Genomic DNA, 144,179 nt, shown 5'->3' with positions numbered 1-144,179 from the left:
CCACCCGAGAGGAGATGATGTGTGGATCAGATTGGTGTCAAAGATGTAGACAGATCTGCTGACTGTGACTCTACAGGTTACTTTAGTAGCGTGATTCTGTTCCCACTGCTGTTTATGGGTTGGCTGATCCTCTGCGTGATAGAAATGGGGGTACTTTCTGAGTTGAATCTCCTTGGGGAGCCCTCAGGAACCACTTGGCTTCTAGTGAATTAACCCCAAATATTCCCAGCTAAGCAGTGCAGGTGGATGTCCCTGGGAAAATGGCTTCAGCTGATGAAAACTGGAGTACGAGCACGTTGAAAAAAGCCTACCCATTATCAAGTGTTGCTAACTAGAAAATAATAATGGTAACCAGCTGCACTGGGGATACTGAGAAGAGATAGTGTTTCCTTAAGCATGGTACCCCAAACTGTCTTTTTAAAGCAAAGGTAACTCTTTAAAAATATTTGGTAATAGTAGTAGCCAGCATTTACAGATGGCCTCCTATGTATGGGCTTTCCAGGTGGCTCAGGGTTAAAGAATCCACCTGCCAATTCAGGAGATGCAAGAAACTTGAGTTAAGTCCCTAGGTCTGGAAGACCCCCTGGAGTAGGAAATGGCAACTCACTCCAGCATTCTTGCCTGGGAAATCCCATGGACAGTGGAGCCTGGAAGGCTCCCTGTTGAGGGGGTTGCAAGAAGTCGAACGTGATGGAGTGTGTGTCCGTGCGCACACACACACGTGCACACACACACCCCGATGTCCTGGGCACAGTGCTTTTGTGTTTAAGGTGGGAAAAAGTGGTTATTGGATAATGTAGCATCCATTACTTAACTCCCTCTCCTGATCGTCTTCGTGTTGCAGTGGCCAAATCCTAGTCAACGTGGTAGAAGTAGAACTCTTCCGTAAGGTTTTGTAAAAAGCATTTGTTTTGCTAATCATCAACCGGTCCCTTCTGTCTTTCTTTTTCCTCTTGCTATGGACACAGCTATGATGGCTAGAGCTGCAGAAGCCACGTTGTGACTTTGAGTCAAAGGACCAAAAAAGTCAAAACTTGTGTCCAGACATCATTAAGCCCCTGAAGTAAAGTGAAGTGAAGTGAAAGTTGCTATGGGGTTGCAAAGAGTTGGACACGACTGAGTGACTAAGCACAGCACATTATTTAAGTTACTGTGGTCAGGTTTTATTAACTGTAGCTAAAAGAATTTCTCACGGACAAGCAAATGCTGTATCATTTAATCTTTAAATAGCTCCCCTTGTTTAAGAGGAGAAAAATTAATGCTAATTATGGTGGTTCAGCTAGTAAGTAGAAGAGCCACATTCTGTGCCCAGATATGGCTAACCATTTTATTTTGTCTTGTGGCTTCTCTGAAAAATGTTAGTCTTAGAGAATAAGTCCTTAATATACCATGTTATGGATTATTTAGAAAACCACTCTGAAATAAAATAGAATTATCCTCCTAGAGACAACAGCTATAATTTTTCAGAAGGGGTATCATTTTCTTGTATATTTTTCCTTTTATTTAAAATCACCTCAATGTATTCAACCCTCTTGCCCTGCCTTACTAGGTATTTTTATAACACTGCTTTCCAGTATTCTTTATAATTTGCTTACTTATTATTTATCACCTCCCCCTTACCAGAATATAAATGCCACAAGAGAGATCTTTTTTTTTAACTAGCAAATCCACATGAATGAATATGATGAACACAGCTCTGTTTGTTCCCACAGCTACACATGTGTTTCATAAAAACGGTTCCATTTGTTTCTTGAAATAATTGGCTCCCTGAATAAATGAAATGTAATTAACACATGTATACATGCATAGATCATAAAACAGTGCTGAGCCCAGCATATGGTTAGGGCTTAATAACTGTTAACTATTGCTTTGATATTATGAAATTGGTCTTCTATCTTCTAAATGGAGCAGCGGTCCCCAACCTTTTTGGCACCAGGGATCAATTTTGTGGAAGATAATTTTCCCATAGACAGAGGTTGATGGGAAGTGGTTTGGGGATGATTCAAGAGTATTATATTTATTGTGCTTTTTATTTCTATTATTTTTTATTATTTATTTTTTTTAAATTTTATTTTATTTTTAAACTTTACAATATTGTATTAGTTTTGCCAAACATCGAAATGAATCCGCCACAGGTATACCTGTGCTCCCCATCCTGAACCCTCCTCCCTCCTCCCTCCCCATACCCTCCCTCTGGGTCATCCCAGTGCACCAGCCCCAAGCATCCAGTATCGTGCATCGAACCTGGACTGGCGACTCATTTCATACATTTCATTCATTCATGTTTCAATGCCATTCTCCCAAATCTCCCCACCCTCTCCCTCTCCCACAGAGTCCATAAGACTGATCTATACATCAGTGTCTCTTTTGCTGTCTCGTAACTGAAGGATGATTGCTTTACAATATTGGTTTGATTTCTGCCATACATCAACATGAATTAGCCATAGGTGTACATATGTCCCCTCCCTCTTGAACCTCCCTCCCACCTCCCTATTTCTATTATTGTTACATCAGCTCCATCTCAGATCATCAGGGATTACTTCCCAGAGGTTGGGGACCCCTGAAATAGAGAAACAGAAATCCAGTCCAGAGGTTAGGTGGGAAACACATGCCATGCCACTCTCTCTCCATCATTGCTTGCTTTCGCTGCATCCAATCAACCATCCATCTCCAATTAGAAAACCAAACCCAGGCTTGCCTGGTGGCGCAGTGCTAAAGAACCTGCCTGCCAATGCAGGAGACAGGGGATAGAGCCCTGGCCTGGGAAGGTCCCACATGCTGGGGAACAGCTCAGCTGGTGTGCCACAACTGTGGGACCCGTGCTCTGGAGTCCATGCCCCACCACTACGAAAGCCCTCATGCCCTAGAGCCTGTGCTCCGTAACAAAAGAAGCCCACTGCACATTGCAACTAGAGAGTAGCCCCTGCTCACTGCAACTAGAGGAAAACCCATGATGTGACAAAGACCCAGCACAGCCAAAAATAAATAAATATTTTTTAAAAAGAAAAACAAACCCACCAAAGACACATGTTACCAGGCTGCTGCTTCCCTGTCGCTGCTACTCGTGTGCGATTGCAGCGCGAGTTGCCTACACCTTTGCCAGCAGAAGTGAGCTTTCAAGAGAATATTATTCCAGCGTTACTCTTTATAGTATTATATAAAAACCATTTACTGCCGCTATTAAAACAATCTGTGTAAACATAATCTTTATGGCTGAATGATACGCCAGCATATGGCTAAACTATCGTTTACTTAACTCTTTCTCTATTGTTGGATATTTAGGACGTTTTTGTTTTCCCTGATGATGAGCAGGGTGATGATATTCCTCTTGGAACATAAAAGGCAAAGTCCTCCTTGAGGGGAATCTTGATGATGGTATTAAAAAGACAGAACACAGCTATAACCATCTGCACAGGAGTGATTGGCTGTAGCTGAGATTCAAGGCACCTTAGTTGGGGAGGGGCTTCACCAAGACTCTGGGAAGGGAGCCCTGACTTCCCAAAGCCTGGTATGACCTGTACTCAGGTCCAGAGAAAAGATGGCCTGTGCTGAGGACATGTTGTCAGGTATGCCCAGAGATTTATCAGTAAGCAAGAGACACGATAGAGTGTTCATTCATTTATTCGTTTAATGAATATTTATTGAGCACCTACTATGTGCCAAGAATTTTTGGAGCCATGGTTCTCAAAGTGTGGTTCCTGGACCATCAGCATCAGCGTCACCTGGGAACTTGGCAGAAATTCAGATTTTTGGGTACCACCCCAGACCTACTGCATCAGAAATTCTAGGAGTGGGAACCCCAAATCTCCATTATGACAAAGCTTCTGGGAGACTCTGATCCATTCTAACATTTAAGGATTATGATTTAAAGTGGCTCAGATTACAGCAGTGAATAAAACCCCGGCTTTTTTTGTACATTCTAATGAGAGGAGATGGGAGAAGGCAATGGCACCCCACTCCAGTACTGTTGCCCAGAAAATCCCATGGATGGAGGAGCCTGGTAGGCTGCAGTTCATGGGGTCGCTAAGACTCAGACACGACTGAGCGACTTCACTTTCACTTTCCACTTTCATGCATTGGAGAAGGAAATGGCAACCCACTCCAGTGTTCTTGCCTGGAGAATCCCATGGACGGAGAAGCCTGGTAGGCTGCAGTCCATGGGGTCGCACAGAATTGGACATGACTGAAGCGACTTAGCAGCAACAGCAGCAATGAGAGGAGACAGACAGCAAACTTGTGTTTAAATACAAAACAGTATGTCAAGTGATGAGTTTGGAGGAGGAGAATGAAGCAGGGGTCTTTGGGCAGATGCGAAGCCCAGTGGCTCAAAGGGAAAGAATCCTTTTGCCAAGCAGGAGACATGGGTTCGATCCCTGGGATGGGAAGATCACCTGGAAAGGGAAATGACAGCCTACTCCAGTATTCTTACCTGGGAAATCCCATGGACAGAGGAGCCTGGGATTCCAAAGAGTCAGATAGGACTGAGTGACTAAACAATTTGAAGGAGATAAAGATATAAGGAAGCATCTGGATACTTGGATAATTTCCAACAGAGGGCACAACAAGCACAAAGACATACTAAGATGCTCTGGGTAGACTTGTAAGATTTTCTGTCTCCGCACCAGCCAGTGGACTAGATGGCTGGTCTACTGTCTCTGTGCTGCTGGGTTTTGCTGTTCCTGATGATTAATTTGATGTGTCAACTTGACTGGGCTAAGGGAGATCCAAAGAGCTGGTAGAGCACTATTTCCGGGTGTGTCTAGTTGGGTGTTTCTGGAAGACATTAGCATTTGAATCGGTGAACTCAGTAAAGAAAATTGCCCTCACCAGTGTGTGTGTGTGTGTGTGTGTGTGTGCATGCAAACTCACTGTTATTCTGACTTACACAGGAAGAAACAGATGAGCTTCCAGATCTGAAATGGCCCAAGGTAATTTAAAAAGCATTATGGGAAATTCCCTGGTGGTCCAGTGTTAGGACTTCCTGCTTCTGCTGCAAGGGGCATGGGTTCAATCCCAGGTTAGGGAACTAAGATCCTTGCATAACTCACAGTGCGGCCAAACCAAAAAACTATAAATTAGAAAAAAAAAAAGCACAATGAGTTGATGAGTTTCTCGTCTTTTCCTCCCGTATTCAGCCACCTCAAATAGGATGGTGAAGAACATTCTGAAAAGCTTTGTAGAACAGAATTAGAATCATTGACACGTTTGGAAAAGCTCTCCAATTTACATCATCTTCAAAGAGCCTGAGATGACTACAGTCCTTTGCCTGAAGTCGTCAGGTAATGCAAGGACATGAAACTGTTCTAAAGTCGACTCCTTCAGAACTACTTTTTTTAACTCCAAGAGAGAGACTCATTAACATGAAAATCTGCCATCTGCATTTGGTCAGCCTGTCGACACTTCCTGAACACGTTATCTGGAACATTTTCTGTTACTGAGCTGTCATCTTGCGAATGAAAGAGATGAGGCACTGAATGGGTTTTGATGTGCATGGGAGTCTGAAGTTCCAAAAGATCTCAACTCATTTCTTTGATGGTGTGATGACTTGGGCTTCCTGGTAAAGTCTTGGTTTGATTAATAGGAAAGTGTATATATCCTTGGGGCTTCCCAGGCAGTGCTAGTGGTAAAGAACCCACCTGCCAATGTAGGAGACATAAGAGATGCAGATTTTATCCTTGGTTTGGGAAGATCCCCTGGAGGAGGGCATGGCAACCCACTCCGGTACTCTTGCCTGGAGAATCACCTGGACAGAAGAGCCAGTGGGCTACAGTCCATAGGGTCACAAAGAGTTGGACACGACTGAAGAGACTTAGCATGCACTCATGTGTGTACATGTCCTTAAGTGACATTTCAGTAGAGGAGCAAGATATCCACATATTTGAATGGCATCCCCCTGTAACTTTGGTCATGTAAGTGATGAAGTCTAACCTATGATTAGCCCTTGAATTGTGTGCCCCACCCTTAGGGAGGGGGTGTGGAAGCTCTCACTGCTATGTTCATAACTAAGACCAGAACACAGTAGCCAGCAAGAGTCTTGTCTTGCAAGTTTATAGCTGAAATTAGATCGCAAGAGTTAGTATTTCTGTTTTCCATGCAGAGGGACCTGATCATAGCTTTATATTTGGAAAAGGGAAAAGACAACCCCCTTCGTTTAGATATTGAATTTGGTTACTCACATGGGCCTGAGGCAACCTTTGAAAAATACTAGATGTCTCCTATGAGACGGCATCTGGAAACACTTGGCAACAGCTGTTAATATAAATTATTCACTGTTAATTGATTACAGAGGTGCTTCTGAAACTGACATGCCATATTGAGTAATAGGATGACTGTGTAATGGAAGGTGATAATGTGAACATTATTTATTCTTACCACACATCTGTAGGTTATAACAGAGAAGACCCTGTCCCCTTTTCATTCATCTATTGATCAATCACAGACAGATGTTTAGAGAAACTGCATGCTCTGTGGTCTTTACACTTCGATGGTACTGTTAGGTTTTTTTAATTTTATTTTTAAAAATTTTATTTAATTGGCTGTGCCTGGTCTTAGTTAAGGCATGGGAGAACCTAGTTCCCTGACCAGGGATTGAACATGGGCCCTCTGCACTGGGAGCATGGAGGCTTAGTCACTGGACCAGCAGGGAGCCTGGTCCATTTAAATTTAATGATGATTTATTCTCTTTTAGATTCTAGTTCTAATCAGCACTTTTGAAATAACATCTATTTGGTGAAAATAACTCAACTGGAGTCATGGTTTGGCTACTCAAGTGTGCAGAGCTTGAGAGAAGCTAGAAGGTAGAGAGGATGTTTATCCAGGTCTGAAACTCAAATTTGTTGTTGTCATTCAATCACTAGGTGATGTCCAAATCTCTGTGACCCCATGGACTACAGCACACCAGGCTTCCCTGTTCTTTACCATCTCCCAGAGTTTGCCCAAGTTCATGTCCATTGAATTAGTGATGCCATCCAACCATCTCGTCCTCTGTCATCCCCTTTTTCCTCCTGCCTTCAATCTTTCCCAGCATCAGGATCTTTTCCAGTCAGCTCATTGCATCAAGTGGTCAAAGTATTGGAGCTTCAGTTTCAGCATCAGTCCTTCCAATGAATATTCAGGGTTGATTTCCTTTAGGATGGACTGATTTGATCTCCTTGCTGTCCAACATAGGACCTCATATATAAGTATATCACTTTATGTTGAAAGACCATTGTTCTACTTGGGAGCATATGTTTGAAAAACAATAAATTTGTAAGTATTTAAAATTTGATGTGATTTTTGCTATTGCTTCTAGAAATTTTAATAGACAGAGACTTGTAAGTTCCTGGTCTGGGTGTGACTCAGCCTCTGAGAGATGAAGGCAAACCCATTTTTCTAGGACTTTCACCTTCTCTGGATTTCCCACTCCCTCCTTGCACTGGAGCTCATTAACCAAAAAGACATTTTAACTGAACTTTTTCTTCCCAAAACTGAACTATTGAATCGAATGGTAATAAGCTCCTTATATAAATAACTACAGTAAGTCCCCTACGTATGAACCTCCAAGTTGCAAACTTTCAAAGATGCCAGTGTGTGTTCTATCGATTTCAGGTGAGAGTGACGTTGCAGCTTGCCCCCCGTCTCCTGTTGCTGTCAGTCCTCTCGCTCTACCATTTCCCACCTCTTCTACCTCCTCCAGTCAGTAACTCTTCTTGCCTCTTCACTTGATGCCAGCCCCTGTATGCCAGCTGGTGTACTGTACTACTGTACTTTTCAAGGTCCTGTACTGTAAAATTAAAACTGTTTTATTTTTTGCATTTTTTAAATGTATTCCATTCAGTTCCGTTCAGTCACTCAGTCGTGTCCGACTCTTTGTGACCCCATGGACTGCAGCACACCAGGCCTCCCTGTCCATCACCAACTCCCAGAGTTTACTCAAACTCATGTCCGTTGAGTCAGCGATGCCATCCAACTATCAGAGTATTATTTGTGTGAAAAGCATTATAAACCTATTACAGCACAGTATTATATAACTGATTGTGTTAGTTGAGTACTTAAGCTAACTTTGTTGGACTTATGAACAAATTGGACTTACAAATGTGCTCTCAGAATGGAACTCGCTCATATGCAGGGGACTTACTGTCATGGCTTAATGCCTTCTCTGCCCCTAGATTATGAGTTCATGTCTGCATTTTATGAGTATTTCTTCTTATTGTTTCAGCATCTTTTTGTAAGGATCTGATACACAGTAATATTTGAAAGCGGATTCATAAGATTAAAGCACAATCATCTTGGAAGATTTGGAGTGTTCCTGGAATCAATGAAAATGTAAATGCAAATAGAAAAAAAAAAAGACTGCAGGCAACACGGGCCTTTTTAAGTCAACTCATAATTTTCATTTGTGACTGGCAGGCAGCTTGACCAGAAATGAGTCTGAACAATATCACTTCTAGTTCCTCACAAAGATTTCTGAGTCAAAAGCTCAGCTTTGTAACTAGATTAACAAAAATAAGATCTCCACTGTCTAAAGGACATTTTAAAGAAATCCTTGATTCGTCCAGCATCACGATCCATTCCTTTTCTCCTCTTTCAGGAAGTCTTCTCTGACTGCTAAAGACCATCCCTTTATCTTGGCTCCACTGACAGACTATTCAGATGGAGAATGCTCTGGATCATCTCAGGGTGTGCTCTCCAAGCCACCAGAAGATGATATAAAATATAAGTTGGGTTAGCCTTTTGTTGTTGTTTAGTTGCTAAGTCATGTCTGGCTCTCTGTGACCCCATAGATCACAGCATGCCAGGCTTCCTTGTCTTTCACCATCTCTTGGTGTTTGCTCAAACTCATGTCCATCCAACCATCTCATTCTCTGTCACTCCTTTTTCCTCCTGCTCTGTTTGCTCAAACTCATGTCCATCCAACCATCTCACCCCCTTTTCTTCCTGCCCTCAATCTTTCCCAGCAGCAGGGTCTTTTCCAATGAGTTGGCTCTTCGCATCAGGTGGCCAAAGTATTGGTGCTTCAGCTTCAGCTTCAGCATCAGTCCTTCCAATGAATATTCAGGGTTTATTTCCTTTAGGACTGACTGGGTTGATCTCCTTGCTAGTTAGCCTTAGTGTGAATTATTTTTTAGTGCAACCGAGCAGGACCCTACACGGCCTTCCCAGAATAGACCCCCACCCATGTCTTCCACTTGCCTTTTGTCTGTAGAAAAACTTTAGTCAAAGAATAAACTTAATCAGAGAAGTGAGAAAATGCAGGAAGAACAGAAAACAATAAAGCAAGACAAAGGAATAATACTGTGGACATTAAAGTCAAGGATCTTTAGTTCTTCCTTGGGAACTATAGCTAATATTCTGAACCATGTTCTTTGAGCTGTTTTGCAGGCACTGAAACTCCCACCCAGTGGGAGAAATTAAGTGTCTGCTGCCCACAAGCACGGAGACCCCAGACCAGTTGGAACCAGAAGGCTGATGATGCTGACTCCCAATTACCTCATCACCAACCAATCAGAAGAATGTCCATGAGCTGACCACACCTTGATCCTTGAAAACTATAAAACTCTTCACTACCCCTACAGTGTAGGATAGAGTCTAAAGGACATTAACCCCCTGTGGCCCCCTTTGCCTGGCAAAACAGTGAAACTATTTCTTTCTGCTTTATCCAAAACTCTTGTCTCTGAGATTTAATCTGGCTCCAGCATATAGAGGCTGAATTTTGGCAACATTAGTGCTAAGTATTTTCTCTTGTGTTACTCTATAATCTTATTCATAGTACTTATCTCTACCTGGTATAGCTGTGTCTATTTCTTTGCTAATTGTTTATTATCTTCTTCTTCCCATTAAGAGATAAACTCCAAGAGAGAAGGAACCATATATGTCCTGTTGAGTGAAGTAATGCTGATGACAGACACCGTTCTTGGCTTCTGATATGTCCTTAATAAATATATTTGTTGATGGAATGAAATGAGGCCATGGTTCCTACACAAATAAATATTCATCATTTCTGCTGAATAGCTGATGTTTCTTTATGCAAACACCTGCTCCAATGACATTTTCCCTCAAATGATGCATCAATAAATATTCTTGTGCCTGTACTTTTGGTGGCTGGTGAAACATATAAATTAGATATATTTCTGAAAGTAGATTGCTGTGCACTTGAAAGTTTCTATGGATATTGTCAAGAGGCCTCCAAAAGGTTAAGCAAATTTGCATCCCCACTAGAAGAGTGTAAGAAGGACTTATTCCCCCAGACCCTAAGCAAATTTGGATAGTATCAATGTCTAGAACTGTAGATGGGAGTTTTAAAGTGTGAAAAGATACTCTTCTGGAGAGTTTCATTGGGAACAAGTCTCAAGTGTATAGTGGCAGGAAGAGAGGAGGGTTCAAGTTGTCAAAATGTGTGTGTGTGTGTGTGTCTGTGTGTGTAAGTAGATGTAGGTATGTAAGTGAGTGTCTGTGTATGTAAGTGTGTGTGTGTGTCTTTATGTGTAAGTATGTGTAGGTTTGTAAGTACATAAGTGTGTGTGTGTCTGTGTGAGTAGGTATAGATGTGTAAGTGGGTATCTGTGTATGTGAGTGTGTGTATGTGTATCTCTATGTGTATGTGCAGGTTTGTAAGTACATAAGTGTGTGTATGTGCGTGTGTGTGAGAGTGGGTATAGATATGTAAGTGGGTATCTGTGTATGTAACTCTGTTATGTGTGTCTCTGTGTGTAAGTGTGTGTATGTGTGTAAGTGGGTGTCTGTACATAAGTGTGTGTGTATGTATGTGTCTGAAAAGATTGAGTTGCTGCTCAGAACAGTTGGAAACTCCTGGAAGTGTCACACTGATTCTAAATGAAGTTCCTTAGGCGAGGTGTGGAAGTTCACATGGGCGAAAAGTTCCTGACTTCGTTAGACTCAAGGTGCCACTAGAGCTGGCGAATGAGTGTGAGAATCCAAGGGCCTTCTTTTCCTGGACATGATTTCATGACAGAAGAGGGATGAAGGAAATATCTTCCAAGTGTAGGGGCAACTAGGAAAACATTTTTAAAGCATGCTGCTGCTGTTAAGTCGCTTCAGTCATGTCCGAGTCTGTTCGACCCCACAGACAGCAGCCCACCAGGCTCCCTCATCCCTGGGATTCTCCAGGCAAGAACACTGGAGTGGGTTGCCATTTCCTTCTCCAATGTATGAAAGTGAAAAGTGAAAGTGAAGTTGTGGGAGTCTCAGCCACTGGACCACCAAAGAAGTCCCCATAGGTGAAGACTCTTTGTACTGGGAAAACTGTATCAAATAAAATTCCTCTCCCCCTGGGTGGGGGGAAGGAAACCTTCCTGGGCAAAGAGCATTAGACATCTCTAACAGGAGTGTGTGGGACGTCTCTGGTGGCTCTAGTGGTAAGTCTACCAATACAGGAGACATAGGAGATGTAGGTGACTTGGGTTTGATCCCTGGGTCGAGAAGATCCCCTGGAGGAGGGCATGGCAACCCACTCCAGTATCCTTGCCTGGAGAATCACATGGACAGAGGAGCCTAGTGGGCTACAGTCCATGGGGGGTCTCAAAGAGTCCGAGATGACTGAAGAGACTGAGCACGCATGCATGCAATAGGAGTGTATTAGTCAGCTCATGCTGCTACAACAGAAGACCTCCCCCAAACCCCTCACCTGCTAACAGCATTGCATGTCAGGTCTGGAATGGATGGTTTCCTGGGGTTTGGGTATAGGTCAGACCTAGTGGCACTAGATGGATACAGAGTAGGGAAGGGCTGCTTTCTCTCCAAAAACCACAAGCTACCAAGCAAAGGAGAGATGGTGGAAGCAGTAAGAAGAATCAACTGTTCATCACAAGCAGTTGTTAGAAGACGAAACTGGAAAGCAATCTGGGGCCACCTTGTGATCTAAATTGAAAGTTGGGGGAATGTAGCTGGAGAGGGAAGAAACGGGACATCCAAGGGCCAGATAAATAGCTCTCTTTCTATTGTTTTGCTCTGTTATGAAAATAAATAAAATGCTGAAGCAATTTGAGAAACAATTTCCTCTCTCTGGAGCAAAACTCTAGCTTGGCTCAGAAATATTGCTTTTATTGTCTTCCCACTGTTTGCAAGGCTATGTGAACCATTTACAAGAGTGCTATTAAGATGAGATGGAAAGTTTTTATTTGTCCCCAAGTTTATAGATAAGAGTCAAGACTGTAGATGTGGATGTGTGTGTCTGGTGGGGAGGGGTGGTGGACTTAAAGGTACAGTTTATAGGATACAGCAAGCCCTCTTTTTCCTCCATCTATGCAGGCCTACAGTCCTTGAAGGAATGATGTAGGCATGGATGCACTGAGAGGATGGCATGTGAGTCTTCTGTGGTGGTGGTGGTTTAGTCACTCAGTCATGTCCAACTCTTTGTGACCCTATGAACTGTAGCCCGCCTGGCTCCTCTGTCCATGGGATTTTCCAGGCAAGGATACTGGAGTGGGTTGCCATTTCCTTCTCCAGGGGAACTTCTAGACCCAGGGATCAAACCCAGGTCTACACTGCGGGCAGTCTCCCACATTGCAGGTGGATTACTGATAAAACAATCCCCAGTCCAGGGTGGGATGTGGTCATTCTTTCGATATCTCAGTTCTGGTCTTGGTACTAACATTTAAACACCAGGTTCTAGGAACTGTGTATTTAACTAAGGAAGAGACAGGAAAACAAGCTTCTGGGTCACTGGTTTGAAATATATCCATGGGTCCTTCTCCTCCTTCCTGTTCTAAGTGGGCAGAGACTGCCCCCTGTCTCTAGTTTAGCTGAAGCTCAGGTGTGAGAAAGGATAGAGGATGTTGGATGTCCTCTGTGTGCTGATGGATGCTGTATTCACGCAAGGCTGGAATACTGCTTTCCTCTGTATGAAAAGGGGATGTTAAAAAATGTCAATTTCATATTAGTCAACATCGTAGTTGCTTAATTCTGATAAATACCAATGCAAATGGGAAATTTTTGCACCTGTGATTTACCAAAACTCCAACTGCTTCATCCCACTGAATGTTGATATATTTTGCCAAGTTTCCTTCTTAGGCCAAATGTTTAGAGAATTTCCGCAACCCAATTACCTCCCTAGAATTAAGAATTTCACCTATTATGACTGGAGTCTTTTCAATAGGAGCAACTTTTCTTCCATCATAACTTTTCATTTATTCTGTGTCCTCCATTCCCTAATAGCTTCATTTTCATGAGGATAAAATGATTCTGTACTTAGAGGGTCCATGACTAGCATTTTGGATTAAATCCAAAGTCTACCCACATCAAATAGCAATGACTTCATTAAAATGGTACACTTTCATTCAAGTTGATAGTGTAATATAATGTATTTGCTAGTATATTAATGTTAGTCGCCCAATCGTGTCTAAGTCTTTTTGACCCAAAGGACTGTAACCCATCAGCCTTCTCTGTCCATGAAATTCTCCAGGCAAGAATACTGGAGTGGGGAGCTATTCCTTTCTCCAAGGAATATTTCCAACCCAGGGATTGAACCTGGACCTCTGGCATTGCAAGGAAATTCTTTACCATCTGAGCCATAAAGAAACCCTGTTTGTAGTTGGTAACAACTGGCTTAAAGATGAGCTATTGAATTAAAGATCCTCAAACAGCATGGGGATAAGGCTCTAATGCACCACTCAGGATTTTTATATTGAGGAGGGGTTATATTAGGAGGGTGTGTCAATTGTCCTTTCTTTGCAGCCCTGGAGACAGAGGAGTTTACACACCAGGGATATCGGTTATCAGGTGGCTCTAAAGTGGGGAGGGCAACTTTGATGCTAAGCTTCAGGGAACTCCTGAGAACTTTCCCAGCTCCGAAGTGGGTCTGAAGGAAATTAATTACCTTTATAGACCTACCCCCACTGAAAATGGTAACTGGGGTCTGTGACATCATAGTCCCGCAGGAGACTGGTTCCAGAAGTTGTATAAGCCATGTTTAGCATGCAGTCAGGGACGTGTCCATGGATGTCTTTTCATTCCAGTGCATTCTCTGAAGTTTTCATAGAGTGGATATGGTTGCAATTGACATGGCCGGTGACAGCTCCATCAAATAGGATGGTGAAAGCCCTTAGTAAGAATAGGGTTGATGTGTAGGAAGTGGCACAGTGGTCCTCAGAGGATGGATGTCCAGCCACAAGAAGTGAGTGCCTCCTGGGAAGGTGGATCTTACAGTTGCTGTGTCTGTCTTGCTCTGTTGGCCTCAAGCCTTGTCCTTTGCACGGACAGCTGGGTGGCTGAGCTGGCTTCAGAGAATTCTTCCATGTCTTTCCCTGAGCTCACAACAGCCATGCCCTGTTGGTCCATGTGTAGCAGGCAGCTTTGATGCCTGTCTGAGCTGCTCATTCTCTGTCTTGTGGGTCAGGCAGGGTCACCGTCAGCGGAAGAAGGAGACAGCAAGAGTGTCAGTCAGTTATGAGCAAGTCTTATATACAATAAGATCTGCATGTCCTGTTCCTTTTTCAGTCTCTCTGCAGTGTTGACAGCAGACCATGCCCCATCTGTTCATTCGAGACCCAGCCCCTTCAAAAAGAGACAATATGCTTAAAAAAATAAAATAAAAATAGACAACATGTGTGCATTGGAGTTCCTTTTCAGCATTCTCTTATGACGTAAAATATTCTGGTGATCCAGTGGTTAGGACTCCATGCTTTCACTGCTAAGGGTGAGGGGTCAATCCCTCATCTGGGAAATCAGATCCTACAAACCACACTGCTCAGCCAATACATAAGTAAATAAGAAAATGCATTCGGACTTTTCCCCCCTAAAATTGAACTTCTCTTATTCCTCTAGGCCTTACTGAAGTATAATTGACAAATTAAAATTGCATATATTTTTTAAAATTGCATATATTTAAAGGTATAAAATGTGATAACTTGATATATTCATTGTAAAAAATTGCACAATTAAGCTAATTGACTTAATCCATCACCTCACATGGTTACCTTTTTTTTGGGGTGGGGGGATAACATTTAATATCTACTCTCTTAGCAAATTTCAAGTCTACAATATAGTATTACAGTATTATTGGCTCTAGTCATCCTGCTGTACATTAGAAACCCAGAATTGATATTGAAATAGTAAGTTTGCATTCTTCTGAAAGAAGAAGAAAGTTTTCTTCTGAAAAGAAAGAAATACTCAGAATACTTTTTGTATTCTGAAAGTTTATACTTTTTGACTAGCGTCTTCCCATCTTTGCTCTACCCTCAGTCCCTGGCAGCAACCCTTCTATTCTCTAAGTTGAACTTCTTAGATTTCAATATAAATGAGATCACGCAGTACTTGTCTTTCTATGTCTCTTATTTCACTTAACATATGTCTTCTGGGTTCATCCATGTTGTCACAAATGGCACGATTCCTGTCTTTTCATGACTGAATAACATTTTATTATATACGGTTGACTTGAGTAACGCAGATGTTAAGGGCATCAACCATGTCTCAATCGAAAATCTACGAAGAGCTTTATAAATTATTCTCACTTTCGATTGACAGAGTTTGCATAAGCAGATGAGGGGCAAAGATAAATGGAGGGGTAGGGTAAAGACAGAGGAGGAGAACTCTTTAATATTTATATCTTTAGTATTCTTTCAGGCAACAGCCATAGGAGACCAGCAGCTAATGTACAGACCAGTTCATATTTTTGTCTTCAGGAGATGTCCACGATATTTATATTTTCTGAGAAGCCCCATGAACTGTATCTATAATTTAACTCCAGCCTGGGGCTGCTATTAAATTAAGAGCCACTAAGTCCCAGACAGAAGAGAATGTCCTATAGTCTCTGAAGAGTTGACATCTTTGGAAACTTCCTTGGTGGTCCAGTGATTTGGCGCTTTCACTGCTGGGGCCCAGGTTCAATCCCTGGTCTGGGAACTAAGATCCCACAAGCTTTGTGATGCAACCAAAAAAAAAGAGTTGCCATCTTTTACTCCAGAGCCAGCCGCACTATCATGTTCACAGCTCTGCTGCAGCGGCAAAGCTAAGCCAACACATCTCTGTACCCTTTCTGCTAAGCTCCGAGTATTGACATATTTTAGCAGACTTTAGTCTGTATAAAACCAGAATGTCATTTTTCTCTTTAGAGCATTAGAAACTGATTTGAGCTTCTTTTGTGGAGGGAAGGGGGGATATTTTGACTTTCTTTTAACATTAACATTTATTTCACCCCAAGGAGCATCTCCATGCTTCTCTGAAAGTGTTTGGATTGATCTCTGAGAGGGAAGACTCAGCATGTTCTTAATTTGCCTGTTTTAGAACCAATTAAGTTTCCCTGCTCTCAGCCAGCGGTGCAGTTGGTGAGCCTGCAAAAGACATTTGGTTCCATCCCGCGTGATGTATTAATGGTGCAGGTGAGTGCCTGAGGCATCTTCTCTGACAACGCAAATCCCCAGGGAGTGCTGAACACACCGGAAACATGAACTCTGGCCACTTGGCAGAGGATTAGCAGATTTCTGATAGAGATCTATTACAAAATAGGGAGGTTATAAAGATTGAAATCCACATGCGATGTTTCTGTAGATTTCTCTTTCATTTCCTTTTTGTTTTGCTTCCACCCAGGGATTTTTATTTCTGTAGCAAAGCAGAGGGCACTGAGAACGAATGTTTGGGCAATGAAGAAATAGGATAGAGACTCAAAATAAAGCGATGAGGAAAGAGTCGATCGATTGTGCGGAAAGGATGGCCAGGATTTCCAGCAAAAGGAAGCAGTGAGGAATGGATGGGCAGGTTTTCTTCTTCTGATCCACACAGGATGGATGGTACCCAGGCTACTCTGCAGCCCACAAAGAGTCATAGCTGTGATATACAATATTTTACCAAGAGCAATGACTATTGCGGTTTAAAGTCAGGGGGGAAAAACTCAGAACTTAACACTCTTGGTGATCTAAAGCCAGTATTGTGGAGAGATACAGCCTCTGTGAAAGCCAAAGCTCATTTGGTGGGATCTGGGAAAGCTTACCTGCACTTACCTTAGAGCACAGCACTTTTTGTTCCCAGGTGTATACACAAGAGAAACATAGGCTTACGTCCAACAAAAAACATATACATGAATGTCCACTACATTTTTTTAAAACATAGACCATTTTTAAAGTCTTAATTGAACTTGTAACAATATTGCTTCTATTTTATGTTTTGGGTTTTTGTCAACAAGGCATGTTGGATCTTAGCTCCTTGACCAAGGATCGAACCTGCAGTGGAAGCTCAGTCTTAACCACCGAACCACCAGGGAAGTTCCCCCTAATCATTTTTTTAAATTGAAATATAGTTGTTATACAATGTTGTGATAGTTTCTGGTGTACAGCAAAGTGACTCAGTTATACATATGTACCCATATTCTTTTTCATATTACAGGTTTCTTACAGGAAATCCCCTTTTCCCTTTGGTAACCATAAGTTTGTTTTTTATGCTGTGACAGACTTTCTTACTTTTGATGACTTTGATGGTTTTGTCAGTATTTTGCAGGATGACCCAAGAGTGGAATTTGTCGGATATTTTTTTCTCATGTTTACGCAGGGGTTATAATTTTGGGGGACTTAGACAACAGAGGTAAAGCATCATCTACATAATGTCACACCAAGGGTATACACCACCAACGTGGTATATGTACCAAAGTGACTTAGCACTGTTGACACGGACCTTGATCACCTGGCTGGGGTCTCTACTGTAAATTTATTTGTTTCCTTCCTTTTCCAGGCTGTCCTCCTTGAAAGGAAATCACTATGTACAGCCCACACCTGAGGAGTTGGGGAAGGGGTAACACTCATCCTCCTTGAGGGCAGAATATCTACGTAAGTTTTCCATGCAAAATTCTTGTTGCATGGAATATTTGTCTCTTCTCTCCATTTACTAATTTATTCAATCATTTACTTATATCAACTCGGGCTCCTGGACAGTTATTTTATACTTCCGGTTACAATCCAATACTACCTCATCTGTTTATCTTTGCTCCAAGTGTTCCAACTTTAACCACTGGAAGCTCTTTCGGTTGGCTCCTGTGTTCCAGGACATACCACCATCAATGTGGACTTCTAACAATGCATTTCCTTAGTTTCTGGCACTCTAAGATGCTCCAGACTCATCTTGTATATTTCATGCTCCAGTCCTAGAATCAGCCTTTCTCAAAAGAACCCTGGTTCCTTCTACTGAACAAATGATATTAAAAACCAAGATCTAGATGCAAGAGGTGCTCATTGCTATGGGGTGTCATTTCTTTTAAGTCCTTTCAGCTGACAGAACAAGGAAATATATGTGTGTGTACTAACCCTTGTATTATCCAACACATATCTATAAATATTTCTATACATAGCCATCTGTATCTATATGAAAGTACACATGAATTTGTATTGATGTCTCTGACTCTAGTCCATTACCACAGGAATTATTTCAGTGACCTCCTCTTTTTTATCTGTAAATTCTCACTCCCACAGTCAGAAATATGGTTCCTACCTCCTGCCATCTGTTTACTGAATTGTTCAATTCTATGTGAGTGCTATTTTTAAAAACTGTCAAAATAATTTTAGACTCACATAAAAGTTGCAAAAATAGTGCTGAGAGTTTCTATGTACATTTCACTCAGCTTTCCTAATAACATTTTACATAACCACAGTGGAATTATTAAGACCAAGAAATCAATATTGCTGCATTACTCTTAACTGACTTTTATAATTCGTTTGGATTTTACCAGTTTTACACGTATTCTGTGTGTGGGTTTGTGTGTGTGTGCATGTGAATGCCTGCATGTTAAGTCACCCCAGTTGTGTCCAACTCTGCAACCCCATGGACTATTGCCCTCCAGGCTCCTCTGTCCTTGGGATTCTCCCGCAAGAATACTGGAGGGGGTTGCCATTTCCCTCTCCAGGGGATCTTCCTGACCCAGGGATGGAATCTGCATCTCCTGCAGCTCCTGTATTGCAGGCAGATTCTTTACCGCTGAGCCACCAGGGAAGTCATGTGAATAGTTCTACAAAATTTAATCATATCTACAGATTCATAGACCCACCACCACAGTTAAGAAACAGAAGCAGCCCATCACCCAGGAAACTCCCTAGTGTTACTTTTTATGGTCTACCTTCTCTCCAACTCTGACTGCTGTTCTCCATCACTATAATTGTGTTAGGGAACCACTGACTGAAACCACCCACCCTGGCCAGGCACAACAGTAACCACTTGCATGAGTTATCCCAAACAGCAGGTCCTGGTAAGGATGCGGAACTAACAAGCTACCACCAACCAGAAGAATTCAGGGAAGGACAAAAAGAGAGAAAAAACTCTAATCCATACATGCTACCAACCTCCCAGAATTCATCTTGGCTGAGTGAGTGTGTGCCAGAAGGAAGGACCCAGAGTCAGAATGATTGGCCAGAGACTACCTAGAAACTAAACTTACCACCATAAAACCTGAGACTGAAAGCCATGTATGGATCTAACAGAAACAGAAGATATTAAGAAGAGGTGGAAAGAATATACAGAAGAACTATACGAAAAAGATATTCAAGACCCAGATAATGACGATGGTGTGATCACTCACCTAGAGCCAGACATCCTGGAATGCAAAGTCAAGTGGCCCTTAAGAAGCATTGCTACAAACAAAGCTAGTGAAGATGATGGAATTCCAGTTAAGCTATTCCAAATCCTGAAAGATGATGCTGTGAAAGTGCGGCACTCAATATGCCAACAAATTTGGACAACTCAGCAGTGGCCACAGGACTGGAAAAGGTCAATTTTCATTCCAATCCCAAAGAAAGGCAATGCCAAAGAATGTTCAAACTACTGCACAATTGTACTCATCTCACATGCTAGCAAAGTAATGTTCAAAATTCTCCAAGCCAGGCTTCAGCAGTACGTGAACTGAGAACTTCCAGATGTTCAAGCTGGATTTAGAAAAGGTAGAGGAACCAGGTATTAAATTTCCAACATCTCTTGGACCGTCGAAAAAGCAAGGGAGTTCCAGAAAAACATCTACTTCTGTATTATTGACTATGCCAAAACCTTTGACTGTGTGGATCACAACAAACTGTGGAAAATTCTGAAAAAGATTGGAATACCAGACCACCTGACCTGCCTCCTGAGAAATCTGTATGCAGATCAAGAAGCAACAGTTAGAACCAGACATAGAACAACAGATTGGTTCCAAATAGGAAAAGGAGTATGTCAAGATTGTATATTGTCACCCTGCTTATTTAACTTATATGCAGATTACATCATGTGAAATGCCAGGCTGGATGAAGCACAAGTTGGAATCAAGATTGCTGGGAGAAATATCAATAACCTCAGATATGCAGGTGACACCACCCTTATAGCAGAAAGTGAAGAAGAAACTAGAGTCTCTTGATGAAAGTGAAAGAGTTGGCTTAAAACTCAACATTAAGAAAACTAAGACCATGGCATCTGGTCCTATCACTTCATGGCAAATAGATGGGGAAACCATGGAAACAGTGACAGACTTTATTTTGGGGGGCTCAAAACTCACTGCAGATGGTGACTGCAGCCATGAAATTAAAACGCTTGCTCCTTGGAAGAAAAGCTATGACCAACCTAGACAACATATTAAAAAGCAGAGACATTACTTTGCCAACAAAGGTCCATCTAGTCAAAGCTATGGTCTTTCCAGTAGTCATATATGGATGTGAGAGTTGGACTATAAAGAAAGCTAAGGGCTGAAGAATGGATGCTTTTGAAGTGTGGTATTGGAGAAGACTCTTGAGAATCCCTTGGACTGCAAGGAGATCCAACCAGTCCATCTTAAAGGAAATCAGTCCTGAATTTTGACTGGGAGGACTGATGCTGAAGCTGAAACTCCAAAACTTTGGCCACCTAATGCGAAGAACTGACTCATTGGAAAAGACCCTGATGCTGGGAAAGATTGAAGGCAGGAGGAGAAGGGGATGACAGAGAATGAGATGGTTGGATGGCATCACTGACTCAATGGACATGAGTCTGAGCAAGCTTTGGGAGTTCGTGATGGACAGGGAAGCCTGGAGTGCTGCAGTCCATGCGGTCGCAAAAAGTCAGACACGACTGAGTCACTGAACTTGAAAGCCACGTGGCAGAGCAGTCCTCCTGGGTTCCCTTACCCTCCTGTTCTTTACCTATGTTCCTCTTTCCAATAAAGTCTCTTGCTTTGTCAGCATATGTGTCTCCTCAGACAATTTATTTCCAAGGGTTAGACAAGAGCCCACTCTTAGGCCCTGGAAGGGATCTCCCTTCCTGCAACAATTTGTTCATTTGAATCATATGGTATGTAACCTTTTCAGATTCGCTTAAAAAAAATCAGTATAATACTCTTAGGATCCATCCAAAGTTGTTTTGTGTTCAGTAACCATTGTTCTATTGCTTAGTCTGTCCCTTAGTTCATTCATCCTTCCTTTTGATGGACAGTAAATTGTTTCTTGTCTGTGGCTATTACAATGAAAACTGCTATGAACATCTGTGCACAGGTGGGAACCCATGTTTTCTTCTCTCCAGGATAAATACCCAGAAGTGGTAATGTTGGTTTACAGATGTCGTACCTGGAAGAGGCAGCCATTATGGAACACATCCAAGTTCATTCATTTTGTAAGGTGAAGACCTCAGATTTGGCTATGAGAAGTCTAATTCCAGATCCTGTGTTTTTAACCAGCACACTATGCTTCTTTTTAACAGCCATATTCATTATCATAATAATATCCATGTTAACTGGGCATTTATCACAAAAGGACCATATGTGAATCTCTGTAATTTAACTCTAATATTCACAGCACCCCTGTGTGAATAAAATAGATAACCTACTATATAGCACAGGGAACTCTACTCAGTGCTCTGTGGTGACCCAAAGGGGAAGCAAATCCAAAAATGAGGGATGTATGTATACGTGTAGCTGATTCATTTTGCTGGACAGTAGAAACTAACACAATATTGTAAAGCAACTGCATTCCAATAAAATTAAATATAATAATCAAAAAGAAACCTCCTGATTTTCCCAAAACTTTGGCCACCTGATCCGAAGAGCTGCCTCATTAGAAAAGACCCTGGTGTTGGGAAAGATTGCGGGCAGGAGGAGAAGGGGACAACAGAGGATGAGATGGTTGGATGGCATCATCGAGTCAATGGACAGGAGTCTGAGCAAACTCTGGGAGATAGTGAAGGATAGGGAAGCCTGGCATGCTGCAGTCTATGGGGTCGCAAAGAGTTGGCACGAGTGAGCGACTGAACAACAACCTGGTTTACCCAGATTGAAGAATTTTAAAAATATATATTCTGAATCATATGCAGGTGGGAATTAGTTCTCTAGGCAGGGAGCGCTCCTTTCACATTTAATGTGTTGCTACTTGGGCCCCCTCCCCGGGTGTTGGCATTTAATTACAGTATTGGCTGCCCACAGAGGATGTTCATTCTGGGGGAGAAGGCGGAGGCAGACGGCACGGTTCTAGCAGAAACACCATCAACACAGGCTCTCAGGGCGCTAACGTTGGCCAAGTCCTGTGTATGGTGTCAAGGTGATCACTCGGCCGCATTTCCTGGTTCAGAGCCACTTTCCTCCTCAAAGAAGGCAGTGTGGTCGCAGCCACGATTCCAACAGAGAAAAGTTGGGTCACTGTCCTGGATTCTGAGACCTGGGGTGAAGCGAGGTGCCAAATGAGATTGAGGAAAAACATCCCATCTCAGGCCACACCTTCAAAGCCCAAGCACCAGTATTTTGATTTATCTTTCAGCCCTTCCCTCCATGTAGCGAAAGCTCATCTCTATTTCCATAGCCTCAAGGCTTCCTCCCCATAAAAATCTGCCCAATATCCCTCTACTCCCTGCTTTTCACTGTGTTCAAGTCATAGGTCTTGATCTTTTCACCCAGAAAAAATTGAAGAAACATTTAATACATGGGTTCGTATTTAAAAAGAAAAATACCTTTCCACCGTGTGTATCATATTCTTTTTAAAATATTTATTTTTATTTATTTATTTGGCTGTGTTGGGTCTTAGTTCCAGCACGTGAGATCTTTAGTTGCACTCTTCCAGTGCAACCAAGCTCCAGTTCCCTCACCAGGGATCGAACCCATGCCCCCTGCATGGGAGTGTGGAGTCTTGACCACTGGACCAGGAGGAAGTCCCTGTGCCATATTCTTAAAGCTGTATTTTGTTCACAAGGTACATGCAGGAGAAGTGGGTATGTCAGTCTGAAATCCTCTTATCTGATCCTTTTGCGTTCTTATTATTTTTCCATCTTTCAGCCACTCAGTGGTCCGTAGACAGCATGACTGTTTGCCTAAATGAGACACCATTTCCAAGCCCATCCCCTGTGCCTGTATTGTCACCTGACACTCACATCCTTGTCATGAACGCCTCATGCTCACCTGCCATCAGCCACGTCTGATCAATCCTGGTGCTGGGAACACCTTTTGCTCTTGAATTTCTCCTGACTTCTCTTAAAAATTCCTCTTCATTCTCCCTACCCTTAATGCTGGACTCTCAAGGCTCAGTGTTGAACTCCCTACTCTCCTTCCCCGGGAGATGTGGTTTGACTCTTGTGGGTTTAAGCACCATCTATTCACTAGTGCCTTTCAAGAGTCTTCCCTCTGACTCTAGGGCCATATATCTAAGTTTGTACTTAACATCTCCTATTACGTGGATAAAATATTTTTCAAACTGAATGTCTCCCAAATGAATCCTCATCCTCCCAGCGCATCTTCTACAGTTTTCATTATCTCATTCAATGGTGCCATCATTCATGGAGCTGCATAGTCAGACTCCTTGGAATTGTCCTTGACACCTCTCTTTTTCTTATAATTGCAAATAAGTCCCCATATAGACAGAGGATGAGATGGCTGGATGGCATCACTGACTCGATGGACGTGAATCTCAGTGAACTCCGGGAGTTGGTGATGGACAGGGAGGCCTGGTGTGCTGCGATTCATGGGGTCGCAAAGAGTCGGACACGACTGAGCGACTGATCTGATCTGATCTGCTATTACTTTCTCGACAAGAATGTAAGCACCATGAAGGAGAAATCTGGGGTTTGTTCCTTTCTGAATCCCGAGTCTAGAAAAGTGCTGTCATGTGTCAGGAGCTCCAAACATTTAATGGATGAACAAATCTTTTACCTAGCTGATCCCATTAGAGTTTTTTATTCTAAACATTTAGAGGAATAACATTACTTTTTCTTAAAGATTTTTTTTTAAACGTGAACCATTTTTTAAGACACTATTGAATTTGTTACATTTGTTTCTATTTTAGGTTTCAGTTTTTTTGGCCACAAGGCATGTGAGATCTTAGCTCCCCAACCAGGGAAGGAACCAGCACCCCCTGCCCTGGAAGGCGAAGTCGTAACCACTGGACTGTGAGGAATAAGATTACTTAATAAAAATAATCCCTAAAAAAAAATAAATAAAAATAAAAATAATCCCTGCCTAGAAAATTCAAGAGTTGTGTTTCAGGACCAACAGTGTCTGACATTTTGAGCTTCCATTTTCCTGGTCCTCAGTGCCCAAAAGATTTGCAGAGCTGATGCAGAGTAAGTTCTGGGGAACAGAGCATCTCAGCGAATAATTTATACTGCACATAATTTATACCATGTCCTTGTCTGCAATCACATACAGAAGAGACTGAACTCAGGGTGTGCTTTAGAAAAAGCTTTTCCAGTCTAGATTCCCACCCCACCCACCCCATCATGTTTTCTGTTGGGACAGCCCAGTCTGCTCAACCAAAAATACACTGTTTCCCTCAAGTCACTGCTGTCATAAAACAGTATTTAACAACACAGGTGCCACCTCGTATTTTTAGCTCTTGGCTTTGGATGAGGGAAGCAACAAGAGATTTATGTGCCTGTCAAAGAAGGGCAAGATGAAGCGTATTCTACCCATGCCTCATATATTTTTAGTTATACATTTTGTTCACGGTGTTGGCGATTATTCATTCTTTCAGTTTCTGTCTTCTCACTCTGCTTTGGTTCCTATTAATTACTGGGAGACAAAGATATCATTTCCATGGGTGAGACTTAAAAGAAATTTACCAATGAAGGAGAACATTATTTTCTATGGTGGGCACTTTTCCTTCTCATCCAATCAATTCTCAGAATGTAGTGTGATGAGGACAGACATAGAGGCGTGCAGGTGAAGTTGTTGTGTACACACACTCAGGTCTTTTAACTCCTGGGTGGTTCCAAAGAAATGGCCTGTGCTATTCATTATTGACTACTGACAACAATTCAATACCAGTCAGAGTTGATGGATGTCTGGCCTCCAACTCTTTCAGCAGCTAAATGTTTGATTTGCATTGTGCCTGAGTTTTCAAGAGCTGTAAAAGATTTCAGCCCATAGGATAAATCAGACTCTGGATTGATGGTTTGGTTGCTATGGTAATTGATATTGTCATCATTTTAATGACCTCATCAAATTTGAGTCTTCAGTAACAATGAAGCACCGCTACGTAATTTAAAAACAAACCATAACAACTTGTGACTTCATTTGAAAGAATCCAGAAAAAAAATTGAAAGCAACTGGAAATGAATCACCTCAAGCCTGAGATGTGTAAATAGTGAGCTGTGAGACTGGACATTCCCTGGAAAAGATTTTGTGATTGGAAGCACTATTTTTGATGAATGGTGAAAAACCATGATTGGTTGTAAAGGAAATACCTTTGTAGCCAGACCAGTTTTTCCCCATCACTTTCAAGCAGGCAAAGAGAAGTACATGCTTTATCACAAGTTTCAGTGATGGGTTTATATCACTGATTCTGGGGTTATAGAACATGAATTTTGGGCATGGATTCTGGTATTTCAAGATATAATTACTACAAACTGAATCTGGGTTGAAAATATTGCCAGGAGGCTAAATTGTTAATGGCCTTGGTCTTGATGACATGATTATTTGTATTTCTATATATTCTCTTTTTAAAAAAACTCAAATGTATTTTGTGAAGAAATTACATCTTTATTTTTCTGATTTTCTGAAGTGTGTCATGTGGTCAAGGTGGTTGAAATAAATTACAGTTAGGAGAGCCCTGCACTCTCTATAGACAGGTTTCCCCAAATTCCACATCACCATCACGATCATGTAACAGACTATTGGTATGCGTGTGTCTATGTCCAGTCACTCAGTTGTGTCTGACTCTTCGTGACCCCATGGACTATACTCTGCTAGGCTTCTCTGTCCATGGGATTTCCCAGGCAAGAATACTGGACTAGTTTGCTCTTTCCTCCTCCAGGGAATCTTCCTGACCCAGGGTTCCAACTTTTGTCTCCTGTGTCTCCTGCATTTCAGGAAGATTCTTTTACCTCTGAGCCACCAGGGAAGCCTGATGTTGGTGTGTAGGACATACCAATCTCATATTTGTTTTCACAGTCAAATACAGAAGGAGTTGTTAAAACGGCTGAATAGATAAAGAATTTATAGATTAGGTCAGATCGTTTTCTCTCTCTCATTTTTTCCATGTTAATCTCTCAACTCTACCACCACTAAGCTCTGCCTTGTATCAAGAGTTAGTTATGCGATATCTAAATCCTGAATTCTTGAAAGAATAACTTATTTCTTGACCCCTGTCTTCCTAGCTGCTGCTGCTGCTGCTGCTGCTCAGTCGCTTCAGTCGTGTCCAACTCTGTGCGACCCCAGAGACGGCAGCCCACCATGCTCCCCCGTCCCTGGGATTCTCCAGGCAAGAACACTGGAGTGGGTTGCCATTTCCTTCTCCAATGCATGAAAGTGAAAAGTGAAAGTGAAGTCGCTCAGTTGTGTCTGACTCTTAGCAACCCCATGGACTGCAGCCTACCAGGCTCCTCCGTCCATGGGATTTTCAAGGCAAGAGTACTGGAGTGGGGTGCCATTGTCTCCCTAGCAACTTAGCCCAATTCTTCATTGCATTTAGTATGTTCTCAGTCAACCTTTTTGAAATCACTCATTGGGATTCCAAGATTCTGGGGGCTTCAAGCAGTGAGGAAGTGAGGTCATTGTTTCTTTTTAAAATTTGCTTAATTATGTTATTGGATCTGCACTGAATATCTTTTCTGCAAAAGGTGTTTTAAATAGATAAAAAGGAGAACAATAAACACTTGTCGGTCCTGTGGGTCTCAGGATGTGAGCCCTGTTTGCTTTCAAAGTTAGAGCTTTTGGGGGCTCATCTCTCAGGTGCAGGTACTGAAAGATTTCTGCAGAACCTCTGAAATGCCAAGAATTTGCCTGCTGTTCCTAAGTTAGGAGAAATACTGCCTGGTCCAGCAGGTCGGAGGACCTTACCTTTGCATGGGGCCCACCGTATAAAAATAAATAAATAAATAAATAAACACTGGTCTCATCTTAATATCTTGAGCAAGTGGTTACCTCCCTACTCATCAAATTATTTAAATTTCTGGGGTATAAGCACAGCATAGTATCAGTCCAATAAATCTTTTATTGTCCCCTCTTAGTCAAGATTAAGCAGAAAGGACTTCCCTAGTGGTCCAATGGTTAAGAATCCGTCTGCCAATGCAAGGGACACAGGTTCGATCCCTTGTTGAGAAAATAAGATCCCACATGCTGAGGGGCAACTAAGCCTCTGTACCACAACTACTGAGCCCAAGTGCCACAACTAGAGAGTCCATGCACCGCAATGAAAGATCTGCATGATGCAGTGCCATAACTAAGACCAGAGGTGGCCAAATAAATTTTTTTTTAAAAAAGAAGAAGCATAAAAAAAACACATGTTTCTAGAAGTCACTTAGCAGCCTCTCTCCTTGTGTACATGATATCTTCACATCACCAGCCGGAAGCCACCTGCAGTTAATAGAATTTCTGGTTGGGTCTTCGAGTAACTGGACTGGTTTTAAGCTAAACTAGTCCTGAATAGGATTTTGTGTTTGTCAAGGGCATCATGTCAGACCCACACAGTTAGAGATACTGGAGCTCTGGATCTGTGTATGTGTTGCTGCTGCTGCTGCTAATTCACATCAGTCGTGTCTGACTCTGTGCGACCCCATAGACGGCAGCCCACCAGGCTCCCCTGTTCCTGGGATTCTCCAGGCAAGAACACTGGAGTGGGTTGCCATTTCCTTCTCCAATGCAGGAAAGTGAAAAGTGAAAGTGAAGTCGCTCAGTCGTGTCCGACTCTTAGCGACCCGATGCACTGTAGCCTACCAGGCTCCTCCATCCATGGGATTTGCCAGGCAAGAGTACTGGAGTGGGGTGCTATTGCCTTCTCCATGTATGTGTACTTCACCATTTTTAATTATTCCACTTGCCTGTCCAGCCTGGCTGTCTTCAGAGTCCACTGCCTCATGCTTTGCTGAGTGGGTGGTGAGTCTAGTGATCTTGACCTGGTGTCAAGATGATTAGATCAGAGTGAGCACTGAAACCAGAGCCAGACCATTCAGAACCTCTTTCCTGGGACTCTGGACTTTAGTCACAGATTTTCTTTTCAGTCTCTGTGAGACAGCTGAGGGGCCATGGCTGAGTCATCTGTGAACAGTCAAAGAAAGTTCATCTATAGGAGGGAAGAGATAGTTGAAGGTGGTCAGAGAGAAGCAGAGGAAGAGAGATCAGAAGGCTCTAGAGACAGGAGAGGGAGAGGAACTGTCTTGTTTATTGGCAATGGTCACTCTATGAATCCTTGTGTCTTTCCAATAAACCCCCTCTTTGTCTCAGCAAGTCAAGTGGATTCTGTTCCTTGTAAATAAAGCAAGAACTGGGTGAGTCAAATTAATTTCTAAGATAAACCTCTAGGGGCTTCCCTAGTGGTCCAGTAACGAAGACTCTGTGCTTCCAGTGCCCGGGAACCCATGTTCAACATCCCTGGTCAGGGAACTAGATACCACATGCTGTAACTAAGGGTTCACTTGCCAAAACTAAAGATTCCTGTGATCTGCAACTAAGACCTGGGATGGCCAAATAAATATTTAAAATAAAATAAACCTCTGAAGCATGTCTCTTCCCTCCTGAGTGGACCTGAAATGGACTTGCATTACAGCTTCTCTTTGGTTGCACTAGTTTCTATTTCTTTTCAAAATACAGCCAATGGATAATATATAAATCCTTAGATGTTTAAGGAAGTGAAATTACTTGGTATTCAGATCAATGTTTATTTTTCAGTTTTTTTTTTTCCCCCTTCACTTTCTTGGTTAAAATACAACATACTATTGGGATAAAATGATCTACATAATGATTTGAGTAAGAAAGAAAAACCCAAAATATTTGGCTTTGGTCAGCATTTGGCATTCAGTTCAGTTCAGTCACTCAGTCGTGTCTGACTCTTTGCTACCCCATGAACCACAGCACTCCAGGCCTCCCTGTCCATCACCAATTCCCGGAGTTCACTCAGACTCATGTCCATCGAGTCAGTGATGCCATCCAGCCATCTCATTCTCTGTCGTCCCCTTCTCCTCTTGCCCCCAATCCCTCCCAGCATCAGAGTCTTTTCCAGTGAGTCAACTCTTCACATGAGGTGGCCAAAGTACTGGAGTTTCAGCGTTAGCATCATTCCTTCCAAAGAAATCCCAGGGCTGATCTCCTTCAGAAAGGACTGGTTGGATGTCCTTGCAGTCCAAGGGACTCTCAAGAGTCTTCTCCAACATCACAGTTCAAAAGCATCAATTCTTCGGTGCTCAGCCTTCTTCACAGTCCAACTCTCACATCCATACATGACCACTGGAAAAACCATAGCCTTGACTAGACGAACCTTTGTTGGCAAAGTAATGTCTCTGCTTTTGAATATGCTACCTAGGTTGGTCATAACTTTCCTTCCAAGGAGTAAGCGTCTTTTAATTTCATGGCTGCAGTCACCATCTGTAGTGATTTTGGAGCCCAGAAAAATAAAGTCTGACACTGTTTCCACTGTTTCCCCATCTATTTCCCATGATGCTGACAATTGCCAGATATGGGGGTTGAGAAACATCAGAAACAAATGTGATAATAAAAATGTGACAGAAGCAATATCAATAGAACAGCTTTTTGTCCCAGGAGGAGACTCATCTAGGGGTTCTATGTCGATGTGTTTGAAGACTTTTCTTTTACACAAAACGCATTCAACACACAAAGACCTGGATCCAAGCAGTGTGTCAAAAGTGTTTAGATAACGTTGATGGAGTGACCGGAAAAGGGTGTGAGGAGGGGGAACAGCTGAAGATGAGGGGAGGGAAGCGAAATTTGCTGGAGTTATTTCCTTGAACAGGTGAGGGCAGATGCAACCTCATCCGGGGCGGACGGGGCTAGAAATAGGAGCTTGGCCGGTTCCCAGGATGCTCTAGAGTGGGAGGCACCGGATACGGCACCAGGCAGGTGGGGGCCTGGGGGAAACCTCGGCTGCTTCAGTCCTCAACGCTAACTGAACGTGTTACGACAGCGTTTGGCCAGCGACCCCAACTCGGAAAGCTCCAGTTTTGTTCCTTAGACCCCAGACCCCTGGACTTTATGTTCCGCTCATACAAGGTGCGCTGGGAGGGCTCTGCTCCTTAAAGGAAAGAGGGTGCACGAAGCCGGTTCCCTACGTGACCTCTGTGGGTCGACCTCTTCCCATTTCAAGTCTGAGACCTCCCCAGGAAGGCGGGCCTTCAACCGTGGGGAGACAGAGCGGGTCTACACCGCCTGAGCAGGCGTGGGTCTACACTGTCTACAGGACGCGGGCCGAATTATTCTGCCGCGGGGCGGATTATTCTGCCGCGGGGGCGGATTATTCTGCCGCGGGGCCGCATTATTCCTCCGCGTGGCCGCCAGGTGGCCCACGCGTCGTCTGTGTCATTTCCTACTCAATCCAAACCCCCTCCTGAGGATGCCAAGGACTTTGGGGGTGTCGATGTCATCTGCGCGTACTCGCGACAAGCCGAGCTATATGCCCAGAAGTCCTGGGAGGAGGTGGTGCCTCCTCTCGGCCCCGCCCCCGTGGTTTCCAGCGCAAGGGGTTGGCCCCGCCTCCACCGCAGAGAGCGCGCAGGCGCAGAGGGGAGGCTGAGAGGCTTGTGGGGTTAACTGGGGCAGATCCCCCACGCAGGCGCTGAAGCAGTGGTGGAATTTGGGTGAGTGTAGGCTAGCAGGGTCTGGGGTCTTGGGGAGAGAGTGGGACAGATCAGGATAATTTTTTTTAAAGTTTCTTTGAAAAACAGGGTCCTACTGTATAGCATGGGGAACTATAGTCAATATCTTTTATGATAAATTATAATGGAAAAGAATATGAAAAAGAATGTGTATTTGTATAACCCAGTCACTTTGATGTATAGCAGAGATTAACATAGCATCATAAATCAACTGTACTTCAATAAAAAAAATTTTTAAGTTTCTTTGCACGTTTAATTTATAGATGTTAGCATTTTTAAGAATCACATTTCTGGAAGAAAGAATTCCCCTCTCAAAGTGAAATATCACTCTTTTCCACTATGGCAAGGATATGGATGGGGAAAGGGGGAGCTTTGCAGATAAAAGGGCAAATTGGAGCTTTCCATTCTTTTTTCTGGATGCTGCTGCTGCTCAGTCGCTTCAGTTGTGTCCGATTCTGTGTGACCCCAGAGACGGCAGCCCACCAGGCTCCCCCATCCCTGGGATTCTCCAGGCAAGAACACTGGAGTGGCTTGCCATTTCCTTCTCCAATGCATGAAAGTGAAGTCGCTCAGTTGTGTCCGACTCCTAACGACCCCTTGGACTGCAGCCTACCAGGCTCTTCCGTCCATGGGATTTTCCAGGCAAGATATTGTCAAGTAATTGTTGAATAAGTCTGTGTCAGTCCTGTTTTCCTCTTTTTGGTAACATTAAACTGCTCATTCCTAATATAGAACATCCCTAGATTTTGGAGAGTGTTGAATACAATTGAAAGCAAAATCCTCTCCCAACCTAGAAAACCCTCTCCATAAAGATGGTAGAGAAAGAAAACAGATTTGTTGTTGAATAACCATTAAACCAGAATGTGATATGCATCAGAGGGTAATGCCTAAGAGCTGAGACTGGGAAAACAGAAATCTCACCCTCTTCTGCAGCCTACCCATTATGATTTTTTAAAAATATCAAACTATTTATTTGGCTGCACCAGGTCTTGGTTTCAGCATGAAGGATCTTTTCTTTGCGGCGGGTGGGACCTAGTTTACCAGTCAGGGATTGAACCCTGGTCCCTGTGGCCCCCGTCATTGGGAGTGTAGTGTCTTAGCCACTGGACCACCAGGGAAGTCTCAAGCCAACCAATTATATGCATGTCTTCAAGTGAGAGAACGTGGCAACACTATTTTTCACAGGGCGTTGGCCCTAACCTTATTTGATCACTGGATTGACCCTCTGCTTTAGCTAACTGGCTTTCTCCAGAGGAAAGACAAAACTCATACCTTTATGGCAGGAGGTGGTCTTGGTGGCTCAGAGGTTAAAGCGTCTGCCTGCAATGCAGGAGACCTGGGTTCAATCCCTGGGTCAGGAAGATCCCCTGGAGAAGGAAATGGCAACCCACTCCAGTATTCTTGCCGGGAGAATCCCATGGACAGAGGAGCCTGGTGGGCTACAGTTCACGGGGTCGCAAAGAGTCGGACAGGACCGAGAGACTTCACTTTCACGTTTACTTTCACCTTCAGTAATAGTTCCAGGAACTCCTGTGGCTGGGTTTCCTGTTGTTGAGAAAAGGAGAATCCAGCATCCTTACAAGGATGCTCTTAATTGCCCTAGTGATTCAAGTCTGTGCATTACTGTGGTCCTATTCCACAGGTGATAGAACTGAGTCCCAGGGTGGTTACTGGCTTAAGTGTCCAGAGGCCTTGAGAGACTTTGGCTCTCAGGAGGGAGAGGAGAGTAAATGAGTTAGGTCAGTGGTCCCCAATATTTTTGGCATCAGGAACTGGTTTTATGGAAGACAGATTTTTCATGGACCAGATGGATTCGAGTGAGGCAGAGTGGCTGTAAATATAGAAGCTTTGCTCCCTACCCCACCACTCATCTCCTGCTGTGAGGCCTGGTTCCTAATAGGCCATAGATGGGTACCAGTCCATGTCCTAGGGGTTGGGGATCCCCGAGTTAGATCATTTCCATTTTCTGTTAACACATTTGGGTGAGTCTCAAGGCTCTGCCACCTCCAAGCTTTGTGATCTCGGACAGTGGCTTAATTTCTTGGAATTTCATTTTCCAATCTTCAAAAAAAGGGTGAAAACTCCTGCCACAGAGGGCTGTTGTAGAAATTAAATGAGATGAATAGAAATGTTGGCCAAGGGGACAGCAGAGCCCATGGGTTAATCACTGTGCTACATCCATCATTGCTCTTAACTTCAAGAGGTGAGGTGGACTGTTTCTGAAATGATTGCACATATTCCATTACATCTGCTTCCAAATACCACCACATTAGGGCTTAGGGCCTAAGCATATGAATTGGTTAGGGATGGGTGGGACATACAAACACTGTCATTAGCACTGTGCTTTATTCCCAGGAGGAAGCGAGAAAATCCCTGAAGGCTAACACATTTGTACAAAACAAGTCTGCCAAGGATAGTGCTATTGCCTCCAGTGAAGACCCTCCATATCCAACTCTTCCTCTTTCTTGGAAGATGAGCTTGATACTAACTGATAGCTCATGATGCAGGAGCAGCAATTGTTACTGAACACAAGCTGCTGTACCCAATGCACAGCGAGGCCAAACAAACTGAAATATTGGTGTTTGGAGCAGAGAAAAATTTATTGCAGGGCTAGGTACTAAAAAGCCTCTTGATGAAAGTGAAAGTGGAGAGTGAAAAAGTTGCCTTAAAGCTCAACATTCAGAAAACGAAGATCATGGCATCTGGTCCCATCACTTCATGGGAAATAGATGGGGAAACAGTGGAAACAGTGGCAGACTTTATTTTGGGGGGGGGCTCCAAAATCACTGCAGATGGTGACTGCAGCCATGAAATTAAAAGACGCTTACTCCTTGGAAGAAAAGTTATGACCAACCTAGATAGCATATTGAAGAGCAGAGATATTACTTTGCCAACAAAGGTCCGTCTAGTCAAGGCTATGGTTTTTCCAGTGGTCATGTATGGATGTGAGAGTTGGACTGTGAAGAAAGCTGAGCACCGAAGAATTGATGCTTTTGAACTGTGGTGTTGGAGAAGACTCTTGAGAATCCCTTGGACTGCAAGGAGATCCAACCAGTCCATTCTGAAGGAGACCAGCCCTGGGATTTCTTTGGAAGGAATGATGCTAAAGCTGAAACTCCAGTACTTTGGCCACCTCATGCGAAGAGTTGACTCATTGGAAAAGAGTCTGATGCTGGGAGGGATTGGGGGCAGGAGGAGAAGGGGACGACAGAGGATGAGATGGCTGGATGGCATCACTGATTCAATGGACATGAGTCTGAGTGAACTCCGGGAGTTGGTAATGGACAGGGAGGCCTGGCGTGCTGTGATTCATGGGGTTGCAAAGAGTCGGACACGACTCAGCGACTGAATGGAACTGAAGCCAGGGAAAGGCTTCCCTGGGTAGCTAAGCTGTGAAGAATCCGCTTGCACTGCAGGAGACCCCGGTTCAATTCCTGGGTTGGGAAGATCCCCTGGAGAAAGGATAGCTACCCACTCCAGTATTTTCAGGCTTCTCTGGTGGCTCAGATGGTAAAGAATCCACCTGCAATGTGGGAGACTGGGGTTTGATCCCTGGGTTGGGAAGATTCCCCTGGAGAAGAGCATGGCAACCCACTCCAGTATTTTTGCCTGGAGAATCCCCATGGACAGAGGAGCCTTGTGGGCCAAAATCCATGGGGTTGCAAAAAGTCGGATACACTGAGCTACTAAACACAGCACAGCACAAGCTGGGAAAATTGGTTGCTTGTGCTCAAAAACTGGAACTTCCATCAGTTTTCTTTTTTAAAATATTTATTTTTTATTGATTTATTTATTTGGCTGTACCAAGTCTTAATTGTGATTCATGGGATCTTTGATCTTTGTTGAAGCATTAGGATCTTGAGTTGCAGCATGCACACCCTTAGTTATGGCATGGGGATCTAGTTCCCTAACCAGGGATCAATCCTGGCCCCCCTGCAGTGGAAGCTTGGAGTGAAGCCACTGGCACCAGGGAAGTCCTTTCACTGGTCTTCAGGGGAAGTTTTGATAGGCAGAATTTGGGATGAGGGCTGCAGGGTGAGTGACTTTCTTCTGATTGGTTGGTGGTGAGGTAGCAGGGCAGTCCTCCAGGACTCTTAATCATGAGCCTTCAGGTTTCAGACAATCTGGGGTCTCAGCATGTATTTACCATCTACGTAAGGGGGCACATTTGTTCCTTTAGAAGAACTCAGAGATGGTGTTAGATATATCCCTTTGGGAGGAGCCAGGACCCCACCCCAAGGCTGCACTCTTGTTTCTGAACTGATTCTCCTTTACTTCTCCATCCCCTCCTTCCCCTGATAAGCAAATGTTTGAATCTGCCCTTTGGAACTCAGGGAAGGTCAAGGAGGCTGAATAAAGCCTATTTCCTACAAACAAGAAACAGGGGACACAGAAAGGATTTGTACCCAGGAGGGACCCACAGAGTCCTGCTTGCTTTCACTATGATGACCTGAAACCTAGGGGCCACTTTCAAAGTCTAATCTCAAGGATTCTGGACCTGCCATCCATGTAGCTTCAATTTGCCCATATGATAGTGCCAATCTGCTATCCAATAGAAGATGCTGAAAATAGCCTCCCAAGTGGTGGTCCACAAAGCCAGCAGCTGTGAAGGTCAGACAAAAGGCTTGCATGGGTTGGAGAAAGGAGTTAAGGCCTCTCACAATGGAGAATGATGTACATAGCTTGGGGATGGTCACTGTAGAACTTGAAATACTAATTAGGGAGAGCATCTGGCATCTGTGTGTTACAGAGACAAACCTTTGAGTTACACTGATAAGAAAGAAATGAAATGCACTATCAGCTAAACAGAGCAATTGCTCGTGAAGTGAATGCAAACCTGGTATTATCCTCTTTCATCACCATCTGATGTCATACTAATTAATAATAAAGATTCTACAAATTGGACCCAATGCTCTACTCTAAAATTAAATGGAAAAAAAAAAAAAAAACCAGGGAACGTGATAATTTTGTCTGTATTTTGGGAATAAGAGACTATGCAGGAGTCTCTTATTATCTCTGATTCTGATCCCGAGTAAAGTTCTGGTGCTGAAACTGTGCAAGGTAGATTGGGGCTTGAACCCATGGTCTTTTAACTGAGATCACACACCTGGTCTCAGGACTTAATGAAGCTTAGGTTCTTGATGTCCTGTCACAGAAGGAATTCAGTGAGAGACAAAGCAATAGCTAAGAAGTAGATTTATTTAGAGAGAACACACCCCGCAGACAGAGTGTGGGCCATTTCACAAGGCGAGAGACCCCCAAATATGGCATGGTTAGTTTTTATGGGTTGACTAGTTTCATAGATTAATGAGTGGGAGGATTATTCCAAGTATTTTGAGGAAGTGGTAAAGATTTCCAGGCATTGGGCCACTGCCCGTTCTTTGATCTTTGAAGGTTGGCCTTGGAACTGTCACGGTGCTGGTGGGTGTGTCACTTAGCATGTTAATGTTTTACAGTGAGCTTATAATGAGGCTCAAGGTCCACTGGAAGTCAAATCTTCCGCCACCTTGGACCTAGTTGATTCTAACCAGTTTTTGTCATGTCTTATGGCTGTGTTATACTGTGCTTAGCAGCTCAGTCGTGTCTGACTTTGTGACCCCATGGACTGTAGTCTGCCAGGCTCCTCTGTCCATGGGGATTCTCCAGGCAAGAATACTGGAGTGGGTTGCCATGCCCTCCTCCAAGGGTTTCATGGCAAATAGATGGAGAAACAGTGGAAACAGTGGCAGACTTTATTTTGGGGGGCTCAAAAATCACTGCAGATGGTGATTGCAGCCATGAAATTAAAAGACGCTTACTCCTTGGAAGAAAAGTTATGACCAACCTAGACAGCATAGTAAAAAGCAGAGACATTACTTTGCCAACAAGGGTCCATCTAGTCAAAGCTATGGTTTTTCTAGTAGTTATGTATGGATGCGCGAGTTGGACTGTGAAGAAAGCTGAGCGCCGAAGAATTGATGCTTTTGAACTGTGGTGTTGGAGAAGATTATTGAGAGTCCCTTGGACTGCAAGGAGATCCAACCAGTCCATCTTAAAAGAGATCAGTCCTGGCTGTTCATTGGAAAGACTGATATTGAAGCTGAAACTCCAATACTTTGTCCACCTCATGCGAAGAGTTGACTCATTGGTAAAGACTCTGATGCTGGGAAAGATTGAAGGTGGGAGAAAGGGACAACAGAGATGAGATGGTTGGATGGCATCACCAACTAAATGGACATGAGTTTGAGTAAGCTCCGAGAGTTGGTGATAGACAGGGAGGCCTGGAGTGCTGCAGTCCATGCAGTCACAAGGAGTCGGACACGACTGAGTGACTGAACTGAACTGAACTGAACTGAACCTCCAGGGGATGTCATTCTTTTGAAGTTTGTGCCCTGCCCCCTTCCCTCTTGTTTCAGTACCAATTCCAGTGTGTGTATGAAGGTGGTTTTCCACACCACCAAGCAATCTTCCAACTTCTGGGTGTCCTACAATTCAATCAAATTCTAACACTATTTACCTGGAATTAACATCTGATCCCACAAGACTATCCCCATCTAGGTGCTAATCACAAGTCCAGGTTGTTACCTGTGCTTCTGACAGATTCGCTGTAAATGGAGATTTCCAAGACCCCCTTCTTGAGTTCAGTTAATTTGCTAAAATAGCTCACAAACCCAGAAAAGCATTTTACTGACCAGATTACCAGTTATTATGAAAGGATGTTGTTGTTGCTTAGTCACTAGGCTGTGTGTGACTCTTTTGCAACCCTGTGGACTGTAGCCTACCAGGCTCCTTTGTCCCTGGGATTTCCCAGGTAAGCATACTGAAGTGGGTTGCCATTTCCTTCTCCAAGGGATCTTCCTGATTCAGGGATTGAACCTGTGGCTCCTGCACTAGCAGGCAGATTCTTTAGCACTGAGCCACCAGGGAATCCCCTGTGAAAGAATATAATTCAGGAATAGCCAGATGGAAGAGATGAACGGGGCAAGCCATGGGGAAGGGGCTGGAGCTTCCATGCCCTCTTCAGGTGCTATGCTCCTCAAATCTCTATGTGTTCTGCAACCAAGAAACCTTCAGTCCCTGTCCTTTCGTGTCTTTTTTTTTTTTTTTTTTTAACAGAGGCCTCATCCCATAGGCAGGATTGATTGACTCATCATCTATCTATCCCCATTCATGCTCACCATGAAGGCTTGGCTATGCCCAAAGCTTTCTTAGCTGCTTTTCACCCCACATCAGACAAGACTGAGACCCACTGTTACTTATTTTGTATTTTTTCACTCTTTCCCTTAGTTCCTTTAAAGACAGGTCTGGCTTTTTTCAATGCCTGTCATCCCCATTAGCACAAGGCTGACTCACAGAGAGCAGTGCTTAGATACTGACTACATTACTGTGTATTGTCTGGTCCAAGTAGCATGGGAATGCTCTGGAAGAAATGAATTCAGCAATAAAGTCCCACCTTGGAATCTAGTAGGTCTGCACATTTGCTGAGGGGTGGAGAATTGGGGGGCTTCCTAGGTGGCGCTAGTGGTAAAGAACTCACTTGCCAATGCAGGAGATGTAAGAGATGTGGGTTTGATCCCTCGGTCAGGAAGATACCCTGCAGAAGGGCATGGCAATGCTATCCAGTATTCTTGCCTGGAGAATATTTGGGGGATTTATCCAAGGAAACAATATTAGATTCTTGTCCTCACATTATGCTTTGAGGAAATTGAGATGAAACTTTTAAGTATAATTTTTTTAAATTTATTTTTATACAATTTAAAGGTTATTTTCCATTTCCATGTATTACAAAATTATTGGCTATATTCCTAGTATCATGCAATACATCCTTGAGCCTATCTGATATCCAGTAGTTTATGCCTCCCCCTACCCTACCTCTAAAAGTAATTTCTGTTCTGAACAAGCCTTCTGGATAATCAAGAGTGGAGGCCTATTTCCATAGAAAGGTACAGGTAGGAGTGTCATAGAGGTTATTCTACAAAAACTACTTTATTTCAATTTGTTTATTAACTAAAAAGATGTCTGAGCAGAAGGAGGACAATGGTTGGAAAAGAAACAATGGAGATCAACGTGCTTTCATTTACTGACCGTTTTCTTCTTCATTGTGTAGAATATCAATTGCAAAAAAAAGAATATACAATTGCAAAACTCCTCTACTTCTCTCATGAAATAAAAATCTGGGCTATAACATACAAATAAAACCTTGAAGGAAGATCAGGAACACAATTATTTGCTCAAAAACAATCCTTGGTTTTTTATTCTGATCACTAAGTGAGCAAGCATGTCAAAGCTTTGGAGGCAGTAAAACGGGCTCTCTGAAGATTGCTGGAATTTCCAATTTGAGAGAAAGTTTTCTCAAACATCAATGATGAAGTGATGAAAACTTCAGCCTCCTTAACTACCATGAAATGAGGTCTTTCCCAAACCCATGACAAGTGCAGCATTTCCATCTCCTCTGGGAAAAGCAAGTCAAGAATTCATTCTGTTGTGAAGATCATTCCCTGCACAGGTGAGGGAGACAGGTGATGGAGAACCCGGCCAAGACTGCCATCCCACCATTGTGCCTGCCCTTCTAATCTCAGAGGTCTCTATGCAGAATTCTGATGGTCCTCATGCTGGGAGGATCCGCAGTAGGACACTGGAATGAAGTCTGCCTTTAAATATGGCAATTATTCCTAAAATGTCTTTGTTGACAGCTGGCGAGGCACAAAATAAACACAGGCCTCTTTGCAAGTAAGCAGGAATTAGCATAATCAGCAGCTGTTGCATTACCCACAGACATGGAACCATAAAGAACCTCGTTCCTTCTAAAACAAAGTTAAAGAAGAGACACGCATGGAATCATGAGTTACCACCTGCCAATGTCCAGCGAACTAAAGCAAAAAAGAAAAAAAAAAAAGTGGCCATTGCTACCAGCCTAAGCATTCTCCAGAGGTCATTTTTCCAATTAAAATAGGAACTAATCTCATGATAAAACTATGGCAGCCCAGCGATTAAGTGACCTTGTAGATGATCAAAAAAATAAATAAGTAAAAGCACTGAATTCCTTCTCCATTGTCCCAAAGGACTCATTATCTGAGTCATCTATGGAGAGTGCTTGGTGACAGTCTCCTCTGTTTCGTCATCCCAGAGTTTGATCAAAATGCAAGAGCACACAGAAGAGAATTTGAGAAAATAGTGGTTTTGTATTTTGGGTTCTGAAGGAGTGCCAGCCTGTGTGCCCTCTGAGACCAGGATCTCCAAACCCAGGGAAAGTTAGCCTTGGTGGCTATAATTAGAAATGGAACAGCATGCTATATGACCATCAGATTTTCTGCACAGTCCAGCTCCCTTCTGTTGCCTGGGTGGCTGACAACAAAATTATTTGCACATGCCGGTCAGAATGGGTACGTTCCTCTTAGCAGAGCTGGGAATGATCCTTAGGAAAATGGCTTTTTATTGTTCAAAAAATCTGTGATGGCCAGAGGCTCACGGAGGGCAGAAAGAGCTTTAATTAATCAGTCTCTCTCAGTCTTCTTCAAAAATAACATTTCCTGCTGAATATACCGGTGTCTACCTTTCTGCTGCACATTTTTGAGTTTTGAAGTCTATCTTAAAGGTGTTGCTTTATTCAGGCCAGACCTTTGTGAAATAGACTTTTATTTTCCCACGTTCTGTGACAATAAAAGATCTTCCCTGAAAGGCTTTCTCTCTCTCTCTCTCTCCCCACTGCTGTTAAGAGAATGCTGAATTCCTGGCCGTGTTTCACAGTCCCCGCTGGCTGCGAAGTACCTTTATACCTTCACAGAACTCGAAAGGCACCTGCCATCTGGGCATGACCTTTGTGTTCGCCCACATAATCAGCTCCATGGCCTTTCTCTCTGACACTGCAGAGGCAAACTGCCCCCGTGGATTCTCTCCCATTTCAGGCATGAAAAGTAGGTCAATTTTAAAAATAAACACCAGTGTGTAGCCCAAATCCCAGGATGTATAGAGCAGGTCTAAACGTGGCTCTGGAGTAAGAGTGACTGGCTTTAGTGTGGCTTTGTTTCCAAATTCTCTGCACATTTCAGATGCAAGAGAGTGGAATATGTTGGCTTGTTGTAGCTTGCGCTCAGTCGTGTCCAACTCTCTGTGGCCCCATGAACTGTAGCCCGCCAGGCTCCTCTGTCCATGGGATTCTCCAGGCAAGAACACTGGAGTGGGTAGCCATGCCCTTCTCCAGGAGATCTTCCCCACCCAGGGATCAAACCTGCCTCTCCTGTGTCTCCTGCATTGGCAGGCCAGTTCTTTACCACTAGCGCCACCTATGGAAATGCAAAGGAATCACTCAGTCTACAAAGTGGTCAAGCAGTGTCATTTAGCTCCTAAGATCTCAGTGGTAGGGGTACAAATCAATGCAAAATACACAAGTACAATTTGTGTGTTTTGTATCAATTTTTAAGACTCTTTCTTGCAGAACTCCTCTTGCCGAAGTATCAGATACACTTTTTTTTAATTTTTGAAAAGCTTATAGATAATAAGAGCCTGGAACCATGGATGGATCGAAAAAGGAAAGCCACATCACAGAAGGAAGAGTGAAGAACTGGGTATTGATGGCTTGCTTGAATTCCTGGGTCCCAGTAGAGCTAAACATTTTATTTATATCAGATTACATTGAGCCACTTTTTTTGCTGAATCCAATTTGAGTGGATTTTCTGATATCTGCAAGCAGAAGAAGAACCACTGGCCTGGAGATTGTATAAGAGGCCACGAACCTGTCCTACCCTGGGGGAATGACATGAGGAGAAGATAGATCATTAGCAGATGACCATCAGCACACATCCCTGGGGAGTCCTTGGAGAATTCATAGGATATGGAGCAGCCCAGATGGGAAGCTCTGATGTCAAGCAGGCCCCAGTAGCATGTGACTGGCTTTCCCCCTGATATGGCAGCTTGATGAAAGGGCTAGTCATGTGGTCTCTACAACATGGAGGGTGGCCAAAGAGAAAGGCCGTTGGACAGCTGATCATGGCTACAGCGGAACCAGGTGGACTTCCCAGGTGGCGCTAGTGGTAAAGAATCTGCCTGCCAATACAGGAGACGGAGGTTCCATCCCTGGGATGGGAAGATCCCTTTGAGAAGAAGATGGAAACCCACTCCAGTATTCTCGCCTGGAAAATCCCATGGACAGAGAAGCCTGGTGGGCTACAGTCCATGGGTCGCAAAGAGTCAGACATGACTGAGCACGCACATGCATCGTGGAACTGCCCAGCATGAAGAGGGTGCATCACAGAGGAAAAATCTTCCCTTTCGGGACCACCTTAGAACCTTTTCTATTTCCCTGGCCAACCCCTTCCACATGTGTTTACTACTCCTTCAAGGACGAGTCAAGAGAACACACACATACCACAGAGAGGGATGTGCATACACGACACGTACGTTATCCAAATTTATTTAATAAAACGGAAAGAATTCACCCTCTGAATACAGAGGGAAGAGCCTCTTTTTAATAAAGATTTACTAAAGGAAATAGACATAAATTTTAGACAGTCTGGGCCCACAAATAAGACTAGTCCTGGCGGGCAGAAGTGAGAGAGAGTTGTAATTCCTGTCACTGAAGCAGCTGTCTAGATTAGCTGTAAATATTGCCTCTGGCTGTCATCTATCTTGAGAAACCCAAGGAATTAAGTGCAGACATCTGGGGAATGTGGGAAAGAGGAGCAGCCGGCACACGGAATGTCCTCCAGGTATCGGATCCCCCAGGTTTAATAGAGCAGAAGGTGAAGATGGATGTGATCCTTATTAGGGCAGGTCTTTAAGGCTCTCCTGCACTCCTCAGTGGACCCTCGTTTAAGCAGCAAACACACTGCTCGGTAGTCCTCACACATTCTCTAAGCTGATTTTTCCAATTGCAGGGCGGTCATGCCATGCAGCTAAATGAATAATCAAGCCCTCCAAACCCTTCTGTTTGCTCACAGATGAGAAGATTTAGGGTAAACCCATAAGGAAGGAACACAACACTGGGAATGCCCAGAATTGCATGAGTGATGGAAACGGGGAGGCATCATCAGTAAAGAACTCGGGTCAGATCTAAAGTCAGGCAGGAATTTTTTGTCCTTCCCATAATTGTGCCTCTTTTATTTATTTTATTTTAATTCTTTTTTTTTTTTTAAGTTGGTATGTTACATTTTTATTTTTATTCAGTTCAAGAAATTCTTTTTTTTTTTTTTCTTTTTTTCTGCCATGCATCTTGCAGAATCTTAGTTCCCAGACCAGGCAATGAACCCGCACCCCCTGGACTGGAGGCGCAGAGTCTTAACCATTGGACCGCCAGGGAAGTCCCATGTATCTCTTTAGAGAAGCAACAGAAAATAGACATTTTTTAGGGTTCTAAGGCCAAAGGCGATTCTGTATTTAGCATCCTGCCCTGCCATGTCAAGCTGTGGTGAGGACAGGTTTATGTATTCATGACCCTGTAAATATTTTGGATGGCTAAGCAAGATACCAAAGAGAAACCCTCAACGAAAGTGGTGTGGTTACTAAGCTCACTCAGACTTTTTCTAGTGAACTGATTTCTTTAGTTATCATGGAGAAATTAAACAAACTTTGGAAATGAGATGTAAAAGACTATGTATGTGTAGTTTATTAAATATAAATGTATATATGCAACTATAAATTATGTGTTGCTTATATGTTGTACACATAGTAGTACCATATATTAAATATAACGTCCATTGCACATATGTACTAGAAACACTTTACAAAAAAAATGTGAAAATACACTGTTTACTTTTCTTTTTTGGCTGAACCACACTGCCTGTGGGATCTTAGTTCCCTGATGAGGGATTGAACCCAGGCCCTCAGCAGTGAAAGTATGGAGTTCTAACCTTTGGACCACCAGGGAATTCCCCCAAATACACTGTTTTATATGTAGAGTTTCATATTATGTATTTTGAAATTTTACTTAGTCCTTTATTTGCATAACTAATTCACAAAGTAATGTAAATAAAGCTCAACATTCAGAAAACTAAGATCATGGCATCTGGTCCCATCACTTCATGGGAAATAGATGGGGAAACAATGGAAACAGTGTCAGACTTTATTTTTCTGGGCTCCAAAATCACTGCAGATGGTGACTGCAGCCATGAAATTAAAAGACACTTACTGCTTGGAAGGAAAGTTATGACCAACCTAGATAGCATATTCAAAAGGAGAGATATTACTTTGCCAACAAAGGTCCGTCTAGTCAAGGCTATGGTTTTTCCAGTGGTCATGTATGGATGTGAGAGTTGGACTGTGAAGAAAGCTGAGCACCAAAGCATCGATGCTTTTGAACTGTGGTGTTGGAGAAGACTCTTGAGAGTCCCTTGGACTGCAAGGAGATCCAACCAGTTCATCTTAAAGGAGCTCAGTCCTGGGTGTTCATTGGAAGGACTGATGCTGAGGCTGAAACTCCAATACTTTGGCCACCTCATGCGAAGAGTTGACTCATTGGAAAAGACCCTGATGCTGGGAGGGATTGGGGGCAGGAGGAGAAGGGGACGACAGGATGAGATGGCTGGATGGCATCACTGACTCGATGCACATGAGTTTGGGTGAACTCCGGGAGTTGGTGATGGACAGGGAGGCCTGGCGTGCTGCGATTCATGGGGTCGCAAAGAGTCGGACACAATTGAGCGACTGAACTGAACTGAATATATGTGCATGCTCAGTTGCTTAGTTGTGCTGACTCTTTGCAATCACATGGACTGTGGCCTGCCAGACTCCTCTACCCACAGAATTTTCCAGACAAGAATCCTGGAGTGGGTTGCCATTTCCTACTCCAGGGGGTCTTCTTGACCCAGGGATCACACCTGGGATCACACACTCTTATGTCTCCTGCATTGGCAGGCAGATTCTTTACCACTAGTGCTACCTGGGAAGCCCCCAGTATAAGATATAGCGTATAATATATATCGTATTCTTTACCAACTGAGCTATCAGGGAAGCTATATCTAGCTCAAACATGTATATTATATCTCTAATATGTATCACACATATGTATAATATATCCAATATATATTACCCAAAATAATGGATTACAGAAGTTAGTTTCTGATTACCTATATGGTGTTTTCCTGTACTTTCTGCCAGGTGCCCTGACCTGCTTTATTATTATCATCACTTCTTTTTCCCTCTCTCCCCAACCACTGGTATAGAACTCCTTTGTAATTAGTAACCTGTCTGTCACGTTTTTCTATCTTTAGACATGCAAGCTCATCCAGCCTCTTTGAAGTCCAATTTTAATTTAGATGCAAACTACTCCCCATAGTCTAATAGTCTAAGAAGAACCTGGGGCAGACTGTAATTACCCAGGGCTGGCATTTGCCATCTGATTAGAATGTCATTTCCTTTACTCCTGTTGAACGGCACCCTTGAGCCTCCTGTTCATGCAGCCTGGCCCCCTACCCACTGGAACACCTGTTTATCACACATAATTCTTCACATTTCATTGGCTGTTGGTTTATTTATTCTGGGAGCAATGAAGTCTGAATTAAGGGAAGATATTTATATACATATTGATATTAATAAAGAGATTCATGATAAGGAATTGGCTCACACAATTATAAAGATGGCAAAGCCCGAGATCTGAAGGATGAGTCACAAGCTGGGAGACCTGATGGGTTAGTTCTAGTCTTATAACCGAGAGGGACGGCATGGTGCCTTGGCGGGGGCAGGCTTTTCCCCCAGGTTCTTCTGCTCTGCATTACCTAGATAACAGTATTTGATGCACATTTCCTGAGTTGTTTTACAGATGTGAAAACTCTCCATTAAATAGAAGATGTTAACTACTTGATGAGCACATAGCCCCAGGCCTCCTGGAGCCTAAAGGCTGATAATGTGAATCCCTGTGACACTGCCTGTTACCACACCATCTGCCAATCAGAGAACTGTGCATAAACTGATCACAGACCCTGTAACACCCTCCCTCTTCTCACTTGGCTTTTAAAAGTGCCTTGCCGAATCTTTGGGGAGCTTGAGGCTTTTTAAGGGCATCAGCCATCCATCTCCTTTCATGGCCCTGCAATAAACCTTTCTGTGCTCCAAACTCATTTGTTTGGCCTCACATGAACTTGTGTTGATAGCCTGAGTCTAGAAGACTGAGAACCAGAGAGTTGATGCTGCATTTCTAGTCTAAAGGCCACACAGAGCTCTGTACCTGGGGAACAAAAAGGATTTCCCTGTTGGTCCAGTGGTTAAGACTGCACATTCAATGTAGGGGATCCCAGTTTGATCCCTGGCCAGGGAACTAAGACCCTGTGTGCTGCGTGGCCAATAAACAAGAGAGCAGTATGTAATTGGGTCTGGGTTTTTTTTTTAAAGTATCATCAGATGCCCACCCCTCCTTTTTTTTTTAAGATTATTTTTCTATGTGGACCATCTTAAAAGTCTTTGTTGAATTTGTTACAATATTGCTTCTGTCTTATGTTGGGGGCTTTTGGCCCTGAAGCACGTGGGATCCTAGTTCCCCGACCAGGGATTAAACCCACACCCTGTGTTGGCAGGTGAAGTCTTAACCACTGGACCACCAGATATCCCTCTTATCTTGGTAGATGAAGCCCTTGGTGGTGGCAGCTCACAGGACTCTCCTGCTTCCCACTCCCCCTCCTCTGTTCCCCACACCATCCGCAGCGGACCCTGCTACTTCCTGTCCCCATCACTTTGCAATTGGGATGCTCACAGCTTGCAGAGCCCCCTCAGGCATGATCTCTGCTGGGAGTCCTTTCTGCTCTGTCCTCCCCAGGGTGGAGTTCTTCACTCCATCCTCTGATCTGCTGTGATGCCTCCCAGTTATCTCCAGCCCACTCTTACCTGGGTGGACTCACTGTTGGGTAAGAGGTCTGTACTCCTGGGAGTCTGTGTGCTTGGAGGGGAAGATTCACATCTTTGTCTTCCTTGACGCCTTAGCATATGATGGTGCGGCAGTGATGGTTCAATGCTTGCGGAATGCATCGGCCAAGGTTCTGCTTGATTTTTTCCCCATCTCACTGCTCCATATTCAATTCTTTCCTTTCCTTATCTGTTTTCTTTTCAATAGCTCTCTTGAAACATAATTTACATACTCAGATTAATCCATTAAAGTCTACAATTCATTATATTTTTAGTCTATTCAGAGAGTTGTCAAATTGTCACTACAGGGTCTTGCTTGGTTTCAGCCTCCCTCTTCAGAATGTCTTTATAATCCTTCCTAGTATGTGTCCTTGGTGAAGCCCCCATATCCCACCTTATATAAGAAGTAGAACAAGGACCCAGCCCATTCTGCAGGCCAACATGATCTCAGATTCTTTAAAAAAAATACAAAAGGGATCTTTAAGACAAATGTGTAGTAAGACTAGGGAGATATTGACATATTGCTTGTATCTGCAAATCTTCAGCGTCTTAAGGAAACTTTTTATGCTTTCAGCCTAGGGGAAACATATCTACTCAAAGGAAAAATCAAAAAGATTAAAAGAGAGCATTTGAGGTAATATTTTGAACTTTCAAAGAAAGATGTTAAGTAAGCTCAGATTTCTCATAATTGTATTCCCTCCACAGAGTGATCACTCCATTAATGAAAAATCTTTACCAAAAGGAGGAGGAACAAAGGGAGGAAGGAACACAGAAGCAGTGGTTCTGTTGATGGAACAGCTCCTGGGATGTGATCAAAACACTTTAAAAAAAATGTGTTCAGAGGATAATCCACCCTTTCCCTGATTGAAAACTTTAAGCCAGCCCAGGACTTCCTGTCTTCCACCATCAGGTAAAAAATGTCTAAAGTGCATGCTAAGTTGCTTCAGTCATGTCCAACTCTTCAAGACCCTGTGGACTGTAGCTTGCCAGGTTCCTCTGTACATGGGATTCTCCAGGTAGGAATACTGGAGTGGGTTGCCATGTTCTCCTCCAGGGGATCTTCCTGACCCAGGGATCAAACTTGTGTCTCCTATTTCTCCTGCATTGCAGGCAGATTCTTTACTGCTGAGCCACTGGGGAAGCAAGAGCCCATCCAAGCTACCAATCAAAATTCTAAATGTGATGGAGCATCAACTCTGGTCTCAACCTGGAAGACTGCGGGGAAAATAGTTTCTCCTTTTCTGTGCCCATGGCAGCCCCAACCATCTGTGAGCCAGGAAGGAGACCCTCAGCTGCCATCTACCCTGCTAGTGCCTTGACCTTGGACTTCCCAGCTTCCAGAACTGGGAGAAATAAATGTCTATTGTTCATAAGCCAGCCAGTCTGTGGAACTTGGTTCTAGCAGTCACTTTGAACAGGGTCATCAGGAGGGACACAAGAACTGAGAAAGAGTGGTCTCGGCCTGCAGTGACTTGAGGCAGGGCTTTGGTTCCCGGCCAGAAATTGGGTTGGGTCACGGCAGTGAGAGTGTCGAATCCTACCCTCTAGACCAGTGGTCAGGGACAAGGCCCTGACCCTTTGGACTTTTCAGAAAAAGAATTCCCACAAAGACAGAAATTGGTGAAACAAGCAAAGTATTTATTTGAAGGAAAAGAGTATAGTATCTGTTGATAGACACTTGAGCATACTCAGAGAGAGTCGCACCCTTGTGGCAGTTTGAGTCACTTACATGGGACATTTCTTGCAGGTTTCCTTTGGCTGATCATTTTGCCTTGCCTGGTTCTGAGCCATATTTGGTATATTTCAGGATCCTCCTGTGTGTGCATGCATCTCTCAGCCAAGATGGATTCCACCAAAGAGGCCTATGGGTAGTTAGCATAACTTAGCATCACTCTCCTTTTGACCTCCAAGGAGCCTTTCTCTGCATATGTGGTCAGGGAGGTCTTTTGACTTCAAGAAAGAGAAATATGTAGTCTGGGCGGAGCCCAACCTCCTCTCTTGACTGTCCTACTATTCTTCTCTTGGAGTAATGATCCACAGGGAATGAATCTCCAATTGTTTTACGGAGGAAGGGGCCCATTTACCTCCTTACCCTGCCTCAAGATGAGGGTAAGGAGGAGATGAACTTGCAGGCAGAGAGGAGGGAGATGTATGTCCTGGGAGTGAGGGGGCATGGTAGGCATGCATCCTCACACCCACTGTTCCATCACACTAGTTTGTTCTGGTTTCTGCCCTTCAAAATGAGCATTACCATCTGAAATAATATGAATGATTTATTGACTTGTTGTCTCATTCGCTAAAATGTTAGTTGTCTGAACTGATGGTGCCAGCTGCTGCTTCAGAATCTAGCAAACAGCATAACAGACTAGACACTCAACCAGTTTGTGGGATGAATGAGGTGAGGAGGTAAGACTTCTTGTCACTCCCTGTCCATATCCCTCACCAAGAGACTGTTGTCTTGCTTATTAACTTCATGGGGTTCTCTCTGCCCAAAAGCAGAGATCACATACCCTGGGACCCTCTCCCTCACTTTGTCTTTAAAGACTCTTTACAAGTCATAAGGGGGAAAAAAGTCATCAGGGAGACCAGGAATTTGGGGAATGAGCTGCCTGTTCTCCTTGCTTGGTGCATGCAATAAACACTAGTTCACCACAAACCACTGTAGATTGGCTTTGCTGAGTGTCTGGTGAGTGGACCCAAGATTGGTTTGGTAACACTTTGCTAAGTAAAATAGTAACAATTAACAGTCATGCTAGACTTTCCTGGTGGTCCAATAGTTGAGAATCCGTCTGTCAATGCAGGGGACACAGGTTCAATCCCTGGTCCTGGAAGATTCTATATGCCTTGGGGCAACTAAGCCTGCATACCACAAACACTGAGCCCACGAGACACAGCTACTGAAGCCTGCGTGCCGAGAGCCTGTGCTGAGCAACAAGAGAAGCCTCCACAAAGAGAACCCATGCACTGCAACTAGAGAGGAGCCCCTGCTCAACACGGCTAGAGAAAGCCCGAATGCAACAACAAAGACCCAGTGCAGCCAAAATAAATACATACATTTAAAACATCACAGTCATGCTGGGGCAATAAGCAGGAACCATGACTTCTCTGGGCAAACAGGGGTTGTGGCCCACCTGCCTATGCAGGACAGGGAGCCAATCTGGAGTCCTATTGAGGGGGGTCCTGCTGGAGGACAAGGGGACCTCAACAGTGGGAGTGCATGTGGGATGGGTGGCAGGTTTAGAAGCTGGGTGGGGTTTGGGAGGGGCTGCAGAAGCAAAATGTGCATAGCCCTGCACTTGAGCCCTTCTAGGTTAGCTCATGACTTATTAATGCAGCAGCTTGCACACTGAAACCTGATCCTCTCAGTCTGTACCTCTCAAAGAGAGATGCCCGCAGCCCTTCCACGTGTTGTGTTTAAATGGTCCTGGCATTTCACATTCTGATCTTTGGTGCACATTTCCCTGTATATGTTCTACTAGGTGTACGCTGTCACCTGCTTAAATAGCTCAAACGCTGCTGGCAGAAAAGACCTAATCCTGACAGGTGCACAGTGTGGAGCCCTGCAGCGAAATGTTTAAGAGCTACAGAGCCATGCACCGTTTATGACTCACTCACACAGGTACCACACTGGCTGGCACATTTGCACTTAGAAGTGGGTATTCAGAGCAAAAAAAAAAATCCTTAATAGCCAGGCAGTCTTCTAAATTCACCGCATGGGATCATCCCCTGGGGGTATCAGGTGTTTTCAAGTGGAGGAGATTAAATAATTTGATGGGATGGGTGCCTTGGGTTAAGTGCCTGCTCAGAAGATTCCAGAGGACTACAGGTAGACCTCAGGGAGACTGTAGGTTTCAAACCACTGCAATAAAGCAAACATTGCAATAAAGTGAATCACACATTTTTTTGGTTTCCCAATGTGCATAAAAGTTATGATATACTATAGTGTAGTCTATTAAGTGTGCAATAGCATTATGTCTAAAAAAACAATGTACATACCTTCATTAAAAGTGTAAGCTGAAGGATTTCTCTCTACCTGGTGATAGAGTGGCTAAGAATCCGCCTGTTAATGCAGGGGACATGGGTTCGATCCCGGGTCCAGGAAGATCCCACATGCCGTGGAGCAACTAAGTCAATGGGCCACAACTACTGAGTGCTCACTCTAGAGCCTGCGAGTCATAACTACTGAGCCCGAGCACCCTAGAGCCCATGCTCCGAAACAAGAGGAAACACCTCAGTGGGAAGCCCACACAACCAGAGGAAGCCCATGCGCAGCGATGAAGATCCAGAGCAACAAAAAATGAAAAAATAAATAAAATTTAAAAGTATAGAACGTGCGAGGTGATAGCTTATTTTGGGTTTTGATTTGCATTTCTCTGATAATTAGTGACGTTGAGCATCTTTTCGTGCACCTGTTGGCCTTCTGTATGTCTTCTTGAGAAGAATGTCTATTCAAGTCTCCTGCCCATTTATTAATGGGGTTGTTTGGTTTTTGATATTGAATTGTAGGAGCTGTTTAAATATTTTGGAGATTAACTCCTATTGATCATATCATTTGAAAATATTCTTTCCTATTTAGTAGATTGTTTTTTCATTATGCTAATGGTTTTCTTTGCTTTGCAGAAGCTTATAAGTTTAATTAATTCCCATTTGTTTATGTGTGGGACCTTTATATCATGCTTTAGACCTCTGTTGTTGGAATTACTCTGTTAAACAATGTCTCCATTGTTTTGAACAATTTTTTGGTTCTCTAAGAAAAACCATACTCTTGGGACTGGCAAGAAAGCAGGTGCCACAATACTGTCTGTAGACTATTTCTTTAACTAGAGTGAAGAATACACTTTAAAAACGTATTTATTCAGGCTGCACCAGGTCTTAGTTGCAGTACATGGGCTCCTTTTATTTATTTATGTTTCATTTTTGGCTCCACTGGGTCCTCATTGCTGCACATGGGCTTTCTCTAGTTGTGATGTGCAGGCTTCTCATTGTGGTGGCTTCTCTTGTCGCAGTTCCCAACCTCTAGAGCACAGGTTCAATAGTTGTGGCACACGGACTTAGCTGCTCCCAGGCATGTGGGATCTTTCCAGACCAGGGATCAAACTTGCATCTCCTGCATTGGCAGATGGATTCTTTACCACTGAGCCACCAGGGAAATCCCGGAGGCATTTCTGAGGAGGCAAGTTCTCCTTGACTCCAAAACAGCTTCACACTTTTGGAGTATAAACCACATCCCTCAAGTCTAGTGAGGGAAGAGCAAATGCTGCCCCTAACTGACAATTATGGAATCCTTACTCTCAAGAGGAAAGCATCTTTGGTTTTCTGCCTTAGATGACCACTTTCTTAATTCAAACAGAAACCACCCCAGAAAGCAAACATTCACTTTGAACTAAACAAGGAATGCAGTACACATGAGATGAACAAGGCATTAACATGTGGCACACTGATCAAGGCAACCAAAAATGCAAAATAAGAAATTAGTACTTAGGAGCAGCTGTCAACAAAAGAACAGATCCCTGGGGGGCAGAAGTGATAGGTTGGAGCGAAGTGGGAAGTCCTCAACACAGCAGCAACTGGCTTGCAGGAGGCAACAGCCCCGAGGCAAGATGTACGGGCTTCGTCTGGCAGTAAAGTATCATCACCTTTTGCAAAATGTATCTTTATAATTCATCTTTACAGAAAAAGTGTGTTAGGAATGTACTCTGTTTGGGAATACATCATTGGCTGGCTGTTTCTTGTTTTCTTTACTGAAAATCTAAGGAAGACAGCAGAAGTCTGTTCTAATCTCGTGTAAGTGCTTTCTGTGCCTCCAAAGTCTTTGCTAAGGAGAGGACCACTCGTGTGACTGGTGGTACCCTGGGCCGCAGTAGTGGCAAAGCGGGGCCGTGAACTCCCCAGAGGCAGACGAGCATCTGTTCATCCCCCATCCCCAGAGAATGACAAATCTTTTTTTTTTTTTAATAATTTTATTTTTGGCTGTTCTGGGTCTTCATTGTTGCACAGGCTTTTCTCTAGTTGTGGCAAGAGGGGGCTACTCTCTAATGGCTATGCATGGGCTTCTTATTTCGGTGGCTTCTCTTGTTGCGGGGCACGGGATCTACAGCATGCAGGCTTCAGCAGTTGTGGCTCCTGGGCTCTTGAGCACAGGCTCAGCCGTTGCGGTGCAGGGGCTTAGTTGTTCCCCAGCATGTGGGATCTTGCCTGATCAGGGACTATATCCGTGTATCCTGCATCAGCAGACACATTCTTTACCACTGAGCCACCAGGGAAGCCCTGAGGATGACAATTCTTGAAGAGACTTTATTGAGAGTTTAAATCTCCAACTTACATCACCTGCTAAACTTTGTTGACTCTTCTCTTTGCCTGCATATTATACCCTTTCTTTGCACCATGGGTTTAGTGGACCGTGAGTAGAAGATGAATCAGAGTGGTCCAGGAGGTCAAGCCATTGCCCCATGTCAATGACCACTACTGGAATGGAGGATAAAGTTCAAAGTTGTTGGGACTTTCCTGGTGGTCCAATGGCTAAGACTCTGTGCTCCCAGTGCAGGGGGTCCAGATTGGATCCCTGGTCAGGGAACTAGATCCTGCATGCCACAACTAAGACCCAACGTGACCAAATCAAGAAATTTAAAGTTGTTTTTCTGATTTGACTCTGCTTGACTCTCTAGCTCCATCAGTGACCCATTCTCCAAACACATTCATTAACTTTCCTTGCGTTCCTCAAAGATGTAAACTTTCTCCCTCCTGGGGTCTATGAGCCCCGAATTTTCTCTTCCCCATCAGCTCTTCCTCTGTTGCCTTCTAAGCTCACCTCCTTCTCTCTATTTGGGTCTCAACACAGATAACCCAGGTAAGATACTTGCTCCATTCCTGGGAGCAAGGACCGCCATCTTGGAAATCAAAGTCCCAGTACAAAGATGCTGAAATCACATTTTCTGCCTCCTGGTCCAGATGCTTAACCAACCACCAGGCCTTCCCCTCTGCTTTCTGCAAGAAGTTTTTTAAAAATGAAAAGCTTCTGAAATTCAAAAATCTCCATGTATTCCCTGAATATAAAATTCTAATTGCCCATGGGGCTCAGTAGAATTCAATAGAGTTTTTTTTTCTTTTAAAAATAAGAGTAACCCCCACACACTGTGTGCCAGTATCCTTCCAAGTCCTTTATATATTATAACTAACTTAATCCTCATAAGCGCCCTGCAAGGCAGGAACTCTTCATAATCCAGTGTTACCAAATCTAAGGCACAGAGGTAAAGTTATTTGCCTGAGGTCACACAGCTAGCAGAAGAATTAGGATTTGGATCCAGGCTAGGATTTGGGTCCAGGTGACTGTGCCACAGAAGAGATTAGAGTAAGTCCCCTACATATGAATGAGTTCTGTTCCAAGAGGTAGTTTGTAAGTCCAGTTTGTCCGTAATTCCGTAAAGTTAGCCGAGGTACCTAGCTAACACAATTGGCTACATAGTACTGAGGTGGTTGGATGGCATCACCGATTCAATGGACATGAGCCTGGGTAAACTCTGAGAGTTGGTGATGGACAGGGAGGCCTGGCGTGCTGCAGTTCATGGGGTCACAAGGAGTCGGACACAACTGAGCGACTGAACTGAACTGTATTGTAATAGGCTTATAATACTTTTCACAAAAGTAACACATAAAAAACAAACCCAAAAGTGAAACATTTTTAAACTTACAGTACAGGACCTTGAAAAGCACAGTACAACAGCTCCACCATCTTTTCACCTCACTGTACTCTCGATTATATTCACTTTTGTTTTCATCATCGCTTGGCACTTAGCCGCTTCTACACTTGCTTCTGGACATCCTGGCCTTGAAGTAAAGATACTGTACTAGAGCCCTCTATACAGCACTATATAGTAAAGTGCACAGAAGCACAGCCTTGTGTAGGATGCACACACACGACAATGTACTCCAGACACGTGAATTAACTTACATGACTGGACCTGTGAATGCACATTTGCTTCTTTGAAATCTCGCAGCTCGAGAGCTCACATGTAGGGAATTTACTGCAGTGTCTTCTGACAACAGAGTTCAGTGACTAAAGGCATGAATTCAGCCCCATCCTTGTGAGAAAGAACCACATATTCAAGGCAAGTCAATTATATCTTGCAGGCTATACATTTCCCCAAACAACAAATGAAAGAAAAAGAAAAGAAAAAGGTAAATTGAAATGAGCATGACTGTTTTGAACAACTCTTTGGCACAATCTACTCAATCTGAACAAATATATGACTTTAGAGATTCCTAAGTATGTGCCTGGGCTTCCTTGGTAGCTCAGTGGTAAATAATCTACCTGCCAATGCAGGAGGACCAGTTTCAATCCTTGGGTTGGAAAGATCCCCTGGAGAAGGAAATGGCAACCCACTCCATTATTCTTGCCTGGGAAATCCCATGGACAGAGGAACCTGGTGGGGTTACAGTCCATAGGGTCACAAAGGAGTCAGACATAGCTTAGTGACTACACCGCACAGAACAAGTATATACCCAACAGGTAGGTGTGAATGTGTCACCAAAAGAAAGGTTCTAGAAGGTTCTAGTTACATTGCTTGTACAAGTCAGAAGGTGGAAAGTGCCCAAATGTTTATCAGGTGTAGACTGGAAAATGAATTAATAAATTATGCTATAGAGCAGTGAAAATGAGCAATCTATAGCTACATACTGCAGTAGAAACAATTCCCACAAATATATCGTTGGCTGGAATGTGTCCAAGTTACCATGAGATTCTTTTTTTTTTTTTTCTTAGCCATGAGCATGGCTTGTGGAATCTTAGTTCCCTGACCAGGGATGGAACCCATGATCCTGGCATTGGAAATGCAGTATCTTAACCACTGGACTGCCAGGGAAATCCTTAGGGAAAGCATTTTAAAAATGATGCTGCAAAAAAAATTGTACTTAATGACATGGGAAAATGGCAATTATATACAATGAAAATTAAATCAAGTTACAGAGCAGCATGCACTGTATGCTATTTTAAGAAAATCTATAGCAACTTTAATGTATTTTTGAGTGGAATAGAGAATATCCTTCATACATCATATTAATTCATACTTTAATCTTAAAATTGCCCTGGAATAGGATAATGGTTTTAGAAAAAAGAATGAAAAACTATTTATCATCCCTTAGTAGAACAAGGTTACTGCCTTATTCTTCTAAAAATGATTTTAAAATAATTGCAGACTCACAGAAACTTACAAAGAAACATACAGGGAGATCCTGTCCAGTCTTCACCCAACCTGTTCCCAAATTGACATCTTGTATGTAAAGGCCTTCCCAGGTGGCTTAGTGGTAAAGGATCTGCCTGCCGATGCAGGCGGTACAAGAGATGCAGTTTCAATCCCTGGGTTGAGAAGATCCCCTGGAGAAGGAAATGGCAACCCGCTCCAGTATTCTTGCCTGGAAAATCCCATGGACAGAGGAGCCTAGTGGGCTATAGTCCATAGGGTTGAAAAGAGTTGGACACAACTTAGCAACTAAACAACAGCAATAACATATAACTGTAGTATCAAATATTACAAACCTGTGATGTCAAATCAGGAAATTGATGACATTGGCCCAATCCATGGAGTTCATTCAGGTTTTACCGGATATATATATGACTCTATGTATCTGCCCGTTAACATTGGCAAATTCAGACAACCTTGGATTTCAAATCATGGTTTCAAATCCATGGTTGGTTGAATCTAAGAACTCGGAACTTGCCCATATAGAAGACCACCTCTACCAGCTATTTACATGAGGGACTTGAGCATCTGTAGATCTTGGTATTCATGGGGAGTTCTGGAGCCACTTCCTTGTGGATTTCGTGGGATGACTATACATGCATTCCTGTGTGTCTGAAGTCTTCTCACACATGTGCTTTCATGTAGTCATCCTCCCAAGACAGATATATGACTCTCTCTGCTACAAAGCTCCTTAATGCCGCCCCTTCATACCCTACCAAACTCGTGGCAATCACTAATCCATTCTCATTGCTATAATTTTGTTATTTTGCAAATTTTATATAAATAGAATTTTCAGCAAGTCTCCTTTTAAGACCAGCTATTTCACTCAGGATATACCAGCATGCCATGTGCATCCATGGTGTATTTTTTTGATTGCCAAGTAGTATTCCTGAGAAATCTATATGCAGGTCAGGAAGCAACAGTTAGAACTGGACATGGAACAACTGACTGGTTCCAAATAGGAAAAGGAGTACATCAAGGCTGTATATTGTCACCCTGCTTATTTAACTTATATGCAGAGTACATCATGAGAAACGCTGGGCTGGAAGAAGCACAAGCTGGAGTGAAGATTGCCGGGAGAAATACCAATCACTTCAGATATGCAGATAACATAACCCTTACGGCAGAAAGTGAAGAGGAACTAAAGACCCTCTTGATGAAAGCGAAAGAGGAGAGTGAAAAAGTTGGCTTAAAGCTCAACATTCAGAAAACTAAGATCATGGCATCTGGTCCCATCACTTCATGGCGAATAGATTGGGAAACAGTGTCAAACTTTATTTTTTGGGGGCTCCAAAATCACTGCAGATGGTGACTGCAGCCATGAAATTAAAAGACACTAACTCCTTGGAAGGAAAGTTATGACTAACCTAGATAGCATATTCAAAAGCAGAGACATTACTTTGCCAACAAAGGTCCATCTAGTCAAGGCTATGGTTTTTCCAGTGGTCATATATGGATGTGAGAGTTGGACTGTGAAGAAAGCTGAGCACCGAAGAATTGATGCTTTTGAATTGTGATGTTGGAGAAGACTCTTGAGAGTCCCTTGGACTGCAAGGAGATCCAACCAGTCCATTCTAAAGGAGATCGGTGGACTGGTTCATTGGAAGGACTGATGCTGAGGCTGAAACTCCAATACTTTGGCCATCTCATGTGAAGAGTTGGCTCATTGGAAAAGACCCTGATGCTGGGAGGGATTGGGGGCAGGAGGAGAAGGGGACGACAGAGGATGAGATGGCTGGATGGCATCACCGACTTGATGCACGTGAGTTTGAGTGAACTCTGGGAATTGGTGATGGACAGGGAGGCCTGGCATGCTGCGATTCATGGGGTCGCAAAGAGTCAGACACAACTGAGCGACTGAACTGAACTGATTCCTTAGTGGGCTTCCCTGGTGGCTCAGCTGGTAAAGAATTCACCTGCAATGCAGGAGACCCTGGTTCAATTCCTGGGTCAGGAAGATCCTCTAGAGAAGGGATAGGCTACCCACTGCAGTATTCTTGGCCTTCTTTGGTGGCTCAGGCTGTAAAGAACCTGCCTGCAATGCAGGAGACCTGGGTTCGATCCCTGGGTTGGGAAGATCTTCTGGAGGAAGGCATGGCACCCCACTCCAGTATTCTTGCCTGGACAATCCCCGTGGACAGAGGAAGCTGGTGGGCTGCAGTCTATGGGGTTGCAAAGAGTCAGACACAACTGAGCGACTAAGCGCCCTTAGTAAGGCTGGATTGCTGTATATTAAACTTGCTCATTTACTAAAGAATATGTGGGTAGTTTTCAGTTTGGGGCTATTTATGAATAAATCTGCTATGAACATTAGTGTACATATTCTGCATAGAAATCAGTTTGCATATCTTTGGAATAAATGCCCAAGAATTCAATTACTGGGTTGTATGTTAAGTTCACTTTTAGTTTTACAGTGAACTGCCAAAGTATTTTCCAGAGTGGCCGTACCACTTTCTATTCCCAGAAAGGACCTGTGAATAATTCAGCTTCTCCACATCCTGCCCAATATTTGTTGTCAAGTGTGCTTTCCTCAGTGTGTCTGGTTTTGGGGGAGAGATTGCAGCACTGCAACCCTTGCAAAATCTTAGTTCCCCGACCAGGCATCAAATCTGTGCTCTCAGCAGTGAAAGTGGAGAGTTCTAACCACTGGTTCGCCAGGGAATTCTCTCAATGTGTCAGTTTTCCTTAGGAAAAAACCGAAAAGGCTGAAATGACATACACTAAATACATTAACCACCGTGAGTGGCAGGATTGATATGATTGCAAATGATTTTCCTTGGTTTCCCTGAATTTTTGACCTTGAATATATGCTGCTTTTGTAATCAGAAAAAAAAGTTATGGTTTTATTCAAGAAATTGTTAGGACACTCTTGACATAGGAACACGAGCAAACATAATTAAGGATCTTACAGACTGTAATGTGCAGTCTGTAAGGGTTTACCTGGCAAAGATTCTTCCCAGCTGTTTCTGAATGAAATAATATTGAGTTTGCGCCCTATTAATTATATCCCAGTTTTACTGTTGTTGTGGGTAACTGTAATTTGAATTTAACCAATATTTAAGTCAAACACAGTACAAGCTAGATTGACATGCCTTGGGAATTATGAGTGAATGAAGATAAGAGAGGCTCTGAAAAATCACAATTTTTAGTTGGCAAATGAAGGGAAAATCATTAGCTGGTGACATATTGGGGACAAGGTTTCTGAAGGAATGAATCTGTTCATTTTCATTCCAAATTCAGGCATCGATCTGCATTTACCGTTACTTTCAAAAACCAATTTAACTCAAAAGGGACACATGCAGAGATTATATTTGAAGCTGGTTTATCACTAGACCTTAACAGTTTAATCTGCAAAACAGATTTGCAAAAATAAATTTAACCAGAAGCAGAGATTATCAGTTTCACTGTTTATTATCTTTCACTCTATCCGGCAGAAGTCATTTAAAACTCAATCCTTTTTTTCGTCATCTGGTAGGGTAAAATTAATTAGAACTGTGCACCGATTATGTTTGTGCATGTGAGTTTCTAGAACTCCTGGAAGTTCGTTGTTGCTGGGTGTGGCTAGTGGGAACTATAAAAACCCACAGCCTGAGAAATCAAACAACACTTGGGACTCTGAAATGTTCTTTCCTTTCTGAATCCCTAAAGCATCCTTTGCTTTAATTTGGGTCCTCACAAGGGGCATCCAGACCAAGTCTTTCAGGCTGGAGGTTTCTGCTAGCAGTCTTTATTGCAGAGCTGGTACAAAATGAATTAACCTGTGACACCTGAAATTTTCACCCCTGCCAGCAGCAGACAAGGGGAAAATGCCATGATCTTAATTGCACTTTAAGTTTTCTGCTAGAGTTCAGCCGACCTGTTGTTTTTCTTTTCGTTTTTGGCTGAACCTTGTGGTATTCAGGATCTTAGTTCCTCGACTAGGGATCAAACCTGTGGCCCCTGCATTGGTACTGGGGAGTCTTAATCAATGAACCACCAGGGAAGTCCCTTGACTTGTTGTTTTTCTACATAGAAAGTTGGATAAAAGATGCACAGCTGTCTCTGGTACTTTGAGAGTTCTCTGTAAAGGGTCATCTCTTCCGTGGGAACCAGGAGAGATTTTATTTCCTTTAGCCCTATGGCCTCTGCTGCTTTGTAAGACTTGGGTTTTCACATCCTTGTCGATTCAAGCCTCAGAAATCTACGAGAGGGAAAATGTGACCTTGACAACACGTATCTCCCTCCCTGTTTCCCTGACCTATTTTCTTATATGTTCAGGAGTAGAGTGGTTATTTGTTTTGACAAATGCTGAGTCCCTTTGAGAATGGGGCATCCATGGGTGCCCAGAGGGAGACATAGCAGGTGGAAGGAACAGTGGATGAAGGGGTAGCATTCACGAAATGGGGTGAGTGAGGAAGGCAGTTCATCATGGGGACAGTGTGAGCTGGGTGCGGAGAGAAGAGACAGAGGGAAGGGGGCCAGAGTCCCTCAGCCTGATGTCAATGTGCAGTCCCCAGCAAGTTACAACTTAGAATCCTGCCCCAACTTCTATCTCAGTGATGCTCAGAAGTTACACAGTGTCATCCTACTTCCTATAGGAGCAAATCAAGATTCAGAGGAAACAGGGCAGCTTTCCTAGGTCACCTGGGTGCTGGGTAACCCAGCAGACCCCCTAGCCGGAGTGTGGACAGGAGCTCAGACTCCAGAGCCAGTCTGCTCCAGTCTGATCCCAGCTCTGCTGTTCCCCTCCATATGGACCCTGGCAGGATCTCAGCCTCTTTGTGCTCAGTTTTCTTGTCTGTATAACGGGAATGATGCTAGCTTCTGGAGCAGTACCTCACACTCCAATTCAGCGAGATACAACACCTAAATTTGTACCCTAAAAAATGTAAGACCTCTCAATGGAGTGTGTTTTAATATGTACATAAATGCAAACAACAAAGTCCTACTGTATTGCACAGGGCACTATTAATATATTCCATATCCTGTGATAAACCGTATGGTAAGTAATATGAAAAAGGAATATATATATATATGTGTGTATGTGAATATATGTATATATAATAAAACTGAATCACTTTGTTGCCTGGCAAAAATTAACACAACATTTCAAATCAACTACACTTCAAAAAAATAAAATTTAAAACAAGATGTAGATAGATGCTAGTGGAAAGTTCTTTCTGCACAGATAATATTTAATAATTTTTAGATGATTCCATCTAAAGTTTTATTAGATGATCTTATGATCCTTTTCTCCCACCTCCTCAAACAACACACACACACACACAGGTGCACACACAGACCTCTCCTCCTATTTTCTCTCTGGATGTTTTAGGTAACATGATTCCCAGCGTCTCCCCTCGGGGCTAGTTTACGGTGAATTGTGCTGAAGCCTTCTGGTCATGGGTTTGTGTCTTCAGGATGAGGCTAGAGGAATGTCTCATTAAATGCAGCTCCTGAGACCCAAACAACCTCAGGGATGAGAGCAAAGACCCCTCTGCAAGGACAAGTCTTGCTGAAATTCAACCCCTGTACCTCAGTACTGGATTAGACCTTGGAGACAGAGTTAGGGGTGAAGTTGAAAAGAATAGCTTTGTTGTGTGGTCAGGCAAAGGGGGCTACAGGATGCGAATGCCCTTAAGGCTGCATGTCCTCCCTGGAGGGGAAGTGAGGAGTTTTACAGTGCTCAAGGAGCAGGGTGTGGTCACCTCATGGACATTCTTCTGATTTGTTGGGAGTCAGCATCATCAGCCTTCTGGTTTCAACAGGTCTGTGGTCTCTGTGCTTGTGGGCTGCAGACAGTTAACTTCTTCCACCTGGTGGGGGTTTGAGTATCTGCAGAAGAGCTCAAAGGACGTGGCTTGGAATATTATCCATAGTCCTTGATGAAGAAGTGAAGGTCCTTGACTTTGTTTAACGGCTAAATTCTTATTATTTTGTCTTGCTTGACTGTTTTCCTTTCTTTCTGCATATTCTCTCTTCTCTGAGTAAAGTTTTCCTACAGACAAAATGCAGATGGAGGACATGGGTAGGATTTTATTCTGGGAAGGCTCTAGAGTTTGTTCAGTTACAGAAGCAGGTGACAGAAAATTCTAAGAGGTTATTGCCATCAGGGCACAAACAGGATGCTAACAAGTGCTGTGTTTAGAAGGAAGCCTTGATGTTCACTGAAGTGAGGCATGGTAGCCTTGGTCCCCACCCAGTGTGACTGGGGCTAGGGCTCAGGGTCAGGTTTATTACTGAGTGTGTTAATGAATGTATTCCTGAGTGTGTTGACAGGTGTACTAATGCATGTGTTAATGAACGCATTAATCAGCACACCCATGTCTGCAGTGGCTGGGAGCTTGGCAGGGGCAAGGCTGCAGCTGGTTACAACCAGCCTCTCACAGTGGAGTCAGGCCCGCCATGGCCTTGTGCCTTCCAGGCCTGGGACGAGCTACACAGGTTGATCTGCTGTGAACGCCTCCCATTTCCTCCTCTGAGTCGGCCTGGCTCCTCCCGAGAAGCAGGACCCTGTGAAACCTCAGAGCTCAATCTCTCAGGTTGTAACAGGGAAGAACAGAGTCTGACTCCATGTTGGATCTGTTTCTCTTATTTTAACTTTTGCTTTCCATTGCTTCTGTTACTATCATCACTGAAAGGATGCTGTCTATAGCTGTGAGCATACATAATGGCCTGCCTTGGGGAACCTGCCCCCTCTGCCAGAATGTTAAACTAAAGAGCCTTTGTTCAGTTCACAGGGAGACATTCTGACCCTGCCCACCTGGGAATGGCTGCAGGAAGAAAGAAATGAACACATCCCCTCCCAAATGCTGGCCAACCCAGGTGATATTTTGTGAGATTTATAGCCTTTTTTACTTTACTTCCTCACCTCCTCCCCCTCTGTTTTCTATAAAAGAAACTGGCATCCAGATCCCATAAGATAGTACTCTAGGGTGCTAGCCCAGCATCTTCTCAGATGCCTGGCTTTCCATATAAAGTCGCTATTTCTTGCCTCAACACGTCATCTGCCTTGTTGTGCTGCAAGCAAACTGGGCTTGGATTCAGAAAAAAGTTGATAGACAGAGAGAGACATATGAATGGGGTGATGGAGCAGCCGTAGTCAGAGAGGTCTAGGAAGCCTCCTGCAGGGGGTGAAACAAGGATGCTGTTCTCCTGGAGGGAAGATTCGAAAGGAACCAGACCCAGGCAGGAGGTCCAGGAAGAGCACAGACAGGGGCGACAGCAGGGGCATGAACAGGCTAGCTTGTTCTAGAAACAGAAATGGATTGGGTGCTTGAGGGTATGAGTGTTGATGGCCTGACCACCTGTCAATAAGACCGCTTATGAGGCAGGCTTTGAGAGCTCTGATTCTAAGTCAGTTGAGGAAAGAGGACAGTCTTTGAGGATGCTTTGGTTTATTGTTCTTTTCCAGCTACCTCCTACCCAGAATTGGAGCCAGTGAGCCGGTTCATTTAAATGATTTGTGCTCCACTGCATCCAGGAAGCAAGGAAGGGGACTTCCTTGGTGATCCAGTGGTTAAGACTCAGGTTCCAGTGCAGGAGGCACAGGTTTGATCCTTGGTTGGGGAACATGCTGCATGGCACAGCCAAAAAAAAAAAAAAGAGCAATGAAAGTGAGGAAGGCACTGTCCAGACAGGATTCTCTAAGAATCCCCCAGTGCAGACTCCCTGTTCTTAACTCTTGTGCCAGAATCAGAGGTGTTAGATGCTATATGACTCGTATCGTTCATGTTGGCCCATCAATAGCATTGTCTCATGACGTCTGGGTTCGTGGGATGTTTCCCCAGAAATTCCACGCACGTGTTCTTAGTCGCTCAATCGTGTCCAACTCTTTGCCATCCCATAGACTGTACCTTGCCAGGCTCCCCTCTATCCATGGGATTTTTCAGGCAAGAATACTGGGGTGGGTTGCCATTTGCTCCAGGGGATCTGCCTGACCCTGGGATAGAACCCAAGTCTCCTGCATTGGCAGACAGATTCTTTACCACTGAGTCATTTGGGAAAGCCCCCAGAAATTCCATAGGTTGAGACAATTCTATCGTCCACTTTTGTTCCCTGCTATTGTAAATTTTACCTTTGTTACATTAGCTGGAAGCTTCACATTCACTTCTATTATAACAAAAGCTGATTTTACTTCTTTCAGTCAGTGCTTTAATTTTCTACCAGAATGGTAACAAAGCTCATCTTTTAGAATAAACTAAGCCGTGTTCCGCCTGTTGAACGGTTTAGGGATGCAGCAGCCACGGGCAGTTTGGCAAAGGTGAATTTAATGACGGGATTTGCTGCGTTTCGGGGAACCAAAGTGGAATAAAAGGCTGGCATCCTAATCTATGGAAATGAAACACAAAATCACCTATGCTATAGCAGGGATTTAAAAAACAGGCTCACACATTTGAGGAAACTTGAATTCTGACAAGGTACAGGATGATTTAAATTATTGTGCATCAGTTTAGGCGTGACATGGTATTGTGATGATGCTTTTAAAACATGGTTGATAGCCTTCAGAAACATGTACTAAAATATTTACGGGTTATATGTGAAAAAGGGCTTCTCTGGTAGCTCAGTTGGTAAAGAAATTGCCTGCAGTGCAGGAGACCTGGGTTCGATCCCTGGGTCAGGAAGATCTTCTGGTGAAGGAAATGGCAACCCACTCCAGTATCCTCGCCTGGGAAATCCCATGGACAGAGGAGCCTATTGGGCTACAGTCCCTGGGGTTGCAAGAGTTGGACATGACTTAGTGACTAAACCACCACCATATGTAAAAAAATCTATCTCTGAAGAGACTTCCAAAGGTGGCAGAAACATGTAGATGTAGGTGAGGTCCAAGATTTTGCTTCTGCTGATACGACCATGTGAATATTTGGAAATCAACTCAGTATTTTGACCTCATGACCATACTGTCCATGGCCACTTATGAGGTCTCCAAACTTTGAACCCCCCCCCTTTTTTTAAGGTCCAGACCCATCTTTAGAGCCTTTGCTCACAAATTTGCTTCTAAATATGTAGTGATGAATCCTTCCAGGGCTGGTTCTAACTTCCGTGCACCACAGAAGCTTCCAAATGCATTTTGGCCATGGCGAGAATCCCTTACTGAAAAGTCCTCTGAACGGAATAATTGCATAGACATAATTACAGGGCTCTGTGCCATGTGAAATTGTAAATAGCACTGACAATGTAATTTGTACTCATTTATGACACAGTAGCTCATTATGGCTCCAATTTTCATCCCCTTCATTAACAAGCTCATCTGTTTCTCTGATAGAAGCCTGTTTTGTGTGAGATGTGGTTCTTTGCTCAGAGAGAGGCGAGTGGACTGATGAGAAGTGGGCATTTGTGTTGCTGATGGAGGGGGGCACAACACAGTGGTACCTCAAAGTATGTCTTCATGGCAGCTAAAGAGCAGAGGGTATAGTGAGATTGGGTGTAAATCTTTAACGTGCATTTTGCTTGCTTGGATCCCCAGGAATTCTTACATTAAATAAATGATTAAAATAGACTCCACCAGGGTCTTTTCTGGTGGTTCAGTGGTTAAGACTTCACCTTCCAATGCAAGGGGTGCAGGTTCAATCCCCCGGTTGGGGAGCTAAGATCCAACATGCCTTGTGGCCAATAAACCAAAGTATAAAACAGAAGCAGTGTTATAACAAATTCAATAAAGACTTTAAAAATGAAAAAAAAAAATCTTTCTAAAAAATACAACATGCTAGGCTGAGGAGCCAATGGGGCCAAGCTACCAACTGTGGGATTATGACTGAATGCCTCTAAATCAGAATTGCGCCCAGGCCCCTGGAGCCTCGGTTGGCCTCAGATAGCCTGTCCCCAGCCATCCTCGCTGCCCCTGTCCAGGGTCTGGCGTGGAGAGCCCTTCGTCCTGGGACACTGGGCATGGCAGGAAAGGCGTCCGCCCCCTTGCCTGTCACACACCGCACATTCGTGGGGAACCTGGTGCTAAACCGTTAGTAGATGACCTGCTTCTGGGTCGGGGTTTAGTAGGTAGCAGAGCAGCTCCCTCACTGCCATCTATTGAAAGTCAGCCCTCGGACACAAGGGTTTGTAAAGAAAATAAAAAGTAAAACAGAGCACACAAAGGAAAAAACAAAGTACTAGAAAAGAAAATGAAAAGCAAAAAAAAAAAAAGGGAAAGAAAAAGAAAATTAAATTAAAAAAAATATAGACTCTACCACCAACAAAATAATAATAGTAATAATAATGAGGAGGAGGAAGATGAGGAGGAGAAACATACAGTCAAGTACCATATTCCTTGTGGACCTGATCATAGATCAATTTCAGTTTCATTGTAATTCCTCAGAATCCTCTGCTGTATCACTTTGCTGTTGTTGTTCAGTTGCTAAGTCATGACCAACTCTGTGACCCCATGGATTGGATGCCAGGCTTCTCTGTCCATCAGTATCTCCCTGAGTTTACTCAAACTCATGTCCATTGAGTTGGTGATGCCATCCAACCATCTCATCTTCTGTCACCCCCTTCTCCTTCTGCCCTCAGTCTTTCCCAGCATCAGGGTCTTTTTCAGTGAGTCAGCTCTTCGCATCAGGTGGCCAAATTATTGGAGCTTCAGCTTCAGCATCAGTCCTTCCAATGAATATTCACTTACTGCACTGTTTTAAATCTTGGATCCTATTGTTGTTCATCTTTCTAAAGGCATCACTTCCACTCTTTGTTTGCCAGCAGCATCCCTAGCCTATTCCTGCTGGACCATGAAATAGTAACTTCCCTCCTCCAAGGACTGTTGAGATGTAGTTGTCCTTCCTTTTCTGCATCCCTGTGGGAGTCCTCTCTGAAAGGGAGCTTGTTAAAGACAAATTGCTGCCTTTCTGGTGCATCTTGATTAGATAAAGTTCCCCCTGCTCCATGTTGGGCGGTGTGGGAAGCCTCCTGGGGTGTAGCCAAGGAAGTGGACAGCCCCTTCCCCCCAGCTGCTGGTTGGGGGCAACTTTATCTGTCTTGGCTCTTTGGGGAGAAGAAAATACTGGTGCTGCGACACCTGACATGACAAATCTTCAACATTTGTTTTGAAAGATCAAGCCTACTACCTTCGAATACTTATCCTCTCCCCTTGATCAAGCCAAGAGAAATCATGTTTGTGACGTCTTATTGGCTAGCCCTGCTTTCTTATTGGTTCAGTTGACCAGTTTGGTAACAGTGACATTTATTTCCAATTTAGTTTTTAAAATGGGTTCATTTATATTAACTGGAGGAGAATTACTTTACAATATTGTAAATGAATTTGTACATTTTTTATGATGACCCACCTCCTATAGTAATGGAAATAAAAACAAAAATAAACAAATGGGACCTAAATAAACTTAAAAGCTTTTGCACAATGAAGGAAACTATAAGCAAGGTGAAAAAACAACCCCCAGAATGGGAGAAATTAATAGCAAATGAAAAAATTAAGAATTATTCTCCAAAGTATATAAGCAACTCAATACCAGGAAAACAAACAACCCAATCAAAAAGTGGGCAGAAGATCTACAGACACTTCTCCAAAGAAGACATGAAAATGGCTAATAAACACATGAAAAAATACTCAACATTACTCATTCAGTTCAGTTCAGTTCAGTTGCTCAGTCGTGTCCGACTCTTTGCGACCCCATGAATCGCAGCACGCCAGGCCTCCCTGTCCATCACCAACTCCCGGAGTTCACTCAGACTCATGTCCATCGAGTCGTGATGCCATTCAGCCATCTCATCCTCTGTCGTCCCCTCTTCCTCCTGCCCCAATCCCTCCCAGCATCAGAGTCTTTTCCAATGAGTCAACTCTTCGCATGAGGTGGCCAAAGTACTGGAGTTTCAGCTTTAGCATCATTCCTTCCAAAGAAATCCCAGGGCTGATCTCCTTCAGAATGGACTGGTTGGATGTCCTTGCAGTCCAAGGGACTCTCAAGAGTCTTCTCCAACACCACAGTTCATAAGCATCAATTCTTTGGCGCTCAGAGGCCTTACAAATAGTTGTGAAAAGAAGAGAAGCGAAAAGCAAAGGAGAAAAGAAAAGATATAAGCATCTGAATGTAGAGTTCCAAAGAATAGCAAGAAGAGATAAGAAAGCCTTCCTCAGTGATCAATGCAAAGAAATAGAGGAAAACAACAGAATGGGAAAGACTAGAGATCTCTTCAAGAAAATTAGAGATACCAAGGGAACATTTCATGCAAAGATGGGCTCGATAAAGGACAGAAATGGTATGGACCTAACATTACTCATTAGAGAAATGCAAATCAAAACTATAATGAGGTATGATCTCACACCAGTCAGAATGGCCATTATCAAAAAATCTGCAAACAATAAATGCAAATTAGTTTTGAGGATTAAAAAAACATAAGCAAACAAAAAATCATGAAATACTGTAAGTTTCCTACTTATGAACGAGTTGCCTCCTGAGAGCACATTTGTAAGTCCAATTTGCTTGTAAGTTCAACAATGTTAGCCTAGGTGCCCAACTAACATAATCAGCTATATAGTATTGCATTGCCAGTCAGTCAGTTCAGTCAGTTCAGTCACTCAGTCGTATCCGACTCTTTGTGACCACATGGGCTGCAGCATGCCAGGCCTCCCTGTCCATCACCTTGTATTGCCTTGTAATAGGTTTAATAATGCTTTTCACACAATTAACACATAAAAAACAAACACAAACAAAATATTTTAAATCTTACAGTACAGTACTTTGAAAAGTACAGTAGTACACAGTACAACAGCTGGCAGGGGAAGCTTTGCCTCTTTTAAGTTTGCATCCTAAAGGTTTGTACGTAGGGGACTTACTGTGTTTGTAAAGATGCTGTGATCTGGCTCTACAGCCCCAGTACCAACACAATGCCTGTAACATAGTGAGCAGAAGGTAAGTTCTGTGACGGAAAGCAAAAAAAATGAATGAGAAAGATTGGCCCTAGATTAACTCTAGCCAGGCTCTTGATCCTGCTCTAAACATGACATCATTCAAGAGCTTAAACAGAGTAAGATCAGATGGAAACACACGGGCCCATGAAAATCTGGGGAATAGTCTTCAAGTTATCAATTAATTTCCACATCTCTGTGTAGTTACTTATGTTTTTCTCCACATAAAAGTATGGCAGGAAAGAAATCCTTATAGGATATAACATAGTCAACCTTTCACTGCTACGAGAGAAGCATAAAAAAATGTTTTGAATAAGGAGTTTCCTGTTCCTGCCCAGGCATGCTCTACAAGTATCATCCTAATAGATGACATGTTAGATCCATCAAAGTCTACAGTTTTTTAAACGTAAAACTTAACTTCCATTACACTTATTTGAATGTTCTTGTCTTGCTTCTGTTAATTACCTAGTGTTATCTCATTCTCTTCAAGGACAGAAAATGTGACATTCCTTTCTTATGGAAAATTTCAACATCAAAAAAAAAAAAACTGGAGAGATATGGGACTTTCCTGGTGGTTCAGTAGTTAAGAATCCACCTTGCAATATAGGGGATGCAGATTTGATCCCTGGTTGGAGTACTAGGATCCCACATACCGCAGAGCAACTGAGCTGCAACTCCTGAGCCCATGCCTACAACTAGAGACTGGGTGCACTGCAATCAAAGATCTTGCATGATGCAGCAAAGATCCTGCATGCTGCAACTAAGACCAACACAGCCCAATAAATAAATAAATACTTTACAAAATGGAGAAATATGTAAGTGGTCTTCCATTTACTCACTATTCTGTTTTAACAATTATATCAATTTACTAATCTTGTTTCTTTGCATTCACTCCACCTGGAATATTAATAAAAAAACATTTCAGATATCAGAGCATTTTATTAGTAAATACTTTAGGCTGCATCTCTAAAGAGGACTAAAAAACAACTATAGCATCATCATTACCTTAAATAAAATTAACAATGATTTCTTAGTATCTTCAGATATCTAGACTGTGTTCAAATTCCCTGATTGTGTCAATGACTGTTTACCCAATTGCATATTTCAATCAGGTTTCCAAGAGGATCTACACACAATCCTTCTCAATCTCAGAAGTTATCAGGAAAATTCATTTTTTAAAAAAGTGAAATGTATTTAGCAAGATCGGACAAAAAATGTAGTAATATCCATATTTGGAGTAATCCTATTGGTGAAAAGGTACACAGTTATAACTTTATAGAAGGTAATTTTAAACTAGCAATTGAGATGTACATATTTGTGTACCAGATCGGTATGTTTTAATGATTCAGGTCCAATAAGCAGACTGCCATAAACAGTTGTGCTGGTTGTACAACTGGGCCATTTATAAGAGAAAGTAGTCACATTCATATGTTATTTATTCAGATTATTTTCCAGCAGACAATAGGAAAGATTTCCAGTCTTACAAAATCAATATAATGTGAACATTTATTGACAGAAGCATGGAAAAAATGATGTTTTCTAAGTTTGTACATTGTGTTATACTGGGTAGTGCTGGTCTGGCATCTGAGAACAAAGAGGATTATTCAAGAAGTGGTGGCATTATTTAAAATAGCAAAAGGCTCATGATGATGTCAAGCTCTTTATGTGTAATGACACAATTTTTTAGATGTATTGGACAAATTTTGAGGTCATGAGAACAATATGTGAGCAACGCTGCCTGGATTTAAAGACCTATTCTGTCATTTATTAATCCTGTGATCCCAAAACATATTACCCAACTACTCTCTGCTTCCTCATCTGGAAGTTTCCTCATCTGGAACCTGGAAGCCATAGTAACACAGTGGCTATCTCCTGAGATTGTTGTGAGATTCAATGAATGACTATCTGAAGAATTCAGAATATAGCCAAGAACCTGGGCCATTATAAGGGATTCATGGGCTTCTTAGATGGGCTTCCCTAGTGGCTCAGAAGGTTAAGAGTCTGCTTGCAATGCAGGAGACTTGGGTTCAGTTTCTGGGTTCGGAAGATCCCCTGGAGAAAGGAATGGCTACCCATGCCAGTATTCTTGCTGGAAGGATTCCATGGACAGAGGAGCCTGGCAGTATGCTGTTTTCATTATTATTATTATTTTCTCACAACAGTGATGAATAATTTGAAAATGTTCATATTTCTAGCCAATAGTTAGCATTCATTTTAAAAAATGCTTCTTATTTCATAGGTAAAAGACAAATTATTGTTATTAAATATGATTTTGATCAATAAGACTGATTCTAGTATAAGTTTTTCCAGTACATTTAATTCCTCTTCTACGGATTTTCAACGTGAGTCCCCAACCCACATACTAATGACAGTTAAATATGAAAGTACTTTTTATTTTTAAAGATTTTTTGAAAAGAATGCTTACAGGATCATGAGTGGCAGGCTAATTCACATACCAAGGGTCCTTACTAAAGAATAATTAAATAGGATATTTTCCTTCAGAAATAAAGTTTTAAAAAAGGAAATCATTTTGAAAATAAAAATATTGAACAAAATCCAAATATAATTTACACATAACAAAGATCATAAAATTTCAGCCCTGTTCCCAGAATCAGAGGTTTATGTAAAACTCCTTTTGCAAAATGTTTATACAAATTATAAAATGAACACAAATAACTTAGAAGGTAAACTATAAATATAGCTGGTTCAATAAAAGTTTTGAAATTGTGAAATGCCAAAGGCTAAAGTTTATTACACAATTCATGATCGATTTTTAGTCCATGTGCGGGATTGCAGACTCCAAAATTTCATTTTAAGGCTTAACTGTTGGCCCAGCCACCTGGGAGAAAGAGTTCCTAGGAGAATCTGCAAAAGTTCAAGTTCAGAGCTCTTCAAACTCATGCTCTCTGATTTTCATTGTTCTCTCCTATTTTTCAAGGACGTGTGGACATCGGGGTTTCCCCCAACCCGTCACTGGAATGATGGATTCATGCTGGGAATTTTCCAACTGGAAGGGGTTTAGCAGTGTAAATGCCACCCCCCTCCCCCAGTGTAGTTTCTGAGTTTCCCCTGAGCCAGTGCCTTCTTCCCCTTGGGGAAGGTGACAAGATGGAGGGCTTTGACCTCACAGCTTGAGGCTAACAGCTAGGGGCTGTTGTACCCCAAGTGGGGATTCCTTTAGTAAGGAAGGATGGACTAGGATGCTGAAAGGACCAGGTTGAAGGGTTAGCACTGCAGGGAAAGTCATCATAGACAGATAGACTCTGAACCCCTCATCCCTGCCTTGGTTTATAGGTAGATTCCTAGGAAAATAAGATGAGGTCCACCTGCAAATCCAGGAGATGGGCATAGGGTTCTGATGCCGATCCAACCTCTGCACCTGACACCAAATTAAATCTCAGAGACAGAGTTTTGGGTGAAATAGAAAAGAATAGCTTTATTGCTTTGCTAGGCAAGGGGGCCACAGTGGACTAATGCCCTCAAAACTGTGTGTTCCCACCTGGAGGAGAAAATAAGTTTTATAGTAATGTTTCAAAGAGGAGGGTGTGATCAGCTTGTGGACTTTCTTCTGATTGGTTGGTGATGAGGTAAGTGGGAGTCAGCATCATCAACCTTCTGGTTCCAGCCAGTCTGGGGTCTACATGCTGATGGGCAGCATACAGCTAACTTCTCCCACCTGGTGGGGGGTTTCATTTCAGTATCTGCAAAACAGCTCAAAGATACTGTTCTGTGTATCCCCTGAGGGGGAACCAGGACCCTGACCCAAGGCTGCACTATTGTTTCTTGATTGCTCCTGCCTTGTCTCTGCATCCCCTCTCTTCCCTGATTAGAAGCTGTCTGAACCTGCCCTTTGGAACTAAGGGAAGGTCTTGGAGACTGAATGAAGCCTATGTTCTGTAGTCAAGAAATGGGGGACACAGAAAGGATTTTGTGCCCAGGAGCCCCATGGGGTCCTACTCGGTATCAGTTCAAGGTCGGGGTGAGAAAAACAGTATACACACAGAAAGCAACAGGGGCAAAGACTTGAGAAGTGATTGTGTATTTCATCCATCATGAATCCAGGGGAGACAGAAGATGAGGCCATTTCCCAAGTGTCAGGATTCTTGCAGGAATGCAGGAACCCATCTGGGAGGACTCCAGAGTTTTTTCTTTTTGCACAAGTTGCCAGGAGTATGCAGCTCTTTGAATAAAAATCTGGCTCCAGAGATGCCATTGAGTAAGCAAACAGGATGTTTCAAAGCACAGATGATTCTAGTGGAATATGGTTTAGAAATCCAGAAAGATCTGGAGGGTTTGCTAATTTGATAATGAGTATTTTATGTTATTTCTCCTTTTTCATAAATTTGCCATTGAAGCAATCTGTTTGGATTTTGTGTGTATGGCCATTTTCTATTTTCAGTTCTTTCTAGTCAACATTATTCTTATTTTTGGTGAAGCATTTCTTTCTTGATACTCTTGTAGCTATAACTAAAAAGTATGGACATTTCCAGGGAGTTTTATTAATTCTTTCAGGCACTTAAGGGAATATTTGTGTCATCATCCAGTCAGCTACACTGAAGGGTTAAAGCTTCTCCAAAGATGAAGCATATATTTTTTATTAAACTGTCAACTTATAAAATATCCAGAACTTCAAAGTTGAGAGTTATGTTTTATTTGGTGGGAATTTTTAGGATTTCAGGTCTGGGAGGCAGCATCTCAAGTAAATCTGAGAGAACTGCTTTGAGGAGGGAGAAGAGGAGCCAGGTTATATAGAAGTTTTGCCACAAAGGGCAGGTAGTCTGAATATCAAAAGATTATTGTTAATTAAAGGAAATCAGGAAACCTTAACTTCCTCAAGTCAAGGAATTTACTGCTTTTCTATGTATAGCAAGATGAAAGAGTCTGGGCTCACTGACATCATTCCTCTTATATGCATCTCAGCTATCTTGGGCCAGTATCCTGTGTTTTCTCATACGTCCTGAACTTCCTTGAGGCTCACCATAGGGAGTGGCTGCAGTCCTGATGGCTGCTAGATCACAGATATTCTTCTCCTTCCTGAGTGCCCTTAGGACTCACAAACTTGCATTGGAGGGCTGCAGTCACTGATGGTTGTGCCATCCTTGTTCACTGATATAGCAGGAGATACCCCATTTCTCAGAACAATAAAACAAACAAAAGTCTAATGACAAGATTTCTTTTAGATGTGACTGGAGCTTCAATTAAAGGACAGTATCAAATGAGTGCATATAATAGAAATCTTTAATCATCCACAGATCATGTGGCCTCTGGACCACACCTCAGGATGCGGCTGCTTACCAAGGGAACCAACCAAAATTAGAGGGTTGGAAATTTCAGTCCTGACCTCTGATTTCTTGGAGGGTAGGTCATGTTGAGGGGTGAGGGGATGGGGGGAGTGGCAGGCTTGAGAAGGAATCAACAGCAAATGGCCAAGGATTTACTCAATCATGCCTGTGTAATAAAGCCTCCATAAAAACTCAAAAGGAGGAATTTGGTAGAACTTCCTGGTTGGTGAACATGTGGTGATAAGGACATGTTGATAAGGACATGTCATAAATGTTTACTGCTATAGAAACATGTCCCAAATGCTAGTAGATTTAGTTCACCTACTCTTACCAGCAAACCTATGGATAAGTCACCATCACTGTGTCTGTTTATAGATGGAGAAACAAAGGCCCCAAGAGATGAAGAAGATGCCCAGCCCAGCAACTGCAACCCTTAGAACATACCTGATAAAATTGAAAATACATATTCACACAAAAACATATACTGGGATGTTCACCGCAGCATTATTCATCAGAGCCCAAAGTGAAAAAAACCCGATGTCCGTCTACTGATGAATGGAGAAATAACCACGTGGACCAATACATTGGTCCACTGGAATATTATTCAGCCATGACATCAATGAAGTTCTGGGGCTTCCCTGGTGGTCCAGTGGCTAAGACTCCACTCTCCCAATGCAGGGGATCCAGATTCCATATCTGGTCAGGAAACTAAATCCCACATGCCACAAATAAGAGTTCACATTCCCCAACTAAAGATCCTACATGCCGTAACAAAGACCTGGAACAGCCAATAAATAAATATTTTTTAAAATAAAGTTCTGATATATGCTGTTTTGTTGTTTGTTGTTTAGTCACTAAGTCGTGTCTGACTCTTTTGTGACCCCATGGACTATTGCCTGCCAGGCTCCTCTGTCCATGGGATTCTCCAGGCAAGAGTACTGGAGTGGGTTGCCATTTCCTTCTCCAGATGATCTTACTGATCCAGGGATTGAACCCTCATCTTCTGCACTGGCAGGTGGATTCTTTACAGAATGAGCCACCAAGGAAGCCTCTGACACATGCTCCACCATGATGAACCTTGAAAATATGCTAAATGAAAGAATCCAGACACAAAAGGAAAGTATTGTCTTATTCCACTTATACAAAGTCTCCAGCATAACCAAGTCCATAGAGACAGGAGGTAGATTAATAGTTGCAGGCTGAAGGTGGGGTGGGGGTGGGGGTGTGGAGCGACTACTGCTGGGTACAGGGTTTCTTTGGGAAGCTCTGAAAATGATTATCAACCACCATTATTGTGATTAATGATGATGATTACCTGACTTTACTAAAAAACCCATTAAACTGTGTACTTTTAGAGGGCACTATTTTTGGTATTTGATTTATAGCTCAATGAAGCTGCTACTACAAAAAGAAAATAGGGTTTCTCTGGTGGCTCACTGATAGAGAATTCACCTGCCAATGCAGGAGACGAGGGTTTGATCCCTTGTCCAGGAAGAACCCACATGCCTCGGAGCAACTAAGTCCATGCACCTCAACTATTGAGCCTGTACCTTGGAGTTCATGCTTCACAACAAGGGAAGCCACTGAAATGAGAAGCCCATGCACCACAATTAGGATAGCCCGCATGCACCTTAACTAGAGAAAAGCCCACACAGCAACGAAGACCCAGCATTGCCAAAAATAAGTTAATAAATAAAGTTACTTTAAAAAGAAAGAGAAACAAATAGTCCAAAGTCACAAGCAGAAGTGACAGGTCTTGGATTTGAAACAAATTGGGCTGTAGAGTGTGTGCTCTTGGTTTCTCTTCTGTGGACCATTTATTCTTTCCAATAGTTGAAGAGAGGCATGATTCTTCACTCTATAGAGGAAACTAATCCCCCTACTCTGAAGATTAAAACCACTGTAATCTATGGATGTCTTCAAAATTAATTTCAGCCAGTGCAGCTGTTTGGAGACCCATGGAGGATTGCGTTTGTGCTGACATCATTTATTATTAGCATCTGGGAGCCGATTTTATGGTTTCCTACATAAACAGGTGTGATAAACTCTAATTAGGAAACAAATTACAGTTGACCCTTGAACAACAACAGAGACTTCGGTGCACTGGCTCTCCATGCAGTTGAAAATTTGCTTTTAATTTTTGACTCCTCCAGATCTTAAGTACTAACAGCCTACTGTTGCCTGGAAGACTTAAGGATAGCATAAAGAATTGATGAACACATATTATGTATACTATATCTTAATATATTATATATTGTATTCTTACAAGAAAGAAAGCTAGAAATTATTAGAGAAATGTGAATCAAAACTGCAATGAGGTACCACCTCACACTGATCAGAATGGCCATCATCAAAAAGCCTATGAATAACAAATGATGGAGAGAGTGTGGAGAAAAGGGAACCCTCCTACACTGTTGGTGGGAATGCAAATTGGTACAGCCACTATGGAAAACAGTATAGAGATTCCTCAGAAAACTGAAAATAGAACTACCATATGAGCTGGCAATTCTGGGCATATATCCAAACAAAATTCTAATTCAAAAAGATACGTGCACCCCTATGTTCATAGCAGCACTCTTCACAATAGCTAAGGCATGGAAACCACCTAAATGTCCACCAGCAGATGAGTGGATAAAGAAGGTGTGGCACATATATATACTGCAATACTATTCGGCCACGACAAAGAACAAAATATGCCACTTGCAGCAACATGGAGGCAATTAGAGATTATCATACTAAATGAAGTAAGTCAGAGCAAGACAAATACCATATGATATCACTTATATATAGAATCTAAAATATGACACATTTATCTATGAAACAGAAAAGACTCACAGACAAAGAGAACAGACTTGTGGTTGCCAAGGGGGAGAAGGGTTGGAGGAGGGACGGAATGGAAGGTCGGGATTGACAGCTATTAGCTATTGTTCCTAGAATGGATAAACAACAAAGTCCTAGTGTATAACACAGGGAACAACATTGCAACTGGGTCAGAGGAACTGGAAACTCTTCCTGGATCTTCCATCAAAATGTCTTTGATTTGGGGCAAATGAACTTTCCATAACCTCAGATTTGTCATTGGTAAATCTGGATTATTAATAGTAACCAGTTGTAACTGGTTACTGAAAACAATGGTTTCAAATGATCATTTATTATCTGTCTTGGGTCTGGGAATTTCCTACAGATTCTCAGGCATTGGTGTCCTATGGCTGCTATTTGATGGTGGCTAAGGCTGCCACCATCTGAAGGTACTACCAGGCTGGGTGGCCACAGTGGCACAGACATGGCGGTGATGTTGACCCTTGCATTGACTCATGCTTCGTTCCTAATGCTAAAGATAGAAGTGTTTGATTTGGGGGCACGTTAACTTCTTGTGGCCTCAGTCACCTCATTGGTAAAGTTAGTAAAAGTACTGAGTTGATAGGTAGTAAGAGCGACAAGTCAGTAGTTGCTTTGTCAATTACCTGCTAATATTTTGTGGATACTGATGAGGGGCTATGGAAAGGACCCTTCCCTGAGCCTCATGCTTGAAGCTGAGCAACACATTGTGGTCATGATAGAGCTTTTATGGGGGACACACATGTGGCTTTGTAAGGACTAGCTGACCCATTGTTGCTGTTCCTTTGCTTTTATAAAGGAAGGTTAATACAAAAGGCATACCTGGCAGCGAAGCCACCATGGGCTGGAATTTACTGAAGATATAGTAATTCTATTAGTGTTCCAAAATTCGCCTATTGAAGAGGAAATAAAAGAAAAGGCAGATTTATCCTTCTGTGCCTCACGCTGCCCTTGAGGTATACATCTTTTGCAAGCTGCAGGTGTTTTCTTTAACTGAAACATTTTAATGCATCCCCTTTATATCTGGAATAGTTGAATTAATGCAGGTGCTCAGGGCAGGCAGGGGCCAGGCTGCATGGCATGAGTCCCAGCCTCTTCGAATGGGTGTCACTCTATACAAACATCACGTCATTGGTTGAATGTCAAGTGTATTAACACGTCAGACCTGAGCACAGTTGCCTTGGAGCATCGTACTGTTCAGAGAATGCTGGAGAATGGAATGTCATTCTAGTTCAGCATCTTGCTTACAATTAAAATAGGAGGGTTTGCATCCTTCCTAGCCATAGAATTATCTTTCAACAGCTTTAAAGCCCTAACAGTACAATGATGTCTTGTCTGGGCCTTGTCTACAGAATTCTTGAAGCAGACCAGCTTCAGATAACAGATGTATTTAGCCAGATTCATATGTACATGACCAAGCAGTGATGAATAGCTCTTTAGTGGAGCATGAAATGACTTCAATCTTAAAGCTCAGTGTAGATCTGAAGTCTTACCTGCCTGGCCCTGCCTGGGCTCCGTCCTGCAAACTGTATTTGGAGAAGTCCCAGGGGTCAGAAACTGAGAAGAGGTAGGATCCCGCCCCCCTCCACATTACATATAACTTGCTCTTTAACTTTTCCTTTGGAGTGTGGACTACAGACGGAATGAAATAATTATTTGTACAATTACTTTTCCTCTTCAAAGTCACAGTCTTCCATACAATACTAGTTGGAAAGGTGAATTCAATGAAAGAAGCAGTCAATAGGAAACTATTGTGTGTACCCCCAGCTAAACAGAACAGTGAGGGACTTCACTGGTGGTCTAGTGGTTAAGACTCTGAGCTTCCAATGCAAGAGATGTGGGTTTGATCAATAGTCAGGGAACTAAGATCCCACAAGCTATGTAGTCAAAAAATAAAAGAGAGAGAGAATAGCCAGCACTCATGTCCACTAGCCATCTCCATGCAAGAAATGGGCCCCTAATTAATTCCTCTTTCATATTTCAACGGGAAAAAAAAGAGATGCTATTTTAACAGGTAACATTCTGGTATTTAAATGTTGGTGATTAATTTAATCAAAGAATACACACCGTGGTAGGCAATTGCCCTGTTCTGTCAAACTTTGCAGAAGATGAATGCCTGTCTTACTATCTGTCTTCTAGGTCAAAAGAGGAAAGAGCCACCGCAGCCCCAGACATTAGCCAGATCACAGAAAAGAGGTTCAACCTGCATGTATTCAGTGGGTGAATCTGACAAATTACAAACCGCCATGCAAAGAGTTGGCATCCTTGGCCAGAGAATGCTATTTACTTTAGCCAAAAAATGTGGGAAATGTTGATTTCTAATATGGCTTGCTTATAGTTATTTCTAGGTTCCTTTGAGTTTTGTTTTCAGTTTCTTATTATGGGACAAGGGTATATGGTTTGTGGATGGAGTATCATGACAGAAAGGATAATTCAGTTTTCAAAACCCACCCAAGGGGAGAGAGTACTGTTTCAGAGTTCTTTGCCAATCTTTGCCATTTCAAGGTTAGAGAAAAAGCATAGTGGACTTATTTGGGTTCCCATTCATCAGAAATTTACTAAGAAGTTTTTGAAAGAACCTTCCACTTATGCTCCCTCACGGATGAATGTAGCAGGAATCAAGAGCAGCATACAAATGATATTGAAGGAGCAAGAATGTCCTTGACATCATTAGTGTAAATGTCAGTGCTTTCGTCCTGTGGCATGTCATTTATTTTTTGGAAAAGGAGATCAGAGGAATGGTAAACACACACACACACACACACTCACACACACACCCGAAGTCCAGCAATGGGGCTATGATGTGAATCCATCAATGACACACTCCCTAAGAGGTTCTCCTGGAAGACACAGAGGATGGCTGCCCTCTCTGGCCATTGCCACCCCTCTCCCACTCTCAGCCCAAACCCAGACCTGGTTTTGCAAAGGGACTGCTTTACTAGCCTTCTCCCATGTCACCATCCCTCTGTCTCCTGTGAATTCCATGCCAACACAGACAAATGGTCCAGCCCGCTCATCTTAGCATCTTCTGTATCATTTGCCAACCCAGAAGTGTTTTTTGAACCTATAACCTGATGTGGTGGCATCACCCTTACTCTGTCACTCTTATCCTTCCACTGCTGTGCTTTTTTAAAAAATATATATTTATTTTACTTTTTTTATTTTGGCTGCTGCGGGTCTTAGTTGTGGCACTTGGAATCTTCAGTCTTCACTGTGGCGTGCAGCATCTTTATTTGCAGCACGTGGGATCTAGTTCCCTGACCAGGGATGGAACCCAGACCCCCTGCATTGGGAACACAGAGTCTCAACCACTGGAAGTCCTTCCACTGCTATGGTTTCAGGCTTCTTGTCACTATGGCTCTGATCCTTCAGAGGCTCCTGAGTGAAAACTGGAGCTGGTGGTGGTGGACTCCAGGGGGTAAACCACAGAAGATGCTTCTTCCTTTCTTTCTCCATCCCTCCCTCGCTCTCAGAGAGCATTCAGTTCCTGACACCTGACTGCACCTTGCTGGCTCTGCAACCTTGGGCTGGCCTCTCTGAACTTCCACTTCCACACCAAATCATGGGGACCGTCCCGTCCACCTTGAAGTGTGGCTGGGAGTTTATAAAGATGATCAGAAAGGATGACCACACATTCAACTGTTAAAGGAATATTTACTGATGGTTGACTGTACAAGGTGTGGGGGGAGTGAAATACAGTTTTTTTTTTCCCTATTCCACTTGTTTGAGGAACACCTTCATGATTTGGGGATCTCTGACCCCTAGTTTGTGGGGAGACCATTGGGTTCAATTCAATTCAGTTCAGTTTGACTGTTTAGAGCATCTCCATCTTTGGCTGCAAAGAATATAATCAATCTGATTTCGGTATTGACCATCTGGTGACGTCCGGGTGTAGAGTCTTCTCTTGTGTTGTTGGAAGAGAGTGTTTCCACTGGGTGCATTCTCCTGGCAAAACTCTATTAGCCTTTTCCCTGCTTCATTCTGTACTCCAAGGCCAAATTTGCCTGTTACTCCTGGTGTTTCTTGACTTCCTACTTTTGCATTCCTGTCCCCTATGATGAAAAAGACATCTGTTTTGGGGTGTTAGTTCTAGAAGGTCTTGTAGGTCTTCATAGAACCATTCAACTTCAGCTTCATCAGCATTACTGCTTGGGGCACAGACTTGGATTACTGTGATATTGAATGGTTTACCTGCATTGCATGGTGGATTCTTAACCACTGGACCACCAGGGATGTCCTTATATTCTTTCCTAAAAGGAGCTTAGGCTTAAATTACACCATCAACATGTCCTGACATGGTCAAAATAATTCGGTTGTATTTCGACTCATTCATATATGACAAAGAAAGGGTTAAAATATTTGGGGATTTGTTCCTTCTTTTTTTTAGTTTAATTTTATTTTATTTTTAAACTTTATAATATTATATTAGTTTTGCCAAACATCGAAATGAATCCGCCACAGGTATACATGTGCTCCCCATCCTGAACCCTCCTCCCTCCCCATACCATCCCTCTGGGTCGTCCCAGTGCACCAGCCCCAAGCATCTAGTATCGTGCATCGAACCTGGACTGGCAACTCGTTTCATACATGATATTATACATGTTTCAATGCCATTCTCCCAAATCTTCCCACCCTCTCCCTCTCCAACAGAGTCCATAAGACTGTTCTATACATCAGTGTCTCTTTTGCTGTCTCGTACACAGGGTTATTGTTACCATCTTTCTAAATTCCATATATATGCGTTAGTATACTGTATTGGTGTTTTTCTTTCTGGCTTACCTCACTCTGTATAATAGGCTCCAGTTTCATCCACCTCATTAGAACTGATTCAAATGTATTCTTTGTAATGGCTGAGTAATACTCCATTGTGTATATGTACCACTGCTTTCTTATCCATTCATCTGCTGATGGACATCTAGGTTGCTTCCATGTCCTGGCTATTATAAACAGTGCTGCAATGAACATTGGGGTACACGTGTCTCTTTCCCTTCTGGTTTCCCCAGTGTGTATGCCCAGCAATGGGATTGCTGGATCATAAGGCAGTTCTATTTCCAGTTTTTTTTTAAGGAATCTCCACACTGTTCTCCATAGTGGCTGTACTAGTTTGCATTCCCACCAACAGGGTAAGAGGGTTCCCTTTTCTCCACACCCTCTCCAGCATTTATTGCTTGTAGACTTTTGGATCGCAGCCATTCTGACTGGCGTGAAATGGTACCTCATAGTGGTTTTGATTTGCATTTCTCTGATAATGAGTGATGTTGAGCATCTTTTCATGTGTTTGTTAGCCATCTGTATGTCTTCTTTGGAGAAATGTCTATTTAGTTCTTTTGCCCATTTTTTGATTGGGTCATTTATTTTTCTGGAGTTGAGCTGTAGGAGTTGCTTGTATATTTTTGAGATTAGTTGTCTGTCAGTTGCTTCATTTGCTATTATTTTCTCCCATTCTGAAGGCTGCCTTTTCACCTTGCTAATAGTTTCCTTTGATGTGCAGAAGCTTTTAAGTTTAATTAGGTCCCATTTGTTTATTTTTGCTTTTATTTCCAATATTCTGGGAGGTGGGTCATAGAGGATCCTGCTGTGATGTATGTCAGAGAGTGTTTTGCCTACGTTCTCCTCTAGGAGTTTTATAGTTTCTGGTCTTACATTGAGATCTTTAATCCATTTTGAGTTTATTTTTGTGTATGGTGTTAGAAAGCGTTCTAGTTTCATTCTTTACAAGTGGTTGACCAGATTTCCCAGCACCACTTGTTAAAGAGATTGTCTTTAATCCATTGTATATTCTTGCCTCCTTGTCAAAGATAAGGTGTCCATATGTGCATGGATTTATCTCTGGACTTTCTATTTTGTTTCATTGATCTATATTTCTGTCTTTGTGCCAGTACCATATTGTCTTGATAACTGTGGCTTTGTAGTAGAGCCTGAAGTCAGGTAGGTTGATTCCTCCAGTTCCATTCTTCTTTCTCAAGATAGCTTTGGCTATTCGAGGTTTTTTGTATTTCCATACAAATTGTGAAATTATTTGTTCTAGCTCTGTGAAGAATACCGTTGGTAGCTTGATAGGGATTGCATTGAATCTATAAATTGCTTTGTGTAGTATACTCATTTTCACTATATTGATTCTTCCAATCCATGAACATGGTTTATTTCTCCATCTATTAGTGTCCTCTTTGATTTCTTTCACCAGTGTTTTATAGTTTTCTATATATAGGTCTTTAGTTTCTTTAGGTAGATATATTCCTAAGTATTTTATTCTTTCCGTTGCAATGGTGAATGGAATTGTTTCCTTAATTTCTCTTTCTGTTTTCTCATTATTAGTGTATAGGAATGCAAGGGATTTCAGTGTGTTGATTTTATATCCCGCAACTGTACTATAATCATTGATTAGTTCTAGTAATTTTCTGGTGGAGTCTTTAGGGTTTTCTATGTAGAGGATCATGTCATCTGCAAATAGTGAGAGTTTTACTTCTTCTTTTCCAATTTGGATTCCTTTTATTTCTTTTTCTGCTCTGATTGCTGTGGCCAAAACTTCCAAAACTATGTTGAATAGTAATGGTGAAAGTGGGTACCCTTGTCTTGTTCCTGACTTTAGAGGAAATGCTTTCAATTTTTCACCATTGAGGATAATGTTTGCTGTGGGTTTGTTATATATAGCTTTTATTATGTTGAGGTATGTTCCTTCTATTCCTGCTTTCTGGAGAGTTCTTATCATAAATGGATGTTGAATTTTGTCAAAGGCTTTCTTTGCATCTATTGAGATAATCATATGGTTTTTATTTTTCAATTTGTTAATGTGGTGTATTACATTGATTGATTTGCAGATATTGAAGAATCCTTGCATCCCTGGGATAAAGCCCACTTGGTCATGGTGTATGATCTTTTTAATGTGTTGTTGGATTCTGATTGCTAGAATTTTGTTAAGGATTTTTGCATCTATGTTCATCAGTGATATTGGCCTGTAGTTTTCTTTTTTTGTGGGATCTTTGTCAGGTTTTGGTATTAGGGTGATGGTGGCCTCATAGAATGAGTTTGGAAGTTTACCTTCCTCTGCAATTTTCTGGAAGAGTTTGAGCAGGATAGGTGTTGGCTCTTCTCTAAATTTTTGGTAGAATTCAGCTGTGAAGCCGTCTGGACCTGGGCTTTTGTTTGCTGGAAGATTTTTGATTACAGTTTCAATTTCTGTGCTTGTGATGGGTCTGTTAAGATTTTCTATTTCTTCCTGGTTCAGTTTTGGAAAGTTGTACTTTTCTAAGAATTTGTCCATTTCTTCCACGTTGTCCATTTTATTGGCATATAATTGTTGATAGTAGTCTCTTATGATCCTTTGTATTTCTGTGTTGTCTGTTGTGATCTCTTCATTTTCATTTCTAATTTTATTGATTTTTCTCCCTTTGTTTCTTGATGAGTCTGGCTAATGGTTTATCAATTTTATTTATTCTTTCAAAGAACCAGCTTTTGGCTTTGTTGATTTTTGCTATGGTCTCTTTTGTTTCTTTTGCATTTATTTCTGCTCTAATTTTTAAGATTTCTTTCCTTCTACTAACCCTGGGGTTCTTCATTTCTTCCTTTTCTAGTTGCTTTAGGTGTAGAGTTAGGCTATTTATTTGACTTTTTTCTTGTTTCTGGATGTATGCCTGTATTGCTATGAACTTTCCCCTTAGGACTGCTTTTACCATGTCCCACAGGTTTTGGGTTGTTGTGTTTTCATTTTCATTCGTTTCTATGCAAATTTTGATTTCTTTTTTTATTTCATCTGTGATTTGTTGGTTATTCAGCAGCATGTTGTCCAGCCTCCATATGTTGGAATTTTTAATAGTTTTCTCCTGTAATTGAGATCTAATCTTACTGCATTGTGGTCAGAAAAGATGCTTGGAATGATTTCAATTTTTTTGAATTTACCAAGGCTAGATTTATGGCCCAGGATGTGATCTATCCTGGAGAAGTTTCCATGTTCGCTTGAGAAAAAGGTGAAATTCATTGTTTTGGGATGAAATGTCCTATAGATATCAATTAGGTCTAACTGGTCTATTGTATCGTTTAAAGTTTGTGTTTCCTTGTTAATTTTCTGTTTAGTTGATCTATCCATAGGTGTGAGTGGGGTATTAAAGTCTCCCACTATTGTATTTTTGTTAATTTCTCCTTTCATACTTGTTAGCATTTGTCTTACATATTGCGGTGCTCCCGTGTTGGGTGCATATATATTTATAATTGTTATATCTTCTTCTTGGATTGATCCTTTGATCATTATGTAGTGACCATCTTTGTCTCTTTTCACAGCCTTTGTTTTAAAGTCTATTTTATCTGATATGAGTATTGCTACTCCTGCTTTATTTTGGTCCCTATTTGCATGGAAAATCTTTTTCCAGCCCTTCACTTTCAGTCTGTATGTGTCCCCTGTTTTGAGGTGGGTCTCTTGTAGACAACATATGTAGGGGTCTTGTTTTTTTATCCATTCAGCCAGTCTTTGTCTTTTGGTTGGGGCATTCAACCCATTTACGTATAAGGTAATTACTTATAAGTATGATCCCGTTGCCATTTACTTTATTGTTTTGGGTTCGAATTTATACACCTTTTTTGTGTTTACTGTCTAGAGAATATCCTTTAGTATTTGTTGGAGAGCTGGTTTGGTGGTGCAGAATTCTCTCAGCTTTTGCTTGTCTGAAAAGCTTTTGATTTCTCCTTCATACTTGAATGAGATCCTTGCTGGGTACAATAATCTGGGCTGTAGGTTATTTTCTTTCATCATTTTAAGTATGTCTTGCCATTCCCTCCTGGCTTGAAGAGTTTCTATTGAAAGACCAGCTGTTATCCTTATGGGAATTCCCTTGTGTGTTATTTGTTGTTTTTCCCTTGCTGCTTTTAATATTTGTTCTTTGTGTTTGATCTTTGTTAATTTGATTAATATGTGTCTTGGGGTGTTTCGCCTTGGGTTTATCCTGTTTGGGACTCTCTGGGTTTCTTGGACTTGGGTGATTATTTCCTTCCCCATTTTAGGGAAGTTTTCAACTATTATCTCCTCAAGTATTTTCTCATGGTCTTTCTTTTTGTCTTCTTCTTCTGGGACCCCTATGATTTGAATGTTGTAGCATTTAATATTGTCCTGGAGGTCTCTGAGATTGTCCTCATTTCTTTTAATTCGTTTTTCTTTTACCCTCTCTGATTCATTTATTTCTACCATTCTGTCTTCTAATTCACTAATCCTATCTTCTGCCTCTGTTATTCTACTATTTGTTGCCTCCAGAGTGTTTTTGATCTCATTTATTGCATTATTCATTATATATTGACTCTTTTTTATTTCTTCTAGGTCCTTGTTAAACCTTTCTTGCATCTTCTCAATCCTTGTCTCCAGGCTATTTATCTGTGATTCCATTTTGATTTCAAGATTTTGGATCAATTTCACTATCATTATTTGGAATTCTTTATCAGGTAGATTCCCTATCTCTTCCTCTTTTGTTTGGTTTGGTGGGCATTTATCCTGTTCTTTTATCTGCTGGGTATTCCTCTGTCTCTTCATCTTGTTTAAATTGCTGAGTTCGGGGTGTCCTTTCTGTATTCTGGCAGTTTGTGGAGTTCTCTTTATTGTGGCTTTTCCTCGCTGTGTGTGGGTTTGTACAGGTGGCTTGTCAAGGTTTCTTGGTTAGGGAAGCTTGTATTGGTGTTCTGGTGGGTGGAGCTGGATTTCTTCTCTTTGGAGTGCAATGAAGTGTCCAGTAATGAGTTATGAGATGTCTATGGTTTTGGGGTGACTTTGGGCAGCCTGTATCTTGGAGCTCAGGGCTGTGTTCCTTTGTTGCTGGAGAATTTGCTTGGTATGTCTTGCCCTGGAACTTGTTGGCCCTTGTGTGGTGCTTGGTTTCAGTGTAGGTATGGAGGCGTTTGATGAGCTCCTGTCAATTAATGTTCCTTGGAGTCAGGAGTTCCCTGGAGTCAGGGTTTGGTCTTAAGCCTCCTGCCTCCAGTTATTGGTTTTATTTTTACAGTAGTTTCAAAACTTCTCCTTCTATACAGCACCATTGATAAAACATCTACATTAAAGATGAAAAGTTTCTCTACCGTGAGGGTCACCCAGAGAGGTTCACAGCATTACATGGAGAAGAGAAGAGGGAGGAGGGAGTTAGAGGTGACCTGAATGAGATGAGGTGGAATCAATAGAGGAGAGAGTGGGCTAGCCAGTAATCACTTCCTTATGTGCACTCCACAACTGGACCACTCAGAGATGTTCATGGATTTATACAGAGAAGAGAAGAAGGAGGAAGGAGACAGAGGTGGCCAGGAGGATAAAAGGGGGGAATGAAAAGGAGAGAGACAGATCCAGCCAGTAATCAGTTCCTTAAGTGTTCTCCACCGCCTGGAACACACAGAAATTCACAGAGTTGGGTAGAGTAGAGAGGAGTTAGGGAGGAGACACAGGCGACTTGGTGGAGAAAAAGGAGAGTACAAAGGGAGAGAGAGTAGTCAAGCCAGTAATCTCGCTCCCTAGTGTAAAATGGGTCCTGAAGATTGGGTTCTTAAAGGTACAAAATTGGTAACAAATACATAAAAGCAAAAATTAAAGATCTAGAGTAGAGTTTGGAATTTCAAAAATACGATGTTAAAGAAAAGAAGAAGGAAAAGAAAAAGAGAAAAAATGAACAAACAAAAACAAACAAGGTCGCGAAAATTATAAAGAAAATATAGGTACAAAATTGATAACTAATACCAAAAAGCAAAAGTTAAAAATCTAGAGTAGAGTTTGGAATTTCAAAAATACAATGTTAAAAAAAAGAAGAAAAATAAAGAGAGAAAAAACAAACAAACAAAAATAAACAAAGTCGCAAAAATTATAAAGAAAATACAGGTACAAAATTGATATCAAATACCAAAAAGCATAAATTAAAAATCTAGAGTAGAGTTTGGAATTTCAGATATACAATGTTATATAAAAGAAGAAGAGAAAGAAACAGAGGAAAAAAAAAGTCACAGAAATTATAAAAAAAAAACTATAGGTACAAAATTGATAACAAATACCAAAAAGCTAAAATTAAAAATCTAGAGTAGAGTTTGGAATTTCAAAAATACAATGTTAAAGAAAAGAAGAAGAAAAAAAAAAAAACAAGGTCAAAAAATTATAAAAAATATATATATGAAGTTTGCTGTAAAAAAAAATAGGGTCTTTTTTTTTTGCAAAGTAATAGGTTATAAAAGTGAAAATTAAAGGAATAATAGAGGACTTAAAATTTTTTTTAATTAAAAAAGAAAGAATGATCGTAAAAATAGTAAAAATATATCTAGGACTTTCTCTTGTTTTGTTGTGAGTATTGTGGGTTCAGTTCATTTTTGGCTAGTTCTTTGGTCCGACTTATATTTCTCAAGATCTATAGGCCCCTTCCTATGTAGTCGGTAGTAACCAGAGGGTTTTAATCTATTGCCTGTAGCTTCCAAGGTGGTTCCCTCTCTTATAGCTTCTTCTGTTTGCTGGTCTCTTCAGTGTCTGGTTTCCACCCTGACACAAAGGGGATGGTAGAGGACACTATTTTTTTTTTTTTAGGCTCACTTGTTCAGTCGTGCTGTGGGGAGGGAGGGAGGGAGGGATGCTGCAAACAAATAACACTGGTGTGTGCTCGTAGTGCCTCAGCCACACTGGGTCTGCCCCTACTCACGGCGCATGTAGCCTCCCTGCCCACACTGCTCAGGCTCTAGGTTGCTCTGCCGGGAACTATCCGTGGCCGGCCCTGGGCTGCCTGCACCTCCCAGGTCCAAGCCGCTCAGGTTCAGGCACTCAGGTAGTCCTCAGAAGTGCAGACTCGGTTGGGCCTGCGTTTTGTGCCCTTCCCAGGTCTGAGCAGCTCAGGTGATGAGGTGTTTGGCGAGCGTGATTGCTGCAACTTATCGCCTCCCCGCCGCTCGGTTACCTAGGTGTACAACTGGAGCACCTTCTCAGGCAGATGTTGACTGTCCAGACCCCCAAGAAGTTTTAGTTAGCAAAGAAGCCTGCTTACAGTTTTATAGATAATGTCTCTCTGGGGCTGCGATTGCCCCCTTCCGGTTCTGGCTGCCTGTCACCGGAGGGGGAAGGTCTGCAGCCGGCTATCTCTGTTCAGTCCTTTGTTCCGTGCGCGGGCCTGGCGATGTCTTAGGTTAGGGCTGGCTTTTCACGTGATAGATATCCCACAGTCTGGTTTGCTAGCCCAGATTATTTCGCTCAGATAGCGCTCAGGGTATTTAGGCCAGGTCCTTACTCTAAGCGATGCAGCCCGTGCCGCGCCTCCCCGCCCAGCCCCTACTTGCTAATGGCATGTGCAGGCATCTGCACTGCTTCTCCGCTGGGGGAGTTACCGTAGGGCTCACAATCTGCGGGTTTTATTTGTTTATTTATTTTTCCTCCCTGTTATGTTGCCCTCTGTGCTTCCAAAGCTTGGCACAGATTCGGCAGTGAGAAGGTTTCCTGGTGTTTGGAAACTTGTCTCTTTTTAAGACTCCCTTCCTGGGACGGAACTCCATCCCTCCCTCTTTTGTCTCTTTTTTTTTGTCTTTTATATTTTTTCCTACCTCCTTTCGAAGACTTGGGTTCCTTTTCTGGGTGCCTGATGTCCTCTGCCGGCATTCAGAAGTTGTTTTGTGGAATTTACTCAGCGTTTAAATGTTCTTTTGATGAATTTGTTGGGGAGAAAGTGTTCTGCCCGTCCTACTCCTCTGCCATCTTGGCTCCTCCCCTGGATTTGTTCCTTCTAAATCAATCGGGTATCAAAAAGGCAATTCTCAAAAGAAGAGATTAAAAAGTGCTTAATAAGCACATGAATAAAAATTCATCATTGACCAAAGAATCAATAAAAATATATGAAAGAATAATGAAAAGTTTTTATTTTCAGTAGTGGAAAGTTAGGTAATTCTAGGATCATTCTAAGGTAATGAACCTTCCCCGCGAGGACCACAAAAAGAATGAATGCAAATAACAACCAATGGTTTATTAATAAAGAATTCTCAGGCTAGGATCTAGAGTTTTATAGAGATCTGGGGTGGCCGTCTATGATTCTGAGAGCTTCTCACCTCTCTGGAGTCCAGTTTCAGAGGAATTATTGGATATACTGGGGCCTGAGAAGCTTGTTTCACAGCTGGGTGATGAGGGGGAAGAGGAATCAGGTTTGGGATTGACTGGACGGGGGCTTGATGGTTCCCTCCACACCGTACTTAGGTCAAGAGGGCAGCACCCTAGGAGAAAATGCGCCCCAGAGCAAGCTTTTCCTTGTCAGTGATGGCATCTCAAGCCCAGTCCCCTTTCATCAACGCTTCCTTTTCCTAGATAGACAGTGTCAAGAAGAAACCGATCTAGACTTAGGCAAGGAGAGACTTTATGCAAAATGATTATGAAATAGGGCAGAGGGACCACTGTAATAGGGGAAAAAAACTATTGTAATAGGGAGAACATTCCAATCTGAGATCAGCAAGCCTCTCAAAGTGCAGGCAGAAAAGGGGCTTTTCTTTCATGGGGCAAGTCTACAAGGCTAGGAAGAATCTGGTTTCAGAAGTGAAATAAGCCCAGATTATTGATCAGACAGGGATTGATCAGACAATCGATCAAGACTACGTTTCAAAGGGGAAAAAAAAAAAAAAGAAAGAAATGGTGATCACCCTCTCAAGAACCAGAGGAGAATAGAAACAGCAATGAGCATGCTGTAATGCTTTATAATTTACAAACCGATGTCATATATTAAATCAGTTTTGAATTTCGTAATGAGAGTGTTTCAGTTAAATATTTAGAAATGTTTATAAATGAAGAAATTGAACCATGGAGAGTTTTTCTGACTAACGCTAAGACTCACGTAATTTGGAAATATTGAGGTAAAATTAGCATAACATAAAATTAACCATTTTAAAGGGGATAATTCAGTGGCATTAAACACATTCATGAGGATGTGCAATCATCACCTTTATTGGGTCTTTTTAAAAATTAATTAATTTTTGGCTGTGTTGGATCTTCATTGCTGCATTCTTTTTTCTCTAGTTGGGACAACAGAGGGCTACTCTCTAGCTGCAGTGGTTGGGCTTCTCATTGTGGTGGCTTCTCTTGTTGCAGAGCACAGGCTCTAGAGCTCAGGCTCAGTAGATGTGGTGCACGGGCTTAGTTGGATCAAACCCATGTCCCCTGCATTGGCAGGCAGATTCTTATCCACCGTACCACCAGGGAAGTCCTTCTATTGAGTTCTGAAATGTTCTCACTAGCCTCTAAGAAAGCCCTGTACATATCAAACGGTCATTTCCTAACTCTTCTCCCATTTCTGTAAACCAACAGACTGCTTTCTGTCTCAATGTGGCGGTGGTGGTTTAAGTTGCTAAGTCGTGTCCGACTCTTACGACCCTGTGGACTGTAGCCCGCCACGCTCCTCTGTCCATGGTATTTCCCAGGCAAGAATACTGGAGTGGGTTGCCATTTCCTTCTCCAGGGGCTCTTCCTGACCCAAGATTTGAACCTACGTCCCCTGCATTGCACCACATATAGATTCTCATCTGACAGCATCCATCACCAGGGGGCGCTAAAGGTAAAGAACCCACTGCCAATGCAAAAGACACAAGAAACGCAGGTTCCATCCCTAAGTCAGGAAGATCCCCTGGAGGAAGAAATGGCAACCCACTCCAGTGTTCTTGACTGAAGAATCCCTTGGACAGAGGAGGCTGATGGGCTACAGTTCCAGGGATTGCAAAGAGTCAGATATGATTGAGGTGATTTAGCACTCACTCTCTCCTGCTTTGTAGGCAGATTCTCTACCGACTGAGCTATGGGGGAATCTGTCTCAAAGGGTTTGCCTATTCTGGGCTTTTCATATAAATGGAATCATACAATATGTGGTCTTTTGTATCTGAATTCTTTCAGATCGTGTTCAGAAACAGAACCGTGTTTCTGAGCTTTACCCATGTTGTAGCAGGTGTAAATGCTTCATTCCTTTTTTTCTTTTTTCTTTTTTTTGGCTTTCCCACACAGCTTGCAGGACCTTAATTCCCTGATCAAGGATTGAGCCCAGGACCCGGGCAGTAAAATTGGAGTCCTAACCACTGGACCTCCAGGGAACTCCCAGTGTGCATTCCTTTCAGTGGCTGAATAATATTGCATTTTATGAATATAACCCATTTTGTTTATCCATTCAACCTTTGATGGACATTTGGTTTGCTTCCATCTTTTGGCCACTGTGGAGAAGTACTACCATGACTTATTGTGTAATTTTATTTTTAAAAAATATTTCGTTATTTGGCTCTATCTGGGCTTCTTTGCAGCCTTTGGGATCTTTAGTTGGGGCATGTGGGATCTAGTTCCCTACCAGGGATTAATGCTGGGACCCCTGTATTGGGAGCATGGAGTCTTAGCCACTGGACCACCAGTTTATACTGTGATTTTAACCTATGTCTTTTTAGAAAATTTATGGAGATGATTTGACAACTTAGCATCAGAGCATAAGATCTAGAATTTACTCTTCTCCTTCTTTGATTCAGCAATATGCTTGGAGTGCTTCAGTTCAGTTCAGTTCAGTTCAGTCACTCAGTCGTGTCCAACTCTTTGTGACCCCATGAATCATAGCACGCCAGGCCTCCCTGTCCATCACCAACTCCCAGAGTTCGCTCAGACTCATGTCCATCGAGTCAGTGATACCATCCAGCCATCTCATCCTCTGTCGTCCCCTTCTCCACCTGCCCCCAATCCCTCCCAGCATCAGAGTCTTTTCCAATGAGTCAACTCTTCGCATGAAGTGGCCAAAGTACTGGAGTTTCAGCTTCAGCATCATTCCCTCCAAAGAAATCCCAGGGCTGATTTCCTTCAGAATGGACTAGTTGGATCTCCTTGCAGTCCAAGGGACTCTCAAGAGTCTTCTCCAACACCACAGTTCAAAAGCATCAATTCTTTGGCGCTCAGCCTTCTTCACAGTCCAACTCTCACATCCATACTTGACCACAGGAAAAACCATAGCCTTGACTAGATGGACCTTTGTTGGCAAAGTAATGTCTCTGCTTTTCAATATGCTATCTATGTTGGCCAGCAAATTTGGAAAACTCAGCAGTGGCCAAAGGACTGGAAAAGGTCAGTTTTCATTCCAATCCCGAAGAAAAGCAATGCCAAAGAATGCTCAAACTACCACACAATTGCACTCATCTCACATGCTAGTAAAGTAATGCTAAAAATTCTCCAAGCCAGGCTTCAGCAATACGTGAATCGTGAACTTCCTGATGTTCAAGCTGGTTTTAGAAAAGGCAGAGGAACCAGAGATCAAATTGCCAACATCCGCTGGATCATGGAAAAAGCAAGAGAGTTCCAGAAAAACATCTACTTCTGCTTTATTGACTATGCCAAAGCCTTTGACTGTGTGGATCACAATAAACTGTGGAAAAGTCTGAAAGAGATGGGAATACCAGACCACCTGACCTGCCTCTTGAGAAACCTATATGCAGGTCAGGAAGCAACAGTTAGAACTGGACATGGAACAACAGAATGGTTCCAGATAGGAAAAGGACTACGTCAAGGCTGTATATTGTCACCCTGCTTATTTAACTTATATGCAGAGTACATCATGAGAAACGCTGGACTGGAAGAAACACAAGCTGGAATCAAGATTTCTGGGAGAAATATCAATAACCTCAGATATGCAGATGACACCATCCTTATGGCAGAAAGTGAAGAGGAACTAAAAAGCCTCTTGATGAAAGTGAAAGTGGAGAGTGAAAAAGTTGGCTTAAAGCTCAACATTCAGAAAACGAAGATCATAGCATCTGGTCTCATCACTTCATGGGAAATAGATGGGGAAACAGGGGAAACAGTGTCAGACTTTATTTTTTGGGCTCCAAAATCACTGCAGATGGTGACTGCAGCCATGAAATTAAAAGATGCTTACTCTTTGGAAGGAAAGTTATGACCAACCTAGATAGCATATTCAAAAGCAGAGACATTACTTTGCCAACAAAGGTCCATCTAGTCAAGGCTATGGTTTTTCCTGTGGTCATGTATGGATGTGAGAGTTGGACTGTGAAGAAGGCTGAGCGCTGAAGAATTGATGCTTTTGAACTGTGGTGTTGGAGAAGACTCTTGAGAGTCCCTTGGACTGCAAGGAGATCCAACCAGTCCATTCTGAAGGAAATCAGCCCTGGGATTTCTTTGGAAGGAATGATGCTAAAGCAGAAACTCCAATACTTTGGCCACCTCATGGGAAGAGTTGACTCATTGGAAAAGACTCTGATGCTGGGAGGGATTGGGGGCAGGAGGAGAAGGGGACGACAGAGGATGAGATGGCTGGATGACATCACTGACTCGATGGACATGAGTCTGAGTGAACTCTGGGAGTTGGTGATGGACAGGGAGGCCTGACGTGCTGCGATTCATGGGGTCGCAAAGAGTCGGACACGACTGAGTGACTGAATTGAACTGAACTGAACTGATGTTGGTGATAACTTTCCTTCCAAGGAGTAAGAGTCTTTGAATTTCATGGCTGTAGTCATCATCTGCAGTGATTTTGGAGCCCCAAACAATAAAGTCTGACACTGTTTCCACTGTTTCCCCATCTAGTGGAGAGCAAATTCTGTTCTAGTCAAGGGGACACAGCAGTGAACTACACAACTCCCATGTCTAGGGGCACCGTCTAGTGACTTAGGCAGTAAACACAGTTGGTCCACAGAGACATACCACCCAATGCTAAGGGCTGGGAAGAAGCTGGGTAACGGGGTAAGACATGCCATGGATTGAGAATGGGTGGCCATCTCACACTGAAACTTTCAAAGAAGTTTCTCTTGCAAGATGACATTTGAGTAGATACTTTGTGGAAATGAGAGTGGGAGCATTTCAAGGGAAGAGTGCTTTAGGCGAAATTAAACCCAGATTCAAATCCCGGCTTTGCCAAATGGCAGCTGCATTGCCTTGAGCAAGTGATGGGCTCTTTAAGGTTCAGTTTTCTCTGTTGTATTGTGGGATAAAATAATACCTGTCTCATAAGGTTGTCTTCTCAATACCTTAAGGATGCTGTAAACTGCTTTGCTTTTTAGCAGTTTGTTGTTTCGATGCAGAGGGCTCCCCATGGTACATTTAAGAATCTGGCAAATGCTTTGAGAACAAAATTGGAGGGTGGCGTTTACTTCTTGGGGCTTCTTTTCTGTTCAGGATCATGGCCCCTCAAGTCCTGGCTTTTTTTTTTTTTTGGCAACTGTGAATGTAATTTTTGCCTCTCCATGCGTGTGGGATTGCTAAAAGCTCTGCTGGATTCTTATGATATTTATTTCAAAATGCTCCCAAAATACACGGAACCTGATGGAACCAAAACCAATTTAGCAGCTACTTCTCCAGGCAAGGATGCGAGAAGATTGAAAAGAGTTGCCAATTTCAGGTAATCCAACACAGCAGTGGAATTCTATATATATCATCGCACTTACAATATTTAACAGCTTTTATGAGAAGGATTATCTTTTTCTTTCACTCTTAAAACTTTTTCCAGATTTTACCTTAAATTGAGAAGCTGGAAAATCCATGTCTAGGTTAAGGAAAATCAGTCTCTCCTGCTGAGATAGACATTAAAGAACTCCTTTAATCTCCTGAGCCATAGAAGTTGCATGAACAAAGATGCTTGGGAATATCCACCCTGCAAAGATTTGAGGAGAGTAAAGTAAGATATAGAAAAAAAATCTGGTGGAATTATTTCCTATTACCTGCTCTTGGGTCATTTCAAATACTCACCGTCCTGCTTGACACTTTATTTTTTTTAAGATTTATTTATTTTTTTGTGGAGAAGGAAATAGCAACCCACTCCAGTATTCTTGCCTGGAAAATCTCAGGGAAAGAGGAGCCTGCGGGACTACAGTCCATGGAATCACAGAGTCAGACACGACTGACAACTGAGCAATTTTTTGGCTGTGTTGAATCTTCATTGCTATGCATGGGTTTTCTCTAGTTGTGGCAAGTGGGGGTTACTCTTCCTTGAGGCGCAGGGGTTTCTCATTGTCTGGCTTCTCTTGCTGCAGAACACAGGCTCTAGGTACACAGGCTTCCTTGGTTGCATTGTGTGGGCTCAGTAGTTGTGGCTCACGGGCTCTAGAGTGCTGGCTTAGTTGCTCTGAGGAATGTGGGATCTTCCCGGACCAGAGATTGAACCGGTGTCCCTTGTGTTGCAAGGCAGAATTTTAACCGCTGGGCCACCAGGGAAGCCTTGACACTTCTTTATTTTGATTTCTCTGTACCCATCTGCCTCTCAGTGCTGCCAACATATCTATTATCAAGTTGGTGGGGGCAATGATGGTGTTTGCAAATTGCCTCCCAAATGGCCACAGTGAATAGGAAATCACTCAGAGAGTGATGTTTGCAAGATAAAGGCTGCCCCCTGGTCTCCTGGCATGATGGATGGGTCTTGGCTGGTTTTGTGTGTGTGTGTGTTTGGTGGAGGGGTGAGTTTCAATGGTTCCCTTATGCAATTTTGTCATTTGGAAGAGTATGGCTGCCTCTGATAACAGATATTAAACCTTAGTGGTTTTGATATAGGACTCAAATGCCTGTCCCTTCAGTGGGGATGTCTTGTTTTACAAGCCGTCATAACCCTGAGCCCCCAGTCCTCATTCCCTTGCTGTGCTGAATGTTGATGTCAACCACTATTTCATTCTCCAACAATGGGCTCTTTGCTATCCAACACCATTATGGAAGGTATTGGAACTGGTGAATTTCATGAAAGTGGCCAGCTGTGGAGTAAGGATGACTGAAATTGATGATGAGGAGGAGAAGGTGGCCAGGCCAGCAGATGGCTGGCTGGATGTGGGGGTTACCATTCAGTGCTGGCCTCCATCACTTGTGAGACAGTGAACCTCTATGTTTCTCAGCCTTCTATCTGTGCAACAAAGTGCCAGTAACACCCATGGCAGAGCATTGTTGGAAGTGTTTGGTGAGAAAATGCACCCAAACTTCAGTGCTTGGCCCAATCCACACCGACCTCTGTCTTCAGTAAACATGCCACGCTAGCAACAAATCTATGTCTTCTGTCATTGATCTATTGATGCCACTTGATCAAACCAGATTTACTTGCTGTATTCCTTCTATGTACAAGGCACGTTCTAGAAGCACTAATGATTTGAGAAATACATTTCAGTATCATTAAATGTAAATAATTGTTAATGTGTTTGCTCTGGTGGGTAAGAGTTCATTAACAATCAAGAAGCCCTGAGGTTTCCAATCTCCCAAGTGGTCCCCTAGCCTTAAAACTCCAAACTCTTCACTTAAAACACACTGTGACTGCTGACCCCAGAGTTATAGAACTGAGTGGTGACCTCACTGGGTCTACGGTTCAGAATTCTTTCTGCTATTCTTGAACTTTCCTGAGCACGGAAGGCGTGGGGGAAGTCCAGGGAAAGTAGACAAGGTGTCCTCCTTTCTGCTGTTTGCTTCCCTTTCTCCACCCAGCATCTGGTCCATCTGGGACACAGAGATGGGAGCAGGCAATCCACAAGTGGCTTTGCAGACAGATTCCATTATGGGTTTTGGCACCTGCAGCCTTCATCTCCCTGTTTCTTGAATTCAGCAAAAAGAGATTTTATTGCTCTAACCTTGGGACATTTTGGAATATAGAAGCAGGTGATGCCCCCAAACCCGCGGTGATTTGGATAAGAGACAAATGAGACGGAGTCACTTTATCTCCAACTCAAAAAATAGTCATAAAAATACACAATCGCAGGTGCTGGGTTTCTAGGCTCTTCCCAGTTGCCTGGAAGCCAATTTTTGAGCTGAAAGGCTCAGGCCAGTGCTATGTAAGTTTGCCAGGAAGGAAGGCAAAAAGCCAGGCAAATATTGTGGTTGTCTCCATTTTCCCCCCTAAAATATTATGTAAATTTAATGTGCTTGCCAATGGCTCCTTGGCTCTGGGTGTCCATGAGGTCTGCCATATTGCTCCCTGGGGCCAGGGGTTTTTCTGATAAGAACATGACAGATCCTAGAATTAAACTAGATCTGTTTAAAGCTCTTCCTTCCACCAGCCTATGTCACTGCCTGGGGCCTCATTTACTTTTTTTTTTTTTAAGTTTTATTTATTTTGGGGGTGTGCCAGGTGGCATGTGGGATCTTAGTTCCCTGACCAGGGACTGAACCCATGCTCCCAGGAGTGGAAGCATGAAGTCTTAGCCACAGCACCATCAGGAAGTCCTTCCAGCAACTTCAAATGCATTCCTATCTCTCTGATAACTACATGCTCCATTTTGAATTCCCAAAACTGAGATTTCTTTATCCATTGAATCCTCGGCATGAGTTTTGTTTCTGAACCCCAGGAAAACAAAAACAAAACCGAAACTATTGTTCCTTTACTGTCCACTTCAGCGAGGTCTCTCTGAATCCTGCTGTGCTGGTGACAGTAACATTGTCCCAAGCAGGAGCAAATGGACAGAAGTAGAGCACAGAAGGAAGATTTGGGGAATGTCTGAGTTGATGCTTCTCACTGATGTTCTAGCAGAAAGTAGCATGAGTCTCAGGGTTATCAAAGGGCCCTGTCATCAGTAGACACTTCAACCAAGTAATTCATGACACACAAAGCTTCAAAAACACTAGAAACCTTATTTTAAATTTGTTGCTCAATTGTTTTCAAAGAAGATTACTATGGGGATTCCCCCAGGAGCCCAATGGTTAAGACTCCACACCTTCACTGCTATGGGCCTGAGTTCGATTCTTAGTTGGGGAACTAAGATCCCACAAGCTGTGTGGTGTGGCCAAAAAATAAACAAAACAAAACCCTAAAAAGATTACTATTACCAGGGAAAATGAAAAATAGAGTCTTGAAAAAAAAAATCGGTCTGTCTACCTATCTATCAATAAGGTGGGTGTTGCTTAGTTGTGTCCAACTCTTTGTGACCCCATGGACTCTAGCCCACCAGGCTCCTCTGTTCATGGAATTTTCCAGGCATGAATAATGGAGTGGGTTGCCATTTTCTTCTCCAGGGGATCTTCCGAATCCAGGGATTGAACCTATATCTCTTATGTCTCCTGCATTGGTAGGCGGGTTCTTTACCACTAACGCTGCCTGGGAAAGCATCTATAAGGTAGATAACAATATTATCCCCATTTTGCAGATGAGGAAACAAAAGCAGTGCCTGGGCTTGCCCACATGTGCTTAGGAAAGTTTCAGAGCCAGGTCTCAATTCAGGCAGGCTAATGCCAGAAAACCTGCCATTAACATGGTAAGCAGTTGCTAAGCTGCTGTAAGTGAAAGTGAAGTCACTCAGTCGTGTCTGACTCTTTGCAACCCCATGGACTATAGCCTACCAGGTTCCTCCATCCATGGGATTTTCCAGGCAAGAATATTGGAGTGGGTTGCCATTTCCTTCTCCAGGTCTTCCTGACCCGGGGATTGTACCTGGGTCTCCCACACTGTAGGTAGACGCTTTACCGTCTGAGCCACCAGGGAAGTCCACAGGAAGGCTGCTGTGGGCATCCTCAAATGGGCTTTATTTATTTTTTGAAAGAAGACTTGGTGAAAAAAAAAATGTGATAGAATCAACACATGGGCTCCTAGTAGGCATGTCAGTGTGTAAATCATGCCCATGTAAAACTTTAGAATCAGGCAATGGAAATTAAAATGCCAGGATTGGGAGCTCCCTAGTGGCCTGGTGGCTAGGACTCTGTACCTTCACTGCTATGGCCCAGGTTCCACCCCTGGTTGGGGAACTGAGATCCTGCAAGCCATACAGGGTGATCAAAAGTAAATAAACTGCTAAAAAAAAAATGCCAGGGCCAGGGAGGTGAAGGGAAGTTGGCTAAACATCAGAGACAAAAAAAATGGACAACCTCTCTCTTAGGTATCCTCATGTTGATGGGTGGTCCTTGGAAAGACAGCATTCTGATTATTTCACAAGATGCCAGAAATCTGGAGTGTGATTTAAAATCTCTGTTTTTATACACTGGCAACACATTTAATTTAGTTTTTAACACTGTGCAGGTCAACCTTGGAAAAAACAAGGGAGGCTCAGAACAAACCTTTGAGAAGCAAAGTAGCCTGCAGATATAAGGGTAAGACCTCCAGCACTGAATTTGTTTTGAGATTTGAGCTGCAGGAAATTGTTTCAGACCAGTGGTCTGGATGCTGTGAGCATAGCTGGGTGGGCCTGGGGTCTGTGGGTTCTCAGTGGTTTCCTCCTATCTTAAGGCCATAGGGACCGGATCTTGCTACTTAAGACAAAAACTTCATGTCTGAGCCCAGAGGCGCGGAAGAATGGACTTGCATAATTGATCATAAGGCACAGAGTCCAAAGCTTCCCAGCATATTAAAGGCATTATCAGCTGAAGCCGGATGGATATCTTTCCACCCTCCGCTAATGTCTCAATTCTGTGAGGAATTTAAAACTCAGCTTTGCATTAACAAATTTAAGAAGGAAAACGGCGATAGGAGAAAAGTCAGTATAAACCTTTCTCCTGAAAAATCCTGGAGGCCACTATCCAGTAATGATGTGGGGGACATGGTTCCCATGAAGCTAATGAGACAGAATCCATGAATACACAAATTATCTGTGTACTGGGTTAAGGGTATTTTTAATGTTTCATGTGATGTCTGGTCATCCTAAATAGACTCACAAAGTTTGTTTAGGGATAAAATGAGAGGAAAACCACATTCTGCTTGAAGATCCATTGATCTTTTGTGAACAGAAACGAGGCCAGCAAAAAATATGTATATAAAGCAAAATCATCAAAGGGAAAAGATCTATGGAAGAATCTGCAGGAAACTGGGTTCAAGATTCCAAAGTCCCCTTCCCAGGGAGTTGCACAGAATGTCTTTAATTCCACCAGTCTCAATTTATGACAACATGACTGAGATGTTGACTACTAGCCAGTTTATTAGAGACTCAACATCCAGGGTGTTTATTGAGAGCTGTTCATATAGACACCTTCTGCCTGGTACATACCAAAATTTCGGACTCCTAGAAGGAAAGCAGTGTTCAATATAAATCATATGATTTAGAGACATCCCTGGTGGTCCAGTGGTTAAAACTATGTGCTTCCTGTGCCAGGGGCACAGGTTTGATCCCTGGTCAGGGAACTAAGATCCCACATGCTGGGTAGCCAAAAGAAGGAAATTATTTGTAGTTTAGGCATAAGGAAAAACCTTTACAAGGGCTTCTAAGCAGTGTGGCCCGCATCTGCTATGTTTTTTGGTTTTCACACAGGAGAGAATGTTGCGCTGGGCCTTACATCATCTTAGAGAGATAAAGAAAATGTTGGTGAATATTTATACAGCTGCTGCTGCTGCTGCTAAGTCGCTTCAGTCGTATCTGACTCTGTGCGACCCCATAGACAGTAGCCTACCAGGCTCCTCTGTCCCTGGGATTCTCCAGGCAAAAATACTGGAATGGGTTGCCATTTCCTTCTCCAATGTATACATGCATGTTTAAAAAGTTGCTTCAGTCGTGTCCAACTCTGTGTGACCCTGTGGACAGCAGCCCACCAGGCTCCCCTGTCCGCGGGATTCTCTAGGCAAGAATACTGGAGTGGATTGCCATTTCCTTCTCTATACAGCAGCTACCATAAAATTCAGATTATAGGTATACCTGGTCTGTATCCCATCAACATAAAATTGAGTTGTTCCCTAAGGCTACTTGCTCAAGAGGGCAAATACATTATTTGAATATTAAAAAGTTTTAATATTGATAATTCTGCTGATCTATATTATTGAGATCGTAAGTGTTGGTGGGAGAAAAGTGCATTTGTTAAAAAGATTGCTGTAGAAAAATGCGATAGGTATTCTACAGCATAAACGAAGAGTTTGATCATTAACCCATTCTGTCTCTCCCTGACTTGATCCTAAAACTTCACTACTACATAAATGACCTGCCTTTACTCTGTGGCTCAGTTGGTAAAGAATCTGCCTGCAATGTGGGAGAACTGGATTCGACCCCTGGGTTGGGAAGATCCCCTGGAGAAGGGAAAGGCTACCCACTCCAGTATTCTGGCCTAGAGAATTCCATGGACTGTATAGTCCATGGGGTCGCAAAGAGTCAGACACAACTGAGCAACTTTCACTTCACTTTAACCAGAAGAAGGGAGTCTCCTTTGTCCTGGATTTTTTTTTTCCTTATCGTGTACTTAGTTGCTCAGTCATGTCCAACTCTTTTATGACCCTATGGACTGTAGCATGCCACACTCCTCTATCCACGGGATTTTTCAGGCAAGAATACTGGAATGAGTTGCCATTTCCTCCTCCAGGGGATCTTCCTGGCCCAGGGATTGAAACCACATCATCTCCTGCATTGAAGGCAGATTCTTCACCTTGTGAGCCATTGGAAAAACCCTCCTTTCTACAGACCTGTGTGTAAATTCTTGTGATGCTGACAGATTCATTTCTAAAAACCAATGCAAATTAGCGCCTCCCCCTGGCCACCTCTTTTACACAAAGAAACATGTATCTTCCTTCATCAGCAGGTTTTCACATCACTGACATCACTGTCAGCTCAGGAGAACCTTGTAGGCACAGGAATGCTTTAAAGGTTAAGGAGAAACCTCCCAAGGAGGATCCAGGGCAGATATGCTCAAGCATGAACATTCTTGGTGAGTCTTGCACAACATGGTGCCCTGGAAAGAACAAAGTCAAAGAGATGGGATTAATTGTAAACGATTTTCTTACCTAGAGGGAAACTGGATACCATGTTACGTTTTCCTCCCTCCATTTAAGTGTATGCCCTGTGCTTGTAAGAGGCCACAGGTAAACCATTCATTCACTCCCACAGGATCTTTTATGCATCATAAGTATCTCTGAACAACCCTCCCTGCCATCTTCCCTTGTGCTTCCTCCAGCCAAGGACACTGGCAAGTACTGCAGGATGTGGGAGTTTAAGAACATTCAGTTCAGTTCAGTTCAGTTCAGTCACTCAGTCGTGTCCGACTCTTTGCGACCCCATGAATCGCAGCATGCCAGGCCTACCTGTCCATTACCAGCTCCTGGAGTTCACCCAAACTCACGTGCATTGAGTCGGTGATGCCATCCAGCCATCTCATCCTCTGTCGTCCCCTTCTCCTTCTGCCCACAATCCCTCCCAGCATCAGGGTCTTTTCCAATGAGTCAGCTCTTCACATGAGGTGGCCAAAGTACTGGAGCTTCAGCCTCAGCATCAGTCCTTCCAATGAACACCCAGGATGGATCTCCTTTAGGATGGACTGGTTGGACCTCCTTGCAGTCCAGGGGACTCTCAAGAGTCTTCTCCAACACCACAGTTCAAAAGCATCAATTCTTTGGTGCTCAGCCTTCTTCACAGTCCAACTCTCACATCCATACATGACCACAGGAAAAACCATAGCCTTGACTAGACGGACCTTTGTTGGCAAAGTAATGTCTCTGCTTTTGAATATGCTATCTAGGTTGGTCATAACTTTCCTTCCGAGGAGTAAGCGTCTTTTAATTTCATGGCTGCAATCACCATCTGCAGTGATTTTGGAGCCCAAAAAAATAAAGTCTGACACTGTTTCCCCATCTATTTCCCATGAAGTGATGGGACCAGATGCCATGATCTTAGTTTTCTGAATGTTGAGCTTTAAGCCAACTTTTTCACTCTCCTCTTTCACTTTCATCAAGAGGCTTTTTAGTTCCTCTTCACTTTCTGCCATAAGGGTGGTGTCATCTGCATATCTGAGGTTATTGGTATTTCTCCCGGCAATCTTGATTCCAGTTTGTGCTACTTCCAGCCCGTGCTTCTTCCAGCCCAGCGTTTCTCATGATGTACTCTGCATATAAGTTAAATAAGCAGGGTGACAATATAGCCTTGATGAACTCCTTTTCCTATTTGGAACCAGTCTGTTGTTCCATGTCCAGTTCTAACTGTTGCTTCCTGACCTGCATACAAATTTCTCAAGAGGCAGGTCAGGTGGTCTGGTATTCCCATCTCTTTCAGATTTTCCCACAGTTTCTTGTGATCCACACAGTCAAAGGCTTTGGCATAGTCAATAAAGCAGAAATAGATGTTTTTCTGGAACTCTCTTGCTTTTTCCATGATCCAGAAGATGTTGGCAATTTGACCTCTGGTTCCTCTGCCGTTTCTAAATCCAGAACTTTGACCAAATGACTTCAAAGAAATCTACAAGAGTTCTATGTCTGAGGAACCTATTTTTTTTTTTTTCCCACACTATTTCTGCAAGACTGATGCTTTCATTCCCCCCTCCCCACCCCTACCACCCAGTACAAACCAGGAAATAAAAAGCTAGAACAAAGACTTTTGTCAAACAGAGGTGTTTTTATGTTTGCCATCTTTCTGTTGCTGAAACTTGGCCTCTGTTCACCGGTGCTGAACAGAAACATAGAGACAGAATTTTGGGAGAAGTAGGAAAGAGTAGCTTTTATTTCTTTGCCAGGCAAAGGCGGCCACAGCAGGCTAATGCCCTGAAGACCATGTGACCCACCCTGGAGGGATTAGGGAGGAGTTTTACAGTGTTAAAGGAGCAAGGAGTGATCGGGCACAGTTCTAGGGTTGGTTGGCATCAAGGTGAAGTTTCAAACATCATCAACTTTCTGGTTTCAACCAGTCTAGGGTCTGTGTTATTTTGGTTGGCAGTTTTCATCTGGAGGGGGTCTGCTTCCTGTAAAAAACAACTTAGGAATGTGCGTTAAGACTTTAATCTGTATTGTTCAGGGAACTGGGAATTTGGTGATGCTGTGATGTGGCAGAATTATAGTCTAAATTGTTACCAGTTTCTTAGCCCCAACAGCCATGCTTTGTTTCTACATCTTCACATTTCCCCATCATTAACTCTCAAGTCAGCATTTTACTTCAAAAGACAAGGACACAGGGGCTTTTAGATGGTTTAATTCCTGACCCCCTGTCTCCATCACTTTGGAGACAAGGAAATTTTCTAGCAACATTGCCTGATAATAGGTAAAGAGTTTTTTAAAAGTACCTGGTATGCTTGTGGCATTATTCTATTGTCACACATTCAATTCATTGGGTGAACCTCAGGGCAGAACATCATTTTAATGAAACGCTTTGTAAGTCTTAGCTGAAGAGATGAGATCAGCATTGCTGTCCTGCACACAGTTATGGATTTACAAAACCATGATTACATTTATATAACAAAACTTTGCATGAATAAAAAGGAATAAATATAATTAGTATTTGGAAGGGCAAGGACAGCTGCATGAAAATGTTCATCTTTTATTAATCGCATACATTTTGCATAAGGAGATTACTTTGCCTGGTTTGGGCTAGCACTGCAGAATTATTGTACATCATTGTGGAAACAGTGGGCCTGTGACAATTTAATGATATTTCGCAAAACCTTCATTTTGTAGGCTGCTTGTCATCAGCTGACTTCCCCCAGCTGATTTCTTAATCACAAAAACATTTCTGAGGACAATCGATGCACCTATAGTGATGCCCATGCCGCTGCGACTTGCTGCCAGCTCCCGTAATGTAATCTCACTGTGTCCAGTTTCCACGGAGATGCTTTAAGGGCACGGACAAGGGCCGTCAGAAGTGGGTGATGGGGGCATTTTGACCCCAGGAATCTGTTCATCTCACACCCAGCTTCACATCTCCTTGGCAGGTGTGTTCATTTACAAGAGCTGTTGGGATGAAGTATCACAGATGCTTAAATGACAGAAATGTCTTCACAGTTCTGGAGGCTTGATGTCCAAGGGCAAAGTGTGGGCAGGGTTGGTTCCTTGTGGCGGCTCCAAGGAAGAATCTGTTATGGCTTCTCATCTAGCCGCTGGTGGTTTGTGGGCGATCCTTGGCTTTCCTTAACTTGTAGAAGCATCACCCCCATCCCTGCCTTCATCTTCACGTGGCGTTCTGTGTGTGTCTGTCTCCCAATGTCCACTTCTCAGAAGAACACCAGTCATGTTAGATAAGGGGCCACCCTAATGACCTCACGTTTAGGAGCTACATCAGTGGGACTTCCCTGGTGGTCCAGTGGCTAAGACTCCAATGCTCCCAATGCAGGGGGCCTGGGTTCGATCCCTGGTCAGGCAACTGGATCCCACATGCCACAACTAGGAGTTTGCATGTCACAACGAAGGATTCCACTTCTAATACTAATACCTGATGCAGCCAAATTTTTTAAAAAGTATCTACATCTTCAATGAACTTGTTTCCCAATGCGGTCACATTTTGAGGCACTGTGTATTAGGCACTGGGGCCTCAACCTATGAATTTGGGGGGAGCACAGTGCAGCCCATAAGAGCTGGTCACGTATGAAACCTTTTTGTACACGGATGTCTGAAGACCTGAAGGACAGAACTGCAGACTTTTTTTTAATTTTTAAAAGTCATTTTTGGCTGTACCACTTAGCGTGTGGGACCTTAGTTCCCTGGCCAGGGATTGACCCCGAGTCCCCTGCTTTGACGCATGGAATTTTAACCACTGGACCAGTAGGGAAGTCCTTGGAACTTCAGACTTTAAGACGGAGCTTTAAATCACACTGGGTACCCATACTGGATACAGTTTCAGAAGTGAACCTGCAGCCTTCACAAGGACAATGAATTCATCTGCCGGGCACCAGAGGAGACTCTGTTTTGACAATTGCACATGGAAATAAAACTCTTTTTTACATTGTCTCTAAAGAACCTCACGATTGCTGGTGCAAATTTCCTTTAGTAATCTAAGTGACATTTTCCTTCAGCAAGGTTTCTTTTCTCCAGGCCTCTCCAGGTTCAAGGAGTAGGCAGAACCCCTTCTTTTGAGTTTTTCACCATCATGTTTCCCATCCTCTGTTCCTTTTGTATCAATACCATCGATGCTTCTCCGAGGCTTCTTCCCACGTCCCCCTCAGACTTTGTAGCCTGGGTGGGAGGAGTTGAGCAATGGAGAGATAGAAAAAGAATATATTCTATTTCTCAGGCCCTGGATCCATCCATGCCTGAAGCAACGACTTTCCCTGAATCATTTCCTTCATCTGGCACATGAACCAAGATATTCCCTTTTTGCTGAAACTCATTTGAGATGGGCTTGTTACCCACAATGAAAGATATGAGTATAATTTACATGCAAAAATTTATAATTGCAAAAAAAATTTTAAGTCCATTCCAGAACATGTGTCTTTTATTGGAGTTCTCTCCTGAAAGCTTTTAAGTCAAGCTGAGTCAAGGTGTGATAAATATCCAAGGAGAAGATGAGGGCAAGCTCTTCTTCTAGTAATTGCAAGAGAACAAGAGAATGGGGGATGCCTCCTGGAACCTCATCCCAGATCATCTCAGACAAAAACTCAGACTGGTCTTTAATGTGCCAGGCAGATTGCATGAGAGTTTCCTCGGGGTATCCTCACAAGCCCTGGGAGGTAGACACGATATATACCACCACTTGTACATGAAAAATCAGAGCTTCAGGGAGTTGAAGCAAATTCCCAGGGTTGCACAGACCTGGTAAATGAAGGAGTTGGTAACGGGACCCAACAGTCTGACTCTAAAGTCCATATACATCTCCCTTTTCTTTTTGACCATTCCATGTGGGATGTGGGATCTTAGTTCCCTGGCCAGGGAGGGAACCAACTCCCCCCAGGATTGGGAGTCTGGAGTCTTAACCACTTGACTACCCATGTCTCCCTTTTCTATATTACACTTGACAGAGGTAATGTGTGAGCATCTGCCTTCTTGCTCATCTTGACAAGCCTTCTTTCCAGTATCTTTTTGTAATGAACTTTATTCTGGGTGACAGAGGCAATCAGGAACAGAGCATATAAGATCCCTGCCCGTAGGAGCCCATGTCCCAATATGGTGGGTACCTGGTGATAAACAGATAGTTTCAATGAATGATGTATTGTTCAAGTCAGAGTGATGGAACAGAGAATCTCTAGGGCATCAGGAGAGAGAAGGATATGTGATTTTACGTAGCTAGGGAGTCAGGGAGCATCCTCACAGGGGGGTGATATTTTATTTTAAACTTAAGTGATGCTTGTGTTTTTTTTTTTTTTTAATTTATTATGTGTATATTTGGCCGTACCAGGTCTTAGCTGCACAATGCAAGATCTTTTAGCTGTGGCATAAGGGATCTAGTTGGAGAAGGCAATGGCACCCCACTCTAGTACTCTTGCCTGGAAAACCCCATGGACGGAGGAGCCTGGTGGTCTGCAGTCCATGAGGTCGCTAAGAGTCGGACACAACTGAGTAACTTCACTTTCCCTTTTCATTTTCATGCATTGGAGAAGGAAATGGCAACCCACTCCAGTGTTCTTGCCTGGAGAATCCCAGGGACAGGAGAGCCTGGTAGGAGGCCATCTATGGGATCGCACAGTCAGACATGACTGAAGCGACACAGCAGCAGCAGCAGCAGCAAGGGATCTAGTTCCTTTATCAGGGATTGAACCCAGACCCCTTTCATTGGGAGCTCAGAGTCTTAGCCACTGGACCACCAGAGAAGTCTTTGTGATGCCTGTTGAAATCAGGCTATGATCAGACTCTTGGGGGACTAAGGGTCATATTTCTTAGCTCTCTATTGCTTCTGGAAAAAATTACTGCAAATTTAATGGCTTAAAATACATGACAGATGTTATCTATTGCATCCCTGATCTCATTTAGAGGCACAGTGAATTAGATGGCCAGTCCATGATCCCACAAATGATGACTTAAGACCTTTATTCAAGTCAAAATCTTTCAGAGGGTCTTGAGTGAAATACCCATCCCCTTGGTGAGGAAGAGAGGCACAGGTCTTAGAAATTCCACATGTGAAAGAAATACCCACCAGTCATGCAGCAAACCTACAGCCCCGTATGAAACTGAGCATTCAAGATCTCCAGCTCAATGTTCTTTGGCCCTTGAGTTTATGTTTGTGAGAGAAAGTATACTCAGTGTCTCAGTCGCTTAAGTACGACTTATGAATAATGTATTGGGGCGAATCTCAAAGCATGATTCTCTGTCACTGAGAGCTTACATTTTATCCCTGTTAACCAAAGCTTAACATAAAGCATGGTGATGACTTTTATTATAGGAAATGCAACATGGGATTTGAATTTCCTGTGGGTAGGCAGGTGCTGTTTTCTTTTTCTCTGCCTTGCATTCAACTCCCTGTCCACCATCTTCTACTTTCTCTTGTTCTTTCCCTGTCCATTACTTTTGTAATCTCTTTATGATATGTTTTTTTTAAAAGAACTCTTAATTTTATATTGGAATGTGGCAACCCACTCCAGTATTCTTGCCTGGAGAATCCCCATGGACAGAGGAGCCTGGTGGGCTACAGTCCATGGGGTTGAAAAGAGTTGGACATGACTGAGTGACTAAGCACAGCACATAGCCACTTAGTGGAGCTCCCAGGTGACTCAGTGCTAAAGAATCTGCCTGCAGTGCAGGAGAAGCAAGAGATGGGTGTTCAATCCCTGGGTTGGGAAGATCCTCTGGAAAAGGGCAGGGCAACCCACTTCAGTATTCTTGCCTGGAGTATCCCATGGACAGAGGAGCCTGGTGGGCTAAAGCCCATAGGGTCACAGAGAATTGGACACGACTGAAGTGGCTGAGCACATAGCTGCTTAACAATGTTGTGATAATTCCAGGTGCACAGCAAAGGGACTCAGCCATACATATATATGTGCCATTCTCCCTGAACTCCCCTCCTACCCAGGCTGCCACATACCATTTATTATTATTTTTGGCTGTGCAGAGTCTTTGTTGCTTTGTGTGGGCTTTCTCTACTTGCGGTGAGCAGGGGCTACTCTTCGTTTCGGTGTGCAGACTTCTCATCGAGGGGTGGGTTCTCTTGTTTTAGAGCATGGGCTCTGTAGCCCTGCAGCATGTGGGATCTTCCCAGACCAGAGATAGAACCAGTGTCCCCTGCGCTGACAAATGGATTCCTTATTCACTGCACCACTAGGGAAGTCCCTGCCATATAACATTGGACAGAGTTCCCTGTGTTATACAGTAGGTCCTTGTTGGTTATCCATTTAAATACAGCAGTGTGTACATGTCCATCCCAAACTCCCTAACTATCCCTTCCCCCAACCTTCCCCCCTGGTTGCTATAAGCTGGTCCTCTAAGTCTGTGAGTTTGTTTCTGTTTTGTAAATATGTTCATTTGTATCATTTCTTCTTAGATTCCACATATAAAGAGTGTCCTACGATATTTCTCTTTCTCTGCCTGACTTACTTCACTCAACAAGATGGTCTCTAGGTCTTCAGCTCATGTCTCTTTCACTCAGTAAGGGGATACAGTACTGGGGGTTATGGTTCAGTTCAGTTCTGTTCAGTCCCTCAGTCATGTCCGACTCTTTGCAACCTCATGGACTGCAGCACAGCAGGCTTCCCTGTTCATCATCAATCCCCAGAGCCTTCTCAAACTCATGTCCATTGAGTTGGTGATGTCATCCAACCATCTCATCCTCTGTTGTCCCCTTCTCCTCCTGCCTTCAATCTTTCCCAGCATCAGGGTCTTTTCCAATGAGTTAATTCTTCGCATCAGGTGGCCAAAGTATTGGAGTTTCAGCTTCAGCATCCGTTCTTCCAATGAATATTTAGGGCTGATTTTCTTTATGATTGATTGGTTTGATCTCCTTGTAGTCCAAGGGACTCTTAAGAATATTCTCCAACACCACAGTTCAAAAGCATCAATTCCTCGGCACTCAGCTTTCTTTATAGTCCAACTCTCACATCCATACATGACTCCTGGAAAAATATAGCTTTGAATAGACAGACCTTTGTTGGCAAAGTAATGTCTCTGCTTTTTAATATGCTGTCTAGGTTGGTCATAGCTTTTCTTCCAAGGAGCAAGCATCTTTTAATTTCATGGCTGCAGTCACCATCTGCAGTGATTTTGGAGCCCAAGAAAATAAAGTCTGTCACTGTTTCCACTGTTTCCCCATCTACTGGAGGTTGTGGTAGTTCATGAACAATAATTATAAAAAAGAAGCCCTGCTAGTATTCATCCTGCCCACTGACTTAGGTGCAAGTCTCCAGTTTTATGTTTATACATTTATCCCAACACAGAATGGTTGTCATGGAGGCTTGCTGACATCTGTGATGTGATATGACTGATTATACTTCTGTTTCAGAGTCCACACTGTAGCTTTCCCCTTCCAAGTAATATTGATTACCTGCCCTATTAGGGAAAAGAATAATGATGTTATAAGTATTGCAAATTTATAAAGCTTTAATGTCTGCATATTGATTGAGTCTTATACTCTGATTTTTCAGTACTTTAGAAGGGAATCTTTTTTATATTTATTTGTTTGATTTTGATTCTGTTGGGTCTCAATTGGGGTCTTTTGTGGTGGCTCAGGCTTCCCAGGTGGCGCTAGTGGTAAACAACCCGCCTGCCAATGCAGGAAACATAAGAGATGTGGATTCGATCCCTGGGTCAGGAAGATCCCCTGGAGGAGGGCGTGGCAACCCAGTCCAGTATTATTGCCTGGAGAATCCTACAGAAGAGGAACCTGGCAGGCTACTGGTCTTAGTTGCAGTATGCAGGCTCTTTGTTGCTCCATGACATGTGGGTTCTTAGTTCTCTGGCCAGGGATCATTTTGTCCTTTTCGTACAAAGGTGGATTCTTAACCACTGGACCAGTAGGGAAGTTCCTAGAAGGGAATGTTAAAAATTTTTGAAACACATGAAGCTGCTCATAGCATGGACAAAATACAGATGATTTAACACAATTATTAACTTTTCCATAGTTTGTCAAGCATGTATCTCCCTCAATCTCATCTGTGAAATGGGAATAATAATAGCACCTACCTTCTGCAGATGCTATGAAAGTTCCATAAATAAAAAGACATAAAGTATGTAGAAGAATAACATGTACACACTCTCTCTCATACTAGCTAGCTGTTTTATATTTAAAGTATGGCAATAATAGCACCTTTCTTTGGAGCCAAGGTTATGGTTACAGTGAAAATTCCCAGTGTCTACTACATAAGAGAGTGATTACATATTGGACTCACTATTGATACTATCAGCATGCCAACTCCAAGTCTGAGTAAAAACATGTCAAGGTGATTCTGACCTTGGTGGAATAACTTTTACGTTGTCATCAAGCTGTACCCAGCATGGTCTCCCATGCAAAGTGTAAAACAGGAAAAGTGTCCTTTCTACCAGAAAACACTTAGAACCCCCAAAGCTCTGAGGGTTTCCTAGTTCAAGTCCTTCCATAAGGCAAAGAAGAATAGGATCTGTTTTTCAGCTTAGGATCCACTCTGCAATTTTATGGAGTGCCTCTCATCAGCTGTTACTAAGATCATAGTCAGGAAATCACTTGGTGGGGATTTAAGAAAATCTCTGGGTATATCACAGAGACAGTAGCAGGTGGAGAGATTGGCCTCCAGTCTTGGCAGGAGACAAGAGGGTAGGACTATCTTTTTCCTTCTCTGGCTGTGACTTTCAGCCTGGCAGCAGTGAGGCTTGAATAATTTACTGAGACCAATTACATGAAAATTTTAAGTTTGTAATGGTGACAGGGGCTAGACTAGGGCCAGAAAGCAAGTTCTCAGGGTACACATTAGTTTGTTTGCTTTTAATTAATTTTTATGGGAGTGTAGTTGTTTTTCAAAGTTGTGTTAGTTTCTGCTGTACAGCGAAGTGAATCCAGTATCCATATACACATATCCACCCTTTCTTGGATTTCCTTCCCATTTAGATCAACACAGAGCATTGTGCTGTTCCTTGTGCTATGCAGTGGATTCTCATTAGTTATGTATTTTATAAATACACAATATCAACAGTGCATATGTGTCAATGCCAATCTCCCAGTTCATCCCACCGCCTCCCTCCCATCCCCATATTCATATATTCATTCTCTATGTCTGTGTCTCAATTTCTGCTTTGGAAATAAGTTCATCTGTATATCATTTTTCTAGATTCAATACATAAGCAATATTATATGATATTTGTTTTCCTGTTTCTGAGTTCCTTCACTCTGTATAACAGTCTCTAGGTCTATCTACATCTCTGCAAATTGCACAACTTCATTCCTTTTTTATGGCTGAGTAATATTCCATTGTATATATGTACCACATCTTCTTTTATCTCTTCTTCTGTTGATGGACATTTAGGTTGCTTGCATCCCCTGAGTATTATAAATAGTGCTGCACTGAACACTGTGGGTGTACATATCTTTTGGAAGGGAACGGCAAACCACTTCAGTATTCTTGCCTTGAGAACCGCATGAACAGTATGAAAAGGCAAAATGATAGGATACTGAAAGAGAAACTCCCCAGGTCAGTAGATGCCCAATATGCTACAGGAGATCAGTGGAGAAATAACTCCAGAAAGAATGACGGGATGGAGCCAAAGCAAAAACAATACCCAGCTGTGGATGTGACTGGTGATAGAAGCAAGGTCCAATGCTGTAAAGAGCAATATTGCATAGGAACCTGGAATGTCAGGTCCATGAATCAAGGCAAATTGGAAGTGGTCAACAAGAGATGGCAAGACTGAATGTCGCCATTCTAGGAATCAGCAAACTCAAATGGACTGGAATGGGTGAATTTAACTCAGATGACCATTATATCTACTACTGCGGACAGGAATCCCTCAGAAGAAATGGAGTGGCCATCGTGGTCAACAAAAGAGTCCGAAATGCAGTACTTGGATGCAATCTCAAAAATGACAGAATGATCTCTGTTCGTTTCCAAGGCAAACCATTCAATATCACAGTAATCCAAGTCTATGCCCCAACCAGTAATGCTGAAGAAGCTGAAGTTGAACGGTTCTATGAAGACCTACAAGACCTTTTAGAACTAACACCCAAAAAAGATGTCCTTTTCATTACAGGGGACTGGAATGCAAAAGTAGGAAGTCAAGAAACACCTGGAGGAACAGGCAAATTTGGCCTTGGAATACGGAATGAAGCAGGGCAAAGACTAATAGAGTTTTGCCAAGAAAATGCACTGGTCATAACAAACACCCTCTTCCAACAACACAAGAGAAGACTCTATACATGGACATCACCAGATGGTCAACACCTAAATCAGATTGATTATATTCTTTGCAACCAAAGATGGAGAAGCTCTACACAGTCAGCAAAAACAAGACTGGAAGCTGACTGTGGCTCAGACCATGAACTCCTTATTGCCAAATTCAGACTTAAATTGAAGAAAGTAGGGAAAACCACTAGACCATTCAGGTATGACCTAAATCAAATCCCTTACGATTATACAGTAGAAGTGAGAAATAGATTTAAGGGCCTAGATCTGATAGATAGAGTGCCTGATGAACTATGGACTGAGGTTCGTGACATTGTACAGGAGACAGGGATCAAGACCATTCCCATAGAAAGGAAATGCAAAAAAGCAAAATGGCTGTCTCAGGAGGCCTTACAAATAGCTGTGAAAAGAAGAGAAGCGAAAAGCAAAGGAGAAAAAGGAAAGATAAACATCTGAATGCAGAGTTCCAAAGAATAGCAAGAAGAGATAAGAAAGCCTTCTTCAGTGATCAATGCAAAGAAACAGAGGAAAACAACAGAATGGGAAAGACTAGGGATCTCTTCACGGAGAAGGCAATGGCACCCCACTCCAGTACACTTGCCTGGAAAATCCCATGGGCGGAGGAGCCTGGTAGGCTGCTGTCCATGGGGTCTCAAGAGTCGGACACAACTGAGCGACTTCACTTTCACTTTTCACTTTCACGCATTGGAGAAGGAAATGGCAACCCACTCCAGTGTCCTTGCCTAGAGAATCCCAGGGATGGGGGAGCCTGGTGGGCTGCCTTCTATGGGGTCACACAGAGTTGGACACGACTGAAATGACTTAGCAGCAGTAGCAGCAGCAGGGATCTCTTCAAGAAAACCAGATATACCAAAGGAACATTTCATGCAAAGATGAGCTCGATAAAGGACAGAAATGGTATGGATCTAACAGAAGCAGAAGATATTAAGAAGAGATGGCAAGAATACACAGAAGAACTGTACAAAAAAGATCTTCAAGACCCAGATAATCACGATGGTGTGATCACAGACCTAGAGCCAGACGTCTTGGAATGTGAAGTCAAGTGGGCCTTAGAAAGCATCACTACGAACAAAGCTAGTGGAGGTGATGGAATTCCAGTTGAGCTATTCCAAATCCTGAAAGATGATGCTGTGAAAGTGCTGTACTCAATATGCCAGCAAATTTGGACAACTCAGCAGTGGCCACAGGACTGGAAAAGGTCGGTCTTCATTCCAATCCCAAAGGAAGGCAATGCCAAAGAATGCTCAAACTACCACACAATTGCACTCATCTCACAAGCTAGTAAAGTAATGCTCAAAATTCTCCAAGCCAGGCTTCAGCAATATGTGAACTGTGAACTTCCTGATGTTCAAGCTGGTTTTAGAAAAGGCAGAGGAACCAGAGATCAAATTGCCAACATCCGCTGGATCCTAGAAAAAGCAAGAGAGTTCCAGAAAAACATCTATTTCTGCTTTATTGACTATGCCAAAGCTTTTGACTGTGTGGATCACAATAAACTGTGGAAAAGTCTGAAAGAGATGCGAATACCAGACCACCTAATCTGCCTCTTGAGAAATTTGTATGCAGGTCAGGAAGCAACAGTTAGAACTGGACATGGAACAACAGACTGGTTCCAAATTGGAAAAGAAGTTCGTCAAGGCTGTATATTGTCACTCTGCTTATTTAACTTATATGCAGAGTACATCATGAGAAACGCTGGACTTGAAGAAACACAAGCTGGAATCAAGATTGCCGGGAGAAATACCAATCACCTCAGATATGCAGATGACACCACCCTTATGGCAGAAAGTGAAGAGGAACTCAAAAGCACCTGGATGAAAGTGAAAGAGGAGAGTGAAAAAGTTGGCTTAAAGCTCAACATTCAGAAAACGAAGATCATGGCATCCGGTCCCACCACTTCATGGGAAATAGATGGGGAAACAGTGGAAACAGTGTCAGACTATTTTTCTGGGTTCCAAAATCACTGCAGATGGTGACTGCAGCCATGAAATTAAAAGATGCTTACTCCTTGGAAGGAAAGTTATGACCAACCTAGATAGCATATTGAAAAGCAGAGACATTACTCTGCCAACAAAGGTTTGTCTAGTCAAGGCTATGGTTTTTCCTGTGGTCATGTATGGATGTGAGAGTTGGACTGTGAAGAAGGCTGAGTGCCGAAGAATAGATGCTTTTGAATTGTGGTGTTGGAGAAGACTCTTGAGAGTCCCTTGGACTGCAAGGAGATCCAACCAATCCATTCTGAAGGAGATCAGCCCTGGGATTTCTTTGGAAGGAATGATGCTAAAGCTGAAACTCCAGTACTTTGGCCACTTCATGTGAAGAGTTGACTCATTGGAAAAGACTCTGAAGCTGGGAGGGATTGGGGGCAAGAGGAGAAGGGGACAACAGAGGATGAGATGGCTGGATGGCATCACTGACTCGATGGACATGAGTCTGAGTGAACTCCGGGAGTTGGTGATGGACAGGGAGGCCTGGCGTGCTGCGATTCACGGGGTTGCAAAGAGTCGGACACGACTGAGTGACTGATCTGATCTGATCTGACCAAGGAATGGGATTTCTTTGTCATATGGTAGTTCTATTTTTAGTTTTTAAAGGAATCTTGTACTGTTCTCCATAGTGGCTGCACCAATTTACATTGCCAACAACAGTGTAAGAGAATTCCCTTTTCTCCACACCCCAGGGTGCAAAATTTAAGGCATCACTTGCTCTCTGGCTGTGTGGGTGCAGGCAAGTACCCAAGCACTGGTGCCTCCTTAAATTCTGAGTCCTGTATGCCTTGCCTCTTTCACCCTAGTCCTGACCCTGGAAGGTGGTTCATATTATGTAAAAGTCCAGAAACTAAGTGTGATGTCATTCCACATGTTTCCTCAACTAAACATCCTTAAATTGTGCCCTTCTTTTAAAATAAATCTGTCTGTAATTAATCATCTATGAATTAATCCTTTACTCCTCTAGCTTCCTTGGTGGCTCAGATGGCAAAGCATCTGCCTGCAATGCAGGAGACCCGGTTTCAATCTGGAAGATCCCCTGGAGAAGGAAATGCAGTCCACTCCAGTACTCTTGCCTGGAAAATTCCATGGATGGAGGAGCCTGGTAGGCTACAGTCCACGGGGTTGCAAAGAGTCGGACACGACGGAGCGACTTCACTTTCACTTTCCTCTAGCTTACTTAGTTTGGAGCTGAATGGCCTCTGGGCAGCTAAGGATAAGTCTCTGACCACACCTGACCTGCCTGTGGTTTCAGGCTGACAAAGGGCAGAAATAACAAGTGTTTCTTTGAACTACAGATGAGCTACGAGGACAGCTGTTAACTCCCCTTCCCCATGACTTGGGGTGGCCTCAAGGCCTGGTCCTGCATTTCTGTGTGTTTCACTTGTCCCTGCTCCCCCAGGGTAGTCTGTGGTGAATGACCACCACTGAGCCCCTACTCCCGGCTCCAAGGGTAGGACAGAAATCCACTTAAACTCCCCAGCAACCCTGAGCAGGAGGAATGCTTGTGATCCAATTTACAGGTGGCAAAGCTGAGGCCCAGAGAAATGCAGGCACATCCCTGGGGGCCCTTGGCAGGCATGGGAGATTCACAATGTTCCCAGGGAGCCTGCTGTTTGTAGGAGCCTTTGTCATCCTCTGTGGGTGCTGGGTATGGTCACTCCAAGGTGAAGTGCATTAATGAGGCTTCCTTCTGCGGCTCTCACCCTGCTCTGGGTGTGGACTCATGTAACACTCGCAGCTGTGGTCTCAGGCCAGTGTGACTATCAGACTCTCTTTACTGTCACATCTTCCATGGCAGGTCTGATCGTCCCTTCCAACAGAAGGGACGGAGCCCAGAAAATTTATAACCTGCTGTCAGATTTCTTGGACTTCCCTAGTGGCTCAGACAGTAAAGCGTCTGTCTACAATGCAGGAGACCTGGGTTTGATCTCTGGGTCGGGAAGATTCTCTGGAGAAGAAAATGGCAACCCACTCCAGTATTCTTGCCTAGAAAATCCCACGGACAGAGGAGCCTGGTGTCCAGTTCAGCTTAGCAGGGAGGCAAACTGAGCATCCTTGGGCCATCTCACGATCCTTGTGTGCTTTAGCAATCTCATCTGTAAAATGGAAGGAAATGATTCTGATTCTATTGGAATGTGGCCGGGCACATTTGAGTTCACCTTGGTTAAGCATTTCAGCTTAACCAAAGTGAACAGCTATTTCAATGTGAAGATATTTCAAAATAAGATATTTATGACTGGTTTATAATATTAATAAAGTATTTTCTAAAATATTGAATGGAAAATAACAAGTGGATAGTGCATGTTTTATGAGACTATTTATGGTTATGATTGCTGTCCTGGAGACAGTGAAGGGTAGGGGAGCCTGGCATGCTGCAGTTAATGGGTCTGCAAGGAGTTAGATATGACTTAGCAAATGAACAACAACTGTCCTGGGGGGTGGGGAGGGCTCAGACGCTGTTCAGTTCACTGGCCTCCCCAACAATGGAGAGTCCTGTCCGAGCCAACTTTGCTGACCCCCTAGGCAGCTCCAGGGTCTCTGGTACATACCCAGTTATTCATGGGAACAATGAGAATATTGCCTTTGATTTTTTTCTCTCTCCTCTCTTCTCTATCTGATCACAAAGTCTACTGAATTCCACCTCCTGGCCATGTTTCTCTTATAACCATGCTCTTGGCTGGCCCTAGTGTTAATTTACGCTCTGTTGTCTGTCATTTGGCCTATTACAATGGCCCCAGAGAACAGGAAGGAGTTTTCGATGAATTTCAAACACAAATATTGGGTTGGCCAAAAAGCTTGTTGGGCTTTTTCCATGACTTCTTATTGGGCAACCCAGCATGACTACAACACTGCCTTATGTGAGATGGGCTGCGTGACTTCTATTGCCCTTAGGATAAAATCCAGACTCATTCGTGGGAATCTCTGCGATCTGTCTCCACTGTTTCCAGATTCCATTAGTTGACGGTCATTTTCCCTCCTGAATGTGTGTGCTGCGTGCTTCCAGGTCATTCTATTGATAACAGTACATGGCACTGCTGATGTCTCATTTCTGTCTTCTCCGCTGTGGAGGCAGGGGCCACAGCTGTCCTGTTCACCCCTCTCTCCAGAGCAACCCAGATGCCCAACCAGGTATGTCTTAAGGAGCCCCACAACACCAGTTGTGTGCTCAGCCACTCAGTTGTGTCTGATTCTTTGTGGCCCTATGGACTGTAGCCCATCAGGCATTTTTGCCCATGGGATTTTTCAGGCAAGAATACTGGAGCAGCTTGCCATTTCCTACTCCAGGGAATCTTCCTGACCCAGGGATCACAGCAGTATCTCCTGTCTCCTGCATGGACAGGCAGATTCTTTACCACTATCACCACCTGGGGAGCCCCACAAAATCAGGTGGAAAGATGGATAAAGGGAAGATTCAAGAGTCCATGCTATTCCCTCTATGCTGCATTAAATTTCTAGCTGATCCAATAAAGATATCTGGGGTTTAAAAAAAAAAAGTATTAAAGCATTTCAATTTGGGTACTAAAAATATCAGTTTACCAGATTCAGCTGATTGGTATTAATTTTACTGATTTGATGAGCTTGTTCAAGAACTCATTGGGAGTTTAGCCAGACAGTTATGTAACTTTTTATATAACTATCTTTACTAAATCTGGAAAAATCACAAACTAAAAATATATTTTTCTCTATCAGGCGATCAAATATAGATTTAGCTACAGTAATATCTTATCCTCAAGGAGAACTATGCTAAGAAGACAGTAGATCATATGTTTAATAATTTCATTTAAGTTTGGACTCCTATAGAGGAAAATTTGGAAAGATTCTGCACCAAAAGATTAAGAGTGAAAACCTCTGGGGGTGGAATTGTGAGAAAATGGGAAGATTTCATACTGAAAAAAAAAATTCAATGTGAAGATATTTTTAAAAATAAAATATTTATGGCTAGTTTATAATATTAGTAAAATATTTTCTGAAACATTGAATGGGGAAAGGACACAAAATTATTAGCAAATAAAAGAGAAAAATTCAGTAATTATCTTAATTGATGGAGAAAAAAATCTGAAAATTTCTTCATGTCCATGATGTAAACAGGAAACATGTAAAGCCATAAGTAGAAGGAGAGTATATTGACCTGCAATAGAATATTCACAAGATATAACTTACAGCAAGTCATTTTGTTGCTGTTTAGTTGCCAAGTCACGTCCATCTCTTTCGTGACCTCATGGACTGTAGCCTGTCAGGCTCCTCTTGTCCATGGGGTTTCCCAGGCCAGAATACGAGGGTGGGTTGCCATTTCCTTCTCCAGGGGATCTTTCCAACTCAGGGATTGAACCTGCATCTCCTGCATTCACAGGGGGATTCTTTACCACTGAGCCACCTGGAAAGCCCATTACAGCAAATCATACCTAATGGCAAAATATTGAAATCTCTTTCTGTAACTGAAAATGAGAGCAAAGGCACCTAGTATCACTACTTGTATTAACCACTGTGCAGAAGTCATAGCCAGTCTCATGAGCGATAGAAAGAAAAAAATAACATATTTAAGGATTGAATAAAGACTGTCATTGTTTGTAGATGGCATGATTATATAGCTAAAAGAATATAAAGACTTTTTAAATCAATAAGTAAATGTATTCAGATAACTTGCACACCAAATCAATATAAGAAATCAATTATATTTTTGTATCACAGTAACAGACACTTAGAAAATGAAGTTAAGTAATGTTTCCATATAAAGTAGAATAGAGAAGATCGGTTCAGTTCAGTTGCTCAGTTGTGTCTGACTCTTTTCGACCCCATGGATCGCAGCACGCCAGGCTTCTCTATTTATCAGCAACTTCCAGAGCAGATAACGGATACTAAATCTAACGAAAAATATTTAAGACTTCTACAATGGAAACTATAAAGCATCATTCAGATCAATTAAAGAATGGATATACAGTGGGATATACTATGTTTCATGGATTTCTTAATACTGCAAACATGTTAATACAGTTTTATATAACATCAGTGAAAATCCCAGAAGGTATTCAATGATCAGTTGATTCTAAGATTTATGTGAAAATACAAGGAGCCTGGAATAGCCAAGAAAATGTTTAAGAAAAGAGGTGACTTTGGAGAAATGACTCTATCAGATATAATAAAATGTTTTAGCTATTGCATCAGTACAGTAATGGTGCAGAGAAAGATAATCAGACCAGTGGAACAGAATAGAGCTCCCAGAAAGAGATCAGCACCTCTATGGACCCTTGACTGATGGCAAACGTGACCCTATAGCATGGTAGGGAAGGGGACTCTTCAATAAATGGTGTTGGGTTATTCAGATATCATCTAGAAAAAAATTATGATGATTACCCCAAAACATATACAAAAACCAGATTTATGGGACTCTTAAAGCTGTAGGCAAAAGGTAAGACATAGAACTTTTATAAGAAAACCTGCTGTTTGTATAAGCAAAGATTTCTTAAACCAGACATAATAAGCAATGGGTACAGATTTTGATGAATTAGACTACAGTAAAACTGGGAACTTCTGTTTTTTTAAAAGACCACATAGAGAACATGGAAAGTTAAACTAGAATGAGAGAAAATATCTGCATATATAAAATCAACCAAAGGCTCATATCTGAGACATATAGAACTTCTATGACTCAATCAGCAAAAGACATTTAAAACCTGTTAGAAAAATGGCAGAATTCTTGAAAAGTCAATTTTGTTTTTGCTTTGTTTTTCTTTTTAATTTTTTGTTGTCATTTGAAAAAGCACTTTTATTTATTTTTTATATATGTATAATGGCTTTATTTTTTTGCCGTGTAATATGCCTTGAAGCACGCAGGATGTTTGTTCCCCATCCAGGGATGGAACCCATGCCTCCTGCTTTGAGAGCAGAGTCTTAACCACTGGAAAAGGTGCTTGTAAATATTGGGAAATGGATTGCTGATATTCCACAATCAATAAATACATCAAAGTGTTTTCAAGCTCATTTGTCATAGACAACTAGAACCACAACAGCATTGCTTATACACCTATCTATATAGCTAAAGATTTTGAAAGCCAGACAAGTTCCCAGTATCGGTGAGGATTTTGATTAACTGGCTTTGTCATATTCTACAGGTGGAAATCAAAACTAGTCCAACCATTGTAGGAAACCAGTTGGTATTATCTAAATGGAATATGTTTATAGACTCCAATCCAGCAATTTCACTTGGTATACCAAAGCATGTGTAAGGATTGGTATTAGTGGGATGGTTAAAATAGCCCCACAACAGACAAACCTAAATCCTCAGTATAATGAGTTAAAATACACTTTGGTATATTTCAAATATACCAAAGTTAAAAGATGTGGAGTTTGAGTCCTTGGTTGGGAAGATCCCCTGGAGGAGGAAGTGGCAACCCCCTCCAGTATTTTTGCCTGGGGAATCCATGGACAGAGAAGCCAAGTGGGCCGCAGTCCATAGGGTTGCAAAGAGTCGAACATGACTGAAGCGACTTAGCATGCATGCATGCACGCGTACAAAGTGAAAAGGAACACATCACGGATATACATCAAAGGTAGATGGCTCTTACCAAATTCAGAATGAAATAAACCAGGCAATAAAGGATATATAACCATGATAATTCCATCTATGTAAACTTCAAAACAGGTAGAACTGGCTGGAGTGTTGACATATGGGAGTTGGGGGAGTGAGTGTGTGTAGTGACCAGGAAGGCAAACCACAGGGAATTTGAGGACATTCCTATGTTTTATTTATTGACCTAGGTGGAAGCTGTACATGCGTGTTCCCTGTGTGGTAATTTATCAAGGTATAATCTTCTTTTTTTAAAAAAAGTTTATGGGAATATAGTTGCTTTAAAGTGTTGTGTTAGTTTCCGCTATACAGCAAAGTGCATCAGTTATACATATACATGTATCCCCTTGTTTTTGGATTTCCTTCCCATTCAGGTCATCAAAGAGCATTGAGTTCCCTGTGCTATACAGTAGGTTCTCATTACTCATCTAGTTTATATGTAGTATCCATCATGTATATATGTCAATCCCAATCTCCCAATTCATCCCATTCCCTCCTTTCCTCCTCAGAAGCTCTACTCTTCTGATTTGTGTACTTTGAGGATCTGTTACAGTTTGATGAAACAACTTTCAAAAAATTGCATACAGGTGTCAACTTTGTAGTATTTCTAAGTGAAAATTCTCAGACAAGAGTGTGCAAGTTTTTCAATACTCTGTATCTTGTGACTACTGCATAGACACTGATGAACTTGCATTCATTACTCGGAATGTCATTTCGGTGAATATTATTTTCTCAGACTGTGCAGGAGAGGAAAGAAGTCTTGAAACAAATCTCAAATATCATAAGCCACTCTTTCTGGAGCTCTAGTGGGGAGGCATTTGCTTGTCCGTGGGGTTGACATTGTGTTTCTCCTGATCCCCAGAACAATGGATGAGGGAGAATTTGGATTGTGTTGGATACTTTGCTGCAAGCAGAGACTATTTACAGTTATGCTGATTTATCCTTTAGTTCATTTTCCCTGATGAGATTCTGATCCCCAAAGATAAGATCACTAAAAACCAAATAGATGGGAGGATATTGCATTTTGCTATTGACCCTGAAAAATGCAGGAACACTGGGTTAAAATTATGAATTGAATGTGCTTTTAAGGACTAGATGTGTCTCATTTATTTAGAATCCCAGGATGCTTCATCTTTATAAGATTAGTAAGAGCCTCGGGACCCTCCATAGTTGAACTCCTGACTCACGTCATTTATTCAGCATCGATAAATATATTCCATTACCCTGGAGCAAAAACAGGCAAGCCTTCTCAATTCTTTTGCAGGAAAACATTCTCTTGCTGTATTGGGAGGGGTCGGGGAGAAGATGATATTTATATAGAAGACTGATCAGCATAAGAATAAAATATTTGTCTAGTAGTCTGAGCTTTCTCTTTAGAAGAGACTTTTCCATTAGGAAAGATGTGCATGCATATCAGATTATCTTAAAGAGACTCACACACAGTTATTAGAATCAACTTTTATTAAGGGTGAACAGGGCAGAGAAGAGCAGATTTGTTATATGCAAACATTTTCCCATTCTAAATAAAGATTATTTTTTTCTTTCCATAAACTACAGCAATCACAATAAAAATGATTCACTGGAGTGGGAAGAAAGAGGTGGCAATTGGGAAAGAGGGAGGGCATTGATTTGGCTTCATCAAATTATGTGCCTTTTTATCGTCTATATGGATGGTATTGTATTTAGCAGCTTTGCATATTCTAATTTATTTCCCCGGATTGCATACAATTTTCTCTGTGCTGAACCAGCTTCCTTGGGCCCAGGGGAAAACACTGCATCTTGTTTTCATCCTCAGATGTGTTTGGTAGGGATGAGGTGTGCGGTGTGCCATGCTGAAAATCCTGCCATTCTCATCTGTGGCCCGTGACTTTCACTGTCCATCTCCACTTGGACAATCCCTGTCACATTCGCTCCCCCAGGCCGCTCCCAGGGCTTCTTTCATGTTGAATGAGTACTGCAGGTGGTTGTAACTGCAGCCTCCCCTCCTCAAGATCCCTCCTTTAAGAAAAGCTGCAGTATAACCCGCGTGCCGTGTCCCCTAGAGTACCTACACCCCACCAACCCGATCATGAACGCCAGCATCCATGTGGGCACTGAAGTGGGGCTCATCCTTTTCTTTTTTAATATTTATTTGGTTGCACCAGGTCTTAGTTGCAGCACGTGGGATCTAATTCCCTGAGTAAGGATCAAACTGGGCCCCTTGCTTTGGGAGCGCAGAGTCTCAGCCGCTGGACTAGCAGGGAAGTCCCTTGTCATTTGGTTTTAAAAATGGTACAGATGAACCTATTTGCAGGGAAGGGATGAAGACATAGACATAGAGAATGAACACTGTAGGGAAGGAGAGGGTGGGAGGAATTAAGAGAGTAACCCTGGCATATATACCCTGCCATGTGTAAAATTGATATCTAATGGGAAGCTGTTATATGACACAGGGGGCCCAGCCTGGTGCTCTAAGACAACCTACAGGGGTGGGATGGGCAGAGTAGGATCGAGGCTCAAGAAGGAGGGGATATATATATATATATATATATATATATATATATATAAAATTGTGGTGGTTTAGTTGCTAAGTCGTGTCCAACTCTTTGCAACCCCACAGGATATAGCCTTCCTGGCTCCTCTGTCCATGCAATTGTCCAGGCTAGAAACTGGAGTGGATTGCCATTTCCTACTCCAGGGAATTTTCCCGACTCAGGGATCAATAGCTATGACTTATCCCCATTGTTGTATGGCAGAAACCAACACACTGTAAAGCACTTGTCCTCTAATTTTAAAAAAGAGTCACATAGATGTGGTTCAAAAATGATCTCATAGGACTTCCCTAGCAGTCCAATGGTTAGGACTTTGTGTTTCCACTGCAGGGGAGGTGGGTTCAATCCCTGGCTGGGGAAACTAAGACCCTGCATGCTGTGTGATGTGGCCAAAAAAGTTAAAAAAAGAAAGAAGGGGAAAAAAAATGTCACAAATGATCGATCACTGAATGAGATTTCTGCCCAAAAAAGGGAGCAAAGCTAGACAGAGAAAGACACAGAAAACGGGAGTGTCAGCATGCGAGAGAGTGCTGAGGGTCCCCAGGGTGATGGTGAGGGCAGACCCAGGTAGCTATGCCCAGACATGAGGGCCCCTGGGCCAGATGGGGACAGCCCAGCAGGTGCTAGAAGCTGTTTCCGGAAGATGATGATTAGGCTGTTGTGGTCAGTTTCCTGCTCTATAAACTGGGTCTAACTTATGACATCCCCGGGTGCCAGAGGAATGAAGACACTTACGTATAGTTGCTGGTCTTGCTCCCTCCCCACTTCCTCCAAGAAAGAGTTTTATCTGACATGTAAAATTTCCAGTAAAGATTTCCCGAAAGAGAGCTCCAAAAAGCAATCTTCCCAAACCAAAATAAGACACAAGTTTTCCTCCAGCAAGGAGAAACACTTAATGAATGGTACAATTTAAATATTGTTTTATTTTTAGCAAAGACACACATGTAAGAAATCACTACAGCTCACATCCATGTGCTGAAATAAAACAATTTCAATGGCTTGCAATTGGCTGAAATATTAACATTTGTGGAAAGCATGATATCAAGATGGGAGTATGAAAAAGACAGGTGTCCAGCTCTCTGGTAAAAGGCCATGGCAGAAACATACATTATCCCAGTTCAAAAGAACCTTAAAAAATGTCTTTCCTGTAGCTTCAGATGATTTAAAATTGATCTCCTATAGCTTGTCCTACTTTTATATTCTTAGCCACAGATAAAATCATGGCTCTCGTTGTCAGGCAAACTGCTTTGAGGACCCAGGGTTCAGTCCTGTAGTTATTCTCAGGGTTTCCTTCACGTGTTAGCTTCCTTTGTAATCCCATTGTGGGGAGAAGAAACATCACAACTTTGATTTAAACCCCAATTCCAAGCTGCAACTTCCACTTTTCAAGGGATCAAACATACTCCATACACCTGACATGGCAGATAGGAAAGCTCACATACATGTGTTTCTGTGTGTGTGTGTCTATACTAAGCAAAAAGCATCAGCGTTTTGAGGTCATCACAATGAAACATTAAGGAGGGAGGGAGGTCTGCAAATCGCCCTGTGGTTTTCATCTGAAAGGCTTGATGTTGATTTTTAGCAAAATTTCCCTGAGTATATTCAAGCAAGCCCTTGACAGGCAAAGGGTAACAGAGATAAACTGAGACCCAGCCCCTGTCCTGGAATTTCTTATGTTCTAGGAGAAGGACACTGGAGAAGGCAATGGCACTCCACTCCAGCACTCTTGCCTGGAAAATCCCATGGACGGAGGAGCCTGGTGGGCCGCAGTCCATGGGGTCGCTAAGAGTCGGACGTGACTCAGCGACTTCACTTTCACTTTTCACTTTCATGCATTGGAGAAGGAAATGGCAACCCACTGCAGTGTTCTTGCCTGGAGAATCCCAGGGATGGGAGAGCCTGGTGGGCTGCCGTCTATGGGGTTGCACAGAGTCGGACACGACTGAAGCGACTTAGTAGCAGCAGCAGCAGGAGAAGGACACAGTGCTCATAGAAACTCTGCTGTCCAAGGTAGGTGCAGGTCATGAGGAGGACCAGAGCAGGTCTGGGGCCACAGATTCTCTAAGGTGAGCGCCTTGGCCTTCCTACAAGATGTGGGGATGATCTGGGTATCTGGGGAAGGTGACTTTTGAATTGGGTCTTGAAAGATGTTTGTGTCAAGAGGAAAGGAAAAGCATTCCTGGTAATAGACAACACAATGAACCAATGGTGAGATGACCTATGTTCTGAGTACTGAAAATCAGGAATTAAGGAGATGTTTGAATGAAAAGCATCCTTCAGATAAATGCTGGACAGGGTGTGAAGAATAGAGAATCCTCCTATATAGTTGGTGAGAATGTAAACTGGTGTAGCCACTATAGAAAATGATATGGAGGTTCTTTTAAAAGCTGACGATAGAGCTACCGTGTGATCTAACCATCCCACTCTAGACGTGGATGGAACCCACGTCTCCTGCTGCATCTCCCGCATTGCAGGCGGATTCTTTACTGCTAAGCCACCAGGGAAGCCCTCCTCATTCTTCTCTTCATTGTTTAAAATAATATCATTGGGACAATGCCTCATAGTAGCAGGGGCTTTTCTCAGAGATGATGACTTGGGAACACACACACTCTCACACCAGGTGCCAACATGCTTGTCTACACGGGGTAAGTGATAGATTTTATTAACAACTAAGCAAACTCTCCTTTTTCCTGTGGATATCAGCCTGATGAAACAGTCCCGTGATTTTCTGGATCTTGGGGTGTCACTTGAATAGGACTTAGGGAAAGAAAGTAAAGCATGGAAATTCCGGATTGTTGGCAATTTCACTTCCAGTGTCAGGAAAAGGCCACCCACTCGCAGATGCCATATGGCCCAGAAAGGAAGCCTCTAAGACATGCTCACCAGCACACGCCTGATCTACTGTGACAGCTTCTATGCTGCCAGGAAGCACATCAGTGCCTCCTGTTGGAGAACAGTTTTCCGGGGAGGGGATCTGATCGTCCTGGGGGCCCCTGAAGCTTGCCTACCTATTATCCCTTGGAATACAGGGAAGCTTGAAGCATCTGTGTAACTTTCTGGGGAAGACTGTCTCTTGTGAATTCTGTCTGTCAACTTCTTTCCCCATCCCCACCCCCAGCTTCAGTAACTGAGGATTTGTTGTACCTGGGATGGTATTGGTGCAAGTACTGTTCGGTGGCTAAAGATAAAATGGCAGGTATAAAATTCCTTAGGATAGGAACTTCCTCTGTGGTCCAGTGGTTAAGAATCCAGTTTGCAATGCAAGGGGTATGGGTTTGATCCCTGGATCAGGGAACTAGGATCCCACATGCCAAGGAGCAACTAAGCCAGAGTGCCACAACTAGAGAGTCCGTGGGACGTAATGAAAGATCCCACGTGTCACAAATCATACCTGAAACAGCCAAATATATAAATATAAAAATAAATTCCTTTGGATACACTTTAAAGTCAGATTTATACTTAAATTACTAGGTAAAATGAGGCAAAAGCTTATTCTCCCTTTCCGTATCCCAAATCACCAACCACATTAAATTGAATTCTGAAAATGTCTTTAAAAAAGATAAGCGGTTATTGCATGACGCTTACATTCACTATGTAACTTCTGTTACCTGTTCCTCTATATGGTGGAACTCTTAAATCCTTGTTTCCTGCCAAAGCCCCTCTCAGAATGTATCCATCCAGATGGATCCATCGTGTCAATGCAGTAGGGGAGTTTTAAATAAAGAAATCCAACACAGACACCATGGGAAAGGGTCCTGGGGTTCAAGGATAATGAGGAAGTTGATATTCCTCCTGCAAAGATGAAAGTGACATCTTCTTAAAATTGTTAATTCAATTTGAAGGGAGAAATAATTACCTCCTTTGGTCATCATGTTGAAATGTCCACGGGGAGGAAAATGGACTTCACCCGCATTAACTCCATGGGTCATGGCCAAAAGCTGCATTAGCCAAAAAAAGGGCATAACCCCATGAGATCAAAAGCGTGTCCTCAGGAGAACAGAGCGTTAAATTTTGTGGGTGACTCTAGCTAGAATCAGATGGGGACTTTTTTATTTTTAATGAATCTCTCATGTATTGTAGGATAAGCAGGTCCACAGTTGGAAGCTGGTTGAAGCAGGGATAGAGTATCTGAAATGATTTTCCAGGTTCTCATTGATTCAAAACTATGTCTCTGGCTGGCAGTGGTCCCACTGGTATTGATCTTGGCAACCATTCATACCATCAGCTCTTACAACACAGGACAACTTCATCTTTACTCTCTTCCCAGTGTGTTCAGACAATGACACCTTCTTTTCATTTGTGGCCATAGATAATGCCAACTGCTTAAAAACATAAAACCTAATTGATCAAATGCAAAGTTTAAAAGTGCCTCTTCATTTGGAAAGAGCCCTGGCCAGGAACATTTTCTCACAAGCATTAATGGATCACTCTGGCTACCTAGTGACTCAGCGGTAAAGAATTCACCTGTAATGCAGAAGATACAGGGGACTTGGGTTCAATCCTTGGGGTGGGAAGATCCCCTGGAGGAGGAAATGGCAACTCACTGCAGTATCCTTGCCTGAAAAATCCCATAGACAAAGGAGCCTGGTGGGCTACAGTCCATATAATCACTAAAGAGTCAGACACCACACACACACACACACACACACACACTGGCTACATCATTTAATAGGATTGTCTGCTATTGCTGCTGCTAAGTCACTTCAGTCGTGTCTGACTCTGTGCGACCCCACAGATGGCAGCCCACCAGGCTCCCCTGTCCCTGGGATTCTCCAGGCAAGAACACTGGAGTGGGTTGTCATTTCCTTCTCCAATGCAGGAAAGTGACAAGTGAAAGTGAAGTCGCTCAGTCGTGTCCAACTCTTAGCGACCCCATGGACTGCAGCCTTACCAGGCTCCTCTGTCCATGGGATTTTCCAGGCAAGAGTACTGGAGTGGGGTGCCATTGCCTTCTCCATAGGATTGTCTACACACATTCAAACTCTCAAAAAGAATTCTGCATTCTGTAATTAGAGAGCAATTCAAGTCAGGAGCATAGAGCAGGGGGTATTATTTTATTTTCCTCCAAATACTAGAAATCAAGCATTGATTTGTGATAAAACAAGTTTTGGGATGATTGACAGTCATTTTGTTCATGAAGAAAGCAGAAAAAAGAAATCTAAAGAGACTTCCTGTTGTTTTTGGGGGAGCTTTCTTATAGCATCTGTTGTGCTCTATTTTCTGTGCATCAAGTCTGGAAGTAATGAAAGCACGTGTGTGTGCTAAGTCACTTCAGTTGTGTCTCTTTGCAGCCCTATGGACTATAGCCCACCAGGCACCTCTGTCCATGAGATTCTCCAGGCAAGAATACTGGAGTGGGTTGCCAGTGCTCTCCTCCAGGGGATCTTCCCTGCCCAGAGATCGAACCCACATCTCTTATGTCTTCTGCATTAGGCAGATTCTTTACCACTAGTGCCACCTGGGAAGGCTGAAAGTAATGAATAAGTTGCTGTAAATAAATGTTTGAAGTGATGCTCAAATGACTGCTTAGTACTTGAAGTGGGAACCATGTCTTATTCACCTGGTGTCCCTTGAACACAACACGGATGTCAAACTTCCTCAATGGTGACTGAATAAATGATGCACAGACATAAAGATGAATACAGAAACCAGAGGAAATGATAAAGTGGGGCACATGAAAGAAAACAGCTTGGGAGAGCCTTTGATCTGGGGGATCTAGCCCTGACTCTTTGACTAACCCTTCCTGACCTCAGAAGTATCATGTGAGTTTCAGTTAAACTCTTTAATCAAACAGCTTAATTCTATGTCTGGGAGGCTCTGGCTTCCTGTATCTGTCAGGAGGCTCCAGGACAGAGAGAGGCATGTGGGTCCGTGTATCTATGTTTAGGGTTTGGAGCTGATGTTGTGGCTAGAGCAATCTAGCTCTATTCCTGTTCTTCTTTAACCAAAAGTTAAGGCTCACTTGGATGCAGGTGGTTTCCTCTTCTTATTGATCAATTCACAGCATCCATTAAGAACTGATTATGTACCATCACTGATGGGATCTTAGCTCAGGAGTCTAGAGTGATCATGGCAGAAGATTTCATTGGAGGACACCCTAGTGAGGATGGTAGATACAGGCTTCATGGAGATCACAGAGTAGTAGAGTGAGATCCATCCTCCCATTCATCCACCCACACATCCTCCCATCTATCCACCCACCCACCCATCCATCCATCTACCCACCCACCCATCCATCCATTTATTCATTCACAAGCATTGACTGAGCAAACACTCTGTACACTGGCATGATGGGAAAATGTCCCTCAGTTCCCAACTAGTGATGGCCATAGGTTTACATTGGGCAGCACTCTAATGAGGGATTTGGAGGCTAGTCCTGTAAAATCCCATGGATGGGGGAGCCTGGTGGGCTGCAGTCCACGGGGTTGCCAAGAGTCGGACACGACTGAGCGACTCCACTTTCACTTTTCACTTTCATGCATTGGAGAAGGAAATGGCAACCCACTCCAGTGTTCTTGCCTGGAGAATCCCAGGGATGGTGGAGCCTGGTGCGCTGCCGTCTATGGGGTCGCACGGAGTCCGACACGACTGAAGTGACTTAGCAGCAGCCAGTCAAGGGAAATATTCGACCACAAGGTGGCAGTAGCAGACAACAGGCTTAGGTGGGTAACACTGACAGGTTGGCTGGCAGGAGTCACCCACCTTGTGAAATTGTCCGGAGGCTGTGGTGTGGGGGCCACTACCCAGAAAGGAAGGACAACAAGGAAGCTCTGTGGAGAGGGAGTCTTATGTGTCCAGGTGGTCGGTGGTCTCTTAGGAGCTTTAGGTGTTGAGGAAGGGGGAATCTCTGGGTGAGAAAATTCCAAAGGCGCTTATATCGTCTATGCTTAAAACAATCCATTGAGCAGGAAAAAAAAAAAAAAAAAATCCGGTGCCAATAGGCTTTTGAGCTAATGGGTCTCATCCAGGCTGCAGCGAAGAAATATACAATCTAGAGGCCAATATACAGGGAATATCTGGTTTATTTACATCACATGAGGATGGTAGATCCTGGCTTCATGGGGATGCCATACTAATGAGTGACACAGACGTAACCCACCCATCCATTCACCCAACGAGCACTGATTAAGCACTTAGCATCATGCTGGGCAGGGGAGCTACAGAACAATAATGAGTCCTATTGTGCTACACGGTAGGACCTTGTTTATTAGTAGTTTTATAACTTTCTTTCTTTCTTTGTGCTGGGTCTTCACTGCCGAGCGCGGGCTTTCTCTAGCAGGGGCTACTCTCTAGTTGTGGTGTGCAGGCTTCCTACTGCGGTGGCTTCTCTTGTTGCTGAACATGGGCTCCAGGGCCTTCAGGCTTCAGTAGTTGTCACTCCCGGGCTCTAGAGCACAGGCTCAATAGTTTTGGCGTAAAGGCTTAGTTGCTCTGTGGCATGTGGGATCTTCCTGGACCAGGGATGGAACCCATGTCTCCTGCATTGGCAGGTAGATTCTTTACTACTGAGCCACCAGGGAAGCCATACCTTGTTCTTTATCCATTCCACATATAAAAGCTTACATCTGCTAACCCTAACCTCCCACTCCATCCCTCCTGACCCCTTCTCCCCTTTGATAACCATAAGTTTGTTGTCTATGTCCATGAGTCTGTGTCTTATTTTAGAGTACACATATAAATGATATCATATGGTACTGGCCTTTCTTTTTCTGGCTTACTTACTTAGTATGATAATCTCTAGGTCCACCCAGGCACTCTGATTTTTTAACATTACTTGATTAGTATTTAAGACTAAATACTTGCAAATTTTCACATAAAAATTTAGATTTGGGAGTCTCCTGAAATTGGAAGAGCTAGTCCTACGTGGGAGTACTGGGCTCGGACCAGGTGGGATATAAGACTTTCAACATTGCCTACTCTCCCCAGTTCAGTTCAGTTCACTCGCTCAGCCATGTCCGACTCTTTGTGACCCCATGGACTGCAGCACGCCAGGCCTCCCTGTCCATCGCCAACTCCCGGAGTTTACTCAAACTCATGTCCGTTTAGTTGGTGATGCCATCCAACCATCTCATCCTCTGTCATCCCCTTCTCCTCCTGCCTTCAATCTTTCCCAGCACCAGGGTCTTTTCCAGTGAGTCAGTTCTTCACATCAGATGGCCAAAGTATTGGAGTTTCAGCTTCAGCATCAGTCCTTTCAATGAATATTCAGGACTGATTTCCTTTATGAGGCACTGGTTTGATCTCCTTGCAGTCCAAGGGACTCTCAAGAGTCTTCTCCAACACCACAGTTCAAAAGCATCAATTCCTCAGTGATCAGCTTTCTTTATAGTCCAACTTTCACATCCATACACGACTATTTGAAAAACCATAGCTCTGACTAGACAGACCTTTGTTGGCAAAGTAATGTCTCTGCTTTTTACTACGCTGTCTAGGTTGGTCATAGCTTTTCTTCCAAAGAGCAAGCATCTTTTAATTTCATGGCTACAGTCACCATCTGCAGTGATTTTGGAGTCCAAGAAAATTAAGTCTGTCACTGCTTCCCCATCTATTTGCAGTGAAGTGATGGGACCAGATGCCATGATCTTAGTTTTCTGAATGTTGAGTTTTAAGCCAACTTTTTCACTCTCCTCTTTCACTCTCCCCAGGTCCACAGTTTTACCCTGAAGTCCTTATTTAAGTGTCTGGGCTGGCCTCTGCATGCCTGTGAATTTGAGAAGCCAGGAAAAGAAGAAGATAGGAAATGGCCTGTTCTCATCTTTTGATCCTTTGATTATCAAAGCCCTTGTGAAGCTCAGCCCTGGCTAATGACCCTCAGAATCATCAGGCTCAGAGGCCGGCGGGGGCGCCCCTTGATTGTATGAATTCCTAAGTGGGCCCTGGAGCTTCTTTGTAGGTTCTACCCTAGCAGATCATTGCTTCTTTTAGAGAATGTCTGTCTCAAATTTTATCCCCTTCCTTAATAACGACCTCCCTTTTGTTCTACTTGGGTGAACCTAATACAATTTCTCTGAACATCTGTAAAGTTAATTCATCTCTGTCACCCTGTATTTGAAACCAAACCAGAAAATGACACTAATCTCTAATTTATAACAAACCAGTGGTGCCTGAATTTCATTACATCATAGGGGACTAAAAGAAAGACTTTGTTTTTATCTCAGGATGAATTTGGTGAAGGCCGCTTAATATCACATTTTCGTTCAATGAGTCGAATAAAACTGGCTGCTCTGTTTGCTCCCGGGGATATTAAATATATACTCAGCCCTTACAACCTGCAACTTCTTCCTCATTCTGAACTGAGAAAAATTCTCCTCTGTCAAGAAGGAATATTTAGATCGAGTCATTTAATCCCTGACACACAGATGGATTAAACTTCTTTATTAAACAACTCTATACAATTTACATAATATAATAGCTCTGTCCACACAACCAAGTGGAGCCAGAGTAATGGAAATTATAATTATTGCCACACATGTTAAGTATCTTATCAAGAAAAATTCACATCCTAAAAGGTAGTTCCTTTCATGAGCAAGTTGCCCTGTTCATAAAGAACTCATTTCGTAGGTTGAGGTTTGTGTATTTAAATGATTATAATTAATATTGTTACTTAGGAAAGAGGAGTCTCAGGTGGGGTGAATTTCTAACCCACAAGTCCTCTGTGAAGACAGAAGACTTTGTCCCCTGCTCCTGTAGGCACCCACTTTCAGGATAACCACAACTTTGTTATCTGTAATTGGCAGAACAGAAATGAGGCATGCAGCGACCAACAGAGGCAGTCGGATGATTCTGAAGTCAAAATGATATGCTCAGGGGACGCTTGTCTTTACTAAACCTGTTTCTGACACAGAAATCCAGAACTACATGGCAGCCTCACCCAACTGTGTGTGAGATTTCAGTCTACTTTCCCTGGGTTCAGTGTTCCCAGATAAAGCATAGAACATACAATGCAATTCGGGTTGTTGTTGTTTAGTAGCTAAGTTGTGTCCGACTCTTGCAATCCTGTGAACTGTAGTCTGCCAGGTTCCTCTGTCCAGAATACTAGAGTGGGTTGCTGTTTCCTCCTGCAGGGGATCTTGCTGACCCAGGGATTGAACCTGCATCTCCTGCATTGGCAAGCGGGGTTTTTTTGCTTTGTTTTGTTTTTACCACTGAGGTGCCAGGGAAGCCCCAATCTGGGATCATACTTGTACTACAAATAGAGTCCTCAGATAAGATACAGGATAGTCTGCCATTTGGGACACATTTGGGCTTAGAAATTATTTGTGGTTTTTCTGAAATTCAAACTGAACTGAGTGGAGGAATAAATTGGGAGATTGGGATTGACATATACAGACTGCTATATATAAAACAGATAACTAATAAGGGCCTACTGTATAGTACAGGAAACTCTACTTAATACTCTGTAATGACCTATCTGGGAAAAGAATCTTAAAAAGAGTGGATATATATATTTGTATAACAGATTCACTTTGGTGTACACCTGAAATTAACACAACATTGAAATTATCTATATGGCAGTAAAAATTAAAACAACAAAACCCTACCCAAAACCCCAAACAACAACAAAAATTAAACTGAGAGTCCTATAATTTTATTGAATAAATCTGACAACCTTCTCGATGCCAGAAACTCATTACCCACTGCCTCAGTCTATTCAGGAGAGGACTTCATTTTAATTAAAAAAGAAGAAGAAGAAGAACAAATACACATTGGACAGATGCTGAATGTCAAAATTCTTTTGCTCTTGTTGGCTCAGGGTCCTGCTTGTGGGAGGGATGATTGAAAGTGACTGCAGAAGCATTTTAAAGCCCTTAAATCTGCCATGTGTGGATTGAAGAGTACAGATCCTAAACATCAATGTTTGGGCAAGTTCGTGCTAACTTTTAGCACAGAGAATCATTGTCTAGTGGTTAAAAGTATAACTGCAAATGATATGGGGTATGATTACATGTGTATGTATGTGTCTGTAAGTCTGTGCGTGTTGAATGTGTGTAGGAGGGTGTGTGTATGTTGTGTTGAACTTAGGTATTTTTGTGCACGTTTGTGCATGTGAGCCTGTGTGTATATTAAGTGCATTGTGCGTGTGTATTTGAGTGTGCACATGCTTCTGTGTAAAGTATGTTCATGTTTCTATGTATGTGTGTGCCTGCATGTGTGTGCATATTTGTCTGTGTGAGATGGTGCAGCATCAGGGTTCTGAGTGAGGGTCAAAGCCAGCCTGCCCTGGGGCAGTTTTAAAGGTTACTTTCCATTTACAGTTATTACAAAATTATTGACTGTATTCTCCATGCTGTACAATACATCCTTGAGCCAATCTTATTACACCCAATAGCTTGTACCTTCCACTCACCCACCCACATATTGCCCCCCACTCATCCACCAGTAACCACAACTTTAAGCAGCCTAATACACATGTATTCAGAATCCCCAAAGGAAAGGGGGGACAGAAAAATAGTTTAAGAAACAATGGCCAGGACTTCTCTGGCCGTCCAGCGGTTAAGCATTGCCTGCCTATGCAGGGGACACAGGTTTGATCCCTCATCTGGGAAGATTCCACCTGCCAAGTGACAACTAAGCCCTTGAGCTGCAACCACTGAGCCCAGAAGCCCTAGAGCCTGGGCTCTGCAACAAGAGAAGCCTCCACAACCAGAGAGTAAAGCCCTGCTCTCAGCAACTAGAGAAAGCCCAAGTGCAGGAATGAATATCTTGTGCAGGCAAAAATAAAGAAGTAAATAATAAAATCTAAAACAAAGAAACAATGGCCAGTATAAAATAAGCTTTATAGCTTATTTAGGATACATTGTACAATTCTATTTATAGCTATAAAGGGGTATAACCTTTAAAAATTGTGAATCACTACATTGTACACCTGTAACATATAATATTGTACACAACTGTACTTCAAGTAAAAAAAATAACCATAATCCCAGGGATCTTAAAAAACTCGATGATCTGATGGCAATAAAAAGGGGGATGGGAGAAGGAGGCGGTTGGGAGGAAGAGAAGGATGAAGGAAAAGAAGGAAAGAAGAAAAGTATGCCAAGGCATGTCATAGTCATAATAGAATTGGTCAAGCCAGTGATAACATCTTAAAAGAGTCAGGGAAAAAGTCTCCTTAGAAAGACTGGTTAGGTAAAAACGTCAAGTTCTCCAGAAGAAAGTTAAGTATGATGCAAGATTTCTCATGGGAATTGAGTCAAGCCAGAAGACAACAAAGCAATGTCTTTAAAATTGAGGTTTGTCAAATTAGAATTATATACTAACTTCTAGAAAGAAACGTCTTTCAAAAAAACAGGTGAAGTAAAGACTTTTTCCAGACAACCAGAAGCTGAAAGAATCCATCAGGATGTCCCTCAGGCAGAAAGCAAGCAATCACAAGTAGAAATAGGGTTTTACACAAAGATTGAAGCACAACGGACATGAATTTCTTAAATTATCTGGGTTTATAAGAGCAAGTCAACTTCTTGGAAATGGGACTTTTGGAAGGGATTTAGAAACAGCTGTTTTAAACAGCAGGGATGAGCGTTTGTGCTCTGCTGGGTTGGTGGGCGAAGCGGAAATCCTCTCATTGGCGCCTTCTCACCTGGTCTCCTAGCAACGCGTTCTTCACCTTCCTTGGTAACCGCCAGGGAGAAGCAGCTTGGCGGGAATCCTGAGATCCAGATCTGTGAGGAGACCTTGATGAGAAGAGGAAAATGAGGACCATTCTCCCACACTGCGTCTTCGTGGCTCTGATCCAGGCCGGTGGGATGTCAATTCTTCTCAGCAGAAGTCACCGAGGTCTCCGGGGATGAACCTCAATCTCTCTTCTTGGGAATTTTCCCCTCCACTTTCCACTGGCCTTTAGGTATGTCAGATTTAGCGCACTTTGTGCCAGGTACTAATATATAATCACTTTGCAATTTATTTATTTTTTCCATTTAATTCTCACAACAGAACTAACAAGGTCAATTCTGTTTAACTGCGTTTTCTGGATGCGGAACCGCGAGTAAATTCCTTGCCAGAGGTCACCTGGTTGGTGGGGACAGAACCTGAGGGAAGCCCCCATGTACCACTTAGATCCTGTGCTCCTCCTTACTGCCAGGCTGTGGGGTTGACCAGGCGGCTCCAGGAGACCCTGCTGAGACAGAGCAGTGGGTATGTGGGGTTGTGGTCACCTGAGTTTTTGCCCCCAGACACCCTGTATCCGGGGGCCTCCTAAGAACACAGGTGAGTTCTGGGAGACCCAAAGCTGTTCTGAGTGAAGGGAATCCAACTGCTCCTAGGAGAGGCCACCTGTCCATCAGATTCCACTTGCTTAGTCAGGCGGTGCTCACTCCAAGGAGACAGAAATCCTAGAATGTCTCTGGCACTCATCCTGGTTTCAATGAATGGGCTTCTGCCTCTCTGTTCCTTCCCATTTAGGATGCCAAAGTGATCCATGTCTTGGTTTTCCAGTAACACCTCAATCCATGCTATGTCAGTATGAGTTGTTGCCTTCAGGGTGGTTTTCATCCAGAGAAAGACCATCTGTGGCTGTGCTGTTGCTGTGCTTAGTCACTCAGTCGTGCCCGAATCTTTGCAACCCCTTGGTCTGTAGCCCACCAGGCTCTTCTGTCCATGGGGATTCTCCAGGCAAGAATACTGGAGTGGGTTGCCATGCCCTCCTCCAGGGGACCTTCTCAACCCAGGGATCGAACCCAGGTCTCCCACTTTGCAGGTGGATTCTTTACCAGCTGAGACACTAGGGAAGCCCAAGAATACTGGAGTAAATAGCCTATCCCTTTTTCAGGGGAACTGCCCCACCCAGGAATCAAATCGGGGTTTCCTGCACTGCAGGCAGATTTTTTACTAGCTGAGATACCAGGGATGCCCCATCTGTGGCTACTTGATTTTAAATTAAAAATCAAAATATTAAAGTAAAATCCCTGAACTCCAGAACTTTTCTTTGTAAGTTCAACTTACAAATCCTAATAATCTATTTATAAAATGAGTATGTTTTAATGAGGCTCTTTATAGCATCATTCAATAAATTTATTTTAAACTGTGTGTAGAAATGTAATAGTCTGCTTTATTTTTCAAAGAAGCCCTCATTGAATTTGTTACCATGTTGTTTCTCTTTTATGTTTTGGTTTCTGGCCTCTAGGGATGTGGGATCTTAGCTCACCGACTAGGGATCAAACCCACACCGCCTGCATTAGAAGGGAAATCTTAATCACTGGACCACCAAGGAAGTCCAAGTCTGCTTTCTTTTTAAGCAACTCAAATGCCATTTATCAAGCAAAACTATCTTATGGGTTTAAACAGACCTAACATATCTACTAAATAAACAAGTTGTCTTCAGTACTCCAATATAGTTTCAGTATTAATATAGAGTTCTCATACTTTTCAACTTAAAATCACAAGTCAAAAATTGATTTCAAATTGCTTTCTAGCTGAGAAAAGAGGCGAATCTATAATGTCATAGGGGTTCAGTTCAGTTCAGTCCCTCAGTCGTGTACGACTCTTTGCGACCCCATGGACTGCAGCATACCAGGCCTCCCTGTCCATCACCAACTCCCAGAGCTTGCTCAAACTCATGTCCACTGAGTTGGTGATGCCATCCAACCATCTCATCCTTTGTCGTCCCCTTCTCCTCCCGCCTTCAATCTCTCCCAGCATCAGAGTCTTTTCAAATGAGTCAGTTCTTTGCATTAGGTGGCCAAAGAATTTAACCTTATGATAAATTAAATTTACCCCCATTTATTTAATTTATCATGGGGTAAATTCTCTTAACTATAAATGCTCTAAATACAAATAATTCCCCAATTATGTCTCACTATAACAGAAAAATAAAATAGGCTTGTCATATAATTCATCTGTGCTATTGTTTCTAAACTTTCCTAGGTTTAAAGACCTACTAAGGAAATAATTTAACATTTCCAGAAAATGAGGATTATAATCTCAAACAAATTGGGATTTTTTTTTCTTTGAAAATTATTAACGTTACTTAGTGGACTTTAAGTTACTTAGAGATGCCATATTTTCAGCTGAGCCAGGGGATCTGGGCTTCCCTGTGGCTCAGATGGTAAAGAATCCACCTGTAATGCAGGAGACCTGGGTTCGATCCCTGGGTTGGGAAAATCCCCTGGAGGAGGGCATGGCAACCCACTCCAGTATTCTGGCCTGGAGAATCCTGGTGGACAGGGGATACTGGCGGGCTATAGTCCATGGGATCGCAAAGAGTCAGACACCAGACACGACTGAGCGACTGAGCACAAGAGTCAGACACCAGACACGACTGAGCGACTGAGCACAAGAGTCAGACACCAGACACGACTGAGCGACTAAACACAAGAGTCGGACACCAGACGCGGCTGAGCGGCTGAGCACAAGAGTCGGACACCAGACGCGGCTGAGCGACTGAGCACAAGAGTCGGACACCAGACGCGGCTGAGCGACTGAGCACAAGAGTCGGACACCAGACGCGGCTGAGCGACTGAGCACGAGTCGGACACCAGACGCGGCTGAGCGACTGAGCACGAGTCGGACACCAGACGCGGCTGAGCGACTGAGCACGAGTCGGACACCAGACGCGGCTGAGCGACTGAGCACGAGTCGGACACCAGACGCGGCTGAGCAACTGAGCACAAGAGTCGGACACCAGACACGGCTGAGCGACTGAGCACAGGGAATCTGGAGCGGCAGATTCACTGGATGATTTTCCCACCATCTGTACCACCTTCTTAGGCCTTTTCAAGTATCTTTATATCAGTTAATAGGAAGGTCCCTGCTTCTGAGGCGAGAGATCTAGCAGCCAAAGGTCCTCAATACAAGGCCCACAGTAGCCAGTCTTTAAAAAAAAAAAAGTAATGTGCCTATTTTATTATTGTATTTTGGGCTGTACTGGGTCTTTGTTGCAGTGTGCATGGCTCAGGCTTAGTTGCCCTGAGGCATGTGGAATCTTAGCTCCCAACCAGGGGTTGAACTCATGTCCCCTGCATTGGAAGGTGAATTCTTTACCACTGGACTACCAAGGAAGTCCCACAGCAGCCAGTTATGACGGGAGTCTCCTCCCACTTAGACAGCGTCAGCCCTTGACTAGATGAATCCTTCTGCTGCTTGATTTTGGTCTCTGTGACTCCCCATCCTTCCTTCCTGGCAGTGCCAGTGCTGCCCCTGCCATTTCAGTGAACACACACTGGGATTCTCTGCACTCTGAATCTTTCTGTCTGCCTCTTTAGCCTTAGTGTCTAAGGTCATCTCAATGACGCTCACCTTTGGGGTTCCCATCCTCCACAATCAATCAAATCTGCTCTGTCATTGTCCTGGCTGGCTCAGGGTTACCTCTCCCTGTTCTTGGGGGAGGTAGTGTGGTATGTTATTTACAATCTACCTGAGGGCTTCTTTCTGGTGCTTCCCTGCTGGTTCAGATGGTAAAGAATGCCTGTGATGCAGGAGGCCCAGGTTCAATCCCTGCGTCAGGAAGATACCCTGGAGAAGGGAATGACAATCCACTCCAGTATTCTTGCCTGGAGAATTCCATGAACAGACCATGGGGTCGAAAAGAGTCAAGACACAACTGAGCAACTAACATCTGTCATTGCCAACCTACTGGTCAAATTAGCACATTCAATCCTATTTGGCCACTGTTGATGATTTCTTGATTGAAATTGGGTTTCTTTTGATCTGAACTCTTTATATATAGATATAAATGTAAATGTGCATATATGTGTGTGTGTATATATATAAATATGTATATATGTATATAGAAAGAAAGTGAAGTTGCTCAGTTGTGTCCGATTCTTTGCTACCCCATGGACTGTAGCCCACCAGGCTCCTCCCTCCATGGAATTTTCCAGGCAAGAATACTGGAGTGGATTGCCATTCCTTCTCCAGAGGATCTATATATATACACACATATATGACTTAAAAATATTTTAAGCCCTCAAATGTGCAGGACCAATTCATTAAACTTCCTGGAGAGATTAAATGACATTTTTTTAAATGCTGTCTTTTTCTTATTACTTAATAGACGCTAATAAGAGACAGAACATGTAAAAATTAAAATTACTATAAAACTTATTACTGTATTTGTGTTTCAGCATATTCTAAAGCACCATATAATTGATGTAATTAATTTCGTTACTCACAAATACAGCCATATGATTAAGAGAACAAATGAAATTCATATATACACACATGTATGTACACAAATATTGAGTACTTATTTAAATTAAAATGTCCTATTAGTTAATTGCCTGGCAGTCCAGTGGTTACGACTCCAAGCTTCCATTTCAGGGGGCACAGGTTTGATCCCTGGTAGGGGAACTAAGATCCTGCATGCCATGGCACAGTCACAGAAAGAAAAAAAAAAATTCTTTAGTAAGTAAGATGTCCTATTATATTTTTTCCTTTTGAATCAAGGTTTTCCTTTGAATAAATTTAATTCATTACCTTTCACAAACAGTTTATTTCAATTAGCCATAAACTATTGCTATGAGTATTTTGTCTCTTAAGATTTGCACAACTGCAAAGGGCCAGCAAGAGCCTTTAACTAAAGAGCTCTTCCCCTTTAGAATTCCTTTCCATATTTAAACAAAATGTTCTTGCTTTCTGGCAACATCAGCAAGTTTCTGACCCCATTTTTTGCCCCAGGGTTTAGCATCAGTTGCTCTCAAATGAGTGCTGGATTCTTTGGGCTGAGTTGATGTTGGAGACAAGAATGTAGGGTCTAGTGGGCATTGGTGCTTGGCAAGTGGGCTGATGTTATTCTTGAACTACTTTTAGATAGTGATTTAGGGTAAATGTTGACCATGAACATTGAAATGTAACTCACTGGGTTTTGTACCCAGTTGTTTATTTCACAAGCTTCCCTCAACCACGAGGACTGTGACGTCACCCCCTCTTCTTGCTCAGCTGTGGCTCCATTGCCTCTGTCTCCTGTCTTCCATATGTACGAGGCTACTCCCTGCTCCCTAAGGTTTTGTTTAATTGTTAATTATTTTTGCCTCGGCCAACTGGTCATCTCAACGCATGTATCTTGGTATTTTCCCTACTCTTATGGTTTTTCCAACAACTGTCTCTATGATGATCATTGCCAAATAGGTACCCCCAGACCAAAACTTTTCCTCTGAGATTCAGGTACACATCACCAGCTATTGAAGTAGCTGGAATTTTAAAATAAGGCCTTCAACACGTAGAAATTTTTTGCTTCAGATAGGCAAATTATTGACCTGAAAAAATTGTTTTTAATTCAAATTGTAGTATTTCTAGAAAAGAAATGGAACAACAAGAAAGACCCCTGAAGATCAAAATTCAGCGTGGCTTTGAAGAATTGCTTGTTTCAAGGATGCTTATAGAGAGAAGAAGAAATAAAGAAAAAGAGAAACAATGAAGGAAGGAAAAGATGAAGGGAAGGAAGAAAAAACTGAAAAATCCTAGCAAATGAGCTACTAAGTCTCCATTTTCGTGTCATTTGCAATGAGTAAAGTGGACACTGCAATCATGGGAGTTAGTGGCAAAGAAAGCCACAGGTCAAGATTCAGGTTTACACTGGAAGTTTTCTTGGGAAAATTACTTCAACTCTGTAATTTTTAGTTTTATCTTCTCTAAAATGATGATGCAAACATACGCAAGCTTAAAAAAGAAATGTGAATACACATAACCAAATACCTGGTTCTTAGCCCTAAATCCAACTTTGTTAAAATATCCAGAGAATGAGAGACATACACCTGGGAAGTGAATGCTGGGGTCCTAGACTATGCATTTTACAAATGGAGGCTGCTCTGCCTGGTTCCATGCCTTCAAAGGCTGTGAAGAAAGATGGATGGAACTTCTCTGGGTGGTCCAAGCTCCTAATGCAGGGGGCCTGGGTTCCATCCCTGGTTGGGGAATTAGATCCCACATGCTGCAACTAAGAGTTCATGTGCATCAGCTAAAAAAAAAAATCCCACATGCTTCAAGTAAAGATCCTGTGTGCTGCAACTAAGATCTAACATAGTCAAATAAATAAGTAAATATTTTAAAAAAAGATTTATGATGAGGTATAATTAAATATGAATTGCACTTTTGATAGTTCATATTGTTTGTGATTCATCCAAAATAATATACTTAACCTGAGTGTACCTTATCCCCATAGATATTACAAGTGCAAAATTATTTTTGTGTGTGCTGACAAGTCTAAATATTGTTAAATTGTTTTTAAAAATCAGTATTGAACCACAAAATTAAGTAATTTCCATCTTTCCTTCATGACCACCTAACTAACAGTTGGGGCACTAATAGCTGATTGAAATGAGAACATTCCCTTGGTTAGATCCTTTGATCTTTTCTCCAACGTCCCTCCAGCCTTTAAAAGGTATAATTTAAGGATAAATAACAGAAGGAGGTGATTTTTCCAGTGGGTGGTAAGTATAAGGAACT

The 144,179-nt window shown here is 42.7% G+C and overlaps 1 long non-coding RNA gene across 1 annotated transcript in view; it reads left to right on the top strand.

Annotated features, from left to right (window-relative positions):
- Window positions 1-137,338: 137,338 nt before the first annotated feature.
- LOC132342565 (uncharacterized) overlaps window positions 137,339-144,179 on the top strand; it is an 11,117-nt gene continuing 4,276 nt past the window's right edge. The window contains exon 1 of the long non-coding RNA XR_009490973.1: window positions 137,339-137,643. This is a non-coding gene — a long non-coding RNA (uncharacterized lncRNA). The remainder of the gene's footprint in view (window positions 137,644-144,179) is intronic.

This window comes from Bos taurus, chromosome 17 (assembly GCF_002263795.3).
Source record: "Bos taurus isolate L1 Dominette 01449 registration number 42190680 breed Hereford chromosome 17, ARS-UCD2.0, whole genome shotgun sequence".
NCBI classification, from domain to species: domain Eukaryota; kingdom Metazoa; phylum Chordata; class Mammalia; order Artiodactyla; family Bovidae; genus Bos; species Bos taurus.
The sequence above is the reverse complement of the archived record's forward strand: the minus strand, read 5'-3'. Positions and strand labels throughout refer to the sequence as shown.